At 45.7% G+C, this 131,251-nt stretch overlaps 2 protein-coding genes across 6 annotated transcripts; both read left to right on the forward strand.

Moving 5' to 3' along the window:
* Positions 1–16,051: 16,051 nt before the first annotated feature.
* Positions 16,052–50,172, forward strand: LOC141072179 (bMERB domain-containing protein 1-like). 4 transcript variants are annotated; one of them, XM_073559688.1, is made up of 7 exons: positions 16,052–16,298; positions 34,500–34,652; positions 39,462–39,582; positions 42,700–42,773; positions 42,977–43,091; positions 44,344–44,417; positions 49,512–50,172. In XM_073559688.1, exons 2-7 carry the CDS (start codon positions 34,571–34,573, stop codon positions 49,634–49,636), a joined length of 591 nt encoding a protein of 196 aa, XP_073415789.1. In that variant the 5' UTR covers positions 16,052–16,298; positions 34,500–34,570; the 3' UTR covers positions 49,637–50,172. The 4 variants fall into 4 exon arrangements, with proteins under 4 accessions (XP_073415789.1, XP_073415785.1, XP_073415786.1 ...); XM_073559684.1 differs by lacking the exon at positions 16,052–16,298 and adding an exon at positions 16,561–16,700; XM_073559685.1 differs by lacking the exon at positions 16,052–16,298 and adding an exon at positions 33,606–34,066.
* On the forward strand, positions 16,562–23,951 carry MFSD6L (major facilitator superfamily domain containing 6 like). Of its 2 annotated transcripts, none has more exons than XM_073559683.1 (2): positions 16,562–16,700; positions 21,995–23,951. In XM_073559683.1, the coding sequence occupies exon 2, from the start codon at positions 22,028–22,030 to the stop codon at positions 23,849–23,851; it is 1,824 nt and encodes a 607-aa protein (XP_073415784.1). In that variant the 5' UTR covers positions 16,562–16,700; positions 21,995–22,027; the 3' UTR covers positions 23,852–23,951. The 2 variants fall into 2 exon arrangements, with proteins under 2 accessions (XP_073415784.1, XP_073415783.1); XM_073559682.1 differs by lacking the exon at positions 16,562–16,700 and adding an exon at positions 17,231–17,488.
* Positions 50,173–131,251: the final 81,079 nt, after the last annotated feature.

The raw sequence follows: 131,251 nt of genomic DNA on the forward strand, positions 1-131,251 counted from the left end.
TCACATCACTGCTGTGACCTGTCATTGGTGGGATCGAATGATTACACTGATCCCACCAATCCCTGCTCTGCCTGGTGACCAAGGTAACTGCCTAGGATCGGAGCTCACAGCTCCGATTCCTAGGCAGGTCATGGCCAGGTCATCAGCAGGGTACAGAGCGGTCACAGCGTGACCACAGCTGTGCCCTGTCGCTGGCTCGATCGCGCCAACCACTTCCTGCTGGGCCTGTCCTAGGGTCTGGCCTAGGATCAGTGCTATTACAGCACCGATCCGGGCCGGTATCGACAGGGCACAGCGGCGATATTGCGCCACTGTGCACTGAGATTGGCGCGATCAATTAGATCGGTGATCGCGCCAATCTGGGGGCTTTTCTCCGGTGCCTGGCGTTGCCAGGCACCAGTCCTGGGATCGAGTACATCGGTACTCGATCCTAGCCTAGGTTCCTGTTGTTTCAGCCAATCTGATTGGCTGAAACAAAGAGAAGTGCTATGATTGGTTGTTCTGAATTGAACAGCCAATCACAGCTTACAGAGGGGCGGGCCAGGGCGGAGACTGCCCGGGATGCCGAGGCCATCTATCTTGAGGTAAGATGGCATTGGATTTTAATGCGATCACCGCGACTTAAGTTGCGATGTCGCATTAAAGGGCATGACGTAATATTCCGTCCATGGGACTTTGGGCCCTGGTCACATGGACGGAATATTACGTCCAATGTAGGAAAGGGGTTAATGAATGCTGGGATTTCCTAACAGACAATCCCTGCATGTGTTGCGGCTGTCGAATAGCGGTGAGACATGCAGCCGCGGGGACTCGAGCATATTATTTGAGCAAGCCGAAGACAATCGGTTAGCACTTTCGCTTATCACTACTACTCTCAGTTTGCACCTGTACATAATAGGCTTCTAGTGACAGTCAGTCAGTCTTTTGTTGTTTCTATAAGGCTGAGTTCACACGTGGCACTTTTTTCGCGTTTCCGCGGCGGTTTTAACCGCGCGATTTTGCAGCGAAAACGCGAAAAATAAGCATCCCATGCATTCCTATGGGATTCCGCAATGCTGTGCTAATGCTGTGGTTTTCACCGCGGCGGAATCGCTTCGCGGTAAAAAACGCAGCATGCTCATTAATTTGCGGAATCGCGGCGATCCCGCACCCATAGGAATGCATTGTTCCGCTTACTTCCCGCATGTGGCTGTGCACACCATGCGGAAAGTAAGCAGAACAATTGCGGATGGTACCCACGGTCCGGAGGAGAGGAGACTGTCCTCCGGGCTTTGGGTACCATATCCCTGTAAAAAATAGAATTTAAAATAAAAAATATTGTTATTCTTACCTTCCGGCATCCCGCGCAGCATTCCCGCCTCTCTCCACGCTCCCGGTCCCAGTAAGCCTTTGCGAAAATGCCCGCGATGGCGTCCGTTCTCGCGGGATCGCGAAGTCTCGCGGTCATTCGCGCGACGTCATCGCGAATAACCGCGATCCCGCGAGAACGGACGTCATCGCGGGCATTTTCGCAAAGGATTACTGGGAACGGATGCGCGGGACGTCGGAAGGTGAGAATAACACTATTTTTTTTTTTTTTTTTACATTCTATCTTTTACTACTGATGCCGCATAGGCAGCCTCAGTAGTAAAAAGTTGGTCACACTCGTCAAACACTATGTTTGACGAGTGTGACCAACCTGTCAATCAGTTCTCCAAGCGATGCTACAGATCGCTTGGAAAACGCTAGCATTTTGCAAGCTAAATACGCTTGCAAAATGCTAGTTTTTCAGCGGGAAAATCGCGGGAATTTAAAATGCGATTTTCCCGTGGAATGGAATTCCGGAATTCTCGCGGTAATTTCCGCGAGAGTTCCGGTACGTGTGCACTTAGCCTAAGACCTCATGAGAGTTTGTCCATTATGGAAAGAGTGATTTTTTTTTTTTTATATTATTTTGGTGCGGATACTTTTTGACTGAGTTTTTCTGTGTGGCGGTATGATGAAAACATGGTATGTTTGTTGTTTTCTTTAATTATATTATTTATGGTGTTCCCTGTACAAGTTACATAATGTGACCAATTTATAGCTCGGGTCATTCCCAAATGCAACAATAGCAATTATGTGTATTTTTTGATGTTTTTGTTTTTATATATAACTTGCATTTTTAATGGCAAATTATTTTGTTATTTTTTTTGTTTTTCCTACAAATGATATGAATTTTTTTTTTTACTTGGTCCCACTATGGTACTTACACTTTTTTTAATCTCTGGCAGAAGATTCATACATTCATCCATCTGTTTGAGTGTTCCCATCCAAGAGAAATGGCACAATTTTTTTCTCAGGTTTCCTGGATATACAGTGCCTTGCAAAAGATTTGGCCCCCTGGAACTTTTCAACCTTTTCCTAAATATCATGCCTCAAACATAAAGATACCAAATGTAAATTTTTGATGAAGAATCAACAAGTGGAACACAATTGTGAAGTTGAACAAAATTTATTGGTTATTTTAAATTTTTGTTGAAATTCAAAAACTGAAAAGTGGGGCGTGCAATATTATTCTGCCCCTTTACTTTCAGTGCAGCAAACTCACTCCAGAAGTTCATTGTGGATCTCTGAATGACCCAATGTTGTTCTAAATGACTAATGATGATAAATATTATCCACATGTGTGTAATCAAGTCTCCGTATAAATGCACCTGCTCTGTGATAGTCTCAGGCTGAGTGCAGACGTACTTTTTGGCCCTGCGGATTTTTCCGCGCAGAATGGAAGAAATCCGCAGGTCAAATGACCTGCATTTTTCCAGCGGATTTCTTCCAGTTTTCATGCGCGGTTTTCCCCCTGCGGATTTGGTGACAGGGGAGATGGAAAACAGCACAAAAGAAGTAACATGCTGCGGATTTTGTACCGCGGAAAAATCCGCAGCGTCTGCACAGCGTTTTTTTTACATTGATTTTAAGGCTACTGTACATCACAATGCAGAAATGCAACGTTTCTGTGCGGTAAAATCCGCTGCGGAACCGCTGCAAATCTGCATCGTGTGCACACAGCCTCAGGGTTCTGTATGAAGTACAGAGTGCATCATGAAGACCAAGGAACACAACAGTCAAGTCCGTGATACTGTTTTGGAGAAGTTTAAAGCCGGATTTGGATACAAGATGTGTAATAGAGGGGTTACAAGGACACAAAACTTCAGGAAGGCAAATTTCCAATGGATGAGAGATGACCTTGGTGCAATTAACTGGGACGATATCCTGAGACATAAAAATACACAAAGAAAATGGGAGACGTTTATTAGCATTCTGAATAGGACCTGTGCACAATATATACCGTATGGGAATAAACATGCTAGAAATAGGAGGAAACCACTATGGCTAAATAGAGCTGTAAGGGGTGCAATAAGAGATAAAAATAAAGCATTTAGAGAATTAAAGCAAGAAGGTAGTGATGAGGCATTAAATAAATACAGAAAATTAAATAAATTCTGTAAAAAGCAAATCAAGACAGCAAAGATTGAGACAGAGAGACTCATTGCCAGAGAAAGTAAAAATAATCCCAAATATTCTTTAACTACATAAATAGTAAGAAGCTAAAAATTAATAGTGTTGGCCCCCTTAAAAATAGTCTGGGTGAAATGGTAGATGAGGAAAAAGCCATTATGCTAAATGACTTTTTTCAACAGTATTTACACAAGAAAATCTCATGACGGATAACATGATCAGGGATAAAAATTCTCCATTAAATGTCACCTGCTTAACCCAGCAGGTAGTACGGCGGCGTCTAAAAATCACTAAAATTGACAAATCCCCGGGCCCGGATAGGATACACCCCCGAGTACTGCAGGAATTAAGCACAGTCATAGATAGACCATTATTTTTAATCTTTAAAGATTCCATAATAACAGGGTCTGTACCACAGGACTGGCGTATAGCAAATGTGGTGCCAATATTCAAAAAGGGGACAAAAACTGAACTTGGAAATTATAGGATAGTAAGTATAACCTCAACTGTTGTGAGTTCATTTTCCCCTTCACCGTTGATGTCTGATGAACTCCCTCTGCTGGTGAAGAGAGGTGGTGAAGTTGATTGGGTTGGAAAGAACCTGTCATCTGAACAGGTGGAGCCTGATTGGACACCCGGAATCACTAAGTGGATATAAGGCAGCCGATGCCCTACAGGGGTGCTGGTGATCCTTTCTGCTCTGAGCTCTTGCAAACCAGTTCAGTACCTGTCTTCTGAAAGCTAAGTATTTGCTCTCTTATTTTTCCATGAGATATTGTCTGTTTACTTAGTGTTTGTGTCCTGCCTGCCCTTGTTGGTACAGGCTGAGCTCCATTTTTGTCTCTGGTCAAGTTGATCTTTTGCTCAGTCTTCAGAATATACCTGAGTGCTGATATAGTGTTTTTGAAGTCTAGTGACTTCAGGGCCTTTTTTCTATCAGACATGCTGGACATTATTTTGGCAGAATTTTTGCGGATTGCAGCCAGCATCTTTTCTGTCCTTTCCTATTTAGTTAGTTGGGCCCCATCGTTTGCTCAACCTGTCTGTCTGTGTTTGTGTTTTCATATGCTTTTCACCGACAATACATGTTGGGGGCTGTCTATTGCTTTGGGGTCTGCTCTGGGGCAGTTTAGATTTCCCCTTTTCTTTCTTTAGGCTTATTTAGTTTCCGGCTCTGAACGAGGGGTCTAGGGCACCGTAGGAACCCCCCACGGCTACTGTTAGTTGTGTGTATAGGATCAGGGGTCTGCAATCCGATAGCTACCAACCTCTCCGGTTTTCTGGACTTAGCTTGTATTTTTGTTTTTTCCTCCTTCGGTGACTCATTCATAACACTCAACTGTGGGTAAAAACCTGGAGGGTTTTCTAAGAGATACTATACTGGAGTATCTGGAGAAGAATAACCTCATGACCCAATATCAACATGGGTTTACAAGGGACCGTTCCTGTCAGACTAATCTGATAAGCTTTTATGAAAAGGTAAGTTCAGGCCTGGACCAAGGGAATGCAGTGGATGTGGTGTACATGGACTTTTCAAAAGCTTTTGATATGGTGCCACACAAAAGGTTGATACATAAAATGAGAACAATGGGGATAGGGGAAAATATGTGTAGGTGGGTTAAGAGGTGGCTCAGGGACAGGAAACAAAGGGTGGTTATTAATGGCGCACACTCAGACTGGGTCACAGTTAGCAGTGGGGTACCACAGGGGTCAGTTTTGGGACCGCTTCTTTTTAACATATTTATTAATGACCTTGTAGGGGGGCATAGAGAGTAGAATTTCAATATTTGCAGATGACACTAAACTCTGCAGGGTAATCAATACAATGGAGGACAATTTTATATTACAGGAGGATTTATGTAAACTAGAAGCTTGGGCTGATAAATGGCAAATGAGCTTTAAGGGGGATAAATGTAAGGTCATGCACTTGGGTAGAACGAACAAGATGTATAATTATGTGCTTAATTGTAAAACACTGGGCAAAACTGTCACTGAAAAAGACCTGGGTGTATGGGTTGATGACAAACTCACATTTAGTGGCCAGTGTCAGGCAGCTGCGGCAAAGGCAAATAAAATAATGGGATGCATTAAAAGAGGCATAGATGCTCATGAGGAGAACATAATTTTACCTCCATATAAGTCACTAGTGCGACCACACTTAGAATACTGTGTACAGTTCTGGTCTCCGGTGTATAAGAAAGACAGCTGAACTGGAGCGGGTGCAGAGAAGAGCGACCAAGGTTATTAGGGAACTAGGGGGTCTGCAATACCAAGACAGGTTATTACACTTGGGATTATTTAGTTTGGAAAATCGAAGGCTTAGGGGTGATCTTATTACAATGTATAAATATATGCGGGGACAGTACAAAGACCTTTCTAATGATCTTTTTACTCTTAGACCTGTGATGGGGACAAGGGGGCATCCTCTACGTCTGGAGGAAAGAAGGTTTAAGCATACTCACAGATGCAGATTCTTTACTGTAAGAGCAGTGAGACTATGGAACTCTCTGCCATAAGATGCTGTAATGAGTGATTCCCTAATAAAATTTAAGAAGGGACTGGATGCCTTTCTTGAAAAGTATAATATTACAGGGTATATACACTAGTTTCCTTAATATTGCGTTGATCCAGGGAGCTAGTATGATTGCCGTATGTGGAGTCGGGAAGGAATATTTTTCCCCAATGTGAAGCTTACTCTTTGCCACTGGGTTTTTTTGCCTTCCTCTGGATCAACATTTTAGGGCAAGTTAGGATAGGATATGGGTTGAACTAGATGGACTTAAAGTCTTCCTTCAACCTTAATAACTATGTTACTATGTTACAAAATGATTTCCAAAACTTTAAACATCCCAAGGAGCACTGTGCAAGCGATCATATTGAAATGATACTTCTTGGATATCGGTCAGACGCCTCTCTCACAGCCAAACCAGATCTCACACTTTGCACTGACGAGGGGCAGTTGTTATGAATGAGTCACCGAAGGAGGAAAAAAAACAAAAATACAAGCTAAGTCCAGAAAACCGGAGAGGTTGGTAGCTATCGGATTGCAGACCCCTGATCCTATCCACAACAACTAACAGTAGCCGTGGGGGGTTCCTACGATGCCCTAGACCCCTCGATCACAGCCGGAGAACTAAATAGGCCTAAAGAAAGAAAGGGGAAATCTAACCTGCCCCAGAGCAGACCCCAAAGCAATAGGCAGCCCCCAACATATAATGACAGTGAAGCATGATGAAAACACTAACACAGATAGAAAGATAGGTTGAGCAAACGATGGGGCCCAAGCTAACTAAAAAGGACAGGATAGAAAAGCTGCTGTCTGCAATCCGCAAAAAACCCTACCAAAAAATGTCCCAACCGTCTGATAGGAAAAACAGGCCCTGAAGTCGCTAGGACTTCAGAAAGACTATATCAGCACTCAGGTAAATTCTGAAGACAGAGCAAAGAGACAAACTGATCAGAGACAAAAATGGAACTCAGTACACCCCCGACCGGGGATGGCTGAACTCCAAAAAACAAGGTAAACAAAACAAAACTAATAAGTTCAATAGCAGCGCAAAAACTTATCTTTGGGAAGCAGGAATCAGACTGGTCTCCAAGAATCCAGCAGAGAAATCACCAGCGACTCAGAAGGGCGTCAGCTGCCTTATATCCAGTCAGAAATTCCTGTTACCCAGTCATCATCTACCAGATCAGGTGTTTGGTAATCAGCCTCACTACCTTCCTTCACCAGAAGAGGGAGTTCATCAGACATCGACGGTGAAGGGGAAAATGAACTCACAACAGGCAGTACCCCGAAACACAGTGTCTGCAAATTGAGATTCTGGCTTGGCTTTATCCTAAGTCATGTAACAAGGCTCGTTAAAGGGTGAACATTGACATTTAGGATTGCTACTTCCAATAGGTGGCACTAGAGTTCTAGTCCTTTTCTTCTCTGAAGAGACAATTTGCATAATTAGCATATTTTCCAGAGGAGCATTGCAGCTTTATGTCTCCTCACCTCAACATGCTTAGCATGTCATTCTCCGCAAGGTGAAATTATACTTTTTGGATATCAGTCAGACGCCTCTCTCACAGCCAAACCAGATCTCACACTTTGCACTGACGAGGAGCAGTACCCCAAAACAGTGTCTGCAAATTGAGATTCTGGCTTGGCTTTTATCCTAAGTCATGTAACAAGGCTCGTTAAAGGGTCAACTTTGATTTTTAGGATTGCTTCTTCCAAAAGGTGGCACTAGAGTTCTAGTCCTCTTCCTCTCTGAAGAGACAATTTGCATAATTAGCATATTTCCCAGAGGAGCATTGCTTTAAGTCTCCTCACCTTGACATGCTTAGCATGTCATTCTGCACAAGGAGAAATGATACCTCTTCTTGGATAGCGATCATATTGAAATGGAAGGAGTATCATTCCACTGCAAATCTACCAAGACCCAGTCGTCCCTCTAAACTTTCATCTCAAACAAGGAGGAGACTGATCAGAGATGCAGCCAAGAGGCCCATGATCACTCTGGATGAACTGCAGAGATCTACAGCTGAGGTGGGACAGTCTGTCCATAGGACAACAATCAGTCGTACACTGCACAAGTTTGGCCTTTATGGAAGAGTGGTAAGAAGAAAGCCATTTCTCAAAGATATCCATAAAAAGTGTCATTTAAAGTTTGCAACAAGCCACCTGGGAGAGACACCAAACGTGGAAGAAGGTGCTCTGGTCAGATGAAACCAAAATCGAATTTTTTGGCAACAATGCCAAACGATATGTTTGGTGTAAAGGCAACACAGCTCATCACCCTGAACACACCATCCCCACTGTCCAACATGGTGGTGGCAGCATCATGGTTTGGGTCTGCTTTTCTTCAGCAGGGACAGGTAAGATGGTTAAAATTGATGTTAAACTGTAAAGCGCTGCGGAATATGTTGGCACTATATAAATAAAGATTATTATTATTATTATTATTGATGGGAAGATGGATGGAGCCAAATACAGGACCATTCTTGAAGAAAACCTGTTGGAGTCTGCAAAAGACCTGAGACTAGGATGGAGATTTGTCTTCCAACAAGACAATGATCCCAAACATAAAGTAAAATCTACAATGGAATGGTTCACAAATAAACGTATCCTGGTGTTAGAATGGCCAAGTCAAAGTCCAGACCTGAATCCAATCGAGAATCTGTGGAAAGAGCTGAAAACTGCTGTTCACAAACAATCTCTATCAAACCTCACTGACCTCGAGCTGTTTGCCAAGGAAGAATGGGCAAGAATTTCAGTCTCTCGATGTACAAAACTTATAGAGACATAGCCCAAGTGACTTGCAGCTGTAATCGCAGCAAAAGGTGGCACAACAAAATATTAAGTTAAAGGGGACAAATAATATTGCACGCCCCACTTTTCAGTTTTTGAATTTCAAAAAATTTTTAAATAACCAATAAATTTCGTTCCACTTCACAATTGTGTCCCACTTGTTGCTGATTCTTCACAAAAAAATTATATTTGGTATCTTTATGGTTGAAGAATGATCTGTGGGAAAAGGTTGAAAAGTTCCAGGGGGTTGAATACTTTCGCAAGGCACTGTATCTTTGACTTTTTTTTTATAACATTGACTCTTAGTTTAAAAAGGGATAAAACATGGAGGGAAAACTGTAGTAAAAAGTCTGTCAGTGTCACCTGATCCCCATAGATTTTAATGGCAGAGTCTGATGCGCAGAATGGACGAGAATAAGGACCTGCCCTGAGTCTCATGGACCTGTTTTTAAGACTGACATGTGTATGAATCATAGAATCATAGAATCGTAGAGTTGGAAGGGACCTCCTGGGCCATCTGGTCCAACCCCCTGCTCAAAGCAGGATTCGCTAAATCATCCCAGTCAGATGTCTGTCCAGCCTCTGTTTGAAGACTTCCATTGAAGGAGAACTCACCACTTCTCGTGGCAGCCTGTTCCACTCATTGATCACTCTAACTGTCAAAAAGTTTTTTCTAATATCTAATCTGTGTCTCTTCCCATTCAGTTTCATCCCATTGCTTCTAGTCTTTCCTTGTGCAAATGAGAATAAAGATGATCCTTCTACAATGTGACAGCCCTTTAGATATTTGTAGACAGCTATTAAGTCTCCTCTCAGTCTTCTCTTTTGCAAACTAAACATTCCCAAATCCTGCAACCTTTCCTCATAAGACAGGGTTTGCAGACCGGTCACCATTCTGGTCGCTCTTTTCTGAACTTGCTCCAGTTTGTTGATGTCTTTTTTAAAATGTGGTGCCCAAAACTGGACACAATATTCCAGATGAGGTCTGACCAAAGAGGAGTAGAGGGAAATAATGACTTCACGTGATCTAGACAGTATGCTTCTGTTAATACATCCTAGAATTGCATTTGCCTTTTTTGCTGCTGCATCACACTGTTGACTCATATTCAGTCTGTGATCTATTAGTATACCCAAGTCTTTTTCACATGTGCTGTCACTTAGCCCTATTCCTCCCATTCTATATATGCTTTTTTCATTTTTATTGCCCCGATGTAGTACTTTGCATTTCTCCCTGTTAAAAACCATTCTGTTAGTTGCTGCCCACTTCTCCAGTTTATTTAAATCTTTTTGAATCCTCTCTCTCTCCTCTCTAGTATTAGCTATCCCTCCTAGCTTTGTGTCATCAGCAAATTTAATCAGTTTACCCTCAATTCCTTCATCTAAATCGTTGATAAAGATGTTGAAAAATACAGGGCCCAGGACAGAGCCCTGTGGTACCCCACTTGAGACATTCTTCCAACTGGATGTGCAGCCATTTACGACCACTCTTTGGGTCCGATCACTAAGCCAGTTATGAATCCACCTAACAGTTGCCTTGTCCATTCCATACTTAGTCATTTTTTCAATAAGGATTGTATGAGAGACTTTGTCAAATGCTTTGCTGAAGTCAAGATATACTATATCTACAGCATTTCCTTGATCCACCCAATCAGTGATACCGTCATAGAAGGAAATTAAGTTAGTCTGACCTGACTTATCAGTTACAAACCCATGCTGACTCTGTTTAATCACTTCATTCTTATCCAGGTATTGACATACATGTTGTTTAATAATTTGTTCAAAGATCTTTCCTGGTATAGAAGTCAGACTCACCGGCCTATAGTTGCCTGGGTCCACCTTCTTCCCCTTTTTGAAGATAGGAACAACATTTGCTCTTCTCCAGTCTTCTGGCACTTCTCCTGTTCTCCAAGAATTTTCAAAGATTATGGAGAGGGGTTCAAAAATTTCTTCTGCTATCTCCTTCAGTACTCTGGGGTGTAATTCATCTGGACCTAGAGACTTGAATTCATTTAGGTTAGCTAAGTGTTTCCTCACTATCTTTCTGTTTATAGATATCCTGGATTCTTCTATTCCCTTAATAGGACAGTGAATAACAGTTGATGTTGCATTTCCTTTCTGAGAGAAAACAGATGCAAAATAGGAATTTAAAAGTTCAGCCTTCTCAACATCCTGTCTTACCATTTCATCATTTTCATCCTGTAAAAATACTATAGCATCTTTGACTTTTCTTTTACTTTTGACATATCCCCAAAATCTTTTATTATTGCTTTTGCAAGCCTCAGTTCATTGTCAGCTTTAGATAATCTGATTTGTGCCCTGCAGGTTCTGCAGACAGCATTATATTCTTCTTTAGATATGCCTCCCTCTTTCCATTTTATAAACATTTTTTTCTTCCTTTTTAGCATGTGCTTAAGTTCTGTGTTCATCCATCCTGGTTTCTTTAAATGCTTCCTATTCTTCCCTCTTTTCGGAATTGTTAACAACTGTGCTTTGAGAATTTCATTTTTCAAGATTTCCCATCCTTCCTGGACATTTTTGTCTTTAAGGATATCCAGCCATTGGATCCCTCCAATTCTCTTTCTGAATCCCTTAAAATCTGCCTTTCTGAAATCTAACCTTGACGTCTGAGTCTTCACAGGTCTTCCACCTCTAGTTATCCAAAATTCTAAAATAGCATGGATAAATAAATCTCTGAGAAAAATTCTGCTGTCCGGGAAAAAAAAACTGGACAGAACTAGGACATGTCATACAGATGTGTGAATGCAGCCTTAGGGCGCAGTCAGATGGCAGTATAACACGGATGCATCGCAATGTTTGGACAGGCTGTCAGCTCTGCTGACCCGAGCGTGACAGCATGTACTTCTATGCAGCTGTCACGCTTGGTCAGGAGAGCTGTGAGCCAGTCTGAGCATTGCGACGCGATCGTCGTCCGTGTTATGCAACTGTATCACTGCGCCCTTATACTGACATACAGCCTATTAGACCCTGCTAATGACAGGGCGTAACAGGCCACCATAGCTGGCTGACTACAAAATCAATAGTTGGCCTCAGGTTGCCGTTGCAACCATCAGCTCACAACTGCGTCGAAGAGGTGCAGAAGGGGTGAAAGAAGGAGCACTCTCCCTGTGTTAACCATCTAGAATAGATACTGCCATTGCTATTGAGACTGATCATGGCCTTAGCAGCAGGGTGTCCGCGGTAATATACAGCTGACACCCACCAGGGAGCGCAATTCCTCAGTGCAGTAAAAAGGAGGCACTTAGTAATAGGGCCCATTATTGACCGCCGTAAAAAGGCAAATCAGCGTTCATCGAAGGGTTCATAATGTTTACATTTATTTTTTATTACCCATTTTACTTGAACCTCTGATCAATTAATCGCTCGTACTACATACCTGAAAGTGGCAGGGCAATACATCCGCATATAGTGACAATCTCCCGGGTGTCATAAGAGACTCAAGATGGCGACGCGGCCGATGCCCGGTACCCTGCAATCATGTCGCCAGGTAGGGGGGCCATTGGCGCCAGAACAAGGTAGGCAGTAGAGAACGGCCTAAATGACTCTGTGAGTGGCATCTAAATGGTTAATCAGTGTGAGTGGCATCTAAATGGTTAATCAGTGTGAGTGGCATCTAAATGGTTAATCAGTAGGGACCACAGCGAGCGCCCATCACTGCCCAACGGTGGCCGTGTTGTACAGCTGGCACCAGCCTCTGAGAAAAAAACATGGCGGCAAAGAACCAATTTTTTTTTTCAGTTTATTATTATTATAGAAATATTATTTAAAATTTATCACATGTAATAAGTATTGCTATCACTGGTTGTTAAACATGGCCCCTCGTCGCCTCGTGACTGGTCTGCCAGTGCCTACCGTCTGCGCCTCGCCATCCACCGTCCCGCTGCCGTCCACGGTCACCATCTTCTGCTCCCAGCCTGGTCCCACCACATGGCACGCTGGCACAGCCTATGGGTGATGGTCACACAAAATCCCTCATGCTCCATTCAAACATGGCTTTAGGACCCCAACTTCTCAGAAAAGGGCATTTGGCTGCCAGGTATGTAAGGTGTATGTGCACCCCAAAACATGAGATCGCAGATATCAGCACTTCAGACCAGACATGCTTCTGTAGACACGGACTGTGCTAACAAATCGCCAGTGATCAGCACTGACACTGGTATCCGAGGTCCCAGCAGTCAAAGATGACAAGATGAGAATGGAGGGGCTGCCATGTCCCTGACTAATATGTCCCCACTGCTACAGATCTGATAGTGAACTGCCAATCAGATCAATTTACCTGAATGACATTGACATAGGGGAACTGGAAAATCCCCAATGTTCAGCACTAGACCTGTAGTGAGGGTCAGCCCTAAGAGTAAGCGCACGAGCAGCACATTCAATGTGGACTATCCTCAACAAAATCATGTGGCACGTGTGGATCTTGTCACATACAAGTGACACACTGTGGATTTTAAAATGCACATTTGAGTGGGAATCTCCCACTCATTTGTATTTCCTCACACATTTCCTGGAGGAATAGAAATGCATATTTGTAAGTATCTAATGGTCCCAGGACTGCGCTTTATGTTACATTACCATCACAAATCTGTTCTGTCAAAACCCTGCAAAAGAGCCCTGACCCTAAAAATGGCACAGAGTGGACTGAGAACCAGTGGGACTATAAAGCCCCCAGTCAATTTTACACTGCAGACTTCTCCGCTGCCTTGCACATTGTGAGAATAGAGCAGGTGACTTTATAAGAGTTGTCAAAAGGTGACCCCAAAAAATCCCTGAGGTAAGAAAAGACTAGATAATATTACCCCCTCCCCTATGTCTGACTCTGAACCCTTCAGCTAGTGCAGGGGAGGGAGAGGACTGGGGGGCTTTATTTACTGTATTGGGAGTCATCTGGGGACAAGTGAAAGACCCCTAGATGACATCTCATGCACATAGGGCAACCTGAAACAGTAGGGTAAGTGGGAAGAAGCCGGCTCTGCAGCAGAGAATATAGGGCAGGTGGGTGGGAGTCTGCCCCTGTGGGGTACAACACGGGGATGTACCCTAAGGCTCCCAACCCCACAATGGCACTGCAGCCCCTCAGGGGGAGACAGGTTTATTGAGCTGGACGGAACCGCTGCCCCACAGAGCCTTGCTCTCCCAGCATGAGAGCCGCAGTCATATCGCAGCTGCTGCAGAACTCCTATCTGAAGCGCGGTTTCCCTTATCCCCTTCACACGGCCATAAGCGCCCGCCGCCGACGTTGCATAATAACTTTCTAATGGGCCCCCCAATGCCAAAATGCACAAGCGGCTCTGTGCACCTCGTACACACGGCTCCGCACACCTCGCACACACGCGGCTCCGCTCCGTACACCTCATACACACGGCTCCGCTCCGTACACCTCGTACAGACACGGCTCCGCTCCATACACCTCGCACACACGCGGCTCCGCTCCGTACACCTCGTACACACGGCTCCGCTCCGTACACCTCGTACAGACACGGCTCCGCTCCGTACACCTCGTACAGACACGGCTCCGCTCCGTACACCTCGTACACGCACGGCTCCGCTCCGTACACCTCGTACACGCACGGCTCCGCTCCGTACACCTCGTACACGCACGGCTCCGCTCCGTACTCCTCGTACACGCGCGGCTCCTCTCCGCTCACCTCGTACACATGCGGCTCCGCTCCGTACACCTCGTACACACGGCTCCGCTCCGTACACCTCGTACACGCACGGCTCCTCTCCGTACTCGTCGTACACGCACGGCTCCTCTACGTACTCGTCGTACACGCACGGCTCCTCTCCGCACAACTCCTACACACGGCTCCGCTCCGTACTCCTCGTACACACGGCTCCGCTCCTTACTCCTCGTACACGCACAGCTCCTCTCCGTACACCTCGTACACGCTCGGCTCTTCTCCGTACTCGTCGTACACGCGCGGCTCCTCTCCGTACTCGTCGTACACGCTTGGCTCTTCTCCGTACTCCTCGTACACGCGCGGCGCCTCTCCGTACTCCTCGTACACGCGCGGCGCCTCTCCGTACTCCTCGTACACGCGCGGCGCCTCTCCGTACTCCTCGTACACGCGCGGCGCCTCTCCGTACTCCTCGTACACGCGCGGCGCCTCTCCGTACTCCTCGTACACGCGCGGCGCCTCTCCGTACTCCTCGTACACGCGCGGCGCCTCTCCGTACTCCTCGTACACGCGCGGCTCCGCTCCGTACACCTCGTACACGCGCGGCTCCGCTCCGTACACCACGTACACGCGCGGCTCCGCTCCGTACACCTCGTACACGCGCTGCTCCTCTCCGTACTCCTCTTACACGCGCGGCTCCGCTCCGTACACCTCGTACACGCGCGGCTCCGCTCCGTACACCTCGTACACGCGCGGCTCCGCTCCGTACACCTCGTACACGCGCGGCTCCGCTCCGTACACCTCGTACACGCGCGGCTCTGCTCCGTACACCTCGTACACGCGCGGCTCCGCTCCGTACACCTCGTACACGCGCGGCTCCTCTCTGTACTCCTCGTACACGCGCGGCTCCTCTCCGTAAACCTCGTACACGCGCAACTCCGCTTCATACACCTCGTACACGCGCGGCTCCGCTCCGTACTCCTTGTACACGCGCGGCTTCGCTCCGTACTCCTCGTACACGCGCGGCTCCGCTCCGTACTCCTCGTACACGCGCGGCTCCGCTCCGTACTCCTCGTACACGCGCGGCTCCGCTCCGTACTCCTCGTACACGCGCGGCTCTGCTACATCCACCCTGTAAACCCCTCCTGAACCCACACAGAAACTTTACCTCATCCAGCAGTACACCATGACAACCAGCACAGCAGAGTCCTGCAGACATGAGGCCCCTGATCATGTGACCCCTGACTCCACCCCTCCTGTGACCTCATCACACAGCAGACGGAGCTGGAGGAGCCTGAACAAAACGTAGGGGGGCCCGGGGCCGAGCGTGGACCGGGCTGCCATTGTTCTCAGGCGCCGGGCGGGCACCGGGCCCCCCTAATCACCGGGGTCCCCGCACAGAAACTTTACCTCATCCAGCAGTACACGACAACAAGCACAGCAGAGTCCTGAATGCGTCCAGGGCCCTGATCATGTGACACCGGACTCTCCCATCTTGTGACCTCATCACAGGTCCTGTGCGCACACAGCAGACAGAGCTCGGGCTGCCAGTGTGCTCGGGCGCCGGGCGCCGGGCGCCGGGCGCGGGGCGGGGCGGGGCGGGGCGGGGCGGGGCGGCCCCCCCCCCTAATCACTGGGGCCCCATACACTTGTAAGGGCTGTCATGCCGTGATGGCGGCCCCCACCACGCCAATCTTTCAACTATAACTGTCTAAAATTACCTCAGCGGACCCTCATTACACTAGAGATGGTAAAACTCACCAGTGTGAGGAGAAAAGTCTGGAACATTCTCCCCTTAAGTAGACGCCTCAGACAGCAACCAATCATAGCCTTTCTCTCATTCCCTCATCTGCGTAGCATATATGAAACGCTTCATCTGATTGGTTAGTTGGAAAGTAGTGCACCATTTTTTTCGCTTCTCCTAACAGGGTATTGATCTTACAAGCGCTAGATGGCAGCAGTCATCGCGGTCTTCTCTGTGTCTTGTCCGTCTGCTTTCTAACCTCTATGATCTATGCGCTTCATCCCGTCTCCAAGCGACGGTGACAGGTGACATGTATCGCTGGTCAGGTGTATGAGCAGCGACACCTGCTGGTGGGCGTGGTTAGCAGCTGCGGGGCGGTTGGTGCAGCAGGTTGCAGGCCGGTGACGTGTCCGCCACCTCCGGCATTGAGGCTGCGGGTGTAACTGTGTCCTGGCCGGAGATGTGGAGCCTCCTCCGGGTGTCATCTGTCCGGGAGACCCTTCCTCGTGTGGAGGAGAGCCCTGTATCATCCTAGCGGCAGGTCAGTCTCTGTGCAGCACTGATTTCCTTGTATATCACTCCTGTAATGACGTCATTATCTCAGACTACCTGCAGCGGTCAGAACAGGCCTGTGACGTCAGGACTGCTCCATTATAACCCCTGACGTGCTATAACAAGCAGCAGACACCAGAGCTTGGTCTGGCCGGTGCCTATCGCCTTGCATTCTGCGTCCGCGGCCCCCTATTAGTCACGGCAATGCATCGGTGACCCCATTGTCCTGGTAAATGAATGTACACAGACCCTAATGTGCACAAACTGTTCCTGAATGTTTCCATTCACTGACAGCAAGCAGGGAGCTAGAAAACGACGCGATAAGCTGCAATGATTATTGATAAGGCCTTGAGGATAATTCCTACATCACTTATAAGAGGCGATCATTCCTCGCCGCCCCCAAATCTGTCTCCTATACACCCCTCCCAGGTGAAGACGGACTCTGCACGAAGCGCTACAACCTGCTCAACTTGTCTGGATTCCTCGGCTGTCAGCGGAGGGGGAGCAGGTTAACCCTATTGATGGCGGAGAGCAGAAGAATTGATTTGGGGTGCTGCGGATGACCGTGACCTCCCCCCGACATGAACAAACCTCACTGGGAATTTTTCCGGTCGGGTAACAATTTGCGCCGCAGGTGGAAATCCAACGTAAAACTGCAGAAAAAGTCATTTCATTGGAATCTGAAGGTTATGTAGTGATAAAGCAGTGACAGCACCTTCTTTTTAGCAGCATCGCCCCTCACGTTGGCTGACCTCATCGGGGAGGAGCTGGCAAATGGTAATTAAAGCACTCAATGTGATTTTCGGGTGGTTTCCGCTCCAAAGCCCCCCCGGAAAAAGCGCTAATTAAATGCTCAAAAGAATGAACATGTTCATTTCTATTACTGGTCACGTGTTCAGGCTTTTGAGCGTCTTTATGAGGTTTCCAAACACGGCAAAGTGACCGGTAGCGATGAGCGAACGTCCCTGGATGAGGTGTTATCTCAGCATGCTCAGGTGCTAACCGAGTGACTTTGGTGTGCTCGAGTAATATGTCCGAGACATGCAGCCGCAGGGACTCGAACATATTATTCGAGCAGGCAGAAGACACTCCGCTAGCACCTGAGCATGCGGGATAACCCCTTATAAGAGCACGTTGGCTTATCACTAGTGACCGGTCCACTTTTCAGGCATTTCCCCCTCAGAGGATACAGTGCAAGTCAATGGGAAGCCCTAGATTTCTTAATTGTTAAATGGCGTTAAAAATAATACACTGTAAAAAAAAAATGCCTAAAAAATTCTCCTCACCAATGGTTAAAAATATCAACGACACGCTCAGGAAACGGTAAGAAAAAAAAACACCAGTGTTTGCCTGTTGAAAAATGAGACGGGTTCTCCCTTCCAGGAAACAAAAGTCCATTTCACATACCCTAAGGGTGGCTCTACTATCTCCTATGGGGGTCCTTTCTAGACATAAAATACTCTAGAAGGACATGTTAAATGGGGCTGTCTAAGCCGTTCTGTGCACTAGCGGAGACAGAAGAGGACCCCTGTGCAAGAACAATATAGGGCCCTTTTGTAATCTAATAGCTCATCATAATGCCCAATTCCACCTTCTTTGGAGACCAAAATGGTTCCCCTTACCTTTTAGGCCCCTATTTGGTTGTACCAATGATATGTCCGCCTGTGGTCATGTCAGTAGTCCATGGCTGCTGGACCAGAGCCCTGCGATATTTCTCCTACCCGTTGGCATCCTCGTTACCTCTTCTGATTAGTAGGTCCGGCGTGTCATCGTAGTTGTGGCACAACACACACATGACTTCACGCCTTCTAATCAGAAGAGCGGGTCCTGCACATCATTTAGTTCCACTTTATGGCTAAGATCGGTGAGGGTCTGGACCTTGTAATTCCTTGCCATCATACCTGCTTCACGTCTCCATGTCTGGATACCTGTGGAACTTTGCCAGAAAAGTAATGTACCAATAACTGGGTGCCTGGCTGAAGAGCCGGACCCCCACAATTTTAACCAGTGATTGCTTGTAAAACACACTGAAATACCTCTGCAGTGTATTGTACTTATAGGAGCAGAACATGGCAGAGCCAAGGGTCATCAGGAGGCACCTGGCTGCATTGGAGACCAAGTGAAACCCTCACAATTGCGTCATGATGGGATAACAGAGAAGATCCCCTATCTAACCGCTTAGACTCCGCTGTCTCTATTGATGAAGGCATCTGAGGTGTTCAACTGCAGGATATGGAGCTCCATACATGGGAACCCAAAAGATGATGCAGATATGTGACATTGGGGAAGGTTGGTTTCCAGCCATAAGCATCGATCAAAAGTCACGAGTGAACGTGCTCGGATAACGGTGTGTTCAGCTTGCTCAAATAATATGCTCGAGTCTCCGCGACTGCATGTCTGGAGGCTGTATGACAGCTGCAGCGCATACAGGAATTGCCTACAGAACATGCAATCCCTCCATGTGTTGCGACTGTGGAACAGGCCCCAGACATGCCACCACAGGGACTCGAGCATATTATTCGAGCACGCCAAAGACACTCTACTAGCATCAGAGCATGGATAACGCCTTATCCCAGCACGTTCGCTCATCACTATCGATTACCTATTGATAGGACATGTCCGATCATTGGAGATCTGACCTTGATCCTTCACCAATGCTTGGCTCCCCATTCTGACAATCCGGTGATAATAGTTTGGCGAAAATTGCAAATGCAGTGTAACCTCTTTATGATGACCACTTGGGTGGTGGTTTCCGTCTCAAAGAAGATGACCTGTATGTAAAAAACTAAAAAATCTGTCTCAGGAGCTCAGGATAAGAGTGTGGTGCTGAAGATGAGTGCTGCAGTCCTTTATATAAAGTTCTTAGCTGGTTGGGCTGGATGCTCCTAAATACCTGAAGGCGTTTAGGTGGGTGGCTGTGAGTAGGCGGAGGTGACCTCACTGGTGTTGGGACCTCCAGCCTCTCACTATAGAAGTGCAGCACATCGCACCCTGCAGGCAATCACGCTTCTTACTATAACGTGGTGGGGAGAGGGGAGTCAGCCGACCAAGCTCATTATCACACCAGGAAGTTATGTCCTGCTGCGGAGAGCAAACACTCACACCCTCTCAAGACACTCGCTGCAAAGTACCAAGGATTTTCCTGCCAAGTTCCTTATCTTGACAGACAGACATTTTTGCTAACATGCCAAGATCATAGGACATTGACTTTTTTTAACTTTAAAAGTAGAAAATACATTTACACCCAAATGATCCGCCTCAACTGTGTGGCCCTACCGCGGTACGAGGCTCATATGGTGCAAGTTTATCCCTCCCCGTGCAATTTGCGCTACTTTTGTGGGCTGTCGTCCGGCAGGTGCACAGTCTCCATTGAGGTCTGTAGAGGGCTGCACAGCAGAGACGGTAGAAGAACGTGTCGGCACTATAAAATGTGTTACAAGTGCTTAATATTTAAGAAAGTCATGTAGCACTTAAAGGGGTTCTCTTCAGTTGTTAGAAGAATTCCTTGACTACAAGCTCATCGCGCTTCCATCTTCATAAGATCCTTAGTGATCAGCTGTAATATTGGAAATATTGCGTACGTGTTCAATATCTTTGCAACGCCACCACAGGAAAAATAAAGTATTACACAGTGTCCATTCACATTGGTGGGTTGTGTGTATTATACAGGACAGGTCTTCCTGTTCGCTCTCTGTAGCTCTCCATTTTGGCCAAGGCATAAGGATCCTTAGCGGACACCCCCACTCAAAGGGTGTATGAAAATAGGTTTTCCATGTCCGTACATTTACATGGGTTGCCCCATCATGGGGGCTCAGGACACATGGTGACAAGGTATTAAGGGATTGTACAAAATTAGAAAAACATGGCTGCTGCCTTTAATAGAAGAGACCCTCACCTGTCCATGATTGGCATTACTTGCGCCTCATTGACAAGAAAAAGACCTCATTCACACATACGGTTTCTTGACATACGCGTAAAACTGACCGAATTAAGTCAGTGATTTCTTCTTTTTTTTTTTTGTTTTTTTTTTTTTTAGTCCCAGTTTCTTGTATGTGAAAAGGGGCTAATTCTGTATTCATTTGATATGCAACAGTCCAAGAAAATATGACACCAAAGTTTTCACAGACTAAAAAACTTTCATCACTTAGATCCGTGGAAAATCACGGGCTATAGTAGGTACAAGTCCTATCCATGAAAAACAGACATGTGAATGAGGCCTAAGACTGAGCTGCGGTACCAGGAAGAACCTGTGGACAGGTGTTGTGCCGCTTCTGGATGGAAGCAGCCATTTTTTTTTCTAACTTTGTACTACCCATTTAACAATGGCAGTAATTAATATGACTAGAGATCAGCAAATAAATTTGCAGGACCCTGGTATTCTATGGCTGCAGAATGGGAGTCGAGTCCGTTGATCCGCCTCATGCCTGCTGTCATCCCCAGCGCCTCTTCTGATTTGCACGCCCAACGGCGACGTCATGGTCTCGGTATTATGCCAGGCATTCTAATCAGTAGAGGCATCGGGGATGTCAGCAGGTAGGAGGAGGCACGATGGACTACTAATGAGAAACTGGGTCTGAGCAGAAAAAGTAAATTAATGTGCATGCAAAATGTAATTGCATATGAACACATGACCTTTACACAGAGAAAACCAAAAGCAAAACACAAAACAAATATCCTGGAATAAAAAAGTAAAAAAATATATTGCAAAAATTACATGAAGGTAGTAATAATAGCAATAATAAGGGTATTTAGTTAACATAATTTTGATCAAAATAATGTAGAAGCCATCCCGCCACGTCACGGCAACCCTTGTGGGACAGTCCTAACTCTTGTATTTAAAACCTTTCCACTTGTCAAGTGACGTAAATGTGAACAAGGACAGAGGGACTGAACCACCAGTAATAGTATAGGCCAGACAGGATGGATACCCTTATTATTGCTATTATTACTACCTTCATGTAATTTTTGCAATATATTTTTTTACTTTTTTATTCCAGGATATTTGTTTTGTGTTTTGCTTTTGGTTTTCTCGATGGACTACTAATGTAGCCACTGGACCAGGGTCCTTGGAACCAATTTTGCTCATATATAGTTGTGACCCTAGAAATTGCACAGACTTTATAGCCTTTGAAGTAGGTTGAACCAATGTAACTCATTTTTCATGGTCATATAATCTAATGAAGCCCGATATATACCAACTACAAGTCAGATGATTGTATCATAGTCCACTGATAACAATATATGGGGAGTTTTCCTAACCTTCGCTCTATTATGTGTTCACAGGAATCCCGGAAGAGGCACTTCCCAACTAAAAACATGAGTGTCACCAAGCAGTGGGACATCAGCAAGGCTCTGGCCATCGCCAGCCTTTTCCATTTCTTCCACGGCATTGGAAAGTTCTGCCTTATCCCTTTCTTAACCATATTCTTCCGACACCTGGGACTAAGTCCTCCTTTGGTGGGGATAATAATAGGCCTGAAGCACATGATCCATGTTTTTTGGGCCCCTTTTTGCTCTTACATGGCCAAAACGAACAGTAAGCGAAGGCTTCTCATCACTGCTTCTCTGCTGTTGTCAGCCGGAGTCAGCATAGCCTTCACTTTGTTTCCCCCGTTGGAAAGAGATATGGTCCTGAGATACTGTAACGTTAGTCTTCCTTGGAATCAGAAGGCGACCTCCCCAGGTGCTATGGATGTAGAGCTGTTTGGACCTGAGGATAATACTAGTTTTCTGTTTCCTGAAAGTTCTTCGACATCTCAGCCGGAACCAGTCCTGTTTACAGAACATTGGACAATGGAAGACAGAACCGAGGAAAATGTTGACACCACAGAGACACCATTTGCCCTCTCCACTTTCACAACACTTCTAGAGACCAACACTCCAAGGCAGAAAAAGATTAAACCAAAGACTAAACCAACAGCCATTGAGTCTAGAGAGAATATCACCAGCCATAACAATGAGGTTTTGCGCAACTCTTCTCAAGTAGACTCTGATTCTACTCTTCGATCTTCGAAACCTAAACCATCCAACCATTCTGTACATAAGAAAGTCCGAGATGTCAGCTTGGGTATTCCGATTCTAGAACACTTCCTGGATAATGAACATAGGATATTACTGGTTGTGTTGGGCATGGTCATGGTCTGGTCCATCTTCTCAGCTCCACTAAAGTGGACAACAGATGACAGTCTTTACGAATATCTTGACTATGTAGACGCCACTGACCGGCACGGTAAAGTCTGGATTTGGAGCCACATAGGAGCTTGCATTGGCTCTTGTGCCGTCGTACTGTTGATGGAGAATCTCAGCTGCTTCCTGACGGCCGGCATCCCCAGGATCTATCTTCATTTCTATGGCTATTCTGCTTTTATGATCATCACTATGTTCCTTGCCACTTTTTATCCTGTTCACGTGTCAAAGAAAACCGAACATAGCAACAAGACCATGAAAGCCCTGGCTCTCATTGGAAGAGACGGCCAAGTCATCCTTCTGACCATCACCGTCTTTTTGACTGGTGCCATTTGGTCCACAGCTCACAACTTCTTGTTTTGGCAGATGCAGGACGTGGGCAGCACGGAGCTCTATATGGGAGTCTCTGTCAGCGTTGCTATTTTCTCTGAAGTTGTGCTTCACTTCTTCAGGGGTAAAATGTTGAGAGCCTTTTCGCTCAAATGGACAGTGGTCACCGGCCTAGGCTGTCTGGCATTACAGATGGTCTATTACTCATTCTTATGGACACCTTGGGCCGTGTTGCCCATTCAAGTTTTAAGTGCCTTCAGCAACGGAGCCCTTGTTTGGGCTGTAAATGCCCAAGCCAATGATGTGGCTACACCAGGGACAGAGAGGGCTCTGTTGCTCGTCCTGCACTGTTTGTCACATGACTGTGGCGCCAGTCTGGGCAGCTTTGCCAGTGGTTTCATTGTCAGCAGTTTTAGCCTTCCTATACTGTTCCAAGCATGTAGCGTAACTTTGCTGCTCTGGATCGCTTTGTTCATGTTGGTCCATCCCAGACTTCCCCATATAAAGAAAATTAACTATACGCAGCTCCTGGCTGCAGACAATAGCGACATGAGCGACACTGATGACGACCAGGAAAGAGACTGGCTTGTTAAGGCTATGAAAGATGATTGCAAAAAATGGTAGCCTGTAATAAAATGCATGACTTTATGCCACCATGAACCTAATCTTTAACGTAATATGGTTCACTATGAAAATGGATGATAATATATAATATTTTATTACATTCTGTGGGTTTGTTTTTTTATATTCTTTGAATGATTGAAGAGTTGGTTAAAGATTATACAGCTTGCTAGAGGCACCCAGAGTATTAATTGCCTTGCGTTACATAATAGTATATCTAATAGATGCAATGTGTTCTGCAGCATTGTGGACTGAGGCCGCAACATCGAGGGGATCGCGCCGTGAGGCTGTGACATCGGGGGATCGTGGCGTGAGGTCGCGACATGGAGGGGATCGCGCCGTGAGGTCGCGACATGGAGGGGATCGCGCCGTGAGGTCGCGACATGGAGGGGATCGCGCCGTGAGGTCGCGACATGGAGGGGATCGCGCCGTGAGGTCGCGACATGGAGGGGATCGCGCCGTGAGGTCGCGACATGGAGGGGCGATCGTGGCGTCTTTGGAGGGGAATTGTGGCATGAGGTCTCGGGGGATCGTGGCATGAGGTCATGTCATATATTTACTATTTGGCGACTTGTCTGCATTGTTACACTAAAATAATTGCATGAAAGGAAGTTTCACAAATGGTTTTGGTCGCGTCACAGCATGTCTGAGACCAGGCCAAAAACATTTGTACAACGTGGTCTGTGACTTGATGTCGTGGGACAATCTCCGAGCTGCAATTTTACTGTGCAGCTTTTGTCTTTAGGACCACATTCACATGTTCAGTATTTGGTCAGTATTTTACATCAGTATTTGAAAGCCAAAATTAGGAGTGGAACAATGGAAAAATATAATAGACACACGTCACCCCTTCTGCATTTATCACCCATTCCTGGTTTTGGCATAAAAATACTAAGGTAAAATACTGAGCGTGTGAACGTGGCCTTAAGCTGATATTACAAGACTGGGCCCGTAAAACCTTTTTTAAGGAGCCAGTAACGCAACAAACCTATTCTAACTTGGAATTTGCCCCCACACCCCGGTATATAAACTTGAGCTCCTGTTAGTTACAGCTGGGTCCCGCTAATTTCTGTCATCCCCAGTATTTAGAGCAGAATGCCAGACTATGTAGTCACTGCAACGCTCCTACCTGTAAGCCGTACCAGACGAACTTTTACTCTGCTAATCAAGCAGTCATTGTCTTCTCTCCTCTGAATTAGACAACGGGGGGCTGCATGAGCCATTGGTCAATTATGTTCCTGACCTCTTCCACTAACTGTATCCAGTTGGTAAAACATTTACAACTGCCTTATTTAGTAGCTATGGAGCTGACAGGGCATTACCAAGTCTTCAGCGCAATGTACAATCCCAAATGTGGACATCTGAAGGGGTCAGAGAATGACTCCGAGATGCAAATGTCACCAAACAGCAGATTCCTACGTTGGCATCGCCCCTGCTTCAGTAGTTGGCACTATTGCCTTGCAACGCTGGGGTCCTGAGTCTCAACCTGACCAAGTTCATCTGCATTTGAGCCTCCATACAGTGGGTACGGAAAGTATTCAGACCCCTTTAAACTTTTCACTCTTTGTTTCATTGCAGCCATTTGGTAAATTCAAAAAAGTTCATTTTTTTTTTCTCATTAATGTACACTCTGCACTCCATCTTGACTGCAAAAAAAACAGAAATGTAGACATTTTTGCAAATTTATTAAAAAAGAAAAACTGAAATATCACATGGTCATAAGTATGCAGACCCTTTGCTGAGACACTCATACTTAAGTCACATGGTGTCCATTGCCTTGTGATCCTCCTTGATATAGTTCTACTCCTTGAATGGAGTCCAGCTGTGCGTAATTAAACTGCTAGGACTTGATTTGTAAAGGCACACACCTGTCTATATAAGAGCTCACAGTGCATGTCAGACAAAATGAGAATCATGAGACCAAAGGAACTGGCCAAGGAGCTCAGAGACAGAATTGTGGCAAGGCACAGATCTGGCCAAGGTTACAAAAGAATTTCTGCAGTACTCAAGGTTCCTAAGAGCACAGTGGCCTCCATAATCCTTAAATGGAAGACGTTTGGGACCACCAGAAGTTTTCCTAGACCTGGCCGTCCAGCCAAACTGAGCAATCGTGGGAGAAGAGCCTTGGTGAGAGAGGTAAAGAAGAAACCCAAGATCACTTTGGCTGAGCTCCACACATGCAGTAAGGAGAGGGGAGAAGGTTCCATAAAGTCAACTATCACTGCAGCCCTCCACCAGTCGGGGCCTTTATGGCAGAGTGGCCCGACGGAAGCCTCTCCTCAGTGCAAGACATATGAAAGCCCGCATAGAGTTTGCTAAGAAAACACAAGAAGGACTCCCAGACTCTGAGAAATAAGATTCTCTGGTCTGATGAAACAGATAGTATTATCACCAAAAAGTTCTAAGCGGTATGTGTGGAGAAAACCAGGCACTGCTCATCACCTGCCCAATACTATCCCAACAGTGAAACATGGTGGTGGTGGCAGCATCATGCTATGGGGGTGATTTTCAGCTGCAGGGACAGGACGACAAGTTGCAATTGAAAGAAACATGAATGCGGCCAAGTACAGAGAGATCCTGAATGAAAACCTTCCAGAGTGCTCTGGACCTCAGACTTGGCCGAAGGTTCACCTTCCAACAAGACAATGACCCTAAGCACACAGCTAAAATAACAAAGGAGTGGCTTCAGAACAACTCTGTGACCATTCTTGACTGGCCCAGCCACAGCCCTGACCTAAACACAATTGAACATCTCTGGAGAAACCTGAAAATGGCTGTTCACCACCCAACCTGCCGGATCTGGAGAGCATCTGCAAGGAAGAATGGCAGAGGATCCCTAAATCCAGGTGTGAAAAACTTGTATTCAATACTGAGCAAAGGGTTTGAATACTTATGACCATGTGATATTTCAGTTTTTCTTTTTTTAATAAATTTGCAAACATTTCTGGGGGGGGGGGGTTTCAGTCAAGGATGGGGTGCAGAGTGTACATTAATGAGAAAAAAATGAACTTTTTTTGAATTTACCAAATGGCTGCAATGAAACAAAGAGTGAAAAAATTAAAGGGGCCTGAATACTTTCCGTACCCACTGTATGTTCCTCCCATGTTTGGGTTTCCTACAGGTTGTTAAGTTAACTTCCACTATTCTGAGAGTTTAATTGGCTTCCTGTGAAATTGGTGTAGACTTGTGAGTCCCAGTGGATGTGGTGAGAGACGGATTGGTACTATATAAGCAACAGACATATATGGCCAAATCTTGACTTGGTCAAGAAATACAACAGTGAATCAATTTAGTCCAGAAGGTTTTCGTCAATTGTTTGCCTATTGAGAGTTTATGATAAATACACAGCAGCCCAATATGGATAACATAATCAGGCCCTATAGTGGGCATAAGATGAGTTGTACCCATTCCGAAGGGAGATTTTGAAATGGCTTTGACTAACAGGCAAGTGCTTTGTTGCGGTCATCAAGACCACACGCAACAGGATACTTACTTGGATCCATAAATTTTATCTAGTCTGCATGTGAGCGCAGCCTTAGATAGTCGGGAACTAGAGTAGTTGCTATAACAGTTTGTTCTGGATCATTGGCTTCTCTAGGTCATGTTTAGATCATGCCACAATTTCTAGATGATTTCTAGAAAAAAAAAACTGAATGGGGACGTTCATCATTGTTCTCTGCAGCACAGAAGGCGATCATCGGATATCATGTTAATGATGATTCTGAGCACGTGTAGGATATGGCTGGACTGTGCTGTCAAATCGCTACCCAACACGTTGGTTAGTTGTCGCATGATTTCAGCTCACAGTCATCAGGGCGCCGCAGATGAGCGAAGCTTCGCCGAACCGTCTGGTCACAGCCGTGTTGTTAGTCAGCCATCTAGTCTGGCCAGTAAACAACTGCTGATCGGCCCACCTAAAGGGCCATAAGGGCATGGTGTCCAAGCGGATTCCCAAGAGATGGAATTTAGAATGAAATACTCCTAAGACCATACATTCCAGACCCCAATGCATGGACTGGCTGCAGGGGTCCTGTCTCCTAGGTACATATAATGCTGTTCTGTTCGGATCAGGTGTCCCACGGTCAGTCCATGTGAATTTGGCCTTATCTGACATTCATTCTCTGCAGCAGTCTGCGTCTTGTTAGGATTTTCCGCCAGTTGCGCCATTAAAAATAAATCCGAGCCCAGCTGCTCCTACCACCGCTAATGATCTGTAGTAATGAGGCGAGGATCGCGCTGCAGGTGAAGGACATTAACCCCTTCAGCGCATCGGATCCATCTTTCCTCTACTGTGGCATGTGCAGGACTCCTCAAGTATCCTAACCATTGCCGCCAGCGTGCTCCTTGCTACGCTCGATGTAGCGTCAGGTGGGCGATCGCAAGTAGTGCGACCAGTGGCGGATTATAATGAGGTCAATCTGGACGGTAGCCCAGGGCCCATTGGTGTGGGGGGGGCCACCAGCCCAGGTTTAATTGCCCCTTTATAGTCCGCCACCATAGCGCCACAACCCCCCCATGCACCGACCCCCCCCCATCCTCGCCCTCCCAAACAGACCCACCGGCCACCGCAGCTCCTCACTGATAAATCCCTGCTCTGTGCGCACAGGACCTGTGATGAGGTCACAGGAGGGTCACATGATCAGGGGCCTCTGTCCAAGGCCCCTGATCATGTGACCCCTGACTCATCCCCTCCTGTGACCCCATCACAGGTCCTGTGTGCACAGCCCTCGATGTATGCAGGACTCTGCTGTGCTGGTTGTCATGGTGCTGCATGAGGGAAGTATGTGTGGGGTCAAGAGGGGTTTACAGGGTGGATGTAGCTGAGTGTGTGTGTGCGAGGTGTACGGAGCGGAGCCATGCGTCTATGAGGTGTACGGAGCGGAGCCATGCGTCTATGAGGTGTACGGAGCGGAGCCATGCGTCTATGAGGTGTACGGAGCGGAGCCATGCGTCTATGAGGTGTGTGGAGCGGAGCCATGCGTCTATGAGGTGTGTGGAGCGGAGCCATGCGTCTATGAGGTGTGTGGAGCGGAGCCATGCGTCTATGAGGTGTGTGGAGCGGAGCCATGCGTCTATGAGGTGTGTGGAGTGGAGCCATGCGTCTATGAGGTGTGTGGAGCGGAGCCATGCGTCTATGAGGTGTGTGGAGCGGAGCCATGCGTCTATGAGGTGTGTGGAGCGGAGCCATGCGTCTATGAGGTGTGTGGAGTGGAGCCATGCGTCTATGAGGTGTGTGGAGCGGAGCCATGCGTCTATGAGGTGTGTGGAGCGGAACCGCGCGTCTATGAGGTGTATGGAGCGGAGATGTGCACGGAGCAAAGCCGCGTGTGTACGGAACGGAGCCCTGTGTGTACAAAGTGTATGGAGCTGAGCCGTGTTTACGGAGCGGAGCCGCGTGTGTACGAGGTGTATGGAGCAAAGCCGCATGTGTACAAGGTTTAAGGAATGGAGCCATGTGTGTACAAGGTGTACGGAGCAGAGCCGCATGTGTATGAGGTTTAAGGAGTGAAGCCATGTGTGTACTGAGTGGAACCGTGTGTGTGCGAGGTGTACGGAGTGGAGCCGTGTATGTACGAGGCATACAAAGCGGAACAGTGTGTGTATGAGGTGTGCGGAGCCATGCATGTACAAGGTGTATGATGGGGAGCATCCATACCTCCCAGCCGTCCCAGATTTTAAGAGTCTGCCCCACTGCCCCGACCGGGAGCTTACTTTTCCAGTGGACACAGGAGTACACGGCGGAGCCCCGAGGAGCACTTGAAAACGCTCACGTGACGTTCCATCGGAAGTGACGTGCTGGAAGCTGACCGGAAATGAGGTAATTTTGGGAGGAGATTGTGACGGAAACATAGAGGCACTTCAGGAAATGCTTCAGATCCATCACCGTGTCCTCCTCCGACAGTGCGGCCATTGGGATCACCTTGGACTCGGGGATGTCGGCCATGTGAGTGGATCACGATATGTCCTGCACCAGGAGGCTCAGGTGGGCACTACAATGTGAGCCGGACTGGTATAGTGTCTTTATAGAATCTTTCTCTCTCTGTTCTTTCTTTCCTCTCTTTCTTTCTTTCTTTCTTGCTTTCTCTCTGTTCTTTCTTTCTCTTTCTTTTGCTCTGCTTTTTCTTTCCCCTCTCCTTCTCTGTTCTTTCTTTCTTTCCCCTTTCTTTCTTTCTCTATTCTTTCTTTCCCCTCTTTCTCTCTCCCTGTTTTTCCTTTCCCCTTTCTTTTTTTTATCTGTTATTTTTTTTTCTGTCCCCTCTTTCTTTCTGTTTCTCTTTCTCTCTCTGTTTCTCTTTCTTTCTCTCTCTGTTTCTCTTTCTTCTTTCTTTCTGCTCTTTCTTTCTCTCTCTCCTTTCTCTCTCCTTTCTTTCTGTCTGTTTTCTTTTTCTCTCTGTTCTTTCTGTCTTTTCCTCAGTACCAGTCACTGTGCCCATAATGCCAGCCACTGTGCCCTCAGTATCAGTCAGTGTGATCAGCAGTGCTAAATGGGTGTGGTTGGGGCTTGGACATGGGTGTGACTAGTTGTGAAATGGGTGTGGTTGGGCGGACGGTAACCAATCATCATAGTGAAAGTTGTCTGTTTCCATCAACTTTGTTATATGTGGGCAGTGGGCACCTCTAGTAAGGTGGGCACGAGATGGTGGGTCTTGTCACCTCTGCCTCACACATAAGTTACTAGGAGTTGTACTTTATTCCTGCCACGTTTCTTTCTTGGCCTACTGAGAGAAATGTTTTGACCAGATGAAAGTTGTACAACCTGAGGATTGTGCATGTGTGCGCAGCCCGCTTGTAGTAATATGTGTGTGTATAGATATATACAGTATATTTACTTACTCCAACCCCTATATAAACCCTGCCCCTCCGACCGCCATCCACTTTCTCATGCTCCTGTTCCAATCCTGGGGTCTTTTTTGTCCCCCTTTGGTCCTCCACATGCTGAACATCTGGGACATGACTAACATTGCTCTATGTGCGCTTGTTCGTCACCAGATGCAGCATCGTGTCCAGTGTGTGAGGAGACGGCGACTTGTCTGTGGCGTTAACACCTCTGCTGCCATGTTGGGCACAGCCTGTGACGAGTAGCGTCTCTTCCTGTTTATCCGGCCACAGGCTGCACACCGGAGGCTGCTTCTTCTATCAGGGGAAGTTCATGAAGCAGAAGCCTCTGTGTGACTCATGTGAAGTAACTTGTCTGACAGGTCATGGGCCCAGGTCAGCAGGTGATTGCAGACTATTAGCTGGTTTCGATGTTAGGTACAGGTGAGTCAGGACTAGATGGGTGGAAGCCTTCCAGTTTTGTAAGGCCTCGTGCACACGCTGAGTATTTGGTGAGTTTGTACCTCAGTATTTATAAGGCCTCGTGCACACGCTGAGTATTTGGTGAGTTTTTCGCTCAGTATTTGTAAGGCTTCATGGACACGCTGAGTATTTGGTGTTTTTTACCTCAGTATTTGTGAGGCCTGGTGCACACATTGTGTATTTGCTGAGCCTTTTACCTCCAGTATTTAACCCCTTCCTGCCCCTTGAAGCACCATATGCGTCATTAAAACTAGTGACTTCCTGACCCCGTCACATGACCGGGGGGCCCACAGAGTCTGAACAGCCCAGGACCCTGGCTACCCTTAATCCACCCCTTAGTGCGACACTTTAATCCCCCATATAATGAAAAGTTCTGCAACTTTCTGATATACAGGGTGGCCCATTTATATGGATACACCTGGGTGGTCACCACCCATCTTGAAAAGTGTTCCCCCCTCCCATATATTAACATAGCTCCCAAGCGTTCTGGATTCCATGGGACAGTCCCGTTTTTGCTCCGCCCACCCACTGTCAACCCAAGTCTATTTTATCCCGCACTGCAGGGAGATAAGCCGCACGCCGCCCCCCCCCCCCAGGCACCGACCACATTCTCGCCCTCGCACAGACCCACTGCAGCCGCATACAACCTGCCCTGCAGTGAGGTCGCTAAGTTGTGTTCTGATGTTCTCTTCTGAGGCACAGGAGGACCTGTGATGTGGTCACAGGAGGGGAGGAGTCAGGGGTCACATGATCATGGGCCTCTGTGTATGCAGGACTCTGCTGTGCTGGTTGAACTTGTCATGGTTCTGGATGAGGTAAAGTTTGTGTGAAGTCAGGAGGGGTTTACAGTGTGGATGTAGCAGTGCCGTGTGTGTGTGTGCGAGGTGTACGAAGCGGAGCCGCGTGTGTGCGAGGTGTACGCAGCGGAGCCGCGTGTGTACGAGGTGTATGGAGCGGAGCCGCGTGTTTGTGGTTGTCATGATGCTGGATGTGTACGAGGTGTACGGAACGGAGCCCTTTGTGTAAAAAAAGTGTACAGAGCTAAGCCGTGTGTTTACGGAGCGGAGCAGAGCTGTGTGTACGGGGTGTACAGAGCAGAGCCGTGGTTGTACGGAGTGGAGCCATGTGTGTATGGAGCAGAGTCGTGTGTGTACAAGGTGTACGGAGCAGAGCCATGTGTGTACGAGGCGTACGGAGCGGAGCCGTGTGTGTACAAGGCATACAAAGCTGAACCATGTGTGTATGAGGTGTGCGGAGCCATGCGTGTACACTGTTTATGGTGGGGAGCATTCATACCTCCCAACCTTCCCGGATCCAGCAGGACAGTCCTGATTTTGAGTCTGCCCAACTGCCCCGGCCGGGAGGTTACTTTTCCCGCGGACACAGGAGTACACGGCGGAGCCACGAGGAGCACTTTAAAATCCGCACGTGACGTTCCACCGGAAGTGACGTGCTGGAAGCTGACCAAAAATGAGGTAATCTCAGGAGGAGATTGTGACGGAACCATGGAGGCACTTCACGGAATGCTTCAGATCCATCACTGTGTCCTCCGACAGCGGGATTGCCTTGAAATCAGGGATGTCGGCCATGTGAGCGGATCATGATATGTCCTGCACCGGGAGGCTCAGGTGGGCACTATAATGGGAGCTGGGCTGCTATAGTATCTTTATAGAATCTTTCTCTATCTGTTTCTTTCTTCTTTCTTTCCCCTCTTTCTTTCTCTCTCTCTGTTCTTTCTTTCTCTCTGTTCTTTCTCTCTCTCTGTTCTTTCTCTCTCTCTGTTCTTTCTCTCTCTCTCTCTCTCTCTGTTCTTCCTTTCTTTCCCCTCTTTCTTTCTCTCTGTTCTTTCTCTGTCTCTCTCTGTTCTTTCTTTCTCTCTCTCTGTTCTTTTTTTCTGTCCCCTCTCTGTTCTTTCTTTCTCTCTGTTCTTTCTTTCTCTCTGTTCTTTCTTTCTCTCTGTTCTCTTTTTCTCTCTGTTCTTTCTTTCCCCTCTTTCTCTGTTCTTTCTTTCCCCTCTTTCTTTCTCTCTCTCTCTCTCTCTCTCTCTCTCTCTCTGTTCTTTTTTCTGTCCCCTCTCTCTCTCTGTTCTTTCTTTCTCTCTGTTTCTTTCTTCCTTCTTTCTCTTTCTCCGTTCTCTTTCCCCTCTTTCTTTCCCTCTTTGTTTCTTTCTTTCCCTCTCTGTTCTTTCTTTCCCTCTCTGTTCTTTCTTTCCCTCTCTGTTCTTTCTTTCCCTCTCTCTCTCTGTTCTTTCCCTCTCTCTCTCTGTTCTTTCTTTCCCTCTCTCTGTTCTTTCTTTCCTCTCTCTCTCTGTTCTTTCTTTCCTCTCTCTCTCTGTTCTTTCTTTTCTCTCTCTCTCTCTCTCTCTCTCTCTCTCTCTCTCTCTCTCTGTTCTTTCTTTCCCTCTCTCTCTGTTCTTTCTTTTACTCAGTACCAGTCAATGTGCCCATGATGCGAGCCACTATGCCCTCGGTACCAGTCAGTGTGATCAGTAGTGCTAAATGGGTGCAATTGGGGCGTGGACATGGTTGTGACTAGTTGTGAAATGGGTGTGGTTGGGGCGTGGCCTAAAATTTGCCGCGACGTGCTACGCGCGCCGCAGCCTTCGCCCCTCTTTCCCTTGTTCAAAAGTTGTGAGGTATGTACTAATGTGACACAAACAGGAAGCTGATATCACCAACCATTCCCATTTGATTTAGGTGTATCCATATACATGGCCCACCCAGGTCTAACCTTATAAATGGCCCACCCTGTACTTTAGGTAGGGGTTTCTTACCATTTTTAAGATCTCCAATCAGTAAAGGGAAATCTTATGTATTTTGCCCGCAGAAGCTAAAAACGTCATCCTGATCCCGTCCGACTGACATCTATGTGAGAAAAAGGGGTTTTCACCCTTCTGATGTAAACAAGCATATCAGAAAAGTGCGTAAAGTTTCCATTTATAGTAAAATTAAAATAATATCACAGCTTTTTTTTTCCCTCCCAGAAATGACACCACACCTGTCTACAGGTCGTGCACGGTATTGCAGCTTAGTCTCATTCGCCTCAGTGAAGCTGAGCTCTAATACCAGACAAGGTGGTGCTTTTTATTTTTGGAAACTGCCATATTTTTTTCCTAATCCTGGACTTTATTAACACCGCGGAGTCTTAACTGCTTTCACTTGCATCCTGCAGACAGAGTGCAGATGCACATCTGATCCACTAGAGGGCAGACTTTCCCTAGCAGTCTAGAATCTCCCAGCTGATAAGTCTCCAGTGGTTTGGCAGCAGCCAAGTGAGTGTCTGTGCAGCCCCCATCCTCCCGCCTCGCTCTCCGAGCCCCTCTGCCATGTAGTTATTTCTTTTTCTCTTGCAGCGATGCTGTGGCTGGGGGACCTCCATCTGCGCACATAGATCACCCCTGGGGGGCTTCCCTGGCTGTCCACAATGGAGAAAGAACGCAGATCATCAAAGCAGTACGGATCCCTGGAATCCACAGTGCGGAAAGCCAGTGAGCAGCAAGCCACAGGTGAGCGGCAGCATGAGTCCTAGCAAATCCCGCGCCCGCCGGAATGAGGTCTGACCGCCGGCGTCACTGGCATGGATACAAATGGGAGTAAAATTCCCATATAATCCTCCCAGTGAGCCACCAGTCAGGGCATGAGGCTGGCACCACGGGCACCGTACGGAGCTGTCCTTGCATGCCGCGACTATCCTGCAGGGGGGATCAGCATGCGGCTCCGCACGGCTCCATTCATAAAACATCTCGGCCCCCGCTCATGTGCCGTCCTCATGAATGAGGGAGAACTTGTGCCCGTCCTATAGTGTCTGAGATCATAGGCTGAGATACCCCGGCTCAGCGGCAGAGCATCACACGTGATAATAGAACATACAGCGGCTCCACCGACCGTATAACACGCAGGATTAGATACACAGCTCCGCAAGGAAACATGCATCAGCAAACCACATGAAACTTGGGAGGCTTGGATTGGATACACCGTCTCGGCACCAGAGTATCACACATGATAAGCGGTTACACACTATCACACATCATAGGTTTAGATACCACAAATTAGCCCGTAGTATCGCACATGATAGAATTAGGTACACCAGCTCGACAGATATGATCACACATGAGACTTATGTAGACTGGCTCCGCTGAAAGTATCCCACATGACAGGCTTAGATACGCCATCTCAGTAGACAGCATCACACAACTTAATTGACAGTATCACGCATGATGGAATTAGATACACCGACACAGCAGACAGTATCACATATGATAGGATTAGATACACAGCTCAGCAGTCAGTATCACACAGGATAGGATTAGATACACGGCTCAGCAGACAGTATCACATATGATAGGATTAGATACACAGATCAGCAGTCAGTATCACACAGGATAGGATTAGATACACAGTTTAGCAGACAGTATCACACAGGATAGGATTAGATACACAGCTCAGCAGTCAGTATCACACATGATAGGATTAGATACACAGCTCAGCAGTCAGTATCACACAGGATAGGGTTAGATACACGGCTCAGCAGTCAGTATCACACAGGATAGGGTTAGATACACAGCTCAGCAGTCAGTATCACACATGATAGGATTAGATACACAGCTCAGCAGTCAGTATCACACATGATAGGATTAGATACACGGCTCAGCAGTCAGTATCACACAGGATAGGGTTAGATACACAGCTCAGCAGACAGTATCACACATGAGAGGATTAGATACACAGCTCAGCAGTCAGTATCACACAGGATAGGGTTAGATACACAGTTCAGCAGTCAGTATCACACAGTAGGCTTAGATACACAGCTCAGCAGACAGTATCACACAGGATAGGAATAGATACACAGCTCAGCAGTCAGTATCACACATGATGGGGTTAGATACACAGTTCAGCAGTCAGTATCACACAGTAGGCTTAGATACACAGCTCAGCAGACAGTATCACACATGATGGAATTAGATACACCGACACAGCAGACAGTATCACACAATAGGATTAGATACACAGCTCAGCAGACAGTATCACACAGGATAGGATTAGACACACAGCTCAGCAGACAGTATAACATAGGATAGGATTAGATACACAGCTCAGCTGACAGTATCACACAGGATAGGATTAGATACACAGCTCGGCAGACAGTATCACACAGGATAGGATTAGATACACAGCTCGGCAGACAGTATCACACAGGATAGGATTAGATACACAGCTCGGCAGACAGTATCACACAGGATAGGATTAGATACACGGCTCGGCAGACAGTATGACACATGATAGGATTAGATACACAGATCAGCAGACGGTATCACACAGGATAGGATTAGATACACGGCTCAGCAGACATCACACATGATAGGATTGGATGCACAGCTCAGCAGACAGTATGACACATGATAGGATTAGATACACAGATCAGCAGACGGTATCACACAGGATAGGATTAGATACACGGCTCAGCAGACATTATCACACATGATAGGATTGGATGCACAGCTCAGCAGACAGTATGACACATGATAGGATTAGATACACAGATCAGCAGACGGTATCACACAGGATAGGATTAGATACACGGCTCAGCAGACATTATCACACATGATAGGATTGGATGCACAGCTCAGCAGCACAGGGCAGCGCTCCTGTGGCACATCTCAGCCCAATGTGGTCAGCTGTCATAATATGGATCTGGGCGGTGAAGGTTGGGAACTGTTGCAGACATTCAGTGAGTGCTAACGGAGGCCGAGAGCGGCTTGTCTTACTAAGTCCATCTTGACACCCCGCTGTCTGCAGATATCGCTCCTGTCATCTGACAACTGTTCAGATGCCAGAGAGACCATCAGCAAGCAGGGTCTGTTTCCTGGGGATCCCACCAATACGTATCTATAGCCTGCAATATACTGCATGTAATGTCCAAACCAGACACAGCATGCCCATACTCCAATCACATCCAGAGCTGCATTTATAATTCAGTTTGTGATTATACTGTTTGGTGAGCATACTTCACTGCAGGGCACTTCCAATGACTTCAATCTCAGCCAAGCTGTTAGCTGTGATTTGTTGTATTCCAAGTAATGCTTTATTGTGAATGCAGCTCTGGTTGTGACTGGAGTATAAGTTGGGATGTTTAAGGGACTTGTCACCCCTCTCTGACTGCAAACTATTGCATTCTCCATAATATAACTAATTTGATCTTAAAACTACATTGTCATGTCCCTCTGTTATTCCTCCTGGAAATGTATGAATCATTTGACAACTGGGTGTTAAAATTCACTTTGTCAAAGTGGTGTGTCCTCTCATAGTCTGTCACTGCCATAAATGATTAGATAGTGTCCGTACACACCTTCATCTGGTAACATCCAAGTTCAGGCAGAATTGTGATCACAGCTCTGGAGGAAATGTAAAACAGGATCTGCGGAAGATAAATAAATCTATTGAATGTGTTAGAAATCTTTTAGTGCAGCAAACAATGTCAATACAGCACTTCGTCTAGTAACACCCAGTTGTCAAATTCTTCCTACAATTCCAGGAGGTAAAACGGAGAAACGGCCAACACAGTATTGATGCTTATTCCACGAAGAATACAAGAATTATATTAAAATGGGTCCTGTTTAAATAAGATCTTACTTCTGGTTCATTGTCAGAACCTTCATGGGTAGCAGATTGTCATACTAGGGAGCAACTGCGATGCTCATGCTCAGCATCCTAATACTTCCATACAATACCAGCACTATAGTAAAGGAATATGAAACCCGAGAGTGCAGAATTGTGATTGCAGCTCCGGAGTGAAGGAAAAAATTGTAAGGAAAGTCTTTAGCACTGCAGATGATGGAGGGTTACTTTAAGGCAGCAGACAAGATAAATAATCTCCTGCTTCCTCGTCTTACCCCTCGCAGTCTGGACCACACCTGCTGATTGGTTTATACAGAAAACATTAATCTAAACATAATGGATGGTTCCACCTCCATAACCTTAGGAATAGCAGATCTGAGAGCGGTGGCCATGAAGGGGGGTCCACTTCTACATAGACCATTGTTGTCAAGGAGAATAGACCCTATGGAGAGGCTGCACAGCGTGTACTAATGTGCACGAGGACAAGTTGTCGCTATTATGTGCACATCCACCTGGGAAAGCCATAAACTAAAGTCAAGGACTCTGACTGTGCAGCACAAAACACATTCAGAATGTTTTATATAGATTCAATAATCTGAAAATTACATTTACCAGTCTAAAAATTATCAAAAAAAAATCTATTAACTTTGTCACCATTAGAAACGGTCATTTCAAGTGTTCCATAGTCCTCTTTGGGCTAAATAGGGGAGGAAGAGTAAAGATAGGGGAATTGTTTTTTTTTTTGTTTTTTTTTCTTCTTCAAGAAAGAGCGCCACTCTTATGAATAGGTTGTGTCTGGTATTGCAGCCTAAGGCTTCATTCACACATCTGATTTTCTCGTAAGCAGTTTAGTACCTCCAGGATATCTCTGTACTTGGCCGCATTCATGTTTCCTTCAATTGCAACCAGTTGTCCTGTCCCTGCAGCTGAAAAACACCCCCATAGCATGATGCGGCCACCACCATGTTTCACTGTTGGGATTGAGTGTCTGAGCAAAGGGTCTGAATACTTATGACCATGTGATATTTCAGTTTTTCTTTTTTAATAAATTTGCAAAAAAAATTTTACATTTCTGTTTTTTTTCAGTCATGATTGGGTGCAGAGTGTACATTAATGAGAAAAAAAATGAACTTTTTTGAACTTACCAAATGGCTGCAGTGGAAAATTTGAAGGGGTTTGAATACTTTCCGTACCCACTGTATGATATTCTGTGGGGCTGTGCACATGTCCTATTTTTATATATTTTTTTTTTATCCTATGACCCAGTGGTCTACAGAAAATATCGAATACATATCAAAATCGACAATGCAAGTCTGAGTCCGTTAAAAAATCAGACCGCACTTGGATGACTGTCCATGTATGAAAAAATCAGATGATATCCTGACCAGACTCTGATCAGAGTCGTCAGTCCGATTTTCTTGTATGTGGAAAAATTTTGGATGTGTGAATGAGGTTTTACTCCATTGAAGTGAATGGGGCCGAGCTGCAATACAGCACCCAACCTGTGAAAGAGTGTGGCGCTGTCTGTTTTCATTCTGCCTGTGCAGTGCTGGTATGACATACGTATCAGGATGCTGAGCATGAGCAACACAGTTGCTCCCTTGTATGACAATCTGCTGCCAATCTGGGCACTCATTATGTCATTATATGGGTTTACACTAAGATTGTGTTTTTGGGGGGATTTCGCCCTCTTTTGTCAGCTGACGATGTTATATCCATGGCCGATTCCACAACCACAGTAGATGATATTGAAGATGAGCTGTTCAAGATAGAAAGGATCCGGGAGATTTTGGTCAGGAGGGAGTCCGAGCTACGATACATGTGAGTACCCTAAAAAACCACAATGATGGGAGTCTAGGAGGTGTAATCCCCCAATAATACCCAGAGGAAACTGCCTTCTTAAGGCTCCTTCAGACTTCAGTGATCTTCCCTGCATGTAAAAAGAAAAAAGCTGACTTAGTTCAGATTTTTATCAGAATTTGGTCGTGTATCAGTTTTTACCTTCAAGTTTTATCAGTTTTTCTCACATGCAAAAAAATATTTTAAAAAATAGAGGTTTCTCTAACTTCTATCAGTGTCATTTATTTTCCTTTTTTTTTTTTTTTTTCATCTTTCTTTCTTTGTTCCAAGAGCCATAACTTTTTTTTTTCGATATAGGGGGCTTACTTTTTTGTGGGGTGAGTTGTAGGTTTGAATCACAGTATTTTACATATCACACATTTCTATAAAAAAAAATAATTCCGCCATATTTTGAGACCCATTCTTTTATGGGGTGAGTTGATGTCTTCATGTATACCAATTTGCCTTTCATCAGACATAATTGCTTTTTCTTCTAGTATTTTTAGAAAGGTGTGCAGGTTAATTTAATTTATAGACTGTTGCCAAATATACACACATACACACACACACACATATATATATTTAAATTTCTTTATTTTTAACTGTGGGAAAAGGGGGGTGATTTTTTACACTACATTTTTAGCCTCATAGGGGAGTTGAACCTGCAATCCTGTTTTTGATCACTGATTGCCAAGCTTACCCATCTGTACCTAGCGATTGTGTAGCCCATCAGTAACCAGTGCGTGTGCACATGCTAGTGTTCCAATTAATTATCAGAGATTAATAGCATCAACTAAATGGTTAACAGCAGCCATGAAATGTCAGCTCTGGCTACTCCTGTTACGTACAGATGCTGACTGTGTAGCCCAGCCATCATGTACTCGTTGTGGAGGGAGCTCAGGACTCTCACTCGCGGTCCTGAGGGCGGATGTACTAATATGTCCATATACGCTGAGGGGCCAAATCTGTAAATAGTCATGCAGCACTGTTTTTCCTGTTGTAAAAATGAACACCACAGCAGAACCCGATGGACCCACTTTAAGTCAATCGAGGTCCATCAGGCAGCATTACTTTTTCAGATGCAGATGTGAACACAGCGCTACAACCAGGAACAGCAGACCTGAGTTCGCAGACTTGACATTTCTGAACCTGAACCACCTGTTATTACTAATGCTAAAATGATAGGGTCGGTCAGACATTACAGATGTGATGATGCAGCTGATTCTGGCAGCGAGGGGTTAAGCGGGCATCTTCTCACATGGGAGCAGATGCAGGTGTGAGTCACTGAGGATGAGTCACTGCTGCCCTACTCCACAGGTTGCCTAGCAACAGGCAGGATGCAGCAGCACTGTGAAGGCCTGTCCACTCCTATTAGCCGGCCGCTAACTTCACTTTTTAGGGAGATGCGTTCACTCAGCAGACGAGGTCCCTTCCAGGTGTGCAGCAATTTATAATGGCTGCCTGTTAGGAAGGGAACTATGCCTGCAATGCAGAGGCCATGAGATGTCACATCACATTAGGAGGCCGTACGGGAACCTTTCCCAACCAGTGGTCACAAGGCTGGCAGGGCATGATGGGACTTGTAGTTTTGCAACGGATGGCGGACTGGACGCCAAAGTCATCTGAAGTCAAGAATATCGTCACAACTGGACAGCGATCAGTGGCGTCATTCAAAATCTCCAATCTACCAAAGGTCTTTAATGTTACTGCTCTCTAACATGGGCAAGAAGGGACTTTGAGCCCCCCATCTATTTAAGGCATTAGTGTGACTATGACACTCATGACAGCCATCAAGGGACTGTCCACAGAAGTCTACAGAAGCATGGGATATGTCGAATCACCACGGCACAGATGTCTGACAGCATCTTACTCACATGCATGATTAATCCAGTAGGCACATAGACTGATAAATTACTATAAATATTAAATTATTTTATCTCACATAAATGCCACCGTTCTCCTGAATACGGCGTTGTTTTCCTTTTGTTCCTGCGCCTCTCCGTTCCTGAAATATGGCTGCCTTTCCTTCTATTTAATTCTAGCCTTATTAGCCAACTGGGCGTGGTCCTCATAACTTTTCTGTGGGTGTCTTCATGATGACAAGCCCTCTTGGCTACCAAGACTAGATTTATATACAGCAAAGGAAGGGCCATATCTTAGGAATGGAGGGGCGTATAAAGAAAAGAAAAACAGTGTCGGATTCAGGAGAATGGCAGAATTTACACCGGATAGAACAATTTTATGTTTATGACAAGTGGCAGGTTTTGGTTGCTATGCATTGTTTATCCAACTCCTGGTCTATTGATTGGCGCAGGTGTAAAGAAAAATAGTCCATGTACTGTGTGTTTTTGCTTGTGTAGGCAAGCCCTGGATTATAGTCACCATCTCCGTGAATAAATGGGCCAAGGGTTCATTCAGGAAGAACGACCAAGACCCTTAAGTGGTGCCGTGATGTCTATTGGACAGGTCACCAGATCAGAAGTGGACAGTCTGTGTTCTTATTTTATTCCCGCTGCTCCTTTGAGTATTCTGCTGTTTGTTTTTTTACAATCCGTCATATGGTTTCAGACATATGGACTTTTTTTTATCATGCTAATCTTGATGGTCTTTACAAGGAGGCGGGGTTTACAGGATCCTCTGGGGCGGGTCTTGCAGAAAATAAAATAGCCCACATCTTTGGAAGCGTATGATGGATTAAAGTAAAAAAAACAGCAGAACATACAGGAGAGAATTGGGTAAATCCTACTAAGTTCTTAACCCTTAAAGGGCAGTTCCATTCACTGATATTATCACTGTGCAATTTGCAGTAAATCTACCTATATTATACTATAAAGCTATTTTATGAAATGTTTTGGTAAATCATTTTATTATAGTTCTGCATGTCTCTTCCATGTTGCTTCAGAGTAGAGAATGGGGTTCAGCTTTTCTTCGTTCTGGGCAGAGCTTTGTTTTGTGCGCTTTGTCGCCCTCTGCTGTGTAATATAGGGAAATAACTATGTAATATGATAAAAGTAAAATAACTGCGCTCAGCTCTTGATTTATCATGATGATTTTAATTTTTATGTGTTTTTTTTTTGGGGGGGGGTTCTCTTTTTATAGGATGGATGATTTTCAGTTGTGTCAAGAAATTACTCGTCTCAAGAAAGATCTTCAGACCCTGGTGTCCAAACCCGGTAATTACAAATATGCCAATAATCGCTAAAAGTGGACAGTTCTAGCGGTGTCTTTTGTCTGCAACCAATATGGTGACAACCCCCGGAATCACAGCAGGAGGTGGCATATACTTATGGAAAAAAACAACTATGGAAAAGGAAGCAGAGCAGTAGAAATATTATCATTTCCAAGTAACATATTATCTATTGTTTTCTTCTTGTAGATAAGGAAAGAACTCGGGAAGATCGGCAACAAGAAGAGGAGCTCTTACAGCGCATTCATAAATTGGTGGAGACTCGGGATTTCCTAGTAGACGACGTAGAGTTCGAGAGGTTACGGTAAGTACCTGGATTCTGAATCTTTAATGGCCAAGTCATACCAGCCTGATCTATATCACTATATAACAGAAAATGTACCCGGGTCCATATCACTTTATACAAAATATATACCTTATACTAGCTGTATATATATATATAATTATATACAAGAGGATACCCAGGTTATACTAGCTGTATATATATATAATTATATACAAGAGGATACCCAGGTTATACCAGCCGTACATATATCATTATATACAGAGGATACCCAGGTTATACCAGCTGTACCTGTATCATTATATACAGAGGATACCCAGGTTATACCAGCCGTACATATATCATTATATACGGAAGATACCCAGGTTATACCAGCGGTACATATATAATTATATACGGAGGATACCCAGGTTATACCAGCGGTACATATATAATTATATACGGAGGATACCCAGGTTATACCAGCTGTACATATATAATTATATACGGAAGATACCCAGGTTATACCAGCGGTACATATATAATTATATACGGAAGATACCCAGGTTATATCAGCGGTACATATATAATTATATACAGGAGATACCCAGGTTATATCAGCGGTACATATATAATTATATACAGGAGATACCCAGGTTATACCAGCTGTACATATATAATTATATACGGAAGATACCCAGGTTATACCAGCTGTACATATATAATTATATACGGAAGATACCCAGGTTATACCAGCTGTACATATATAATTATATACAGGAGATGTCCAGGTTATACCAGCTGTACATATATAATTATATACGGAAGATACCCAGGTTATACCAGCTGTACATATATAATTATATACAGGAGATACCCAGGTTATACCAGCTGTACATATATAATTATATACAGGAGATACCCAGGTTATACCAGCTGTACATATATAATTATATACGGAAGATACCCAGGTTATACCAGCTGTACATATATAATTATATACGGAAGATACCCAGGTTATACCAGCTGTACATATATAATTATATACAGGAGATACCCAGGTTATACCAGCTGTACATATATAATTATATACGGAAGATACCCAGGTTATACCAGCTGTACATATATAATTATATACAGGAGATACCCAGGTTATACCAGCTGTACATATATAATTATATACAGGAGATGCTCAGGTTATACCAGCTGTACATATATAATTATATACAGGAGATACCCAGGTCATAACATACCAGTTGTACACATATCATAATGTGTGTTCTTCTTTTCTTAGGGAACGTGAGGAGGACAAAGAAATGGCTGAATTTCTACAGAGTAAACTCTCTAAAAGTTACCTGAAGAAAGCAGGTGAGTGTCTGCCGTAGGTCAGTAAGATTCCAGAATGGAGGACAGGGTGACGTCATTTCCTGCCAACCAATTTGACGTGCAATTTTTCAGCTCGGTAAGGAACACAATATATATAGTTTGGGGTGCAAAGTGTGTATAAATTGGTGTGTGTGTGTGTATGTTCCCCCAATAATAATATATCTTTTACTCTTCGCCACGACAGCACCCACTTGGAGAGAAGGATCCGCCCATAGGAACAGGAAACCTACAGAGATAAAAGAGGGCGGTCCACCTCTCCTCCTCAGTTGGTTTCCTGTTCCTATGGGAACAGCAGGATTCTCTACATACCTGGGCCAAGGAACCGCCTGTGCAGTATGTGCGGGAACGGCAGGGGTCCCGGTCCAGTGGCAGCGACGGGGGAGTGCTGGGGTCTGGCTCCCTCCTCGACTGGGACAGCAGCAGCGCATCAGAAACACCGGTACCGGGCAAGGCCGACTGGGGGTTTTCTGCAAAAATACACGCCACCGGGATTTTGGGCGAGAACCATTCTGGTCCGTGTGGGAGCGCGGAACCGGAGAGAAGTGATAGTCTCCGGCGTTCCTGGGGCTTCAGCGTCCAGGAGGACGCACATGCAGCGCTGACAGGAAGGTAAGGAGGAACTTCCGGGTTACCAGAGGTTCCTCACTGCAGAGCGCACGCGCGGTCTCAGGAAGCCACGCGAGACTAAAAGCATGGAGGAGCGCTCCCGCCCCCTCTAGAAAAGTGACGAAGAACTGTCATCATGGTCTAAGATCCCGAAAGTGGACGCAGCAGTCGCCTCCGCCTCAAAACAATCGGCCTTACCAGTGGAGGACGCAGGGGTTCTAAAAGACCCACTTGACCGAAAAGCTGATGGCTCATTAAAAAGGGCACGGGAGGCGGCTACCGGCACGTTTAAACCGGCAATAGCTAGTACTTGCACAGCTTGTTCTATGCTGGTCTGGATTGATCAACTAGACCAGCAAATAGACCAAAAAATCTCCAGGGACAAGCTACAAGCTGCCATACCACTGATCCATGGCGCAACTGCATATATAGCAGATGCTTCTGCTGATTCATTACGCATGGCAGCCAGAACAGCAGGCTTACTTAATAACGTCAGATGTAGCCTGTGGCTTAAAAGCTGGAGAGGTGACAGCAGAAAATCAAAATCGCTGGGCCACGAAGGGAGAAAAAGGCAAAGGTGCCATGTTTAGAGGATCCTCCTTCCGCAGGGACAGGAGCTAAGGAGCCAGGCCCTCCAGTAGCAGGGAGACTAAAATTTTTTCTTCAGGAATGGGAGAAAGTTACAGCCAGCCCGTGGGTTCTGGGCATTGTTAGAGAAGGGTTAAAGATAGAGTTCCATCACGTACCCCGTAACTCAGTTATCATAACATCTTTCAGCTCGCAAATCCAACAGCGGGCCCTGGAGGTTGAGATTTTGAGTCTGTTGGACAAAAAAGTTTTGGTCCTGTGCCTAAAGGGCAGGAAGGGAGAGGATTTTATTCCTCTCTCTTTCTGATACCTAAACCAGATGGCTCATTCAGGACAATAATCAACCTGAGGAAGCTAAATTCATTTATAATAAACCATAAATTTAAATTGGAATCCATAAGATCTACAATTAAGCTCCTCTTCCCCAATTGTATGATGGCAGGCTTGGATCTGAAAGAAGCTTATTATCATCTTTCCATCCATTACAGATATCAGAAATACCTCAGAGTGGCGGTATTCCTCGATGGCACCATAAAACATCTCCAGTTCGCAGCCATGCCATTCGGCCTTTCCATCACACCGCGAGTCTTTACAAAGGTGATGCTGGAGGGAGGTGATGGCTTTCTTACGCCAAAAGGGCACACTGATAGTACCCTATCTGGACGACTTTTTGATAATAGGAAATTCAACTCGGCAATGTAATAAACCGAGTTGCTGATGCAATCTTATCCCTACAGGCTCTAGGTTGGATAATAAACTTCAAGAAGTCCAGAATCGAGCCTCAATCCGTTCAGTCCTTCCTGGGTCTCCAACTAGACTCCATAAATCAAAAATGTCTGCTGCCACAGATAAAAATTTCAGCGATTAAAATAAAGGTCAGGTCAGCAATAGACAGGCCACACATATCCCTAAGGGATGCAATGTCCCTCCTGGGGTCCCTGACTTCCTGCATTCCAGCAGTTCGATGGGCACAGTTCCACACGATGGAATTACAGCATCAAATCCTCTTAGAAGAAACCCATGACCGTGGGAATTTGACAAAGAAAATTACTTTATCCCAGACGGTCCTAACCTCCCTAGCATGGTTTCTAGAGGATAATAAATTATCGGGAGGAGTACCATGGGTGATAACACCCTCCCGTATAATTACTACCGATGCCAGCCCCACTGGATGGGGGGCTCATATGGGAAGCACCTTCACCCAGGGCCTATGGGATATAAGTGATGATCAGGATTCTTCAAACTTGAAAGAGCTAAAGGCGGTTAGTCATGCATTATATCATTTTCTTCCATAGTTACGAGGGGAAGACGTGAGACTCCTTTCAGACAACACCACAGTGGTCGCATATCTGAACAGGCAAGGCGGGATTCGATCAGTCGCCTTAATGTCTTCCGCAAGAAAGATCTTGTCCTTAGCCGAAAAACATTTTTTGTCTCTCTCGGCCCTCCATATAAGAGGGAGAGACAACTCGGAAGCAGACTTTCTAAGCCGCCATACACTACGGCAAGGAGAGTGGTGCCTGAGCCAGCAGATATTCACACACATCGTGTCACTATGGGGTCTTCCCCAGATAGATCTCTTCGCCACCAGGGAAAACAGGCAGGTGCGAAGATTTGCCTCTTTGAATGTGACAGACAGTCTGGAAATTCTGGATGCCCTCCAAGCCCCATGGCAGTTCCATCTAGCATATGCATTTCCCCCAATCATACTATTGCCGCAGGTGATCAGGAAGATCAGGGCAGAAAAGGCACGAATAATCTTGATAGCGCCATTCTGGCCCAGGAGGCCTTGGTTCTCTTGCCTCCAGGCAATGTCAGTGACAGACCCTTGGGTACTTCCTTCAATCCCCAAGCTCCTCTCGCAGGAGCCATTCTTCCATCCTCAAGTGGACAACCTCCACTTGACAGCTTGGAACTTGAAAGGGAAATGTTGAGAGCAAGAGGATTCACGGAAGGGTTAGTCAATACTCTCCTACAGAGTTGAAAATTGGCAACGACAAAAATTTACACCAGGGTATGGAAGAAATTCCTAGAGTTCCACACAGCTCCCGACTCTAGAGAAATTCCGATAACATCCATCCTAGAATTTCTACAAAAAGTCCCAACTCTTTTCCTATCTGTTAAAACACTGAAGGTCCAGGTGTCTGCTCTAGGAGCCCTCTATAGTTATAATGTGGCAGGCAATAGATGGGTAGCCAGATTCATCTCGGCCTGTGAGCGGAGCGAACCGGTACACATACCCAGAGTTCCTCCTTGGGACTTGAATCTCGTACTAGAGGCCCTTAGACGTTCCCCCTTTGAGCCATTAGACTCGATATCCATTAAGCACCTATTTCTCAAGACAGTACTACTAGTTGCACTAACCTCAGCTAGAAGAGTTAGCGACATACAAGCACTCTCAATAGAACCCCCTTTTCTATTGACATTCCAGGATCAGCTAATATTAAAACCAGACCCCTCATATCTACCAAAAGTAGCAGGGAAGTTTCATAGGTCACAAGAGATTCACCTCCCCTCATTTTTTAGTAACCCTTCTACTCCAGAAGAAGAAAAGTTTCATACACTAGATGTTAGAAGAGCAGTATTAGGCTGGTTTCACATTAGCGCTTTTGTGCGCAGCGCATCGTGCGCACCCGTGCGCTTGCGCACTGCGCACCTGTGTTTAGCATGACGTGCGCATGGTCTTGCGCACACTTGCGTTTTCGTGCGCATGCGTTTTTTTTGTCTTTCGCGCCAGGCGCGCCAGACGCAACATGTTGCATTTTTTGGTCCGCCCTATCTCGGCAAAAAAAACGCATGCGCTCGCTTGCGCAAACAAAAACCACACATTGAAGTCTTTGGGAACGCATGCGTGCGCATGGTCTTGCGCACGCTTGCGTTTTTAGCGCATGCGTTTTTGAGGTAAACAAATCTGGAATGTGGTCTAGACAATGGAAAAAATGTCACACCTAAAAACGCATGCGCATAAACACAAACGCATGCAAAAACGCATGTAAAACGCAAGCAACGCTGCGTTTTTTTGACGCATCAGCGTACGCATGACGCTAAAAAAACGCGCGTTTGTTTTGCGTTTTTCTTTGCGTTTTTATGCGCACGATGCGCTATGCAAAAAACCACTAATGTGAAACTAGCCTTACAATACATTGAGAGATCTAGCAGCTGGAGGAAGAGTAGGGCTCTATTTCCTTTCAGGGCCAAAAGAAGGGATATGAGGTCACAAGGGGTACCCTGTCTCGATGGATCAGAGACCCAATCAGTCTGGCATACTCCGTGAGCAATGAAAATCCTTCGGATGGTATCAGGGCACATTCCGCCAGAGCTATGGCTTCCTCATGGGCAGAGAGGGGAGACGTCGCAATCGAGTCTATATGTAAGGCCGAAACTTGGTCAATGCCCTCTACTTTTTATAACCACTATAGGCTTGATTTATCATGCTCTTCTGACCTAGCCTTTGGTAGAGCGGTCCTCAGCACGGTGGTCCCTCCCAGGTGAAGGTCTCTGAAAGTCTCTCCAAGTGGGTGCTGTCGTGGCGAAGAGTAAAAAGCCGGATTACTTACCCGTAATGCTCTTTTAATGAGTCCACGACAGCACCCGTTCACTTCCCTCCCTAGAAGTTAACATAGTGTATATACATCTTCTTAGATGTAAAATAAATAAAATTTTGAATAATATAATGGCCTAATTGGCGGTCCCCCGCGTACTCTGAAATCCAACTGGAGGAGGAGAGGCAGACCGCCCTCTTTTATCTCTGTAGGTTTCCTGTTCCTATGGGCGGATCCCTCTCTCCAAGTGGGTGCTGTCGTGGACTCATTAAAAGAGCATTACCGGTAGGTAATCCAGCTTATCATCCACCATCTTTGTAAATTTATAATCCTTCTTTAGTTCGCAGGAAGGAAAAGACGGCCAGAGTCACCTCTCGCTCCCAGCAAACCTCCAATCCCTACGTCACCAAAACGGGGTTGACGCTCCTAAAAGAGTGCTGTGGATTCACCTGCTCTATCATGTAACCCCAGCTGCTCGTTTCATGATGGCCACCCACAAGAGCTTTATTCTGATTGGCCCAGGACACGTTTGCGGCTCCTTGACTACCAGCGGCCACATTTTTGCCTTTTTGTATATAAATATATATTATATATGCTAAAAACTGTATAACTGAAATGATGGTGCACAAAGCCTCACTGGTCTTTTTGGTCTGAAAAGACCCCACCAGTTATGTAGACGTCATATGTGTGTATTATGTTCTGGGCTCCTCTCCTTCATAATCCCTTTCAGCTATACCGGAGAGTCAATATTCATCACGTAACACCTTGCCATGCAGCTCCAACTCGTATGGGTCTCATTTCAAAAGAGTCAGGGAGACGGAGCTGCCTACTGTGAATGACCCTTGACCCTTTTGCACTGTATTCTGTGTTGTTCTCTTGTGCTGTAATTTATAATGTAAAATGTTATTATATCGAGCATCAATGTCTCATCGGTATAAGGTTTGTATAAATATGAAGGGCGTCAAATTTGTGTAAGTAAAATATATGTTTCTGTAACATAAGTGTACATCTATATACAGTGCATGCTGGCCTCATGATGTTGGAAACCACCACCAGGGGGAGCTTAGGGAATAAGTGTTTACATTACTCTGTGGTGAGCTCCCCCTTGTGGTGGCTGTAGGCGGACAGAACTGGAATAATTGGCTTGGTCTAAAACTACATCAGATTTTCACACAAGTCCTAAACCTAGATAAAGACAAGTCAAACAAATGATTCATAAATTTTAGACTTTTTTTAATGATCCAATATCACATGTCTGATCGGCAAAAGTATGTGAATCTTTACCTTCAATATCTGGTGTGACTTCCTTGTCCGGCAATAACTGCATCTAAACCTTTCCTGTAATTGTAGATTATTCCTGCACATCGGCTTGGAGGAATTTTAGCCCATTACTCCATATCAAACAGCTTCACCTCTGCTATGTTGGGGGTTTTCTCCCATGAACTGCTCGCGTCACGACCATCCACAACATTTCTATAGGATTAAGGTCAGCACTTGGCCTTTCGAAAACTTTACCTTCTTTAACCATTCCTTTGTAGAACAACTTGTGGCTTTGGGTCCTTCTCTTGCTCTATGGATAAGTGTTCTTAGATTCAGTTCAGCGACAGATGTTCTGACGTTTTTCTTTGGAATTTGCTGGTATAATTCAGAATTTTTTCATCAATAATGGCAGACATCCTGGCCTGGGTGCAGCAGAATAGGCCCAAATCATGATACTATCACCACTGTGTGATACAGAGGGTATGAGATTTTTATGCAGTGTTTCCTTTTCTCAAAACATAAAGCTCATTTAAACCAAAAAGCTTTGTTTTGGTTTAATTTGGTCTCCATATGTCTTCAAAACATTATTCCAGTAACCTTCTGACTTGTCCAGGTCATCTTTGGTAGACATTAAACAGGTAGTAATGTTCTTTTTGAAGAGCAGTGGCTTTCTCCTTGCATTTCCGCCATGCACATTATTGTTGTTCAGTGTCCTCCTGATGGTGGACTCATTAATATTAACATTAGATAATGTGAGAGAGGCCTTTAGTTGCTTAGACTTTACCTTGGGTTCCTTTTTGACCTCACAGACTATTAAATGGGCTCCAGTTTCCTCCATTTGTACACAATCTGCCTAACTGTAGGAGTCCAAACTCTTTACAGATGGTTTTGTAACATTTTTTCATCTTAATGGTCATCAACAGCTCTTCTTCTGAGGTCTTCAGGAATCTTCTTTGCTTGCACCATGCTAAACTTCCACAAACGAGTTGTGAAGATCACACGTTGATAGATTCCTGTTCTTTAACTTAAACAGGTCAACCACTCCTACCTGATTGACATCCTATTTATTGAAAACACTAGATTCTAATTTCACCTTCAGATTATCTGCTAATCTTTGCAGTCACTTGGTGACTAGTCTCCTCTGTCTTCTCTCAGTAGAAGAGAATTGGGAGAAGCGTAGGAGTCTAGTTGGCTCGTTCAAATCACATACATACAGCCCCGTGAACGCCCACAGAGAATACAGAAGACTCATAACGGTGAGAGCCATCAGTCTGGAGTCAGAAAAAGGGACTGCAGACTTTTCATGTCAGCCTGGACCACCCCCCTTAACTCAATGCAAGACATACAGTGTATGACCACTGGTAGCCTGCCTATCCATCATTACTGGAGTTAGAACCTTCACCAACAGTCCATTTAAAAGTGCGCTATTCCGGACCCGCCGCGGTCTTGGTGCCGCAGGTAAGAGTTATCTATTGTAATTTACTTGGAAACTCAATTCTCCTGGGGCTGCACAAATCTGATCTGCTGCTGACAAGGAATTAGATATCTGGACGCGTACCAGTGATTGGGTGACTCATCGGTGGGGTCTGCGCAGAATGTTAATAAGAGCCAGTCTGGGTGCTGGGATCCTCGCAATGGTTAACCACATGCTTCCATTATATGGCTCAGTGACTGCTAAGTGAAATATGATATATACAAATGGCTCATTCTTGGCACCCAGCTTTCTAGTAACCCTGAATGATTATATATCCGGGGCTTCAGAATAATTAAAATAGCATGTCTGTGACTACAATATTAATGACTGGGGTTAATATCTTCAGATCTGGTTAATCTCACTGTTAGGCCGGGTTCACATGCCCAGACTGACGGCAGGTCTCCCAAACTGAATAGACACATATGAGGCTGTATAAAGAGAACATGAAGGAGGAGCAGCATCCGTTCCAGGTGAAAAAATTCTAGCTTTATTCACCTGGAACGGATGCTGCTCCTCCTTCATGTTCTCTTTATGCTGTTGATCCTGTTTGGTCCTGGGATCCTTGGAGCGTGCATTCTACAAGTCTGTGTGCTGTCGGCTGTACTCTTCTGTTTCACATATGAGGCTGTAGGCTCGTGTCGCGAGAGCTGGTCAGTCCATAAAGTGGCCGTGAAGTACACTCTTTAGGGGTTATAATTGTAATGAGAATACTAAAAAACTGATCAGGGTTGTGACTAAGCTGGGTGAATACATGGAGTGTATATCCAAGTAGAAATGAGGTCACACTCAACGAGCTGGTGAAGATATTGCTTGATTTATTGGCACATGTTAGGCTGTGTGCACACACTGCGGATTTTGCTGCGGTTCCGCAGCGGTTTTGGCCGCTGCGGACCTGCAGCAGTTTTTGCTGCGGTGTACAGTACCATGATTCCCAAAGGGAATCAAAAACCGCAGTGCAGACGGTGCGGAATTTTCCGCGCGGATTATCTGCGGTTTGCCATCTGCTCCATTGAGGAGATGAAAAACCGCAGGGCAAAACCGCAGAGCAATCCTCAGGTAAAACCGCAGGTATTTTGACCTGCAGATTTTACAAAATCCGCGCCTAATCCGCAGCGTGTGCACACAGCCTTACACATGTCGGGCCGGGGGCGTGACATCAGGAGTGCAGCGGGAGCTGACAACGATCATTTCACGCTATGCAAGCGCTTCGACGAGTTCCTCTGCACTCGTGATGTCACTCCCCCGGCCCGACATGTGTAACGTGCCAATAAATCAAGCAATATCTTCACCAGCTCGTTGAGAGCGACCTCATTTCTACTTGGATATACAGAGCATTGTGAATTCTCAGGTCTAGCACCCGAAGCTGCCAGTTATCAGCGCTCCGAATGCCGCACACCAGCTGAGGCTATACGGTAATAGCGGTGCCATCCACGGTTTTTCTTTCATTTTATGAATACATGGAGTGTCTTGTATTTATTATGCATTTATGAATTCTGATACAATATTTGCCATTATGTAAGAAACGCCTAAATTTATGATCTTCATGAAGGGTATAAACATGCAAACACTCCGGAAAACCCCTGGAGATTGTTACAAATCACATGCCTGTGTATTTCTTTATTTTCCCCAGCAGTAAATTGAATCCCAGAAACCTCAAAGTTGGAGTGAGGTTCACACGTTCAGTATTTGGTCCGAATTTTCCATCAGTATTTGTAAAACCAGGAGTGGGTGATAAATACAGAAGTGGTGACGGGTTTCTATTATAATTTTCCTCCTGATTGTTCCACTCCTGGTTTTGGCTTACAAATACTGATATCAAATACTGACCAAATACTGAAGGTGTGAATATGGAATAACGATAAGTTATCAATATCAGTTGGTGAAGGTCTGATACCCGACACCAGGTTCCTGTGCCAAAGATTCTTTCTATTAATGAAAAGAATGCTGCAGAGTAAGGAAGATGGATGGAAGAAGGAGATGGAAACAATATATCCAAATTAATTAATGTTGCATATTCCTATTTAAAAAAAAAATAGCTTTTCATTAACATAGGTTATTAATATCAGATCGGTAGTGTTCTGACCATTAACTACCGAGCACAGCGCCATACAATTGGCTGTGCTACTAATTTCTGATTACTACTCAGCTGCAATACCATGCGCAGCCACTATTGGAAGTATGACGCTGTGCCAGCGAAATGATGAACAAGATCCTCTTCAATCAGCTGATCAGTAATTCAATCAGCTGATCAGTTAGACTCCCACCAATCTGATATGTAAAGGCCCCGTTACATTTAGCGATGCACCAGCAATCCCGGTCAGGATCGCTGGTGCATTGCTAAATGGTCGCTAGTGAGCTGTCACACAGGCAGATCTCACAGCGATGTAGCGACGCAGCAGCGGTCGTTACTTACCTTTCAGACGCGGCGATCCTGACGTCCTCCCGCCCGCGTCCATGCGTCGCTCGTCGGCGCCAGCAGGAAGCGCCCAACGAGAAATGGAGCTGCACGATCTCACGCGATCAGCGACAGAGCCGGTCGGAGGTAATTATCACACATCGCTGCTGCATCACAAAATCTGTGACGCTTTAGCGATATCGCTATGTGTAAAGGCCCCATAAGACCTGATACACCTTCAACATTGTAGAGCTGGAAAACCTCTTTATAACATAACAATACAAGGTGCTATTATAATCTTTATTTTTATATAGCGCTAACATATTCCGCAGCGCTTTACAGTTTGCACACATTATCATCATTGTCCCCGATGGGGCTCACAATCTAAATTCCCTATCTGTATGTCTTTGGAATGTGGGAGGAACCCGGAGGAAAGCCACGCAAACATACAAACTCCTTGCAGATGTTCTCCTTGGTGGGATTTGAACCCAGGACCCCAGCGCTGCAAGGCTAACCACTGAGCCACCGTGCTGCCCACATATTATAATATTGGATGCTGTTCCAGGCTCGAGTAACCTATTTCGGATAAAAACATCTGAAAATGAAACGGCGCCTATCAGCCTTTTTCATTTTAGAACTCTTTAGGATAAGTGGAGCTCTGTACTAATATACAAATCCCCTGCGCTGCCCGAGAATTAATAAAAACCTGGCTACCACTAGCCACCACTAGAGGGAGCTTACAGCAATTGGAATTCTGCTCCCATTGAACACCATAATAAATTTGTCTGCAGTGTGCTCCCTCTACTGGTGAAACATAGAATTTTACCATTTAATAATGTGAATTTGGAGATCTGTATCAGGAAAAAAAACAGCGCTCTGGCCCCTCATAAACAAATGACGGTTATATGACGCAGAACTTTTCTAAATGATTTCTGTAGATAACTATTATCTTCTATTCCACCCGTTATAAAAGTTCAGTATAACGCTGAGTTATTTTGGGAAACCAAAGCCTTGGATAATTGCTTGCACAAAATTAACTTTTTTTTTTTTAATCTTTTATATATCTCATTAACTTCTTTCTATTCTCCTCTCCCACTCTCGTAACCCATCCTCCCCCACCATCCCGACCTTACACGTGAGTCATGCCGTAAGACATGGCGCAGCACAAGGACAAGTTACCCGGAGAGAGCGAGAGATTAGCGGTACTGTTGCCATGGTGACCATTATAGAAACAGAGGTGTCTATATATACGAGGAGATGTTCTGCGTCCTGAATATGCATTTCTGAGGAACAGGCTTGGATACCAATGTATTCAGCATGGTAGAATAGAGAATACAATAGGACAGGTTCTGAATGCCGGAATACTGGGCAGCGTCCATGGCAACTGTTCTCTTCGGAATGTTGAGGGTATTTGGCCACCACATTCCATTTTTGGCCAACTAGCCTTTTCCTTTCCTAAATATGGATATCTTATGAATCAGAAATCCCACATTTTACCTTTCATTTCATATAGTTCATGCGTCAGGCTCAAGCTATATTTTCAGCAGGATGAGAAGTTAGCTACTTCCTCTTTCCCTGATCTCATCATTAAGCCGGAGTAACCCACGGCATCTGATTCCATGGGTGTCTGGACGCCTCCCTGTTTCAAAGCTGGCTTCTGTCTTCCCTACTGACTCGAGCCACAGTTTCTCCAGGCCTGTTTGATCACTCGTGGCACGTGCTCTGGGATAGAATGGCCCCTGTCTTCCTATTTAAAGGGTAACTCTAACTTTTGCTTGGTTGAACATTAAGGCTATGTGGCCACGTTGCAGAAATGCTGCGGAATTGTCCGCAGCATTTCTGCAATTCCCTGCCGTGGGTAAAACACATGCGGAATTTGCATGCGTTTTCCCGCAAAACACAAGCATTTTGCAAGCGTTTTTAGCTTGCAGAATGCTTGCGCTTCCCAAGCGATTTGAAGCATCGCTTGGAAAGGTGATTGACAGGTTGGTCACACTCGTCAAGCATAGTGCATAACAAGTGTGACCAACTTTTTACTATTGATGCTGCCTATGCGGCATCAACAGTAAAAGATAGAATGTTAATAATTGAAAAAAATAGGCATGTACTTACCCTCTGTCGGCCCCCGGAGTCCTCCCAGTCCTCAGCGGCGCTGCCAGCAACTCCCGTTCCCAGGGATGCATTGCCAATGCATCTCTGGGAACGGGAGTTGCTGGCAGCACCGATGAGGGTCGGGAGGGCTCCGGGGGCCGACAGAGGGTAAGTATATGCCTATTTTTGTATTTTAATTCTATTTTTTCCAGGAAAATGGTACCCAGGGGATGGAGGAGAGTCTCCTCTTCTCCAGACCCTGGGTACCATCCGCACATGAAGCGCTCACTTCATGCATGGTGGGCATAGCCACATGCGTAAAGTGAGCGTTTCAATGCAATCCTATGGTGGTGGAATTGCTGCGATTCCGCGGATTTATTGGACATGCTGCGGATTTTACCACTATGCGATTCAGCAGCGGTAAAATCCGCAGCATGGGCACAACAACTGCGGCATCCCATAGGATTACATGGGATGCGTTTTGTTAGCGTTTTTTAAACGTTTCCGTTGCGGCGGTAAACGCTTAAATGCAACGTGGGCACACAGTCTTAAGGTATTGTCCACCTTTTTTAATTATTTCGTGCTAAAACTAATTTTTGCATTTGGGTCTCATTAACCCTTCCTCCCCACCAAGCCTGTTTTCACGTTAATGACCGGGCCAATTTTTACAATTCTGACCACTGTCACTTTATGAGGTAATAACTCTGGAACGCTTCCATGGATCCCGGTGATTCTGACATTGTTTTCTCGTGACATATTGTACTTCATGTCAGTGGTAAAATTTCTTCGACCTGACTTGCATTAGTTTGTGGAAAAAAAAATGAAAGTAGTCGCTACTGCCAACAGGTGGCACTATAGAGTTGAAGTCCTCTTTTTCTCTGAAGAGGCAATTTGCATATTATTTTCCCAGAGGAGCATTGCACGGCGAATAAGCCTCCTTACCTTGACAATCCAGAGCTGACATGTCACTGTCCACAAGTAGAAACCTTACCCCTGAGAAAATGTTGAACATTTTACAATTTACAAACCCTTAATTTTTATGCCCTTAAAACATAGTTATGTCACAAGAAATACCTAACAAATGACATTTCCCACATGTCTACTTTACATCAGCCTAGTTTTTGATACATATTTTTGTATTAGGACATTATAAATGGTTAAAAGTTGACCAGCAATTTCTCATTTTTAAAAGAAAATTTAAAAAAAATTTATTTTTTTTTAGGAACCACATCATGTTTGAAGTCACTTTAAAGGGTCTATATGACAGAAAATACCTAAAAGTGACACCATTCTAAATACTTCACCCTTCAAGGTGCTCAAAACCAGATTAAAGAAGTTTATTAAACCTTCAGGTGCTTCACAGGAATCACTTGTGATAGTCAAGTAATAAGCACAAAGCACAACTGAATGGTATATAAAATGAAATACAAATATACTTTATTGTCAATAATTAAAAACACATGCACAGAAAAAGTGCTGAATTAATTAAAAGAGGTCCAAACCATCCATGGCAAAACAACGAGACAATGCAGCCTGACAGCGGTGGACAGTTTATGTAACAGAAAAAAATCAGCAAGTGACCACAGTGTCCTAACAATTAATCATGAGCCAAAAATCTGGCATACAAATACAGAGGATTGTGCATCAACTTAGCCTCTATTGAATACTGACCCGTGCCAATGCGATGCTGTAAACAATAAATGATGCAAAAATGCCCATGTACATACCGACAGCAGGTGAGTGGTGATCCCCAGACATCCCTCTGCCCCGACACGCATTTTGCACAGCTTCTTCTCACATGAATTGTAGCAATGTGGAAGGGAAAAAAATAACATTTAACTTTTTTAAAAAGTTTTACTTTAGATCCAATTTTTTTTAGTTTTACAAGGGTAGCAGGAGAAAATGAACCCCAAAATTTTGTGTTCAATTTCTCCTCTGAACACCGATACCCTATATATGGGGGATAACTACTATTTGAACACACGGCAGGGTTCAGAATGAAATGAGCATCATTTGTCTTTACGCAAAATTTTCTGGAATCATTAGCGGATGCCATGTCACTTTTGGAGAGCTGCTGATGTGCCTAAACAGTGGAAACCCCCACAAGTGACCCTTTTTTTTTTTTTTTTTAGAAACTAGACGCCTCAAGGATCTTATCTAGATTGTGGTGAGCACCTTGAACCCCAATATGTGTTTCACATAAGTTTATAACATTGAGCTGTGAAAATATAAAATCACATTTGTCAACAAAAATGTACTTTTAGCCTTAAATTTATTTTCACAAAAATAACAGGAGAAAAGGAACCCCAAAATTTGTTGTGTAATTTCTCCTGAGTATGTAGATACCCCATATCTGGCGGAAAACTACTGTTTGGGAGCACAGCAGAGCTCAGAAAGGAAGGAGTGATGTTTTGGAACGCAGATTTTGATGGAATGGTCTGCGCTTGTCATGTCGTGTTTGGAGAGCCCTTGATGTGCCTAAATAGTGGAAACCCCCCATATGTGGTCAACAACTACTTTTGAGGCACAGTGCAAAACTCAGAAGGGAAGAAACGCCATATTGGAAATCAAATTTTGCTGGACATGTTTGAGCGTGCCATGTCACATTGGTAGCGCCCCTGAGGTGCCAGAACAGCAGAACCCCCCCAATAAGTGACCCCATTTTACAAATCACACCTCCTAATGAATTAATCTGTTGGTGCAGTACTCATATTGACACCACAGGTGGGTCACAGAATTGTATACCTTTGGGCAGTGAAAAATTAATTACATTTTTACCACCAAAATTTTGTTTTAGCCTCAGATTTTAGATTTTCACACTGGGAAATGGGTAAAAATGGCACCAAAATGTGTCCCACAATTTCTGCTGAATGTAGAAATACCCCATATGTCACTGTACAGTACTGCTTAGCCACACGGCAAGACTCGGGAGAGACGAGCACAGATTTTCCTAGAATAGGATTTTCAGTGAGTCTTTGGCAAATGAAACTGAGAACACTCGTACCCTCATACCTTCAGGGTGACAATTACCAGCCTGCAGGTACAGATTTAATTGGGTGTGATGGTCAACCATGGGCAGCTCATGTCTGAAAAGTCACGTATCTATACACAACAATACACATTAATAGTACAGTAATAAGAAGTCTGGTGAGGAACGTACAAGGGCGTAGGAAAGAAGGAGGTCTTGGAAGGACTGGAGATTGTGTGAAGGAAAATATCGGGAGGTTAGTTGGAGAAGACATTAAGGATGGGCTTGTAAATCATTATTAGTAGTTTAAACTGGATATGCTGAAGAATTGACAGAGGGCAGAGGCGGTGGAGTATCCAGAGGACTTGACTGGAGTTAAGGACAGACTGGAGGCCACAGATGAAAATATTGCAGTAGTTGAGGTGGCAGATGATGAGGCCATGTACTAACAATTTAGTAGATTCAGGGTTGAGAAAGGGACGAATTCTGGAAATATTTTGGAGTTTGAGGTTTGGATATGTGGTTTGAAGGACATGGCAGAGTCAAGGGTTACTCTGAGGCAGCGGACTTGTGAAACAGGTGAAAGCGTGATATCGTTTATAGTGATAGATCAGGTAGGGAGTCAGTGAAATGAGTGAAAGATGATGATTTGGGGTTTGGTCACTGTGGGTTTTAGGATGCGTGATGAGAAGAAGGAGGTTATGGCTGATAGGCACTCTGGGATTCTGAAGTGGAGAGAGGTGACATCTAGTCCACAGATGTAGATCTGACAGTCATAGGTGGTATTGGTCACTGTGGGACTTTGAGGCTATGTACCCACGTGCAGATTTTTCGCAGAATTGTTCGCGCCAACTCCCTGCCGCGGGAAATACACGAAAAATCTGCATGCTGATTGACAGGTTGGTCACACTCGTCAAGCATAGTGTTTGACAAGTGTGACCAACTTTTCTACTATTGAGGTTGCCTATGCAGCATCAGTAATAAAAAGATATAATGTTAAAAATAATAAAAAGCAAAAAATCATGATATTCTCATCTTCCGGCATCCGCCGCAGCCTTCCCGGTCATCGCGATGCTCCCAGCAGCTCCCGGTCCCAGCGATGCCTTGCGACAATGACCTCTGATGAAGTAGCGGTCTCGCGAGACCGCTATGTCATCACAGGTCAATTTCGCGCAAGGCATCACTGGGAACGGGACTTGCTGGGAGCATCGCTGAGGTCTGGGGCCACCGGAAGGTGAGAATATCAACGATTTTTTATTTTAATTCTTTTTTTTACCAGGGCTATGGTACCCAGAGCCTCTCCTCCAGACACTGGGTACCATCTGCACATTTTCCGCAAAAAGAATGAGCCTGCTGCATATTTTTCTGTGATGCAGTTTAGCCGTGGAAAAATACGCAGCATTAGCACAGCATGTGCGGAATGTCTTTGAATTCAATGGCTTGCTTATTTTATACATTTTCGTGGTGAAAAAACGCGGCAAAAACGCATAAAATCCGCACGTGGGTACATAGCCTAAGAGTTGTCTCAGACCAAAGGTACAGATGGAGAAGGGTAGGGGTCCTAGGACAGAGCTTTGAGGGTCACCGACACAGAGGGGGCAGGATGGGGAAGTAATATGGGAATGGAAGACATTAAATGTGCGGTTAGTGAGGTATGAGGAGACCCAGGAGAGGAAAACGTCTGTCATACCGATGGTTGAAGAAAGGATCTGTTGTATGAGGGGGTGGTCGACTGTGTTGAAGGCAGAGGACAGGTCTAGAAGGAGGAGTGTAGAGACTGGTCTGTCTATACGGCACGGCGGCACGGACAGGGTAATCTATCAGGTCTTGGAATGTTGAGCACATATAAAAATGTCTATTACTGTAACCATGGTGACTAGATCAAGTTGACACACACAGATCTTTCATTGTATAGCAGTTTTGGAACAGCGAGGGGGTGTTATTACCACTTATTGTGTACCATGGCAACCATGGGGAGGGGGAGGGGTCATTTAGGGTCAGAAAGGTTCTAAATAACAAAAATGGATTTTGTGTGGTAATGCAAGGGATGTTATCACAAGTGAACTGTAAAGTATAGTTTCTAGTACCCACATCCCTAAAGAAGCAAACACCATGATTGTGATGACACTTTGTGCACTTCTATATTGCTACGATACACAGTAAGTTGTACTTCCATTCTTCAGGCTGTCCTATGAGGCTCAGAAATAGGGATGTCTCCGTGAGAAAAACCTACACAATCTTCATCGCCCCTGTAAATCCAAAAGCTAAGAGCAATTAATAATATTATGTCATGCTACATTCTGCCTCTAGAGGGCAGAAATGTTCCAAAAAGCCGAAAAATAACATTTTCAAAGTCAAAATTTCACTGTGAATTCCACAGAAAAGAGATGGAATTCAGATAGAACAAATTGTCCACCATTGTGAGGCTGAGATATGACTGTATGACTCATAATTATGGCCCGCATTTAATAATCCAGTAACAACACTTGTTGGAATAAACTGAACTAAAAAATACGCAAACATTGGGGTACGCATTATATACAAGAAAAAAAATGTGTAACCCAGCTCCAGTTTTAAAAAGCGCTGAAAAGTCTGGTTGAGGATTACTGTGCATGTTCTGCCAGCTCAGGTGTTTAAATATCAACTACCATATACAATGGATAGTGTTCAGTACATTCAAGAATTTACCGTAAGTGCTATAATACTGCCCCTATACACAAGAATATAACTACTATAATACTGTCCCCTATGTACAAGAACATAACAACTATAATGCTGCCCCCTATGCACAAGAATATAACTAATATAATACTGTCCCCTGTGTACAAGAATATAACTATAATACTGCCCCCTATGCACAAGAATATAACTAATATAATACTGCCTTCTATGTACAAGAATATAACTACTATAATAGTGCCCCTATGTACAAGAATATAACTACTATAATACTGCCCCTATGTACAAGAATATAACTACTATAACACTGCTCCTATGTACAAGAATATAACTAATATAATACTGCCCCCTATGTACAAGAATATAACTACTATAACACTGTCCCTATATACAAGAATATAACTACTATAATACAGCCCCTATGTACAAATATATAACTGCTATATACTGCCCCATGTACAAGAATATAACTACTATAATACTGCTCCTATGTACAAGAATATAACTACTATAATACTGCCCCTATGTACAAGAATATAACTACTATAATACTGTCCCTATGTACAAGAATATAACTACTATAATACTGCCCCCTATGTACAAGAATATAACTACTATAATACTACTATAATACTGTAGTTAAATTTGCTGATGACACAAAGCTAGGAGGGATAGCTAATACTAGAGAAGAGAGAGAGAGGATTCAAAAAGATTTAAATAAACTGGAGAAGTGGGCAGCAACTAACAGAATGGTTTTTAACAGGGAGAAATGCAAAGTACTACATCTGGGCAATAAAAATGGAAAAAGCATATATAGAATGGGAGGAATAGGGCTAAGTGACAGCACATGTGAAAAAGACTTGGGTATACTAATAGATCACAGACTGAATATGAGTCAACAGTGTGATGCAGCAGCAAAAAAGGCAAATGCAATTCTAGGATGTATTAACAGAAGCATACAGTCTAGATCACGTGAAGTCATTATTTCCCTCTACTCCTCTTTGGTCAGACCTCATCTGGAATATTGTGTCCAGTTTTGGGCACCACATTTTAAAAAAGACATCAACAAACTGGAGCAAGTTCAGAAAAGAGCGACCAGAATGGTGACCGGTCTGCAAACCCTGTCTTATGAGGAAAGGTTGCAGGATTTGGGAATGTTTAGTTTGCAAAAGAGAAGACTGAGAGGAGACTTAATAGCTGTCTACAAATATCTAAAGGGCTGTCACATTGTAGAAGGATCAACTTTATTCTCATTTGCACAAGGAAAGACTAGAAGCAATGGGATGAAACTGAATGGGAGGAGACACAGATTAGATATTAGAAAAAACTTTTTGACAGTTAGAGTGATCAATGAGTGGAACAGGCTGCCACGAGAAGTGGTGAGTTCTCCTTCAATGGAAGTCTTCAAACAGAGGCTGGACAGACATCTGACTGGGATGATTTAGCGAATCCTGCTTTGAGCAGGGGGTTGGACCAGATGGCCCAGGAGGTCCCTTCCAACTCTACGATTCTATGATTCTATGATTCTATGCTCCTATGTACAAGAATATAACTACTATAACACTGTCCCTATATACAAGAATATAACTACTATAATACTGCCCCTATGTACAAATATATAACTGCTATATACTGCCCCATGTAGAAAAATATAACTACTATAATACTGCTCCTATGTACAAGATTATAAGTACTATAATACTGCCCATATGTACAAGAATATAACTACCATAAGGCTGTGTGCACACGTTGCAGATTTAGATGCGGATCCACAGCATTTTTGGCCACATAGATTTTTATCAAATCCGCAGTGTAGTGCACAGCCAATGTAAATCTATGGGAAATGGATATTTGTTGTGTACGTGCTGTGGAAAAATCCACGCAGATTTGCAGCGTTTTTTTTCCTCAGCATGTCAATTCTTTTTGCGGATCTGCAGCGTTTCTGCACCCATTGATTTCCATTGAGTCAGGCACACCCGCAGCAAAACTGCAGGTGTAAAATAGATCTGCGGATTTGCTGCGGATGTGGGTGCGAGAAATACTGCAGATTGGAAGGAGGGAAGTGTGTGGCCGGAGACTATGTACATGTATGTGTGTGTGAGCATGTGACCCTGTGTGTGTGCTGTTGTGTGCAGGTCTATGTAAGTAGCCATTGTCTGATGGGACTACTGCTCCCATCCCGCTATGAATGCTCACAGTGATAGCATTGCCGATGATGAGAAAGTAGTCCCATCAAACAATGCATGTGTTCAGTATTAAAAAAACCCAAAAAGAATATAACTACTATAATACTGCCCCATGAACAAGAATATAACTACTATAATACTGCCCCTATGTATAAGAATATAACTACTATAATACTGCTCCGTGCACAAGAATATAACTACTATAATACTGCCTTCTATGTACAAGAATATAACTACTATAATAGTGCCCCTATGTACAAGAATATAACTATTATAATACTGCTCCTATGTACAAGAATATAACTACTATAATACTGCCCCTATGTACAAGAATATAACTACTATAATACTGCTCCTATGTACAAGAATATAGCTACTATAATACATCTCCTATGTACAAGAATATAACTACTATAATACTGCCCCTATGTACAAGAATATAACTACTATAATACTGCCCCTATGTATAAGAATAAAACTACTATAATATTGCTCCGTGTACAAGAATATAACTACTATAATACTGCCCAATGTACAAAAATATAACTACTATAATACTGCCCCATGTACAAGAATATAACTACTATAATACTGCCCCATGTACAAGAATATATCTACTATAATACTGCCCCATGTACAAGAATATAACTACTATAATACTGCCTCCTATGTACAAGAATATAACTACTATAATACTGCCCCTATGTACAAGAATATATCTACTATAATACTGCCCCATGTACAAGAATATAACTACTATAATACTGCCCCTATGTACAAGAATATAACTACTATAATACTGCCCCTATGTATAAGAATAAAACTACTATAATACTGCTCCGTGCACAAGAATATAACTACTATAATACTGCCCAATGTACAAAAATATAACTACTATAATACTGCCCCATGTACAAGAATATAACTACTATAATACTGCCCCATGTACAAGAATATATCTACTATAATACTGCCCCATGTACAAGAATATAACTACTATAATACTGCCTCCTATGTACAAGAATATAACTACTATAATACTGCCCCTATGTACAAGAATATATCTACTATAATACTGCCCCATGTACAAGAATATAACTACTATAATACTGCTCCTATGTACAAGAATATATCTACTATAATGCTGCCACTATGTACAAGACTATAACTCTATAATACTGCTCTACATGTACATAGATATACCGTCTATAATACTGCTCCCTCTGTGATTCACATGAGTTAAATGTGTTTTTTCATTTTTTTATGCAATGATTCGCCTACAGACTAATTTTCCCATATATGGCTGTGGTTAGTAACGCGCACAAAAAATCAAAGTAAAAAAAAAAACATAGAGTAGAAAGAACTGAAAACAATAAATGACAGTTAATAATCCTAGATTAGCTGAATTTTTATCCAGCACAAACAGGCAATAAATCACCGCTCAGATATTAATAGCTGTGATATTGTGGCCAAATTCCTACAAAAACATCCAAACTGCACACAAAAATCTGCTAACAGTTTCCTCCTAAATCACAACACAAGACTTGATAAAAGCATGAATCTGGAGGCACCAGATGCACGAAATCTCTCCTGTTCTGATAATTTGTTACAGTGTGTCAGTGCAAATAAAATGTGACAGTCTGGAGTGCAGTATACAGTTGTGGCCAAAAGTATTGACACCCCTGCAATTCTGTCAGATAATACTCAGTTTCTTCCTGAAAATGATTGCAAACAAAAATTCTTTGGTATTATTATCTTCATTTAATTTGTCTTAAATGAAAAAACACAAAAAGAATTGCCCTAAAGCCAAATTGGATAGAATTCCACACCAAACATAAAAAAGAGGGTGGTCAAAAGTATTGGCACTGTTCGAAAAATCATGTGATGCTTCTCTAATTTGTGTAATTAACAGCACCTGTAACTTACCTGTGGCACCCAACAGGTGTTGGCAATAACTAAATCACACTTGCAGCCAGTTGACATGGATTAAAGTTGACTCAACCTCTGTCCTGTGTCCTTGTGTGTACCACATTGAGCATGGAGAAAAGAAAGACCAAAGACCTGTCTGAGGACTTGAGAAACCAAATTGTGAGGAAGCATGAGCAATCTCAAGGCTACAAGTCCATCTCCAAAGACCTGAATGTTCCTGTGTCTACCGTGCGCAGTGTCATCAAGAAGTTTAAAGCCCATGGCACTGTGGCTAACCTCCCTAGATGTGGACGGAAAAGAAAAATTGACAAGAGATTTCAACGCAAGATTGTGCGGATGTTGGATGAAGAACCTCGACTAACATCCAAACAAGTTCAAGTTGCCCTGCAGTCCGAGGGTACAACAGTGTCAACCCGTACTATCCATTGGCGTCTGAATGAAAAGGGACTGTATGGTAGGAGGCCCAGGAAGACCCCACTTCTTACCCCGAGACATAAAAAAGCCAGGATAGTTTGCCAAAACTTACCTGAAAAAGCCTAAAACGTTTTGGAAGAATGTTCTCTAGTCAGATGAGACAAAAGTAGAGTGTTTTGGGCAAAGGCATCAACATAGAGTTTACAGGAGAGAAAAAGAGGCATTCAAAGAAAAGAACACGGTCCCTACAGTCAAACATGGCGGACGTTCCCTGATGTTTTGGGGTTGCTTTGCTGCCTCTGGCACTAGACTGCTTGACCGTGTGCATGGCATTATGAAGTCAGAAGACTACCAACAAATTTTGCAGCATAATGTAGGGCCCAGTGTGAGAAAGCTGGGTCTCCCTCAGAGGTCATGGGTCTTCCAGCAGGACAATTATAAAGTAGATATGACAGGCTCAAACCCCAACTTAGGTGCTCTGGGAAAAAACAAGACTAAAGTATAGGAGTAACCCCGGCACACTAATAACATGAAAGTAAAGTCTTCTCAACGACAGTCTTTAATTGTTGTGATTTTATTGATTGTGAAAAAAAAGGGGTGGTGTTACAATCCAAAAAAGGGTGGTGTTACAATCCAACGTTTCAGCTCTACATCTCGAGCTTTCATCAGGGATATGACTAGATCCTTGGTTTTGAGGTGTGTGTATAAGTGGTATAGGTTTGCCTTTGTAATCCAGCTGCTGGAACGGTACCTATAGTAACCACGATGTGTAGGGTCAGCACGTGACTCCCGTCCTTGTGTCCTAAATCTAGTCAGGTGTGGAGGAGGCCTCCTCCACACCTGACTAGATTTAGAACACAAGGACGGGAGTCACGTGCTGACCCTACACATCGTGGTTACTATAGGTACCGTTCCAGCAGCTGGATTACAAAGGCAAACCTATACCACTTATACACACACCTCAAAACCAAGGATCTAGTCATATCCCTGATGAAAGCTCGAGATGTAGAGCTGAAACGTTGGATTGTAACACCACCCTTTTTTGGATTGTAACACCACCCCTTTTTTTTCACAATCAATAAAATCACAACAATTAAAGACTGTCGTTGAGAAGACTTTACTTTCATGTTATTAGTGTGCCGGGGTTACTCCTATACTTCCAGCAGGACAATGACCCAAAACACACTTCAAAAAGTACTAGAAATTGGTTTGAGAGAAAGAACTGGAGACTTCTAAGGTGGCCAGCAATGAGTCCAGACCTGAATCCCATAGAACACCTGTGGAGAGATCGAAAAATGGCAGTTTGGAGAAGGCACCCTTCAAATGTCAGGGACCTGGAGCAGTTTGCCAAAGAAGAATGGTCTAAAATTCCAGCAGAGCATTGTAAGAAACTCATTGATGGTTACCGGAAGCGGTTGGTCGCAGTTATTTTGGCTAAAGGTTGTGCAACCAAGTATTAGGCTGAGGGTGCCAATACTTTTGTCTGGCCCATTTTTGGAGTTTTGTGTGAAATGATCAATGTTTTGCTTTTTGCTTCATTCTCTTTTGCGTTTTTTCATTTAAGACAAATTAAATGAAGATAATAATACCAAAGAATTTGTGTTTGCAATCATTTTCAGGAAGAAACTGAGTATTATCTGACAGAATTGCAGGGGTGTCAATACATTTGGCCACAACTGTACTAAAGTGTTGCTTTCCATTTAAAAGGGTATTCTCAAGTCTGAAAGTAATTCCCTGTTCATGGGATAGGGGAAAACGTCCAGATCGCTTGGGATCCGACTGCTGGGACCTACACCGATGCACAATGGGCTCTTTAGCGCCCTAGTTCTTTTGACCAGTCCCAGAGGTTGTACCCTGGGAACAGCTGATCAGCGGGGGGTGTTGGGTGTTTCATCCCCCACCAATTTGATATTGATGACCTATGCTAAGGATAAATGAACCAGAAAAAAAAATGTCCGCCTGTCTGAACAAGTGCATTAAAAAAAATATTTCATATACACTACAATTCAAAAGTTTAGGGTCACTTAGAAATGTCCTTATTTTTTAAAGAAAAGCAGTTTTTTCCAATGAAGCTAACATAAAATGATTCAGAAATACACTCTATACATTGTTGATGTGGTAAATGACTATTCTAGCTGCAAACGTCTGGTTTGTAATGCAATATCTTCATTGGTGTATAGAGGCCCATTTCCAACAACCATCACTCCAGTGTTCTTATGGTACTTTGTGTTTGCTAACTGTGTAAGAAGGCTAATGGATGGTTAGAATACCCTTGAAAACCCTTGTGCAAGTATGTTAGCACAGCTGAAAACAGTTTGGCTGATTAGAGAAGCTATAAACCTGACCTTCCTTTGAGCTAGTTGAGAATCTGGAGCATTACATTTGTTGTTTCCATTAAACTCTTAAAATGGCCAGAAAAAAAGAACTTTCATGTGAAACTCAACAGTCTATTCTTGTTCTTAGAAATGAAGGCTATACCATACGAGAAATTGCCAAGAAGCTGAAGATTTCCTACAACGGTGTGTACTACTCCCTTCAGAGGAGAGCACAAACAGGCTCTAACCAGTGTAGAAAGAGAAGTGGGAGGTCCTGCTGCACAACTGAGCAACAAGACAATTACATTAGAGTCTAGTTTGAGAAATCGAAGTCTCACAGGTCCTCAACTGGCAGCTTCATTAAATAGTAATAATAATAATAATAATAATAATAATAATAATAATAATAAATAATAATAAATTTTATTTCTATAGCGCCGACATATTCCGCAGCACTTTACATTTCAGATGGGATTTGCACAGACAATAGACATTACAGCATAACAATAATCACATAGATCATAACAGATACCAAGAGGAATGAGGGTCCTGCTCGCAAGCTTACAGTCTATGAGGAAAAAGGGGAGACACGAAAGGTGGGTGGTAACAATTGCCCTGATTGCTTGGATCAGCCATAATGTTAAGTGTGTGAAAGTACAGACACAGAGGGCTAATAGATGCATAAAGCATGTAGGAACATGATGCCGGGAACCTGGTTATGGTAAAACTTTTGACTGTGCCACACAGGGATAGATTAGGTTAATGTGTTGAGGGGGTAGGCCAGTCTGAATAAATGTGTTTTCAGGGCACGCTTAAAATTGTAGGGATTGGGTACTAATCGTATTGACCTGGGAAGTGCATTCCAAAGAATTGGCGCAGCACGTGTATAGTCTTGCAGACAGGAGTGGGAGGTTCTGATTATTGAGGATGCTAACCTCAGGTCATCAGAAGAACGGAGGGCGGGGGTAGGGTGGTATACTGAAACAAGGGAGGAGATGTAGGGTGGTGCTGAGCCATGGAGTGCTTTGTGGGTGAGGGTAATAAGATTCTACTAGATTCTGGAGTGGATGGGTAGCCAGTGTAATGACTGGCACAAGGTAGAGGCATCGGTGGCGAGGAATATTATCCTGGCTGCAGTATTCAAGACAGATTGGAGGGGGGAGAGTTTGGTAAGAGGGAGACCGATTAGAAGAGAGTTACAATAGTCCAGACGAGAATGAATAAGAGAAACAGCAAGAGTTTTTGTGGAGTCAAAAGTAAGAACAGGTTGAATTCTAGAAATGTTTTTGAGGTGCACATAACAAGAGCGAGCCAGTGATCGGATGTGGGGGGCAAAGGAAAGCTCAAGTCAAGTATGACCCCAAGACAGCGGGCATGTTGCTGGGGAGTAATAGTGGAACCACACACAGAAATGGCAATGTCGGGTATAGGTACATTAGTAGCTGGAGGAAACACAAGGAGTTCAGTCTTTGACAGGTTCAGTTTCAGATATAGTGAGGACATGATGTTAGACACAGCGCTTAGACAATCGCTGGTATTATCTAGAAAGGCAGGCTTGATGTCAGGAGAAGAAGCGTATAATTGGGTGTCATCAGCATAGAGATGGTACTGGAAAACAAATCTACTGATTGTTTTACCAATAGGGGCAGTGTACAAAGAGAAGAGGAGGGGGCCTAGGACTGATCCTGATGCTGGTCCTGGTGGAGCTTGGGGGTTGCAAATGCTCGGGTCAGAACGTGGGCCAGCCACCTCTTCACATCCCCCTGCTGGGTCTATAATGGCCTCAGAATCCAACCCTGTCTCCCTCTCTGTGAGGTTGGACTGAGTTCTGTTAGGACATGAGGAGGAGATAGGGGCCAATGAAGACTGCAAGTTTTTCAAAAGTTCTGGGTGTTAATGGCCTGTATGTTTCTATAAGTATGGACAGTGGGGGTGACCTGAGCGGCCTGGCATTTCTTGATAGAGAATGAAATAGGTTGTGGTCAGAGAGCGGAAGAGGGGAGTTTGCAAAATCATGCACTGCACAAAGCCGAAAGAAGACCAAGTCGAGGGAGTTTCCGTCTTCATGCGTTGGAGAATTATTAAGCTGTGAAAGGCCAAATGAGGAGGTTAGAGATAAAAGGTGAGTAGCAGATGGGGAGAGGGGAAGAGCACTGGAGATGTTGAAATCGCCCATGATGAGGGTAGGGATGTCACTGGAGAGAACATGTGGAAGCCAGTTGGCAAAATGATCCAGGAACTGATGGGAGGGGCCGGGAGGATGATATACCATCGCCACTCGCATGGAGAAGGGGGTGTAGAGTCTGATGGCATGGACCTCAAAAGAAGGGAAGACAAGTGAGGGTAGTTGAGAGATAACCTGAAAGGTACATTTTGGTGATAGGAGCAGACCAATGCCTCCACTTGCTCTATTGTCTGATCTTGGGGTATGAGAGAAGTGTAGTCCTGCCATTTTTAGATCTCTCAACAGGTGTTCTATGGGATTTAGGTCTGGACTCATTGCTGGCCACCTTAGAAGTCTCCAGTGCTTTCTCTCAAACCATTTTCTAGTGCTTTTTGAAGTGTGTTTTGGGTCATTGTCCTGCTGGAAGACCCATGACCTCTGAGGGAGACCCAGCTTTCTCACACTGGGCCCTACATTATGCTGCAAAATTTGTTGGTAGTCTTCAGACTTCATAATGCCATGCGCACGGTCAAGCAGTCCAGTGCCAGAGGTAGCAAAGCAACCCAAAAACATCAGGGAACCTCCACCATGTTTGACTGTAGGGACCGAGTTTTTTTCTTTGAATGCCTCTTTTTTCTCCTGTAAACTCTATGTTGATGCCTTTGCCCCAAAAGCTCTACTTTTGTCTCATCTGACCAGAGAACATTCTTCCAAAACGTTTTAGGCTTTTTCAGGTAACATGGTAACATAGTAACATAGTTTTGAAGGCTGAAGGAAGACCTTATGTCCATCTAGTTCAGCCTATTTTTAGTGCAGCTGTTCTGCATTGTTGATCCTGGGGAAGGCAAAAAACCCACAGAGTAGAAGCCAATTTTCTCCATAGGGAAAAAAATTCCTTCCCCTAAGCTGGGTCAACCATCTACCTATAATATTCTGTTATTCATAACCTTCTATACTGTTACTCACAAGAAAAGCATTGGTAAGCATTGGCAAACTCCAGTCTGGCTTTTTTAAGAAGTGGGGTCTTCCTGGGTCTCCTAACAGTCTTCTTTCTTTTCTCCATGCTCAATGTGGTACACACAAGGACACAGGACAGAGGTTGAGTCAACTTTAATCCATGTCAACTGGCTGCAAGTGTGATTTAGTTATTGCCAACACCTGTTAGGTGCCACAGGTAAGTTACAGGTGCTGTTAATTACACAAATTAGAGAAGCATCACATGATTTTTCGAACAGTGCCATTGCTTTTGTCCACCCTCTTTTTTATGTTTGGTGTGGAATTATATCCAATTTGGCTTTAGGACAATTCTTTTTGTGTTTTTTCATTTAAGACAAATTAATTGAAGATAATAATACCAAAGAATTTGTGTTTGCAATCATTTTCAGGAAGAAACTAAGTATTATCTGACAGAATTGCAGGGGTGTCAATACTTTTGGCCACAACTGTATATACAAGAATATAACTACTATAATTATACCCCCCTATGTACAAGAATATAAATACTATAATTATACCCCCTATGTACAAGAATATAACTACTATAATTATACCCCCTATGTACAAGAATATAACTACTATAATACTGCCCCCTATGTACAAGACTATAACAACTATCACTACATCGTCAATGATTAAGACGCACGATTTTGCGTTGAAACGCGTTTGATTTTAATGTTCTGATCTATGACGTAATTGCTTTTATACTATTGGAAGTGATGGAATAAAAGAAAATGGATTTTATGGACTTACAGGGCTGGACTTATTTTTTCTATGTTCTGAAAACTTGCCGCACAACAGGATCCGTGCGCTGCAGGAGGAGGTGAGCAGACACTAAAGCTTTTGTACTATAATACTGCCCCTATGTACAAGAATATAACTACTATAATTATACCCCCTATGTACAAGAATATAACTACTATAATACTGTCCCTATGTAAAAGAATATAACTACTATAATACTTCCCCCCATATACAAGAATATAACTACTACAATTATACCCTCTATTTACAAGAATATAACTACTATAATACTGCCCCCCATATACAAGAATATAACTACTACAATACTGCCCCCTATATACAAGAATATAACTACTATAATACTGCCCCCTATATACAAGAATATAACTACTATAATACTGCCCCTATATACAAGAATATAACTACTATAATACTGAAAATATACAAAAAAGTTTAGTGTCTGCTCACCTCTTCCTGGAGCGCGCGGATCCTGCTGTGCAGCAAGATTTAGGGAAGTCTCATACCCTCCACCTGGTGCCGCTGCTGCTCTTTGCTAAGCCTGACAGTTTGTCTTATTTCACACTGAGCCCGATTCACCTGATACTACCAAACGCTCGGTGTGTCCAGCGCTACCTTTGCTGTTACCTCTCGTGAATTAACACTTTTTGTTCTGGCTTACTCTGCTTATAGTAATTATGTGCTATGTTTTCAATCTGTTTAAGAGGCAATGGGGCACTCGGGGATAGTCTCCTTTTTTGCACTATCACTGGTATTTGTGTAATGATACTTAAATATACTCTATTACTATTAATTATTTAAAAATAAAATTTGCTCTTTTTTTCTCCTGTGGCATTGACTGTTCTTGAGCTGGTGCTTTCTCTTTCTCTTGGACTGGTGTTGAGATCTGGCTGTCCGAGTTATGTATTGGGAATTTTGTGCTTTAATAAGTTTTAGAATGTAGAAAGAATAAGTCCAGCATCGGACTTATTTTTTCTAAATACTATAATACTGCCCCTATGTACAAGAATATAGCTACTATAATTCTACCCCCCTATGTACAAGAATATAACTACTACAATTCTACCCCCCTATGTACAAGAATATAATTACTATATCCACCTTCCCTATGCCATGGACTTCTATAGCCCCATCCTGGATCTCCCCCATCCACCTTTCCTACAGCCTCTACCCAACATCCCTACAGTCCCTATCCCTTTTGTACACTTGCTTTGGCAAAACTAATGTGTATTTAGTCCTGCCAATAAAGCTTCTTTGAATTTGAATAATACTGCCCCTATGTGCAAGAATATAACTACTATAATACCACTCCTATGTACAAGAATATAACTACTATAATACTGCCTCTATATGTCATGATCCAGGTTGGATCTGAAAGATTAAATGCACAAAGTAACCTTTTTTTCCTTTGGCTGTATGGCAAGGTTTGGTTTTTGCCCCCGGTGGCCATTAGGATTATTGCACTGTGGTGTCTTTTGTTCTAAATTTGCCCCCCAGTCGTGGTGAGCGTCATTGCACTTGGTTACTTTAGTTTGTGCACGCAATTATGTAACAGGTGTGATTGAGCTATGGAGTGGCAGCTATGGTGTTGAGCTGCACTCATGATACTGGATTCGGTTGCTGCAAAGCTGGACTCTACATGCTGGACTCTTTTGCGGAAAGCTGGACTCTGTTCTCTGGACAGCTGCACGCAGGTGGTGGACTCTGTTTGCTCCAAGGCTGCACTATTGTGTTGGACCCGGTCGGAGGAAAAGATGCACCCAGGTGGTGGGCTCTATTGCTGGGAGCGTAAGCAACAGAGCAAAGCTAAGTGGTGTTCCCGTTTTGTCTCTTTTCCTTATTTGTGTTTAGTGCAGTGGTGGAATTAGTTTCCGTACCGTCCACTTCACAAGTGAGGGTTTAGGTGGAGGGCGAGCTAGGGTTTAAAGGTATCCTGAGCGGCGCCTGGTGCGGAACCAGCCTAGGGAACGTTAGGAGTGTAGAGACACTGACTCAGGGGAGTGCAGGAGGTCTCCACTTCCCCGTTTCCCTATCGCAGGGCCACCATTGTTATTGTTACCCAGGTTTTCCCTTCTATTGCTTAAATTCTCCCAACTGGAGGCGGTGTATCCAGGGTCACGATTGTCATCTAAATCTGCCACGCGTGATCATGACAGAATCACCAACCCTACATTTTTTTTCTGGTGAGCCTTGGCCATGTGGAGACCTGTGAGCAATTGCTGCTGGGACTCACTGAGGTGAGTGAGGACCTGCATGGTGTAGAAGCAGTTCCAGCAGCAGTAATCAGGGTCTGGGGCCTTCCCTATGGCTCAACCAGAAAATCAAAATTGCGGCTCCGGCAAAGAAGCCCCCTAGAGTCGCTGCTGGGGAGCAGGACTTGTTCATACAGGCAGACGTACCCAGACAGGTGGGTGGAGTTGGTCCCCATGGTGCTGTCTGGGGTTCCCCGAGGTGAAGGGGTGCGTCCCTGTAGTGAGCAGACTGGTGTGATAGTCCACGGGGTTTACGCAAATCTTCCATACCACCGAAGAAGCCGCCCCTCCTGGTCGTTCGGAGGAAGGCGACCAGGGAGTGTATTTTTCCTCCATATCCCCGGCCCCTTCCTCTCCAGTGTGAGCAGCAAGTGTGCTGCAGGAGAGTGGGGGCATGTCTCAACCCTCGCCATTAGCCAACCCAGAGAGGCGCAAACCTCGTGGTGAAAAGGGTTGGAGGGTGGTGTTCCCTTGGTGAATAGCGGGAGTGTGAGTGTGGTGACACAGGGGGACGCCTCTGTTGTCGATCCCAGAATGAATTCACCGAATTATGACAAACGAATGTGTGACAATAAATGTTCAGGTCCGGACCTGTGTGTGAACGAGCATGTATGGGTGGCCACCAAAAAACATCCTCTGAAAGTGTGTTGCGGAGTCTCACCAGCTCATACCGAACATACACATACATAACTAGCGATCTTGCTTTGTGTGACACGTACCTGCGACTGGCCCCCTGCTGGATATTGCTGATCGCGCTCGAATGTCCTAGCGACGCATAGACGCAGGTGGAAGTTATCATCTCTGCCGTGTGACAGGTAAGAGCGACCCCCGATGGATTGCTTATCGCTGCTGCGTCGCTAGTGAGATCTGCCTGTTTGACAGCTCACTAGTGACCATTTAGCGATGCACCAGCGATCCTGACTGGGTCATATCGTTGTCGGGAGCACTGGTGCATCGCTAAATGTAACGGGACCCTTAGAGCTGCAGCTCCTAGCCAGCTTAGGAAGAGTTAAGATTTTTCTGGGCTAAGGTGGTTGATTGCCTGTGGACACATGCTGAGGGAGAACCAGTCATGTCTGCTCCTTCCTTATTGCTTGGTATTGTAGGTAATGCCAGCAGTAGGTCTGTATCCTGGTCTAAAGAGTTGGACACACCCCGGTTACAAGTGGTTATTTATCAAGTTGTTGTGAGAGTTGATTGGTTAACCCCCCTTTCCTTTTTCCTTAAGCCCCCGTCACACACAGCGATCTCGCTGAGTCACAAGTTTTGTGACGCAACAGCGATCTCACCAGCGAGATCGCTGTGTGTGACAGCGATCAGTGACCGGCCCCCCTGCCGGGTATTGCTGATCATTCTTGAAAGCTCTGGACTTTTTTTGGGTCGTTGGTCTCCCGCTGGCCAACACGCATCGCTGGGTGTGGCAGGCGGGAGACCAACGACCAGCGAGCAGGAACTGGTAACCAAGGTAAACAGCGGGTTTCTAAGCACCGTACACAGCGACACGCCTGCTCCTCGTTGCTGGTGCTGATAGCTGGTGAAGCTGCCTGTTTGGCAGCTCACCAGCGATCATGTAGCGACACACCAGCGATCCTGACAAGTTCATAGCGTTGTCGGGATCGCTGGTGAGTCGCTATGTCAGACTGACCTATCGCCTCAACGCATTAACCTATTCTATCCCTGAGTGGCACAGCCAAAAGTTTTACCATAACCAGGTTCCCCGCATCATGTTCCCACATGCTTTATGCATCTATCAGCCCTCTGTGTCTGTACTGTTACACACTTAACATTATGGCTGGTCCATACAATCAGGGCAACTGTTACCACCCACCTTTCGTGTCTCCCTTTTTCCTCATAGATTGTAAGCTTGTGAGCAGGGCCCTCATTCCTCTTGGTATCTGTTATGATCTATGTGATGTGGTGTAGTGGTCACTGTGTCCGCTAGGGGGCGCTGTGTGGGTGTCCCAGAACAGGCGTATAAGCATTTCCAGTGTCCTGATAGGAGTAGGATGCTGAATGATCGTAATGTATCTCAAGGTGGGTGACCTTGTGATGAAGGCTTGATTATGTGCTGATCAGCAGAGCTGATCTTTCGTGCCAATGTGTTAGGGAGAGCTACCTACAAATCCACCTAGGGGTGTGCCTAAAAACGCCATAGTAAAGTATATGTGTATGAATGCTTGAAGGACCTGTGATGAGGTCATAGGCATGTGATCCGGTGGGCGTGGCTACGGACCATATAAGGTGGCCAGGGTAGGTCATATGAGAGAATGCTGGGACCCGGTTGGTCCGTTTGGAAGGTCTCGCTGGAAGATGTGTCTGCTTTCCTGAAGTAACTGTAGTAATGGCTGCATGTACCTGAGGGTTCCCAGGAGGGAGAATGAACGTCTGCACTGAGAAGCAGCTATGAGAAGGTAACCCTGTCAGGGGATATAACTGTGAAGCTCGAGAGCCTGTGTGCTGGACATTGCACAACCTGTATGACTACAGGATAAACAGAGTGAAGCTCTGTCATGGACGCTATGCTGTTTATATGAACTTTATGTTGCTGCTGTGGGTTTATAATGCCTGAATAAACCGCATGGATTGTTATTGTTTTATGGAAAACCCATACCGGACGTGATTATTTGGCTACCAAGCGAGTGTCCCCAACCTTGAATGACAGTGCTACCTTACAGTGATTATTGGTATGCTGTAATGTCTATGGTCTGTACAAGTCCCCTCTGAAATGTAAAGTGCTGCGGAATATGTCGGCGCTATAGAAATAAAATTTATTATCATTATTATGTGTGACGGGGCTCTTAGATGTCTTTATCTTGCTTTGTTGCCTCATAGGCTTTATACTTTAACTCCTTAGTGTTTTTCCCTGCTGAGTGAATATGCTTCTGTTTTGCCCTGTCAGTCTTGTCTGTGTTTTCCACCACACACTTTACTGACTAGTGCTTAGGAGCATAGTTGTTAGGCGTCAGGTTTCTGCGTCTGCTCTGCAGGAATCCAGAGCCTCACATTCTGCGGTCTCCTGCTGTCCATCTACTGCAGAGAAGATTACTTTGCAGCAGACCGCTCCAGAGACTAAAGGCCCCTTTACATTTAGCGATGCACCAGCGATCCGACCAGCGATCCGACCCGGTCAGGATCGCTGGTGCATCGACAAATGTTCGTTAGTGAGCTGTCACACAGGCAGACTTCACAGCGATGCAGCAGCGATGCAGCGCACGATACTCACCTTTCACACACAGCGATCCTGACGTCCTCGCGGCCGCCTCCACACGTCGCTCGTCGGCGCCAGCAGTTAGCCCAGCATGAAGCGCCTGACGAGAAATGGAGCCGGACATTCTCGCGCAATCAGCGATGGACAGCAGGGGAGCTGGTCGGAGGTAAGTATCACACATAGCGATATCGCTAGCGATATCGCTATAACGTCACAAAATCGGTGACGTTATAGCGATATTGCTAGCGATATCGCTATGTGTAAAACCCCCTTAAGTTCCTTTGTGCTCCTACTGGGCATGCTCACGAGACGATCTCCCATTGGAGATTGGGAGTCATGTGCCCAGGTCCTGCTCCAGATCTCATTGGTCCATCTCGGAGATCTGGAAGGTCCCGCACGGCTATAAAAAGCGCGTATGACCGTTCAGCCATGCGCTAGTATAGACTTTTCAAGCTAAATGTGTGAATGGTGACGGATGTATGACTCTGGTGACTGACTCATTTGAAACCCCTTCCCTCTGATATTACGCATGTGGATAGGGATTTAGTGCAGCAGTCAGCGCCAGTCAGTGGCAAGCCTTAGGCCACTGTGCACACCGCACCTCTTCTCTAGCGTCCGTTTTCGGACACTGGCTTCCGAGCTGGAGTGGTCTGATAGAGCCCTCATCCCTGTGTTTTGGAGAGTTTTAGCTGAGCATGTTAAGGATGCTCTATCTACCAGAGAGGTTCCTGCAAGTCTGGAGGAGCTGCTTGCCATTGCCACCCGCATTGATCTTCGTTTCTCGGAGTGCGGGCTGGAGTGTGCTCAATCCAGACGGAGGGTTACTCCGGCTCCCAACCTCTTTGAACCTCTGGAATCACCCGAGCCAGAGTGTTCACTCCCAGAGCCCATGGAGGTGTCTCGCGCCAGTCTCAAGGCGCGTCCGGCACTAAGCTCCACTTGCGTCTACCACTGTCAGCACTCTGTTCCCCAGGATAACGGGGCCCCGCAATGGCCAAACTCTGTGCCGCCGGGCAAGACCTTTGTCCCCCCTCGCATGGGCACACGCGTCTAGGGCGGGTGGTCACTGTGGCAACATGCAGACCACAAAACTCCTGGCAGGGTCGAATTGGTGGCCGCACAGGGCTCGGGACAATAAAAAATATATTCGGGCATGCACCTCATGTGCTCGGGATAGCCTCCTTAAACAGAGAGTGGAAACGTCCGCCAACACACCGTGGCGTTCCACTTCAATCTATGCTCTGGGCGGTTTTGCCGCTCCCGTTGTCTCCCACGTGTCCCTTCTTAAACCTGGTGATCTTGCCGCCTCTGATACCTTCCACGTGTCCCGGTTTTCCGTGTCATCTACCAAGACATCAGACTTGCCTTCGGACGAGTCTGAGGCCTATGCCTCTGATGGTCACAAGGTGGTGGATTGGAAGGCTCAGAGGGGAGGGGGCCCTAGGAGGGGGGGTAATGTTAGGCGTCAGGTTTCTGCGTCTGCTCTGCAGGATCCAGAGCCTCACATTCTGCGGTCTCCTGCTGTCTATCTACTGCAGAGATTACTTTGCAGCAGACCGCTCCAGAGACTACACTCCTCTGTGCTCCTACTGGGCATGCTCACGAGACGATCTCCCATTGGAGATCGGGAGTCATGCCCAGGTCCTGCTCCAGATCTCATTGGTCCATCTCGGAGATCTGGAAGGTCCCGCACGGCTATAAAAAGCGCGCATGACCATTCGGCCATGCGCTAGTATAGACCTTTCAAACTAAATGTGTGAATGGTGACGGATGTATGACTCTGGTGACTGACTCATTTGAAACCCCTTCCCTCTGATATTACGCATGTGGATAGGAAATTAGTGCAGCAGTCAGCGCCAGTCAGTGGCAAGCCTTAGGCCACTGTGCACACTGCACCTCTTCTCTAGTGTCCGACATTGCGCCTGCTTCCTAGCTTTGTCGACTAGCGGCAGTGTCCTACGCCGCGCTGCAGATGCAGTCCTCCTTGGCGTCCGCAGTAGCGACGTCGCACACACGGTAGGTCTAGACAGACGCAGCTCCTCTGCTTTGGGTCCTGCTCTTGTGACCTGATACCGTGTGCGCATTTCCCTGTGGTCTGTGACACTAACAGGCTCAGCGTTTTTGTATGTTTTTGTTGCGGCGCCTCTGTGAGAACAGAGCCCGCTTTGCGCACTTCGGGTGAAGTTGAACCCGTGCGCATTATACCGCCATATTGCTCGTCTGTCATTACCTAGCAGCGGTGTAACACCTACTGCACGGTGGACCCCGAGCGGCGAACGCACTTTATTATTTATTTTTATTTAGTGCGTTCCGCCGTTCCTAACAATAGTAAGGTACGAGGCCCAGGTATCCCCACCTTCAGGGGTAATCCTTGGGACAGGGATAGCAAGAGATCCCCTAGCATTAGGGCCTGTATTGAAGCACACCATTCCTGGCTAGACATTTCCCTACACTCCAATATGGATCCGGTTATGGCTCTTGCGAGCCAAATGCAGGCTTTGTCTCTTCAGGTGGCTGAATTAAAGGAGGTGGTTCAGCAGCGGGCTCAGTCCGCCACACTGGATCAAGCTGTCCTGGAATCCAAACTGCCTCTTCCGGACAGATTTTGGGGGGGCGCAGTCGGTTTATTACTTTCAGAGAGGTGTATAAGTTGTATTTTCGTTTAAGGCCACACTCCTCCTGACAAGAGGAATAGAGAGTGGAAATAATTATTTATTTCTTGAGTGTGGGCCCGCAGGCATAGGCCTTTTCCTTATGCTCTGATTTACCTGGTTTTATTTTTGACAGTGGACTGATTTTTCTTGGCTCTCTGGCTCAACTACGATGATCCTTATAGTACATCGTTGGCCGAGTTTAAGATTCATTCTCTGCAACAAGGGGACCAGGCCGGCAGAGGATTATTGTGCTCAGTTTCGCACCTGTCCACTAATGTACAGTGGAATGACCGCCACTAAAAAGCCAATTTTTCCAAGGTTTATCTGAGAGGGTGAGAGACATTTGGGTAATGTATTAGACCTCTCTTTCTTTGGTGTGCGCCTTTACTTTGGTAATATGCATTGCAGGAAAAAGAAAAAATGTTCCATCTTCTGGTAAAATTTTCAGAGTAATCTTTATTCCATCAAAAAACAATTAAAAAAATACAGTGGACAGGAACAGAAGCAAGTGACACGTTTAGAACACGGTTATTCTTTATCAAAAGCTGGAAATTATCCAATCAGTTCAGATATTTCCATTGATTTGTCACCTCAAACTCTGGGGCGCTTTTCTTAGTGGGTACAGGTGCTGGAACTCCAAATAGGGGTACTTAGCCCCTTAATGACCGATTAGCCTTTTCACGGCGGCAGTTAAGGGTACTTAAACCACAGCTCCGCTTTTTAACAGCGCTGAGGTTTAAGGTTATAGCGCCCCCGGCATTAGAATTTCTCTGGGGTCTCGGCTGCTGGGGGTAGCCAAGACCCTAGAGAACATGATTTGGGTCGGTTTTTACTAACCCCGGTGTTGCTATCACCGTTATTAACGGTACAACGGCGACTGCAAAAAAAAAGTCCGATTTGCCATTTAATTTTTCTCTCCTCTGATGTGATTGCACATCAGAGGAGAGAGAAATAGGATACCCCGGTCCCCCGATCACCCCCTCGTTACCTCCGGAGTCCCTCCTTGCACCCGTGATGTCTCATGGCGTCTTCTTCCGGGAGAAAATGGGGGGCGCATGTGCAGTGCGTCCGCAGAGACATGCCAGCCAATGCCCGGCAACAATAGGAAATTTTTCCTATTGGTTCATTTTGATCACTGTGATAGGGTCCATCACAGTGATTAAAATAAAAAAAATAGTAAATAAAACCCTCTTTTATCACCCCCTTAGTTAGGGAAAAATAATGAAAAAAAAAATGTATTTCCATTTTTCCATTAGGGTTAGAGTTGGGGCTAAAGTGAGTTGGGCTAAAGTTAGTTGGACTAAAGGTACGGTTAGGGTTGGGATTAAGATTAGGGTTGGTGTTAGGTTTTGTGGTTAGGGTTATGGTTAGGGATGTGTTGGGGTTAGGTTTGTGGTTAGGGTTAGAGATGTGTTGGGGTTAGGTTTGTGGTTAGGGTTTGAGTTAAAATTTGGGGGTTTCCACTGTTTAGGCACATCAAGGGCTCTCCAAACGCGAGATGGCGTCCAATCTCAATTCGAGCCAATTCTGCGTTGAAAAAAGTCAAACGGTGCTCCTTTCCTTCCGAGCTCTAACGTGCGCCAAAACAGTGGTTTACCCCCACATATGGGGTATCGGTGTACTCAGAACAATTTGGACAACACCTTTTGGGGTGTAATTTCTCCTGTTACCCTTGAGAAAACTAAAAATTTGGGGCAAAAAAATCATTTTTGTGGAAAAAAATATTATTTTTTATTTTCACTGTTCTGCGTTATAAACTTTAGTGAAACACTTGGGGGTTAAAACTTCTCACAATACATCTAGATAAGTTCCTTGAGGGGGTCTAGTTTCCAAAATGGGGTCGCTTGTGGGGGTTCTACTGTTTAGACACATCAGGGGCTCTGCAAGCGCAACATGACACCCACAGACCATTCCACAAAGTCCGCATTCCAAAACGTCACTACTTCCATTCTGATTTCTGCCATGCACCCAAACAGTGGTTTCCCCCCCACATATCGGGTATCAGCATACTCAGGACAAATTGGGGTCCAATTGTTCCTGTTATCCTCATGAAAATAAAAAATTGGGGTCTAAAAAATCATTTTTGTGGAAAAAATATATTTTATTTTCACGGCTGTACGTTATAAACTTTTGTGAAGCACTTCGTGGTTTAAAGTGCTCACCACACATCTAGATAAGTTCCTTGGGGGTCTAGTTTCCAAAATGGTGTCACTTGTAGGGGGTTTCCAGTGTTTAGGCACATCAGGAGCTCTCCAAACACGACATAGCGTCCGATCTCATTTCCAGCCAATTCTGCATTGAAAAAGTCAAATGGCGCTCCTTCCCTTCTGAGCTCTGCCATGCGCCAAAACAGTGGTTTACTCACACATATGGGGTATTCGGCATATTTAGGACAAATTGGACAACAAATTTTGTGGATCATTTTCTCTTTTTACAATTGTGAAAATAAAAAAACAGGTTCTGAAGTAAACTGTTTGTGAAAAAAAGTTAAACGTTTATTTTTTCCTTCCACATTGCTTCAGTTCCTGTGAAGCACGTACAGGATTAATAATCTTCTTGAATGTGTTTTGAGCACCTTGAGAGGTGCAGATTTTAGAATGGTGTCACTTTTGGGTATTTTCTGTCATGTACACCCCTCAAAGTGACTTCAAATGTGATGTGGTCCCTAAAAAAAAAAAATGGTTTTGTAAATTGTGTTGCAAAAATGAGAAATCACTGGTCAACTTTTAACCCTTATAACTTCCTAACAAAAAAAAATTGTTTCCAAAATTGTGTGATGTAAAGTAGACATGTGGGAAATGTTATTTTGCTAACTATTTTGTGTGACATCTGATTTTAGGGCATAGAAATTAAACCTTTGAAAATTGTGAAATTTTTAAAATTTTCGCCATATTTCCGTTTTTTTCATACATAAACGCAAGTTATATTGAAGAAATTTTACCACTACATGAAGTACAGTATGTCAGGAAAAAAAACAATCTCAGAATCAGCGGGATCAGTTTAAGCTTTCCAAAGTTATTACCTCATAAATTGACAGTGGTCAGAATTGTAAAAATTGGCCCGGTCATTAAGCTGCAAATTGGCTCTGTCACTAAGGGGTTAATTCAGAGAGCATATCATGTTATGTCCTCAAATGTGTTCCTGCACAAGTAATGTTGGGGTTTCCTTGGTTGGCCCTACATAATCACACTGTTGATTGGCAAACTCATGAGATAACCAAATACAGTAGATAAATGACACATTAAACCGTCTTCCTCAGCAGTAACAGCAGGGTTCTTGTTTGTCAAAAAGAAGGATGGTGGGTTACAGCCGTGCCTGGACTTCCACCAGGTGGTCTATCAAATAACGGTCTGGGTTCCGTATCCTCTTCCACTCAATCCTTACCTGTTTAGTCAGATTGCCGATGCTAAATGGTCCTCTAAACTTGTCCTTAGGGGTCCTATAATCTGATCCAGGTCAAACAGGGGGATGAGTGGAAAACGGCCTTTAAGACACCGGAGGAGCACTTTGAAAACCGCATGATGCTTTTCAGTCTTACCAACGCCCCTGCAGGATTCCAACATTTCGTTAATGATGTCTTTTCTCATTTTTTGGGGAGATTTATAATTATTTACCTTGATGGTATTCTTGCATACTCACGGGATTACGAGTCTCATTTGGAACATGTCAGGCAGATATTACGTATTTTCAGAAAGAATAGATTGTATGCTAAACTCGAGAAGTGTGTGTTCTCCGTACAGGAACTTCCTTTTTTGGGTTATGTGATTTCTGCTGCAGGTTTTCGGATGGATCCCACTAAATTACAAGCTATAGTGAACAGGACAGTCCTGGAAACCTTAAGGCATTACCACGTTTTTTGGGTTTTGCCAATTGTTACAGAAAATGTATTAAAAACTCTTCTGCCATATTACGACCTCTTACTGACATAACGTAAAAGGGTTCGGATTTCTCACGGTGGTATGAGGATGCTTTGTATGCATTTAACCGCCTCAAGGAATGCTTTTTGTAGGCACCTGTTTTAATACAGCCTGATGGGTCTCCGCACTTTACGGTGGAGGTTGATGCATCTGAGGTGGGTGTGTGAGCGGTATTATCTCAGGGTCCATGTCTTGGTAAGCTGCGTAGATGGACCTTTTCTTCTAAGAAACTCTCGTCAGCTGAACGTACTTATGATATTGGTAATAGAGAATACTCGTGATCAAACTAGCGTTTCAGGACTGGCGACACTTTTTGGAGGGAGCTATCCACCCTGTTACAGTGATTACAGACCATAAGAATCTCCTCTACATTGAGTTAACAAAGCGACTTAGGGCCCCGTCACACATAGCAACGCACCAGCGATCCCGACAACGATATGACCTTGTCAGGATCGCTGGTGTGTCGCTACATGATCTCTGGTGAGCTGCCAAACAGGCAGCTTCAAACGCACAAATCCACATGAAAAAAACGCATCAAAAACACATCAAATCCATGGGGATTTTTAGCTGTGTTTTCTGCCAAGAGATGCAGATTCTGTGCAGAAAAATTTTGGAGGCAAATCTCAGCTGATGTGACCGTTCTCCAGGGGCTCCAGCGATGAAATGACAGGCAGAGGTATCCCTCCGCTGGGAAAGAGGTGCCTTAACCCTAACCCTAATTCTCACACAGCATTGCTGTAAAGGGAACTCAGGCAACCTCAGTGATGGACTGCAGGAGGCATTGTCTCCTGTCAATTCATCAATGGGAGGTCCTATAGAGCAGTGAAATCACCTGATGTCATTGTTCTATAGAGGAGATCGTCATGGGACCCTCGTTATTAATTGGACTGCGTCGGACAGGGAGTATACGGTTTGTTTATTTTTTTATTTTTTATTACAGAAGACTGAGGACGTCGCTTGGATCTGGGCGTGCAATAAAAATATGAAAACCGTGTTGTGTTTTATTTCATTAAAATACTTTATTCTTATGTGTGTGTTTTTTAACCATTTATTACAATAAGATTAATAATGGATAAGCATCTTATTGACGCCTCTCCATTATTAACCGGGCTTAATGTCACCTTACAATAGCATGGTGACATTAACCCCTTATTACCCCATATCCCACCGCTACACGGGAGTGGGAAGAGAGGGGCTAAGTGCCAGAATTGGCACATATTATAGATGCTCCATTTCTGGGGGGCCTGCGGGCTGGTATTTGTAGCCGGGGGGGCCAATATCCATGGCCCCTTCCTAGTCTATGAATATCAGCCCGCAGCTGTCTGCGTAGCCTTTCTGGCTATAAAATATAGGGGGACCCCAAATGGACATATCTATAGATAGATATATCTATGTATCTATAGTGTGATAAAACACTCCGGGATCGCCTTTGCTGGGGTCAAAGGTCACGTGCATTCAGCATGAAACTCAGGCGCAGAGCGGGGATTCGTGTATAACTGACCCTGGGTCAGGTTTATTAACGGTGAAAGCAATGCAAAAGGAAATAAAACATAAAACAAATCCTTGCCTGTCCGGCACTAACTAAACAATGGACAACCTAACTACCAACTGGCGGGCTTCTCCCGTCCAGCCAAACCACAGTTGCAGTGGGCACTGCTTCCACTCACGTGTGTGTCTCTCACACAGACAGGCTCTCTGTGTTCCCAGGCTGAGACACTCACACAACCACCTGGCATCCTTATATATCCACCTCCCATTATCCATTAGTAAGTAGGTGCGATACTGACCAGACTAGGCCACATAGGAGAGGAATCTGGGCGAGATATACCTGCCCTCATCCACTATTCCCACATGATTCTCACATATCCCCCCCTTCTGCTCAGACCACTCTGGTCGAGCAATGACACCCGCCAAACAGTGCACTCGGGACAGGGCATCTGCATTCCCCATCTGTACCCCTGGGCGGTGCTCCACCGTAAAAGTGTAGGCCTGCAGGGCAAGGAACCACCGGGTCACCCGGCTATTCCGTTCCTTGTTCAAGTGCATCCACTTGAGAGGGGCATGGTCAGTGATCAGCCTGAACTTTTGGCCCACCAGGTAATATTTGAGGGCCTCTAGAGCCCACTTAATGGCTAGGCACTCTTTTTCCACGACTGCATACCTTTGCTCGTGTTTATTCAGCTTCCTGCTGAGATAGAGGACTGGGTGTTCCACTCCGTCCCTCACTTGTGAGAGTACGGCCCCGATACCGGTATCAGAGGCATCCGTTTGTACCACAAACTCGCTGCGGAAGTCTGGAGTCACCAGTACGGGCTGAGAGCAAAGTGCCCGTTTTAGGCTATGGAAGGCTTCTTCAGCCGCTAAACTCCATTTAATCATGACGGAGTCTTTCCCTTTTGTAAGATCCATCAGGGGGGTAGCGATGGCTGCAAAATTGGGTATGAACCGGCGATAATAACCGGCGATCCCCAGGAAGGCTTGCACCTGCTTCTTGTTGACAGGTTGTGGCCAGTCCTGAACCGCCTGAATCTTATCAACCTGGGGTTTAACAACACCCCTCCCAATTACATACCCCAAATACCGGGCTTCTTCTAGCCCGATGTGACATTTCTTGGGGTTCGCGGTTAGACCTGCCTCCCACAGGTCGTCAATCACAGCTTGTACTTTCTGGAGATGAGTCTCCCAGTCCAAGCTGTAAATGACAATGTCGTCCAAATAGGCCGAAGCGTACCGCCTATGTGGCCTCAGGACTCGATCCATCAGTCTCTGTAAGGTCGCTGGTGCTCCGTGCAGTCCAAACGGCATATACACATACTGAAATAGACCTTCTGGGGTAGCAAATGCCGTCTTTTCTCTGGCAGCCTCAGCCAGAGGGATCTGCCAATACCCCTTTGTTAGGTCTAGGGTCGTAATATACCGGGCTTTTCCTAACCGATCTATTAACTCATCGACCCGGGGCATAGGGTAGGCATCAAATTTTGAGACCGCATTCAGTTTCCTGAAGTCATTGCAGAACCGGATGGTGCTGTCCGGTTTAGGAATTAGCACAATCGGGCTGGACCACGCACTGTGCGATTCCTCAATGACTCCTAACTCTAACATTGCCTTCACTTCTCGGGAAACGGCTTCACGGCGCGCTTCCGGGATTCGGTAGGGCTTTACGTGAACTGTGACACCAGGTTCCGTTACGATGTCATGTTTCATTAGCATAGTCTGCCCGGGTTTTTCTGAGAAAAACTTTTGGTTGTGAAGTAGAAACTGCCTGACTTCCGTCTTTTGCCGCTCCGAGAGAGTCTCTGCAACCCGTACCTCCGGTACGGTATGCGAGCAGACAGGACGGGCCAGCTCCGCTGACAAGGCAGACCGATCCTTCCAGGGCTTTATCAGATTTACATGATAAATCTGCTCAGGTTTCCGTTTACCTGCCTGGTATACTTTGTAGTTTACTTCACCAACTCTTTCCTTGATCTCAAAGGGGCCCTGCCACTTTGCCAGGAACTTACTGTCCACCGTGGGGACCAGGATCAACACCCTATCTCCGGGTGCAAACGTACGGATCTTGGCGCCCCTATCATAGATTCTTTTTTGGGCTCCTTGAGCCTGTATCATGTGTTCTTTGACGATAGGCATAACAGCCGCAATACGGTCCTGCATTTGTGTGACGTGATCTATCACTGTTTTAAATGGAGTGACCTGACCCTCCCAGGTTTCTTTTGCAACGTCTAACAGTCCGCGAGGACGTCGGGCGTACAATAACTCGAAAGGCGAGAATCCCGTGGAAGACTGGGGTACTTCCCTGATGGCAAAAAGCAAATACGGAAGTAAATAGTCCCAGTTCTTCCCATCCTTGTCTATCACCTTTCTCAGCATCTGCTTCAGAGTTTTATTGAACCGTTCGACCAACCCGTCTGTTTGAGGGTGATACACGGATGTGCGTAACGGTTCGATTTGTAACAATCGGCAGAGCTCCTTCATTATCCTGGACATAAAGGGGGTCCCCTGGTCGGTGAGTATCTGTTTTGGTATACCGACCCGACTAAACACATGCACCAGCTCCTTGGCAATCGTCTTGGTGGCCGTGTTACGCAAAGGGATGGCCTCCGGGTAACGAGTGGCATAATCCAAGATGACCAGGATATGTTGGTGTCCATGTGCAGACCGTGGAAGGGGCCCAACTAAATCCATCCCAATCCTCTCAAACGGGACTTCAATAATAGGTAGGGGTACCAAAGGGCTACAGAACCGGGGCTTAGGTGCAGAGGCTTGGCAGTTAGGACAAGACTCGCAATATACACGAATATCGTGATGCATGCCTGGCCAAACAAAACAGTGTAATATCCTTTCGGTGGTTTTCTGGACTCCCAGGTGACCTCCCATCACATGTCCGTGGGCCAGGTCCAGGACCTGCCGCCGGTAGGGTTTTGGTACGACTAATAGTTGCACCGTATCTTCCCCCTTTTTCTCTATCTGATAGAGTAATTCATTCTCCAGAACCATGTAAGGATATGCCAGCCTAGAGCCAGGTTCTACGGGCACCCCATTTATCACTTTCACATTTGTCCTAGCCTGAGAAAGGGTAGGATCCTTTATTTGCTCGCTTTGGAAGTCATCTTTCTGAACTTCTAAATCCGGCAAACGGGGAGGTGGACGGCTGTCAGCCTCCTCCTCTTCCCCGGTCTCCTCATTATCACCCGCCATGACTGAAAACGGGAACTGCAGGTCATTTCCCGCAGACTCTTCCCCCGAGTCTTCCAGGGAGACCTCTTCCAGGGGTTCGGGACCCACACGCTCCCTGGGAGAAGAATCATGTACACTATTACCCGAGGGCATCAACTGATTCTCCCACAATTGCCAGAAGTGGGGAAAATCCCGGCCCAGGATAACATCATGCAATAACGCCGGGACGAGTCCCACTTTATGTTGCACAGACCCATAGGAAGTTGTAATGCATATGACTGTGGTGAGGTACAAACAGGTGTCTCCATGCACACACGTTACAGAGAATTTGTCTGATGGCCCAGTCGGGGCTGGCACCAGACTGGCCTTCACCAGAGTCACCACACTTCCCGAGTCTAACTGCCACCACATTTTTGCCATCAACAGTTAAATCACACAAGTGTTTTTCCACATCCTTTTGACCGGCATTCACACTCACTACCCGTGCAACCATAGACATGCGGTTTTTAGAGTCTGTGACGTCGCACTGCATGGGTTCAGTAGTGACCGGACAGTTCGCAGCAATATGTCCCATCTCTTGGCAGCGGAAACACCTAACGGGCCCCTTGCTTAGACCATAGTTCGTTACTCTCGGCCTCGCAGTGCGGGCAGTCCCGTTTTCCTCCCCCACTGTCTTAGGGATTTTTCCATCTCCCCTACTCCCTGGAACAGTCTTACCGGTTCCACGTGGAGACGATGAAGAACGAGGTGGGGTAGCGTCGTCTCGGAGTCCTTCCGCCACGGAGTAACGTTCAACCAGATCCACCAGTTGATCTGCCGTCGTAGGATTTCCATGGCTTACCCACTTCCTCAGGGCTGGCGGTAGAGCTCTTAGGTACTTGTCCAGGACGACTCTCTGGATTATCTCTGGCGCTGTCAACACCTCGGGTTGTAGCCACTTCTTCGTCACGTGGATCAGGTCGAACATCTGGGAACGCGGTGGTTTATCCGGCTGATAAGTCCATTGATGCACTCTCTGTGCCCGGACAGCGGTCGTCACTCCCAGCCGGGCCAAGATCTCGGCTTTCAATTTGTCAAAGTCCTGCGCAGCTTCAGGTTCCAGGTCATAATACGCCTTTTGGGCCTCACCGGAAAGAAACGGGGCAATCAGGCCGGCCCATCGTGCCTTCGGCCATTTTTCTCGCACCGCCGTCCGTTCAAACGTGGTCAGGTATGCCTCGACGTCATCATCAGGCGTCATTTTCTGCCAGTACCGACTCACGTGAATCACTCTCGACTCGGCTTCCAGGTTAAGCTCAGGTAAGCTTGCCAAGCGCTGCGCCACCTGCTGGAGAAGCGAACGATCGGTAGCTGTCATGTCCACCAACTCCTTCAGCTGGGCCATCATCACCCGATTTGCTTCTTGCTGGACGGCGGTGGACTGTACCAGCGCTTTCACCACGTCCTCCATGCTCATGCTTGCAACGTGATGCCCGCGTTCTCCACCACAATGTGATAAAACACTCCGGGATCGCCTTTGCTGGGGTCAAAGGTCACGTGCATTCAGCATGAAACTCAGGCGCAGAGCGGGGATTCGTGTATAACTGACCCTGGGTCAGGTTTATTAACGGTGAAAGCAATGCAAAAGGAAATAAAACATAAAACAAATCCTTGCCTGTCCGGCACTAACTAAACAATGGACAACCTAACTACCAACTGGCGGGCTTCTCCCGTCCAGCCAAACCACAGTTGCCGTGGGCACTGCTTCCACTCACGTGTGTGTCTCTCACACAGACAGGCTCTCTGTGTTCCCAGGCTGAGACACTCACACAACCACCTGGCATCCTTATATATCCACCTCCCATTATCCATTAGTAAGCAGGTGCGATACTGACCAGACTAGGCCACATAGGAGAGGAATCTGGGCGAGATATACCTGCCCTCATCCACTATTCCCACATGATTCTCACAATAGATATATCTATTTATAGATATATCTATGGATAGATATAGATAGATATACAGTTAGATCCATATATATTTGGACAGAGACAACATTTTTCTAATTTTGGTTCTAGACATTACAGCAATGAATTTATTTTAAACAAAACAATTCAGATGCAGTTGAAGTTCAGACTTTCAGCTTTCATTTGAGGGTATCCACATTAAAATTGGATGAAGGGTTTAGGAGTTTCAGCTCCTTAACATGTGCCACCCTGTTTTTAAAGGGACCAAAAGTAATTGGACAATTGACTCCAAGGCTATTTCATGGACAGGTGTGGGCAATCCCTTCGTTATTTCATTTTCAATTAAGCAGATAAAAATCCTGGAGTTGATTTGAGGTGTGGTGCTTGCATTTGGAAGGTTTTTCTGTGAAGGAAACCAGCGGTCAAAGGAGCTCTCCATGCAGGTGAAACAAGTCATCCTTAAGCTGCAAAAACAGAAAAAACCCATCCAAGAAATTGCTATAACATTAGGAGTGGCAAAATCTACAGTTTGGTACATCCTGAGAAAGAAAGAAAGCACTGGTAAACTTATCAATGCAAAAAGACCTGGGCGCCCACGGAAGACAACAGTGGTGGATGATCGCAGAATAATCTCCATGGTGAAGAGAAACCCCTTCACAACAGCCAACCAAGTGAACAACACTCTCCAGGAGGTAGGCGTATCAATATCCAAATCTACCATAAAGAGAAGACTGCATGAAAGTAAATACAGAGGCTTCACTGCACGGTGCAAGCCACTCATAAGCATCAAGAATCAAAAGGGTAGACTGGACTTTGCTAAAAAAACATCTAAAAAAGCCAGCACAGTTCTGGAAGAACATTCTTTGGACAGATGAAACCAAGATCAACCTCTACCAGAATGATGGAAAGAGATAAGTATGGTGAAGGCGTGGTACAGCTCATGATCCAAAGCATACTACATCATCTGTAAAACACGGCGGAGGCAGTGTGATGGCTTGGGCATGCATGGCTGCCAGTGGCACTGGGTCACTAATGTTTATTGATGTGACACAGGATAGAAGGAGCCGAATGAATTCTGAGGTATTCAGAGCCATATTGTGTGCTCAGATCCAGCCAAATGCAGCCAAACTGATTGGTCGTCGTTTCATACTACAGATGGACAATGACCCAAAACATAAAGCCAAAGCAACCCAGGAGTTTATTAAAGCAAAGAACTGGAATATACTTGAATAGCCAAGTCAGTCACCTGATCTCAACCCAATTGAGCATGCATTTCACTTGTTAAAGACTAAACTTCAGACAGAAAGGCCCACAAACAAACAGCAACTGAAAACCACCGCAGTGAAGGCCTGGCAGAGCATCAAAAAGGAGGAAACACAGCGTCTGGTGATGTCCATGAGTTCAAGACTTCAGGCAGTCATTGCCAACAAAGGGTTTTCAACCAAGTACTAGAAATGAACATTTTATTTGCAATTATTTAATCTGTCCAATTACTTTTGGTCCCTTTAAAAACAGGGTGGCACATTAAGGAGCTGAAACTCCTAAACCCTTCATCCAATTTTAATGTGGATACCCTCAAATAAAAGCTGAAAGTCTGAACTTCAACTGCATCTGAATTGTTTTGCTTAAAATTGTGATGAACGACGGCGCAAAGCACACCCTGTGCCACCAATATGTCACGATCCCACCACTGACAAAGGTATGTCAGCGAACGGAGGAATGCGACGCACTGCCGGCACACGGCTATCACAGGCACAGTGGGGGGCTTATCTTAGTTATCCCGCCACTGGTACCATGTGACAAAAATACAGCCAGCTAATCTTGCTCTAACAATTTACCGCAGGGGGGTATTTTGGATGCCCCACCACTGCTAACAACCTTCCAAGAACTGCGGGGATTTATGTATATCCCACTCTCTCAGTTCCACGTTGGAACTCGCAGCTCTCCGGCGCCCCCCTAACCATCAGGTCAGTCAGGGAACTGCACCTAGGATAATTAGTCGCCGGATGGGCTGCTTGTTGTGCACGGGCAATTAGACTACTGCAGTAAGGGAATTATCAATGCTCCGGCCGCGGCCACTCATCCAGCAATATAAGACCCTTCCGGATTGCCAACTAGCCTAACCAACCGAACACACCACAATGCCACCAGCCATGATTCACTTAATCAAAGAGTTAATTAAGAGGGTCCGTGGCAAACCCCCAAATTAGTAGCGATTATCTAACAAAGGCGCATAGTTCGTTTCTTAGAGCATGAAGGCAGACTGATATTTTATAGTTTATTCCCAAAATGTGGGCAGTGATTACACAGATAAAAATTGTTATAAATTGAGACATTAAATATGTACAATGCATATATATATAAAAAATAACAAGGATTAAAACAAAGAGTAACACTTACATGTGCTTAGTTGGTATTAGGCAGACCATGTGGCTGGGGGATGGGCAGCAGCCAGACATCCCAAGACATCGGATAGGTCTTGTCAGCATCAAATCTCCAGCTACCACTGAAGCACTGTAAGGGAGGGGTACCTTATAGCCCAGGGTCGGTTACATCACGAAAGGGGCAGTCTGCAGAAGTTCAGCCCCCCTTTCTCCAAGTTGCCAATTAACTAAAAAACTTATGATAACCATATCTTAACGAGGGAAGCTCGTATCAACACACTGAGGGCCTCATTGGTTGTAGTTTATCGAATACAATAAAACAACACCACACATGCCATAATTAAGACACTCCATTTGGGAGCAATCCATATCTCAGTTTCTGGAGGGATCAGAGCCGTGAAAATTAGAGGTTAGACAAGCTGGTACCGTGCCCGTCGCAGAAATGTAATTATTATATCTCTGTGATGTATGGTTTTTGCAATATGACTTGCTTTAATACTTCCCATATACTTGCATCCAGCCTCGTGGCCAGAACAAAGGAATCCTTTCCCTTAACTAATTAACATTATTTTCTGTGGAGAGGGGCCAAATGCTTGTAGCAGGAAGTGTCCTATTACCAATGTGGACACAGAGCTGTTAAGGATGCTGCAAGTTATGTGGCAAGATTTTCTCCTAGAATGGAGAACTCTGGAAGGTTACAACAGAATCATGCCTTAGGCTAGTTTCACACTAGCGCTTTTGAGTGCAGTGATGGCCTGCGCACGGCCGCCGCTAAGCCACGCCCCTGCCACGCCTCTGACGGTAGCTCCGCCTACCGGCGCATGACGCTGCATGCGTCCCCTATCTTTGTCACTGGGGGCGCAGGCCGTGCGCAGTATGCATTTGGCGGCGCATGCGTCCTTTTGACGGTGCGCCGACCTGCGCCAAACGCAACCTTCTGCAGTTTGGTTGCGCTCGGCGCACCGTCAAAAAGGCTTATGCGCCGCCAAACGCATACTGCGCACGGCCTGCGCCCCCAGTGATAAAGATAGGGGACGCAGGATGCATGCAGCGTCATGCGCCGGTAGGCAGAGCTACCGGCGGAGGCGCGGCAGGGGGCGGGGCTTAGCGGCGGCCGTGCGCAGGCCGTCGCTGCGCTCAAAAGCGCTAGTGTGAAACTAGCCTTACAGTACATTTTACATTACAGGAAGATTCTAGAAGTCATACCTTACAGACATTTTACATTACACGTCCCCCTTTTAGAGGGAGCTATGGATGCATTACCTGTTGGTAATCAGCCATGCGCACCTCAGCGGGTTCACCCTGGCGGAACAACCCATCGGCATTACCATGTTCGCTGCCCTTTTTGTGTTGTACCGTAAAGTCGTACTGTTGAAGGGCAAGGCTCCACCGGAGCAACCTTCCATTTGTTCCGGACACTGTGTGCAACCAGCTCAGAGGGTTGTGGTCGGTTACCACCGTGAAGGTGCGCCCATACAGGTAGGGCTGCAAACGTTCCAGTGCCCACACCATGGCCAGACATTCCTTCTCGATGGTGGAGCATGCCACTTCTCTCGGCAAAAGTTTCCAGATCAGGTACAACACGGGGTGCTCCTGGTTCCCCATGTCAACCTGGCTGAGCACAGCACTGAGGCCAAACTCGCTGGTGTCAGTCTGCACCAGAAACGGGCGACTGCTGTCGACTGCTCTCAACACTGGAGAGTTGCACAGGGCTGTTTTAAAAGCTTGGAAGGCCGCCTCACAGTCATCTGTCCAGTTGACTGTTTGGGGTAGTCTCTGCTTGGTGAGGTCGGTCAAGGGTTTCGCTATAGTCCTGCACGAACCGCCTATAGTACCCTGCAGTGCCCAAGAAGGACTTCACCGGTTTCTTGGTCCTGGGGGTGGGCCAGGACACGATTGCGTCCACCTTTTCTGGCTCTGGACTCATGGAACCCCCGCCTACCCGGTGCCCCAGGTAGTGGACCTCGCTCATGCCCATCTGGCACTTTCCCAGCTTGATAGTCAGGCCTGCCTGGTGAAGACACTTGAGCACCTCCTGGAGATGCTGAAGGTGTTCCTCCCAGGTGGAACTGAAGATGGCGATGTCGTCCAAGTACGCCACCGCGTACTCATCCAGTCCCCGGAGCAGGTGGTTGACCATCCGCTGGAAAGTGGCAGGGGCATTTTTCATGCCGAAGGGCATGACTGTGGACTCGTACAGCCCAAAGGGGGTGATAAAGGCGGATTTATCCTGCGCCTCAGGGCTCAGGGGGATCTGCCAGTATCCCCGACTCAAATCCATGATGGACCTTGCTTTCGCCAATCGCTCAAGTAGATCCTCGATGCGCGGCATCGGGTGAGCATCAGAGGTTGTGATGGCATTGAGCCCCCTGTAGTCCACGCAGAACCGGGTGGTTCGATCCTTTTTAGGCACGAGGACTACAGGTAAGGCCCACGCGCTTTTTGACCGTCGAATCACCCCCAGTCTTAACATCTCAACAATCTCTTGGCGCATGACCTGTTGCACCTCCTCAGAGATCCGATAAGGTGGTCGCCGTAGTGGGGCGTGATTCCAGGTGTCCACCTCATGAACCGCTAACTCCGTCCTCCTAGGTCGGTTGGTGAACACGGCCCAGGGTTTCCACCAACTGCGACCGCTGGGATACGGTTAGCAAACCACTTATCTCTATGTCCTCAATGGACCCATTGGCCTTGGCTTGGGCCAGCATGTCCAGGAAGGGATCTTCCTCCCCATCCACGGGCAGGTTGCAGACTGGTAGGACGCAAGCTTCACGTTCGTGGTGCGCCTTCAGCATGTTGACGTGAAAGGCCTTGCGCCTACCCCGAGCATGGTCCAGCGTGACCACGTAGGTGACCGGGTTGAGCTGTTGGTGGACGACATATGGGCCTTCCCAGGCTGCCTGAAGCTTATCCGTTGATACGGGGACCAGCACCCACACCTTTTGACCCACCTGGTAGGTCCACTCCCGGGCGTTCTGGTCATACCAGTGCTTCTGGTCAGCCTGAGCCTGCGTCATGTTGTCATGCACCAACTGCGTCAAGGTCTGCATCTTGTCACGGAAGCGCATGACATAATCCACGACGGACACTTCTGTGGGGTTTGGCTCATCTTCCCAGGATTCTCTTATCAACCCAAGGGGTCCCCGGACTCGCCTGCCATACATGAGCTCGAAGGGGGAGAACCCAGTCGAGGCCTGCGGAACTTCTCTGTAAGCGAACAGCAGGTGTGGGAGGTACCGCTCCCAGTCGCGCCCTTGGGTCTCAACCAGCATGCGGAGCATCTGTTTGAGGGTACCGTTGAAGCGTTCACACAAACCATTAGTCTGTGGGTGATACGCACTTGATACCAGGTGCTTCACCTGCATTTTCTCACAGAGAGCCTCCATTAGGCGAGACATGAATTGGGTCCCTTGATCGGTAAGCATCTCTGTTATGAATGGGTCACCGAGGAGAAAAAAGCAAAACAAGCTACGTCACAGAAAACCAGAGAGGTTGGTATCTATGCAGATTACAGATCCCTAATCCTACCACAAAACTAGCAGCAGCCGTGGAACGTACCTACGATGATCCTAGATGCCTCGTCAAGGCCGGAGGACTAAATAAGCCTAAAGCAAGAAAAGGGGAAAACTGCCCCAGAGCAGACCCCAAAGGAAAGACAGCCCCCACACATGTATTGATGGTGAAACAAGATGAAAGCACAAACACAGGCAGGAAAATAGGCTGAGCAAACGATGGGGCCCAAACTAACTAGAAAGGAAAGGAAAGGGAAAGACACTGTCTGCAACCTGCAAAAAACCCTACAAAAATAATGTCCAACACTTCTGATAGCAAAATTAACCCTGAAGTCACTAGACTTCTCCCACTATATCAGCACTCTGAAATATTCTGAGACAGAGCAAAAAGAGGCCAAACTAGTAAGGGACAAAAAGCAAATTGGCAAATACAGATAAATAAGAGTAGAAATTCAGCACAGCCCCCAGCCGGGGCTGGCTGACCACACAAAAAAAAAAAAACTGAATAGACCAACAAAATCAAGTGTGAACATTAGCAAAAAAACTTAGCTTTAGATGACTGAAACAGAGCTGAAAACCAAGAGCTGACAAGACAGAAGGAATCACCAGCAACTGAATAGGGCGTCGGCTGTCTTAAATCCAATCTGAGATTCCTGAGGTCCAATCGTCATCCTCATTCTCAGGTGGCAGATTTCCACCAATCAAATCAGCCTCACTACCTCCTGTTACCACCAGAGGGAGTCTGGAAGGAGAACTCACAACTGGTGAACCAGAGAATAAACTCACTACAGTACCTCCCCCTTGAGGAGGGGTCACTGTTATGATTGAGTCACCGTAGGAGGCAAAAAGAGAAATGCTAGGTAAGTCCAGAAAACCAGAGCAGTTGGCAGCTATCGGATTGCAGACCCCTGATCCTATCACAACAACTAACAGTAGCTGTGGGGGGTTCCTACGATGCCCTAGACCCCTCGATCACAGCCGGAGAATTAAATAGGCCTACAGAAAGAAAGGGGAAATCTAAACTGCCCCAGAGCAGACCCCAAAGCAATAGGCAGCCCCCAACATATAATGACGGTGAAGCAAGATGAAAACACCAACACAGACAGAAAGATAGACTGAGCAAAGACGGGGCCCAAACTACCTAGATAGGAAAGGACAGGAAGGCTACTGTCTGCAATCCGCAAAAAACCCTATGAAAATAAGAGCCAACAGACTGACAGTGAAAAAGGCCCTGAAGACGCTAGGCTTCAAAAAAGCTATGTCAGTACTCAGGAATATTCTGAAGACAGAGCAACAGGCAAAAGGAGATTCAGCTCACCCCAGCAGGGAAAGGCAGAATCCAGAAAAGCAAGGAAAACAAAAACAAAACATAAATGCAAACAGGCAAAGCAGAAAACTTAGCTTTAGGGAAGCAAGAATCAGACTGGTGTCCTAGAAGTCCACAGAGAAATCACCCGCAGGGCAGAAGGGCGTCGGCAGCCTTATATCCAGTTAGTGACTCCACTCAGCCAGTCATTCTCATTAGTCTCAGGTGCCTGATAATCAGGCTCATTACCTTCCTTTACCAGAATAGGGAGTTCACCAGACCTCAGTGACGAAGGGGAAAATGACCTCACAACAGTACCTCCCCCTTGAGGAAGGGTCACCGATCCCTCAACCACGCCACCAGGGCGATCAGGGTGAGCCCGATGAAAGGCACGCAACAATCTTTTGGCATGAATATCAGAGGCAGAGACCCAGGAATTATCCTCCTGACCATAACCCTTCCACTTAACCAAATACTGGAGTCTCCGTCTAGCCGGACGGGAATCCAGTATTTTCTCTACCTCATATTCCATGTTACCTTCAACCAATACAGGGTCTGGAGGTGCCACCCCAGGAACAACTGGTTCAACAAACCTCTTCAACAAGGACTTATGGAACACATTATGGATTTTAAATGTGACAGGAAGAGCCAAACGAAAATAGACCGGATTAATAATCTCCAAAATCTTGTAAGGTCCAATAAATCTAGGCTTAAACTTAGGAGAAGTCACCTTCATAGCAATATTTTTTTATGATAACCACACCATATCACCAATCTTAAACTGGGGACAATGGTCCTATGTCGATTGGAAAACCGCTGGGCCTTTTCCTGGGAGAGAGATAACTTATCCACCACTTGGTCCCAGATCTGGTGCATTCTCTCCACAGTGTCAACACCTGGGCAGGCAGAAGGCTCCACCTGCCCTGAAGAAAATCGAGGATGAAACCCAAAGTTACAAAAAAAAGGTGACATCAAAGTGGCAGAACTATCTCTATTATTTAAAGCAAATTCGGCCAAGGGCAAAAATGAAACCCAATCATCCTGATCAGCGGAAATAAAACATCTCAAATACGACTCCAAGGTCTGGTTTGTTCTCTCTGTCTGCCCATTGGTCTGAGGGTGAAAAGCAGAGGAGAAGGACAACTGAATTCCCAGCTTGGAACAGAAAGTCCTCCAAAATCTAGACACAAACTGAACTCCTCTGTCAGATACAATGTTCTCAGGAATCCCGTGCAAGCGAACCACCTGTTGCAAAAACAGGGGCACCAACTCAGAGGAAGATGGCAACTTAGGGAGTGGTACAAGATGAACCATCTTAGAGAACCTATCACAAATCACCCAAATAACAGTCATTCTTTGAGAGACCGGCATATCAGAGATGAAATCCATTGAAATATGGGTCCATGGCCTCCTGGGGACCGGCAAAGGCATCAACAACCCACTAGAGCGAGAACAAGATTTAGACCAGGAGCAAGTCCCACAGGACTGCACAAAATTCCTGACATCATGAGACAAGGTGGGCCACCAAAAAGAGCGACTCACCAGATCTCTAGTACCAAAAATACCTGGATGACCAGCCAATGCAGAGCAATGAACTTCATACATCACTCTCTTCTTCCACTGGTCAGGAACATACAACTTTCCACTGGGACAACGCTCAGGTTTGTCCTCCTGGAACTCTTGCAGAGCAAGTCTCAAATCGGGCGAGATGGCAGAAAGAACTACCCCTTCGCCTAAGATGGTAGCAGGCTTGGTCACCACAGGAGAATCAGCAAAGAAACTCCTAGAGAGGGCGTCTGCCTTGACATTCTTAGTTCCAGGAAGAAAAGAGACCACAAAATCAAAACGTGTAAAAAACAAGGCCCACCTAGCCTGTCTAGGGTTCAAGCGTTTAGCCGACTCTAGGTAAATCAAATTCTTGTGGTCAGTGAGGACCACAACTTGATGTTTAGCTCCCTCCAACCAATGTCTCCACTCCTCAAATGCCCATTTCATGGCCAACAGTTCCCGATTCCCCACATCATAGTTACGTTCAGATGGAGAGAACTTTCGGGAAAAGAAAGCACAGGGATTCATTTTAGATGTTACAGGATCCTTTTGGGACAAAACAGCTCCTGCACCTATCTCAGAAGCATCCACCTCTACCTGGAACGGGAGTGAGACATCAGGTTGCCGCAAAACCGGGGCGGAGGTAAATCTTCGCTTCAGCTCCTGAAAGGAAGCAACAGCCTCCGGAGACCAATTCAACACATCAGCACCCTTCTTAGTCAGATCAGTCAATGGCTTGGCAATACTAGAAAATTTTGCTATAAATTTCCGATAAAAATTAGCAAAACCCAAAAACTTCTGGAGGGCCTTCAAAGAAGTGGGCTGAACCCAATCATAAATGGCCTGTACCTTGGCCGGGTCCATTTCAATAGTTGACGGAGACAAAATAAATCCCAAAAATGAAATCCTCTGTACTCCAAAAAGACATTTCGATCCTTTGACATACAGGGAATTCTCCCTCAAGATCCGGAACACAGTCCGAATATGTTCCACATGATAATCCCAATCCTTGGAGAAGATCAAAATATCATCCAGATAGATAATCAAAAATTTATCGACAAAGTCTCGGAAAATATCGTTCATGAAGCACTGGAAGACAGAAGGGGCATTAGTGAGCCCAAAAGGCATCACCAGGTACTCAAAATGTCCCTCCGGAGTATTAAACGCCGTCTTCCATTCATCCCCCTGCTTAATGCGGATAAGATTATACGCCCCCCTGAGGTCAAGCTTGGTAAACCAGCAAGCACCTCTAACTCTAGAGAATAGATCCGAAATCAGGGGTAACGGATACTGATATTTAATAGTAATTTTATTGAGGGCACGATAATCAATACAAGGCCTTAAAGAACCATCCTTTTTGGCCACAAAAAAAAAACCGGCACCTAAGGGTGAAGAGGATGGTCTAATATGACCCTTCTCCAACGCCTCCTTAATATAGGACCGCATAGCCTCGTGCTCGGGTACAGATAAATTGAAGAGCCGACCCTTGGGAAATTTACACCCCGGGCTTAGTTCAATTGCACAGTCATAACTCCTATGAGGAGGCAAGGACGCAGACTCATTCTCACTAAATACATCATAAAAGTCCGCCAAATAGTCAGGAACATCATGCGACTGAGGAGAGGTGGAAAAAACCGGAGCCTCACTAAAGGCACACCGACAACCCCAACTCACCACAGACACAGACTTCCAATCCAAAACTGGATTATGAATTTGCAACCAGGGAAACCCCAGAACAACGGCATCATGCAGACCATGCAACACCAAAAATCTGTAATTTTCTTGAAGGTCTGGGGCAACTCGCATGACCACCTGGGTCAAAAACTGAGGTTTATTTTTAGCCAAAGGAGTAGCATCAATCCCCTTCAAAGGGATAGGCATCTGCCGAGGTGTCATCGGAAATCCACAACGTTTAGCAAAATCCAAGTCCATTAGGTTTAGCGCTGCTCTCGAATCCACAAAAGCCTTGGCGGAAAATGTGGACAGGGAGCAGATCAGAGTAATTGCCAGAAGAAACTTAGGTTGAACACCACCAACAGAAAACGTGTGTGCAAAGCGTTTCTCTCGTTTAGGACAAACAGAAATAATATGCGAGGCATCTCCACAGAAAAAACACAGCTTATTACGCCTTCTGAACTCCTGACGTTGCGCCTTAGACAAAACTCTATCACACTGCATAGGTTCAGACGTCTGTTCAACCGGTGGCAACACCTCTCGTGCAATCCTGCGTTCACGTAAACGCCGATCAACCTGAATGGCTAATGACATAGAATCGTCCAGACCAGAGGGAACAGGAAATCCCACCATAGTATCTTTTACGGCTTCTGACAAACCCTTCCGAAAGAGAGCAGCCAAGGCATTATCATTCCAGGTAGTAAGGACCGCCCACTTTCGGAACTTTTGACAGTACAACTCTGCAGAATCTCGACCCTGGTTTAATGCCAACAGGGTCTTTTCAGCCTGATCAATAGCATTAGGTTCGTCATACAACATCCCCAAAGCTTGAAAGAATGCGTTCACATTAGTCAGAATAGGATCATCTGGTTTCAAAGAAAACGCCCAATCCTGGGGATCGCCACGCAGCAAAGAGATGACAATTTTAACCTGCTGCGCGGAGCTCCCTGACGAGTTAGGCTTCAAGGCAAAAAATAATTTACAATTATTTTTGAAACTCAAAAATTTAGATCGATCCCCAAAAAATACATCAGGTGTAGGGATCTTTGGTTCAACAGCATGCGAACGAGCAAGGTAGGCGGAAATTCCCCGCACTTCCGCAGCGAGCTGCTCCACACGATCAGACAATTGCTTTATCTCCATTGAGAGAAAAAAAAAAATTCCCCCTACGGCCTCAGAGATATAGAGGAAAGAATATACACACACCTTTTTTTTTCTTTTTTTTTTTTAAACACAATTCTTTCCTGCCATTGAGTACCCTAGGATCTGCGGTATGGGCGGGTGATTCTGTTATGATTGAGTCACCGTAGGAGGCAAAAACAGAAATGCTAGCTAAGTCCAGAAAACCAGAGCAGTTGGCAGCTATCGGATTGCAGACCCCTGATCCTATCACAACAACTAACAGTAGCCGTGGGGGGTTCCTACAATGCCCTAGACCCCTCGATCACAGCCGGAGAATTAAATAGGCCTACAGAAAGAAAGGGGAAATCTAAACTGCCCCAGAGCAGACCCCAAAGCAATAGGCAGCCCCCAACATATAATGACGGTGAAGCAAGATGAAAACACAAACACAGACAGAAAGATAGACTGAGCAAAGACGGGGCCCAAACTACCTATATAGGAAAGGACAGGAAGGCTGCTGTCTGCAATCCGCGAAAAACCCTATGAAAATAAGAGCCAACAGACTGACAGTGAAAAAGGCCCTGAAGACGCTAGGCTTCAAAAAAGCTATGTCAGTACTCAGGAATATTCTGAAGACAGAGCAACAGGCAAAAGGAGATTCAGCTCACCCCAGCAGGGAAAGGCAGAATCCAGAAAAGCAAGGAAAATAAAAACAAAACATAAATGCAAACAGGCAAAGCAGAAAACTTAGCTTTAGGGAAGCAAGAATCAGACTGGTGTCCTAGAAGTCCACAGAGAAATCACCCGCAGGGCAGAAGGGCGTCGGCAGCCTTATATCCAGTCAGTGACTCCACTCAGCCAGTCATCCTCATTAGTCTCAGGTGCCTGATAATCAGGCTCATTACCTTCCTTTACCAGAATAGGGAGTTCACCAGACCTCAGTGACGAAGGGGAAAATGAACTCACAACAGGTCACCGAACCCTCATCCACGCCACCAGGCCGATCAGGATAGGCCCGGTGAAAAGCACGAACCAATCTATTGGCATGAATATCAGAGGCAGGGACCCAAGAATTATCCTCCTGACCATAACCCTTCCATTTGACCAAATACTGGAGTCTCCGTCTAACCAAACGAGAATCCAATATTTTCTCTACCTCATATTCCACATTTTCTTCAACCAACACAGGGTCAGGAGGTGCTGCCATAGGAACCACTGGCTCAACAAACCTCTTCAACAGAGATTTGTGAAATACGTTATGGATCTTGAACGCAACTGGAAGAGCCAATCGAAACGAAACAGGATTAAGAATTTCCAAAATCTTATAAGGACCAATAAATCTTGGCTTAAATTTAGGAGATGCAATCTTCATAGGAATATTCTTAGACGACAACCAAACCATATCACCCACTTTAAACCGGGGACCAATGGTCCTATGCCGGTTGGAAAATCGCTGGGCCTTTTCCTGAGAGACTGACAACTTATCCACCACTTGGTCTCATATCTGCTGCATTCTCTTAACCACAGTGTCCACATCTGGGCAGGACGAATATTCCACTTGCCCTGAAGAGAATCGAGGATGAAACCCAAAATTACAGAAAAAGGGTGACATCAAAGTGGCAGAACTAGCTCTATTGTTCAGTGCGAATTCGGCCAAGGGCAAAAATGAGACCCAATCATCCTGATCAGCAGAAATAAAACATCTCAAATAAGACTCCAAGGTCTGGTTTGTTCTCTCAGTCTGTCCATTGGTCTGGGGATCAAACGCGGAGGAGAAGGATAAATGAATTCCCAGATTGGAACAAAAGGCTTTCCAGAATCTGGAAACAAACTGGACTCCTCTGTCGGACACAATGTTCTCAGGAATCCCATGTAACCGAACCACCTGTTGTAAAAACAAGGGCACCAACTCAGCGGAAGATGGCAACTTTGGGAGTGGTACAAGATGGACCATCTTCGAAAATCTATCACAAATCACCCAGATAACAGTCATTCTCTGAGAGACAGGAAGATCAGAAATAAAATCCATTGAGATATGGGTCCATGGCCTCTTGGGCACCGGCAAGGGCATCAGCAACCCACTGAACGAGAACAGGGTTTAGACCGAGAACAAGTCCCACAGGACTGTACAAAATTCCTGACATCACGAGATAAGGCAGGCCACCAAAAGGACCGACTCACCAAATCTCTGGTACCAAAAATACCTGGATGACAAGCCAATGAGGAGCAATGAATTTCAGACATCACTCTCATTCTCCACTGGTCAGGAACATACAATTTTCCCATAGGGCAACGCTCTGGTTTATCCTCCTGAAATTCCTCCAGGGCGCGTCTCAAATCGGGCGAAATGGCAGAAAGAACTACCCCTTCACCTAGGATGGTAGTAGGCTCGGTCACACTAAGAGAACTGGCAAAGAAACTCCTAGAAAGGGTGTCTGCCTTAACATTCTTAGTGCCCGGAAGAAAAGAGACCACAAAATTAAAACGCGTGAAAAACAAAGCCCATCTAGCCTGTCTAGGATTCAAGCGTTTGGCCGACTCCAGATAAATCAAATTCATGTGATCGGTGAGGATCACAACTTGATGTCTAGCTCCCTCCAACCAATGTCTCCACTCCTCAAATGCCCACTTCATGGCCAACAATTCCCGATTCCCCACGTCATAGTTGCGTTCAGATGGGGAGAACTTTTGAGAAAAGAAGGCACAGGGATTGATCTTAGAAGTCACAGGGTCTTTTTGGGACAAAACAGCTCCTGCACCAATCTCAGAAGCATCTACCTCCACCTGAAATGCAAGTGAGACATCAGGTTGCCGTAAAACTGGAGCTGAAGTAAATCTCTGCTTAAGCTCCTGAAATGCTGAGATAGCCTCAGGAGACCAATTCAGCACATCAGCGCCCTACTTGGTCAGATCAGTCAGTGGTTTGACAATACCAGAAAAATTACCTATAAATTTACGATAGAAATTAGCAAAACCCAAAAACTTCTGGAGGGCCTTCAAAGAAGTAGGCTGAACCCAATCATAAATGGCCTGTATCTTGGCCGGGTCCATTTCAATAGTCGACGGAAATAAGATAAATCCCAAAAATGAAATCCTCTGTACACCAAAAAGGCATTTCGATCCCTTAACAAACAGGGAATTCTCCCTCAAAATCCGGAACACAGTCCAGACGTGTTCCACGAGAATCCCAATCACTAGAAAAGATCAAAATATCATCCAGATAGATGATCAAAAACTTATCCACAAAGTCACGGAAAATATCGTTCATAAAGGACTGGAAGACAGAAGGGGCATTAGTGAGCCCAAAATGCACCACCAGGTACTCAAAATGTCCCTCCGGAGTATTAAGCGCCGTCTTCCATTCATCCCCGTGCTTGATGCGAATAAAATTATACGCCCCCTGAGGTCAAGCTTAGTAAACCAGCAGGCACTCTTAACTCTGGAGAATAAATCAGACATCAGAGGTAACGGGTACTGATATTTAACCGTCATCTTGTTAAGGGAACGATAATCAATACATGGTCTTAATGAACCATCTTTCTTGGCCACAAAAAAAAACCCAGCACCTAAAGGTGACGAGGATGGTCTAATATGACCCTTCTCCAATGACTCCTTAATATAGGATCGCATAGCATCATGTTCGGGTACTGATAAGTTGAAAAGTCGACCCTTGGGAAATTTACACCCAGGCATCAACTCAATTGCACAGTCATAACTCCTATGAGGAGGCAAAGACGCAGACTTGCTCTCACTAAATACATCAGAAAAATCGGCTAGATAATCAGGAATATCATGAGACTGAGGAGAGGTGGAGAAAACAGGAGCGTCCCTAAGAACACACTGACAACCCCAACTCACCACAGACACAGATTTCCAATCCAAAACTGGATTATGAGTTTGCAACCAAGGAAAACCCAGAACAATAGTATCATGCAAATTATGCAGCACCAAAAATTTACAATTTTCATAGTGGTCTGGGGCAACTCACATTGTCACCTGGGTCCAAAACTGAAGTTTATTATCCGCCAAAGGAGTAGCATCAATACCCCTCAAAGGAATAGGCGTCCGCAGAGGCGTCATGGAAAAACCACAACGTTTAGCAAAGTCCAAATCCATCAGATTCAACGCTGCTCCTGAATCCACAAAAGCCTTCGTGGATAACGTGGATAAGGAGCAGATCAGAGTAATTGCCAAAAGAAACTTGGGTTGTACACTGCCCACAGCAAATGTGTGTGCAAAACGTTTCTCTCGTTTAGGGCAGACAGAAATAGTATGAGAGACGTCTCCACAGAAAAAACACAGCTTATTACGCCTTCTAAACTCCTGACGTTGCGCCCTAGACAAAATCCCATCACATTGCATAGGTTCAGACGTTTGTTCAAAAGTTGGCAGCGCCTCCCGTGTAGTTTTACGTTCACGTAAACGCCGATCAACTTGAATGGCTAATGACATAGAATCATCCAGACTAGAGGGAACAGAAAATCCCACCATAACATCTTTTATGGTCTCTGATAAACCCTTTCGAAAGAGAGCTGCCAATGCACTATCATTCCATGTAGTAAGGACCGCCCACTTTCGGAATTTTTGACAGTATAACTGTGCATAATCCTGACCCTGGTTTAATGCCAACAGGGTTCTCTCAGCTTGATCAACAGCATTAGGTTCATCATACAACAACCCCAAGGCTTGAAAAAATGCATCCACATTAGTCAGAATAGGATTTTCAGGTGTCAGAGAAAAAGCCCAATCCTGGGGATCGCCACGCAGCAAGGAGATGACAATTTTAACCTGCTGCACAGAGCTCCCCGATGAGTTAGGCTTCAAGGCAAGAAATAATTTACAATTATTCTTAAAATTCAGAAATTTATACCGATCCCCAGAAAACACATCAGGAGTAGGGATCTTAGGTTCAGCAGCATGTGACTGAATGAAGTAGGTATAAATTCCCTGCACTTCAGCAGCAAGCTGCTCCACACGATCAGACAACTGCTTAATCTCCATTAGGAAAAAAAAATTCTCCTACGGCCCCAGAGAAAAAGAGGAAAAAATATTAAAAAAAAAAAATTTCTGGCTGACCACACAAGAAACTCAAAAGACCAACAAAATCAAGTGTGAACATTAGCAGAAAAACTTAGCTTTAGATGACTGGAACAGAGCTGAAAACCAAGAGCTGACAAGCCAGAAGGAATCACCAGCAACTGAATAGGGCGTCGGCTGTCTTAAATCCAATCTGAGATTCCTGAGGTCCAATCGTCATCCTCATTCTCAGGTGGCAGATTTCCACCGATCAAATCAGCCTCACTACCTCCTGTTACCACCAGAGGGAGTCTGGAAGGAGAACTCACACCTGGTGAACCAGAGAATGAACTCACAACACATCTCCCTGGGAAATCCTACCCTTGAAATGATGGTCATCAGTGCGTCAGCCACCTTATCTGCCCTGGTTGAAGACAGAGCTACTGCCTCTGGGTACCGGGTAGCGTAGTCTACCATGGTGAGAATGTATCGCTTTCCAGAGCTGCTGGGGACGGCCAGCGGGCCGACAATGTCCACCGCGATTCTCTGGAAAGGTTCCTCTATCACCGGCAATGGAATAAGGGGGGCCTTAAGAGCAGGCCCCACCTTACCCACTATTTGACAGGTGTTACAGGAGCGGAAGTATTGTGTTACATCTGTCCCCATCTTGGGCCAATAGAAGTGTTGAGACAGCCGCGCCTTTGTTTTAATGATCACCAAGTGTCCAGCGAGTGGAATCTCATGGGCAATCCGCAACAACTCCGTTCTGAACTGGAGGGGGACGACCAGCTGTCTTTCCCTCAACCACCCTTTTTGGGAATCTCCGGGTACTGTCTCCCGGTACAACCTTCCTCGTTCCCAGAACACCCTCTCCTTCTCAGACACGGAGATGGGCGTCTCGGCGAGGCCTCTCAATTTCTTCAGGCTCACATCTGAGTGCAGAGCAGCCTGGAACTCCTGGCTGGAGGCTGCCAGAAGTGACGTCAGGGTTCCTTCCTTACTGGGACCCTCTGGAACCGGCTCTGGGGTCACCTCTGGTTCAGTCTCTCCTGTGGCAGAAGAGGGTCCAGAAGACAGGGCGCTACCTGCGATCTGGGCACTCTGACTGCGTGTGACAGCTGCTACGTATGCTGTCTCCCTGGGGGTTTCTACAGACCCACCAGTCGGTGCTGCTATGGGCTCTACCTCCCCATCCACCCCCAAAACTTCAGGAGCAGTGCTACTGATGGGCCAGTTACCTTCCTCGGTGGCACTGGTCAGTTGCATGGCATTACCTTCCTCATGGTCCCCATGCACCTCCCCATTTCCTTGAGCACCGTTGCTTGCTCCTGCCAGGGGTTCCTCAGCCATCTCAATCCGCAGAGTGACGTGGCTGAGCCCGTCAGTATCTGTGGACACATCTACCGTTTCAAAGAAATGGTTAACAGATTCAGTCGGCACAGATACATCATCATCATTCCAAGGAAAAGAGTGGTTATTAGGTTTCTTTGGTACATTTACATCACCATCAGCATCATTCCTGGGGAAAGAATGGTTGTTAGTTGCATAATTACTCATCAAGTCATTAGCAGGTAACACATTCAGTTTCCCATCATCATCATCATCATCAGGGTTAACGTTACCCTCATTATCAGATTGGGGAGGGGTGTCAGGGACGTAGTATGCAACCATCCTCCCCAAGTCAGTCCCTAATAAAACATCAGTGGGCAGGTTTTCAGACACTCCCACTTCCCTCACCCCGCTCCCAGCACCCCAATCAAGGAATACCCGGGCCACTGGCAAGGGACAGCGGGTACCCCCGATCCCGGTGACAGGCTTATCCCCTCTCCAGCTGGTGGTGTCTGGCCTCCGCGTCTCCGGCTTCCTGTTGGCCTCATAGTTGTTGGCGATCTGCGCTGCTTTGTCAGCATTCGTTGGTTCGCTGTCCAGGATGAACTGTCGTACCTCAGCTGGGCAGAGATGCAGGAACTGGTCTTTGATCATCTTGTCCCGTAGCAGCTCAAAGGAATCAACGGACAGTCCATGGATCCACTGGTCAAAGTGGGTCCTGAGTCCTTGAACCACATCGCTATAGCTATCGTGTGGGCCACGTTGGAGGTTCCGGAACTTCTTTTGGTACACCTCAGGTGTCAGCCAGTATTTGGCGATCAGGGCCTGCTTTATGGCGTCATAGTTGTCATTGTCTTCTGGCGGAAGAGAAGCAAACGCCTCCAGAGCTCTGCCTTTTAGCGCTGGGGTCAAGTACCGGGCCCATTGGACCTTATCCAGCTGGTACTGTCTGCAGGCTTTCTCAAAGGCTCGCAGAAACGTGTCCAAATCCCCGTCCTTTTCCATCATGGGAAAATGCTCTGGCCGGGGTTTAAGTCTCTGGACGCTGCTGGGCTCACTGCTTCGGGCTGTGGGTGCATTCCCCCCCCCCGCTGGAGCACCTCCAGTTCATGGGCCCTCTGCGCTTGGCTCTCTCAGCCTCTCGTTCAGCCTCTTTCGGCTCTCTGGGCCTCCCGCTCGGCTTGGGCCTCCTGCCGATATTGCTGGTTCAGCCTCACCCGTCCCTCACTGTCTTCGGCGGGGAGTGCGTCCAAGGCCGCTTGCAGGTAGGGGTCCAGCCCGCTCTGGTTGAATGTGGGGCCAGCACTCGGGAGTGGAGTCTCTGCGGCAGTCCCATTGTCACTTGGGCCAGTTTCTCCGCCCGCTGGGGTCTGGTCGTTGTCCAGCTGCACCAGAGCCGCGATCAGTTGGGCTCTGTTTTTGTTTGCAGCGTCAAGGCCTTGGTACGTGCATAACCCAGCAAGAATTTCTTTTGTCTGCTGTTTGTACCAGTGTTCTCCTTTTGCCGCCATGGTTGCCAAATAAAAGATAGAAAAGAAAAACGAAGAAAAAGGGAGGGAATACTTGCAAGTACACACAAATGTCTCAGGACTAGTAAGCACTGAGTCTGTTCTCCAAAACCTATGATGCAGGATTCCCGAAGGAACCATGCAGGTCTTTAGTGAGAGGAATAATTGCTCAAACCAAATCACTAATGCTCTATGATTATCCCACCGCTCTGCCACCAAATTGACGACCAAAGCAGCGCAAAGCACACCCTGTGCCACCAATATGTCACGATCCCACCGCTGATACAGGTATGTCAGCGGACGGAGGGATGCGACGCACTGCCGGCACATGGCTATCACAGGCACAGTGGGGGCTTATCTTAGTTTTCCCGCCACTGGTACCATGTGACAAAAATACAGCCAGTTAATCTTGCTCTAACAATTTACCGCAGGGGGGTATTTTGGATGCCCCACCACTGCTAACAAAATTCCAAGAACTGCGGGGATTTATGTATATCCCACTTTCTCAGTTCCACGTTGGAACTCGCAGCTCTCCGGCGCCCCCTTACCCTCAGGTCAGTCAGGGAACTGCACCTAGGATAATTAGTCGCCAGATGGGCTGCTTGTTGTGCACGGGCAATTAGATTACTGCAGTAAGGGAATTATCAATGCTCCGGCCGCGGCCACTCATCCAGCAATATAAGACCCTTCCGGATTGCCAACTAGCTTAACCAACCGAACACACCACGCTGCCACCAGCCATGATTCACTTAATCAAAGAGTTAATTAAGAGGGTCCGTGGCAAACCCCCAAATTAGTAGCGATTATCTAACAAAGGCGCATAGTTCGTTTCTTAGAGCATGAAGGCAGACTGATAGATTTTATCGTTTATTCCCAAAATGTGGGCAGTGAATACACAGATAAAAATTGTTATAAATTGAGACATTAAATATGTACAATGCAAATATATAAAAAATAACAATGATTAAAATAAAGAGTAACACTTACATGTGCTTAGTTGGTATTAGGCAGACCATGTGGCTGGGGGATGGGCAGCAGCCAGACATCCCAAGACATTGCATAGGTCTTGTCAGCATCAAATCTCCAGCTACCACTGAAGCACTGTAAGGGAGGGGTAACTTATAGCCCAGGGTCGGTTACATCACGAAAGGGGCAGTCTGCAGAAGTTCAGCCCCCCTTTCTCCAAGTTGCCAATTAACTAAAAAACTTATGATAACCATATCTTAACGAGGGAAGCTCGTATCAACACACTGAGGGCCTCATTGGTTGTAGTTTATCGAATACAATAAAACAACATCACACATGCCATAATTAAGACACTCCATTCGGGAGCAATCCATATCTCAGTTTCTGGAGGGATCAGAGCCGTGAAAATTAGAGGTTAGACAAGCTGGTTTCGTCCCCGTCGCAGAAATGTAATTATTATATTTCTGTGATGTATGGATTTTGCAATATCCCTTGTTTTAATACTTCCCATATACTTGCATCCAGCCTCGTGGCCAGAACAAAGGAATCCTTTCCCTTAACTAATTAACATTCTTTTCTGTGGAGAAGGGCCAAATGCTTGCAGCAGGAAGTGTCCTATTACCAATGTGGACTCAGAGCTGTTAAGGCCTGTTTCACACTTACATTTTTCCTGTGCGTTGGCAGCCGCTAAAATGGCGGATAATGGATCCGTGGGCAATGAAACACCAACGGGAGCCACCGGACCGTTGGTGCGCCAGGATCCGCCGATTTCGGAAGTTTAAAGTAACCGCGGCTGAAAAGAAAAAATGACTACCGGCGATGTAGAGGTCAGAGGAGGTGAGATCTCAGTCAGAGGAGTCGAGATCTCGGGCGATGAGTCGAGATCCCGGGCGATGAGGCAGTGAGTGGAGGAGAGAGAGAGAGAGATTTTTTATCCAGCAGCCCGATTGGATTTAGGGTTAAACATATAGCAAAAGAGGAAAATACGGATCCGGACAACAAAAAAACATTGCATTGTCCGTTCGGTGATCTCAGCGGACGCCAAAATTTTGGCGGATCCGCAGAAATATGGATGAAACGGACGATCCTCAGTAAAAATCCGCCGATAATGAAAGTCAAAGGGGAAAAAACGGATCCGCCAAGATAAATGGCGGATCCGTTTTTTTTGCAAATCGGCGGATTTTGACTGATGCTGACAAACGGATGTGTGAAACAGGCCTTAGGAGGGGGGATGCTGCAAGCTATGTGACAAGATTTTCTCCTAGAATGGAGGACTCTGGAAGGTTCCAACAGAATCATGCCTTACAGTACATTTTACATTACAGGAAGATTCTAGAAGTCATACCTTACAGATATTTTACATTACAAAAATTCATTAATGTCTAGAACCAAAATTAGAAAAATGTTGTCTCTGTCCAAATATATATGGACCTATCTATAGATTTATCTATCTATCTATATCTATCTATAGAACTATCTACTGTATATATCTGTGTGTGTAATGGAGTATGCAAAATAAGAGGTTGGACAAAGAAATTACATCACAATTCTTTTTTTTTTTTTCGTTAAATAACATATCTTTATTTAGCTTACCAAAAAAGCAAACAAATCCGCATGAAAATCCGCACAAAAAACGAATAAAAAACGCACAGATTTTTACCTGCGTTTTCAAGAGATGTGGATTTTGTTCAGAAAGTTCCGCAGGCAAATCTGCAATGTGTGCACATACCCTAATACTTTTCTTTATGTACAACAAAAACTATTACACTAGAATGTTCCCCGTTGCTTCTTTATGGTAGCATTCCTTGGATTGTAAGCCTCCTGTTTCTCACCAGTTGTGGTGTACATTAGGAGCCGGCAGCGAGCTAGGACTGGCCAGCATCCAGGCCTTCTGGTAACGTTTAACAATGGGCCTGAACCTTAGCCAGACGTTCCCGCTACAGATAGACGACTGTCATGACACCGTGTCTACGGGACAGGATGATGCTAACCATTGCCACAACTGGGGACTGTGCCAAGACCCAACCAGCGCCGTATACTAATTACACTCGATGCATTGCCTCCGGGCGGCTACATCTACACACATCGTATGCTGCCAAAGAATAAGACACTCCATCTGTGTCGTGCAAGGAAAACTATGTCTTATGTCTTTAAAATAGGAAAACTACCATTAAATAGGGGACCCTCGAGAGATCAGCTACGCTCTGTGGGGAAAACTTGCAATAAGTATTTATTTTTCCTGCAGTGCCTCCACAGGGGAAATGAAGAATTACACTATGTAATATAGGTAAATATCATCTATCACCCTTCGCTGGAAATTTGACTGACAGTGGACAATTTAGTTGCTAATAAAGAGTTTTAATATCGAACGATAAGTGTCAGCCAATGTGGCCGCCCTCGCGACTCCTACTGGGATTGTCACTCGTTGATAATGGAAAAATATAAATAATGTATAAGTAGACAGATTTGTCATACTAGAGAGCTTAGTGACAGAAATTGATAGAGGGTATTCGTATATGAAATGTATACCTAATTTAAAGGGAATCTGTCACTAGGTTTTACCACCCTGAGAGCAGCAGGATGTAGGGACAGAGGTCCTGATTCCAGTCATGTGTCACTGGACTACTTTCTGTAGTTGTGATAAAATTAATCTGTATAACCCCGCCTCCACCACTGATTGTTAGCTTTCTGCCTATGCACAGTGTACACAGAAAGCTGCCAATCAGAGGTGTGGGTAGGTTATACAGAGCTCAGTTTTTGGAAAACCAGTAGATCTGCGAGAGAAAATTTTTTAATCAAAATTGCAGTAGTCACTAAAGTAAATGATAAATTGCTGGATTCAGTGTATCTGACTCTACATTATGCTGCTCTCAGATGGGGTAACAAAAACCTGGTGACAGATTCCCTTTAATATTATTTAAAGTGTTATTTCAAAAATCTTATAATAATCTATTATATACTTACATAAAATTGTCCGTCATCCACTTCCGTCCAGACATCCTCGAACCCCACAATCCAACGCGCCGCACGGGAACTACGCCGACCGCCATATTGGAATACCCAAGTGATGGGTATTCCAATATGGCACCCGCTGGTGGTACCAGGCCCTTGCGTAGTACCACCAGCGGGAAACCGCCGGGACCCCCACTGCCGCTGGACCGCCGCCAGATCGCCGCCAGGGCCCGCCGCCGGACCCTCGCTAGGACCCACCGCCGCCTGACTACACGCGCCGGATCCCGCCACTGCCTGCCCACCCACCTCCGTGCAGTCACAGCCAGCAGGAAAGACCACGGCCTGTGCTTGAGATGGGGTGCGGGCGCCCTCTGGTGGTGCCACACCCCATCTCCAGCACAGGCCGCAAACCACGGTGGGGGAGGGGGAGAGAGACAGCCGCCACCCCCAGCGCGATGTCACTGCCCTCCCGATGCGATAACATCGGGCCCACATCTAGTGAACACATATTTGTTAATTTGTGAGAATGTAACCCATTTTTAAATCATGGCCCTCCAGAGTGTTACTTATCTTTCAGTTGGAATTGAAAGCTGCTGGAATTCTAGTCCTCTTAAGGCCCCGTATCACACAGCGAGATCGCCAGCGAGATCGCTGATTTTGTGACGCCACAGCGATCTCGCCAGTGACATCGCTGTGTGTGACATGTATCAACGACCGCCCCCCCTGCCGGGTATCGCTGATCGCGCTCGAACGTCCTGGGCCATTTTTTGATCGTTGGTCTCCCACTGGCCAGCGCGCATCGCTGCGTGTGACAGCGAGAGACCAACGATCAGTGACGCTGGGAGCTGGTTTCCAATGTAAATAGCGGGTATCTAAGAGCCACGCTGCTCTTAGATACCCCATGTTTACCTTGGATACCAGCTTGCTCGCTGATCTTGATCGCTGGTGGGTCTGTCTATGTGACAGCTCACCAGCGATCAGCTAACAATGTCCCAGCGATCCCATCCACGTCGGATCGTTGGTGGGATCGCTGGGACATTGATGCGTGTAACGGGGCCTTTAGTCGTTTAAGCACAGCCTAGTGCAGTCCCTCTATGTCACACAGTGACGGTCTTTGGTATGGAAGGGGGACCTCAAACTGTCCCTGGAACCATACCTATCCCTGTCCTGGGGGTACTCTTGATGGTAGAGAGGTCTGGGTTTCTGACCTTGCTATGATCCTGTTAAACCCTGATCTGTCCCCTCCTCCAACCCATGAAGCATGGGACAGAAATGTAAGATAAACAACATAAAAAGACAAAACAGGGATAACAGAAAACCTCTAAGATACAAAATCACAAACCAACAATAGGGAGAAGGATAGGGAAAGGGAGGAATAAACTAAATGGGAATAGAGGCTAGGAGAATAATGGACACATACTACAGCAAATCACAGAACACTACTACAATAACTTTACTCCAGTCAATTAGCTTTAGCCCACAGCACAGGAAGACCAAACTTAAGAAGCAGCAACAAACTCCTATTCAACACAGTGTCTCCAAGGAGCTAGGAAGCAAAGCTTTCACTGGCAAGGCAGAGAAAGTCTGGACAGGTTTTATAGGGAGAGGTAATGACCAGATCAGAAGCAGCTGAAATGAAGCTGCAAGTTTCTGACCAGCATAAAACGGGTTGTTAACCTCTTCAGTACCAAAGGAAACCAAATCCATTTAATATGGAACACAAACACACAGGCTAAATGAAGATCTGCAATTCACATAAGTAATGACATTCTAAACCCATATCTCCTAGGAGGACTTGACACACTCGTGACATTCTTTACTGCCTTCCTGACAATACACCTCTGACAGTGTATTCCACCTAGAATACTCTATACTCCTGTACAGTACTCTACCTAACCATTTTATCTTTTGCCACCTACATCAGTATAGCTGCCTGGATATTTTTCCATCATTGTTACCTGTTTTATAACAGAGCTCAACTCTCCTGCACTCCTCCACATCGGAGCTTATGTATAATTATTAGGCAGTGCAGAGCTATGTTTGTTGTCGGCTGCTGACACCTCTGTTGATGCATATGCCATATATATCAATAGAGGTGCATCTGAAGTTTTAAATCACTAAACTGTCAGCAGCAGGCAACAAACAGCACAGCTTATGTCTCAGCTGTGTACTGCCTATGTATTACAAGCTGTTTTGTGGAGAAGTGTAACAGAGTTAAACTCTGCTTGAAACCAGCTAACAATGACATGAAACCACACAGGGAACTATACAGATGTGGATGGTAGAAAATAAAATCGCCCAGGCAGGGTACAGAAACAGAGAGTGTAAAAGATCATAGAGTAAATTCTACACTTAGCTTTAGATATTTCATAGAAGTGGGTCTAATCAGGAGAAAACAGGAGATAGCAAGGAAAATTCCAGTGCGTAGCCAGTGCTCCTGCATAGAGATTCTCATAGATGTTATATATAAATGTCTGCTTTATTGAAGTAATAAAAATTACAGGACAACGCGTTTCGACTACTACACCCTGGAGTCTTCTTCAGGTCAGAAAAATAAATAAGGGTGCAGGAGTCAAAACGCATTGTCCTGTAATTTTTTATTACTTCAATAATGCAGACATATATATATATATATATATATATAAATATATATATATATATAACATCTATGAGAATCGCTATACGGGAGTGCCGGTTACACACTGCGATTTTCCTTGCTATCTATTGTTTTACCACAAATGTCTGAGGGCCTTTTCCGTGTGCCCAGTCGGCCAAGCTGCAGACCATTCCCCTTGGATTCCTGTCGGATCCCCTTTCAATGCTTCATTTTCGCCTTTGACTAGGTGAGTCAGTTATACAAGCGTGCAATTTACACCTAGTTTCTACTGCACTTAGATCGTGCGTGGCGTTGTTCCCTTTTTTTCCCCTATCCTCTGGGTAGTTTGGATTCAGGAGAAAACAGGAGAGGAGGGAGGTGTATGTAGCACTAAGGAGAAGTAGGGTGCTCCTAGGAAATGTAGTTTTAACTGGAAGAATAGGACCTCCCATTCACCTATGTAAAGCTGGATGCATAAAGGGTCAAAAAAAGACGAAAAATGTACAAGAAATAAATGTTATGCTGACCTTAGCCTGTTTATTAACAATAAGTGTGTATTTATTGTGCTTTATGAAAAAGAATGCAATTGTGGGAATAACCCTTTAACCAAAAATAGGTGTTAAAGCACTGTTTGGGTTATAAATAGCTCCAAACCTGTTTTCAAATAGCTACACATACATAATAAATCCCTGTCCATGTGCAGCAGTCACAAGGGGACACTCACTACATAATGCAGCCTCAAGCAAACATCATCAGCTCATGATAGCTCAGAAAGGTTTTTAGGTAATGGGAACCCTGCAAATTGCACCCTTTGGAACTGCCCCTAGGGTATTCTCTACTAATCTCATCATATGAGATATCAGGTCACTGCCCGTCACAGATTCAACACAGTCTTCTCCTGAAATATTCTATTCTACTAGGAGAATTCAGCTCATTCAATTTTACACTGTAATTCTCAATCTATGATCTTTCACTTTTGTCCATTCTTCATCTCACATCATGATAATGGACATGTTTCAGTGGACAGGTCACTTTCCCTACAAGACCAGTACACTCTTCTTCTACTGCTCTAGTTTTCTACAAGGCACACAAAAGGCAGAATTTGATGTGTTAAAACAGATGTGAATTAGGATGGCCACCAGGAGGCAGTATAACATAAAAGGCTTAATGTATTTGTGCCTTATGATGATTCACTAGACATAGCCTTGTGCCCATGATAAGAGGCCTCACCAATAATATATATCTCCCACATTCTGATGAGATCACATTGTGCGTAGTGGCGGTTACTAAAAGCCAATCATATTCTATATATATAGTCCAATGTATCCAGATTGGTATAATAGCGACAAGAATACACGGTGGCATCTCTCCTTGTATGATCACAGCCACTGTCCTGCTCCAGAGCTGTGCTCATATATATCCAGATACTCATCCCCTGTGAATTTATGAATTACTGAAAAGCTATGTAAACAGCATGATACACGAGATGCAAGAGGAGAACATGACCCGGCCTGACTTCAGGCCATCTAAGATTCCACGAAAATGTGTGTGTGCCCTGCCAAGTAGTGGATGTAATAGATCCCTGGTGTCCGTGACTCTCCCCAGCAGGAAAATATAAAGGGTCTTTTGGAAAATGACAAGCTTGCTTGATCATAGCATGCTGATGATTGGGGTACAGGAAAATTACACTGACACTCGGAGTACAGGAAAATTACACTGACACTTGGGGTACAGGATAATGACACTGACACTTGGAGTACAGGATGGTGACGCTGACACTTGGGATACAGGATAATGACACTTGGGGTACAGGATAATGACACTTGGGGTACAGGATAATGACACTGACACTTGGGGTGCAGGATAATGATACTGACACTTGGGGTACAGGATAATGACACTGACACTTGGGGTACAGGATGGTGATGCAGACACTTGGGGTACAGGATAATGACACTGACACTTGGGGTACTGTGTAACGACACTGACACTTGGGGTACAGGATGGTGACGCTGACACTTGGGGTACAGGATAATGACACTGACACTTGGGGTACTGTGTAATGACACTGACACTTGGGGTACAGGATAATGACATTGACACTTGGAGTACAGGATGGTGACGCTGACACTTGGGATACAGGATAATGACACTTGGGGTACAGGATAATGACACTTGGGGTATAGGATAATAACACTGACACTTGGGGTAGAGGATAATGACGCTGACACTTGGGGTACAGGATAATGACACTGACACTTGGGGTACTGTGTAATGACACTGACATTTGGGGTACAGGATAATGACACTGACACTTGGGGTACAGGATAATGACACTGACACTTGGAGTACAGGATGGTGACGCTGACACTTGGGGTACAGGATAATGGCGCTGACACTTGGGGTACTGTGTAATGACACTGACACTTGGGGTACAGGATAATGACACTGACACTTGGGGTACAGGATAATGACACTGACACTTGGAGTACAGGATGGTGACGCTGACACTTGGGATACAGGATAATGACACTTGGGGTACAGGATAATGACACTGACACTTGGAGTACAGGATGGTGACGCTGACACTTGGGGTACAGGATAATGGCGCTGACACTTGGGGTACTGTGTAATGACACTGACATTTGGGGTACAGGATAATGACACTGACACTTGGGGTACAGGATAATGACACTGACACTTGGAGTACAGGATGGTGACGCTGACACTTGGGATACAGGATAATGACACTTGGGGTACAGGATAATGACACTGACACTTGGAGTACAGGATGGTGACGCTGACACTTGGGATACAGGATAATGACACTTGGGGTACAGGATAATGACACTGACACTTGGGGTGCAGGATAATGACGCTGACACTTGGGTACAGGATAATGACACTGACACTTGGGGTACAGGATAATGACGCTGACACTTGGGGTACAGGATGGTGACACTGACACTTGGGGTGCAGGATAATGACGCTGACACTTGGGGAACAGGATAATGACACTGACACTTGGGGTACAGGATGGTGACACTGACACTTGGGGTGCAGGATGATGACACTTGGGGTACAGGATAATGACACTGACACTTGGGGTACAGGATAATGACGCTGACACTTGGGGTACAGGATAATGACACTAACACTTGGGGTACAGGATAATGACACTGACACTTGGGGTGCAGGATAATGACGCTGACACTTGGGTACAGGATAATGACACTGACACTTGGGGCACAGGATAATGACGCTGATACTTGGGGTACAGGATGGTGACACTGACACTTAGGGTACAGGATAATGACACTGACACTTGGGGTGCAGGATAATGACGCTGACACTTGGGTACAGGATAATGACGCTGACACTTGGGGCACAGGATAATGACGCTGATACTTGGGGTACAGGATGGTGACACTGACACTTGGGGTGCAGGATAATGACACTGACACTTGGGGTGCAGGATAATGACGCTGACACTTGGGTACAGGATAATGACACTGACACTTGGGGTGCAGGATAATGACGCTGACACTTGGGTACAGGATAATGACACTGACACTTGGGGTACAGGATAATGACGCTGACACTTGGGATACAGGATAATGACACTTGGGGTACAGGATAATGACACTGACACTTGGGGTACAGGATAATGACGCTGACACTTGGGATACAGGATAATGACACTTGGGGTACAGGATAATGACACTGGATTGAATGCGGGACCTGCGTCTTTCTGCTCTACTCTAATGGTGACTCACAAATTACATGTGCCAAAAAATGTTTTGTAGATGTCAACAAGCATGTCCTTTAATTTTTAGCAAACACATTTGTATAAATTATTAACAATTGCATATTACAACCAATCAGATTTTATCTCTTATTTTTCATATATTGTATTTTTCGCATCTTATTTTTTTGGTCCCACTCTTCCAAGAACCATTACTTTATTTTTAATGTATGTTTCAATATAACCATGTAATGAACTGAAAAACATAAAAAAAAAAAATAAAAGTTGAGGGGTGGAATGGAAGAAACCTCAGCAGAACCTTTGAGGTGCGGAAAAATACTTAAGCATAGATATCACATGACACAATATATCCAATTTCGCTTTAGGACAATTCTTTTTGTGTTTTTTCATTTAAGACAAATTAAATGAAGATAATAATACCAAAGAATTTGTGTTTGCAATCATTTTCAGGAAGAAACTGAGTATTATCTGACAGAATTGCAGGGGTGTCAATACTTTTGGCCACAACTGTATGTTTGTAGACATAAATAAATACATACATACATACGCGAGTATTGCAAAAAACAACTACAAACCCATATTACATTACATATATTATATATTGCAAATCTGATCTATAATTTAAACCATTCGGTATGCGAGCATCAAGAAGCAGAATCCATTTAGCCTCTTTTTTCCTTTAGGATTTGAATTTACTCTTCACTGTATCTGGCCTTGAGCTCTCGACATTACAGGAATGTCTGCAAAGGATTCAAGTAAGTTAGGCCACTGCCCCGAACAATAGTGTCTTGCCCACTGCACCTTGAACTTGTACTCTGGAAAGTTTAGAATGGTACATCTAGGAAATTGGACCTGCATTACTGCTATAGAACATTGGTTACGTGCTAGATTATGCACATGTGACATTTTGAAAAATTGGAAATGCAATATTGCTGTAGGAAAATTTACAGTAAAAAGAAAGTTCTTAGCACATAGATTGCCAATGTGCTGATCAGTTTTTTTTGTTTGTAGCCAACTCATGTGACATGTGCACTCCCAATCTCATCAGATTCAGGTGGTTTTAACGAGCTGGTTCCTTGCTGCCCCATATATTGTAGACTTTTTAGTCCAGGAGAGGTGTCTTATCAGGACAGGGACCCAACTATATGGTATGCAATGACATTGCAGTTGGGCTCATTGGCCAATCTACAACCCCTGGCAAAAATTATGGAATCACCAGCCTTGGAGGATGTTCATTCAGTTGTGTAATTTTGTAGAAAAAAAGCAGATCACAGACATGGCACAAAACTAAAGTCAATTCAAATGGCAACTTTCTGGCTCTAAGAAACACTAAGGCTATGTGCCCACGTAGCGTTTTAAACCGGACACTCAAAACCGGACTCCTTCCCAGAAAACGCGCGTTTTTTCCGCGCGATTTTACCGCAATTATGTCCTCGCTTTTGCCACGATTTTCGCGTGCGAAATTCAAGTGATTGACAGGTTGGTCACACTCGTCAAACAAAGTGTTTGACAAGTGTGACCAGCTTTTTACTATTGAGGCTGCCTATGCGGCCTCAATAGTAAAAGATAGAATGTTAAAAATGATTAAAAAATAAAAAATCGGGGTATATTTACCTTCCGACGTCCCGCGCAGCCTCAGCGACGCTCCCGTTCCCTTGCGAGACCTGTGATGACGTTGGTCTCGCGTTGCTATAGTGATCTCACGAGACCGCTAGAGTAACGCGAGACTACGTCATCACAGGACCTTGCCACAAGGCATTACTGGGAACGCTGAGGCCCGGGAAGGCTGCGCGTAACGCCGGAAGGTAAATATACCCCGATTTTTTTATTTTTCATTCCTTTTTTTATAGGGGTATGGAACCCAGGGCCTGGAGGACAGTCTCCTCTCCTCCACACCGTGGGTACCATCCGCACATGAGACGCTTAACTTTGCGCATGGTGGGCATAGCCACATGCAGAAAGTAAGCGGATCAATGCATTCCTATGGGTGCGGAATCGCGGCAATTCTTTGCGATTCCGCAAAAAGAATGAGCATGCTGCGTTTTTTTCCGCGATGCGATTCCACCGCGGAAAAAGGCGCAGCATTAGCACAGCATGTGCGGAATGCTATAGGAATGCATGGGGTGCGTTCTGTACGAGTTTCTTAAACGTTTTCGCAGCGTTTTCGCGGCAAAAACGCTTAAAAATCGCATCGTGGGCACACAGCCGATAAGAAATCAAGATCAAAAAATGTGGTAGTCAGTAATGGTTACTTTTTTAACCAAGCATAGGGGAAAAATTATGGAGTCACTCAATTCTGAGGGAAAAAATTATGGAATCACCCTCTAAATTCTCATTCCCAAAACTAACACCTGCATCAAATTAGATCTGCTCGTTAGTCTGCATCTAAAAAGGAGTGAGCACACCTTGGATTAGTCTGCATCTAAAAAGGAGTGAGCACACCTTGGATTAGTCTGCATCTAAAAAGGAGTGAGCACACCTTGGAGAGCTGTTGCACCAAGTGGACTGACATGAATCACGGCTCCAACACGAGAGATGTCAATTGAAACAAAGTAAAGGTGTCAGGAGCACCGCACTGCACTTGCTCACTGAACCAGTGCGCGTGTCCTGAGTAAGACAAACTGTGCTCAGCGATACATGTGGAGCGGGCAGCAGCAGCGAAGGTGCCTACTTCAGACCAGCAGGACCTAAAGTACGTGACTGCTGGGGGCGTGGCCTAAACCTCAGAGAGCTAGGAGCTGCAGGAAAACTCCCAGCAGGGTAACTACGGGACAAAGTTACCAAGGGTCATAGCCAGGCTGGGGTCAAAGCACAAGATAGAACGACAAAACCAGAGGATAGACAGAACAGGGAGTCAGGACGTAGCCAATGAGTCATACACGGCGATAGCTGCAAAGTACAAGAGAGGCGAGCAAAGAATAGTCAGGTCACAGGCAAGGAGTCATACACAGAGAGGGTAGCGCAGTACAGAATCAACAGGCAAACTCACAACGGGGGACAGAACCGGGTCAGAACCATATAAGCAAGCTAGAAGACAACGAACAGGCACAGGCACACAGGGGTCAACACACTCGGCCAAAGGCAAAAGTATAACTGACGGGGTTGAAGTTTCCCAGGGCTATAAGAAGCTCTCCCTGAACCAAAGAGAGGCCACAATAATTAACCCCAGGCGTGCAGGTCAAAGCCTGCACTGGGCTCAAGACATTAACCCCTGATGTGCAGGTCAAAACCTGCACTGGGATCATGACAGTACCCCCTCTCAACGGGGGGCCTCTGGACCCCCAGGCTTCCCCGGGTATTTGGTATGGAATGCCCGAACCAGGCGATCTGCATGTACAGAGTGAGCAGGGACCCATGAGCGATCCTCTGGTCCATATCCCTTCCAGTGGACCAGGTACTGCAAGGAGTGGCGCACCCGCCGAGAGTCCACAATATGTCCGACCTCATACTCCAAGTGACCCTCCACCAACACTGGAGGGACAAAACAGAAATACAAGTTAAGTCCAGAAAACCAGAGAAGTTGGCAACTATCAGACTGCAGACCCCTGAACCCATCAACACAACCAGCAGTAGCAGTGGGGGGTTCCCACGATGCCCCAGACCCCTCGATCACAGCCGGAGAATTAAATAGGCCTAAAGAAAGAAAGAGGAAATCTAAACTTTTGTAACCCAAAGTTACAAAAAAAAGGTGACATCAAAGTGGCAGAACTAGCTCTATTATTTAAAGCAAATTCGGCCAAGGGCAAAAATGAAACCCAATCATCCTGATCAGCAGAAATAAAACATCTCAAATATGACTCCAAGGTCTGGTTTGTTCTCTCTGTCTGCCCATTGGTCTGAGGGTGAAAAGCAGAGGAGAAGGACAACTGAATTCCCAGCCTGGAACAGAAAGTTCTCCAAAATCTAGACACAAACTGGACTCCTCTGTCAGATACAATGTTCTCAGGAATCCCGTGCAAACGAACCACCTGTTGTAAAAACAGGGGCACCAACTCAGGGGAAGACGGCAACTTAGGGAGTGGTACAAGATGAACCATCTTAGAGAACCTATCACAAATCACCCAAATAACAGTCATCCTTTGAGAGACAGGCATATCAGAGATGAAATCCATTGAAATATTGGTCCATGGCCTCTTGTGGACAGGCAAAGGCATCAACAACCCACTAGAGCGAGAACACGATTTAGACCGGGAGCACGTCCCACAGGACTGCACAAAATTCCTGACATCACGAGACAAGGTGGGCCACCAAAAAAACCGACTCACCAGATCTCTAGTACCAAAAATACCTGGATGACCAGCCAAAGCAGAGCAATGAACTTCAGACATCACTCTCTTCTTCCACTGGTCAGGAACATACAACTTTCCACTGGGACAACGCTCAGGTTTGTCCTCCTGGAACTCTTCCAGAGCACGTCTCAAATCGGGCGAGATGGCAGAAAGAACTACCCCTTCGCCTAAGATGGTAGCAGGCTTGGTCACCACAGGACAATCAGCAAAGAAGCTCCTAGAGAGGGCGTCTGCCTTGACATTCTTCGTTCCAGGAAGAAAAGAAACCACAAAATCAAAACGTGTAAAAAACAAGGCCCACCTAGCCTGTCTAGGGTTCAAGTGCTTAGCCGACTCTAGGTAAATCAAATTCTTGTGGTCAGTGAGGACCACGACTTGATGCTTGGCTCCCTCCAACCAATGTCTCCACTCCTCAAATGCCCATTTCATGGCCAACAGTTCCCTATTCCCCACATCATAGTTACGTTCAGATGGAGAGAACTTTCGGGAAAAGAAAGCACAGGGATTCATTTTAGATGTTACAGGATCCTTTTGGGACAAAACAGCTCCTGCACCAATCTCAGAAGCATCCACCTCTACCTGGAATGGAAGTGAGACATCAGGTTGCCGCAAAACCGGGGCAGAGGTGAATCTTCACTTCAGCTCCTGAAAGGAAGAAACAGCCTCCGGAGACCAATTTAACACATCAGCACCCTTCTTAGTCAAATCAGTCAATGAAATAATATGAGAGGCATCTCCACAGAAAAAACACAACTTATTACGCCTTCTGAACTCCTGACGCTGCTCTCTGGAAAAAACTCTATCACATTGCATAGGTTCAGACATTTGTTCAACAGGTGGCAACACCTCTCGTGCAGCTTTGCGTTCGCGCAAACGCCGATCAACCTGAATGGCTAATAACATAGAATCGTCAAGACCAGAGGGAACAGGAAATCCCACCATAGTATCTTTTACGGCTTCTGACAACCCCTTCCGAAAGAGAGCAGCCAAGGCACTATCATTCCAGGTAGTAAGTACTGCCCACTTTCGGAATTTTTGACAGTACAATTCTGCAGAATCACGACCCTGGTTCAATGCCAGCAGGGTCTTTTCAGCCTGATCAATGGCATTAGGTTCGTCATACAACAACCCTAAGGCCTGAAAAAATGCGTTCACATTAGTCAGAATAGGATCATCTGGTTTCAAAGAAAACGCCCAATCCTGGGGATCGCCACGCAGCAAAGAGAAGACAATTTTAACCTGCTGCGCTGAGCTCCCTGACGAGTTAGGCTTCAAGGCAAAAAATAATTTACAATTATTTTTGAAATTCAAAAATTTAGACCGATCCCCAAAAAATACATCAGGTGTAGGAATCTTTGGTTCAGCAGCATGAGAATGAGCAAGGTAGGCGGAAATTCCCCGCACTTCCGCAGCGAGCTGCTCCACACGATCAGACAATTGCTTTATCTCCATTGAGAGAAAAAAAAAAAATTCCCCCTACGGCCTCAGAGATATAGAGGAAAAAATATACACACTTTTTTTTTTTTTTTTTTTTACAATTCTTTTCCTGCTATTGAGTACCCTAGGATCTGCGGTATGGCGGGTGATTCTGTTACGAATGAGTCACCGTAGGAGGCAAAAACAGAAATACAAGTTAAGTCCAGAAAACCAGAGAAGTTGGCAACTATCAGACTGCAGACCCCTGAACCCATCAACACAACCAGCAGTAGCAGTGGGGGGTTCCCACGATGCCCCAGACCCCTCGATCACAGCCGGAGAATTAAATAGGCCTAAAGAAAGAAAAAGGAAATCTAAACTGCCCCAGAGCAGACCCCAAAGCAATAGGCAGCCCCCAACATATAATGACGGTGAAGCTGTCATGTCGGACGCTGTTCACACCACAGCATCCGGCAGGCAGAGGTAGTTCCACCTCCAGCCACTATAGCCTCAGTGGCGCCGGCCTGATCTTCAGGCTCTCGGGGGTTAATCCTGCTGGAGACCAGGTTGGATGGTTAGTCACGCCCACGGTCTTTAAATAGTCATGCTGGCCTATGGGCGTCGCCGATTATAGCTTGTGTTTCATACCAAGTGGTTCCGGTCTGGAGTGGAGGTGTTCAAGAGAGAGAGATTCATATCTGGTGTCGTATGATCCGTTGTTATCCTTTCTCCTTCCCATATTTGTGTTTAGTTGTGCCCTGTTCACATTACTGTTTATTCCTGTGTGTGTGCGGCGCAGTGCAGTTTAAGTTCTCCCTGTCTGTCATTATTTGTGTGGGAGCTTTGGTGGTGACTTCTCACTGGGTGGAGGGTGGAGGGTTAAGTGCAGGGCTGAGCAGGAGATAAGGAAAGGTCGGAGGCTCAGGCATTTGCACCTTCAGCAAAAACCCTGGGTTGAGGGTCAGGCAGGGTTTCCCCTAGTAAAGGGACACCACAGGGGCCCCGGGTATTTCAGCCTTAGTTGAACTAAGCCCCCGTGACATTATAATCGGCCCACATTTTTTCAGGAGTCCATGGATCCATTAGATTCCATAACCCGCCAGTTGGCGGCGCTGTCCAGACAGGTCTCCGAGTTGAATGGGGCAGTTCAGCAGCAGGGCCTGGTAGTAGCAAAGGTGCAAACGGCATCTGCAGGTATCGGTGCAGAGCCGAAGTTTCCGCTGCCAGAACGATTTTCAGGCGATCGCAGCAAATTTGTCGTATTTCGGGAGGCCTGCAAATTATACTTCCGCATGCGGCCAATATCCTCAGGTAATGAGGCACAGCGAGTAGGGCTGGTGTTGTCATTACTGAGTGGTGACCCCCAAGCATGGGCATTTTCCTTACCACCTGACTCTGCTACATTTCATTCGGTCGATAATGTTTTTTCTGCCCTCGGGCTCATTTACGATGACCCTGACCGACTGGCTCTAGCGGAATCTAAAATCCGCGCCCTCCGCCAGGGGGAGCGCTTGGCAGAAGACTATTGTTCGGAATTTCGCCGCTGGGCTGTAGACACACAGTGGAATGACCCAGCACTGCGGAGCCAGTTTATTCATGGGGTATCAGGGAGAGTGAAACAAGCCATCCTGATGTATGAGACTCCGGCATCATTGGAGTCTGCCATGAGTTTGGTGATACGTATTGATCGCCGTTTTCGTCAGGGGGCACAGGAGACGCTACCTCTGGGGGAAAACAGAGGTGCAGGTGTGGTTGAAGTAGATGAGTCCCCTGAACCTATGCAGATTGCTGGCGTGGCACAGGTTCAGCCTCGCGCTCCGGGAGTCCGGAAGTCCGGAGCATGTTTCTACTGTGGTAAAGGAGGTCATTATGTTAACGTTTGCCCGGTACTACCTAAGAGGGTCACACCGGCGGAAAACTGTTAAGCTCAGAGGGTATGGAGGAGACCCAACTGAGCGTATGCATATCCTCCATGATGGTATCTCAATGTATGCTCCCTGCCAAGGTTATTGTCGCCGGCAGAGAGCTACCTATATCAGTGTTTGTGGATAGCGGTTCCGCCACCAATCTCATAGATGAGGAGTTTGCACACACCGCCGGGTTTAAGATCGGAAAACTTCCTCACCCCATACAGGTGGTGACCATTAATGCTGTTCCCCTCCCTCAAGGGGAGATTACGGAGTTTGTGGCAGAGGTGAAACTCCACATTGGGGTCCTACATTCTGAGTCGGTTACATGTAGGGTCCTCCGTAATCTCCCAGCTCAAATGGTCCTGGGTTTTCCATGGCTGTTCAGGCACAACCCGGTAATTGATTGGAAAACTCAGGACATAGTACAATGGAGTGGTTTCTGCCAAGACAATTGCTTGGCCACATGTGTGTCCGCCGTGACGCCCAGCCTGCCGGAGGCTTTGCAGGATTTCGCGGATGTTTTCTCTGAGAAGGGTTGCTCAGAACTGCCTCCACATAGAGCCTATGACTGTGCTATTAGGTTAAAACCCGGGGCCAAATTACCTAAGGCCAGGATGTTTAATATTTCTGGTCCTGAGAGACAAGCTCTGAAAGACTACATCGCGGAGAGTCTGAGCAAAGGTCACATCCGGCCTTCGTCCTCGCCTGTAGCCGCGGGGTTTTTCTTCATTAAGAAGAAAGATGGGGGGTTACGCCCGTGTCTGGATTTCCGAGAGTTAAACCAGATTACTATCCGTGATCCCTACCCAATGCCGTTGATCCCGGATTTGTTCAACCAGGTAGCGGGGGCAAAATGGTTTTCCAAGCTGGACCTCAGGGGGGCGTATAACCTCATAAGGGTCCGTCAGGGGGATGAGTGGAAGACGGCGTTTAACACTCCTGAGGGTCATTTTGAGAGTCTGGTTATGCCGTTTGGGTTGACCACCGCGCCTGCCGTTTTCCAACATTTTATTAATGATGTCTTTGCTCATGTCCTGGGGAGATTTGTGATTGTATACCTGGATGATATCCTCATTTATTCTAGCGATCGGGACACTCATTTGCAGCATGTTAGGCAGGTGTTACAGTTGCTCCGGGAGAACCAGCTCTATGCTAAGCTGGAAAAATGTTTATTTTTTGTCCAGGAGTTGCCCTTTTTGGGATATATTGTGTCCGCAGCAGGTTTTAAAATGGACACCGCTAAGGTGCAAGCGGTGTTGCAATGGGAGAGGCCGGAGAGTCTGAAAGCACTCCAGCGGTTCCTTGGGTTTGCGAATTATTATAGGAAATTTATAAAACACTTTTCGACTGTCGCCAAACCGCTCACGGACATGACAAAAAAGGGTGCCGATCTGGCGAACTGGCCTGAGGTGGCTATACGTGCATTTGAGCGTCTGAAGAATAGTTTTGCTTCAGCCCCCATTCTGGTGCAACCAGACGTGTCTAAACCTTTTGTGGTAGAGGTTGATGCGTCGGAGGTGGGAGTGGGGGCAGTACTGTCTCAAGGCTCGTCCTTGAGCGAGATGCATCCATGCGCCTACTTCTCCAAGAAGTTGTCGCCGGCCGAACGGAATTATGATATCGGCAACAGGGAGTTGTTGGCCATCAAACTGGCTTTTGAGGAATGGCGACACTTCTTGGAGGGGGCGGCTCACCAGGTCACAGTTATCACCGACCATAAGAATCTGCTCTACCTGGAGTCGGCCAAGCGTCTGTCTCCTAGGCAGGCTCGCTGGGCATTGTTTTTTACTCGTTTCAATTTTCTTGTGACGTACCGTCCCGGGGCTAAAAACACCAAGGCGGATGCTTTGTCTAGGTGTTTTCCGGGGGGAGAACCTCGGGAAGAGCCGGTACCCATCCTCCAGAAAGGGGTAGTGGTCTCGGCTCTCACGACTGAGGTAGAGGCGGAGATTGCCGAGGCCCAAGAGGAGGTACCACCAGGACTTCCCGCCAACAAATCATTTGTACCCCTGCATCTTCGGCCTAAGGTGTTGAAGGAACACCACGATTCGGTACTGGCTGGTCACCCAGGGGTGAAGGGCACCTTAGAGCTGGTATCGCGTCGTTTCTGGTGGCCCAAAATCCGGCAGGACGTGGTCTCGTACGTGGCAGCTTGCATCACGTGCGCTAGGGCTAAGTCACCCCGAACCCGTCCTGCTGGCACGCTACAGCCTCTGGGGGTACCCAATAGGCCATGGACAGAAATCTCCATGGATTTTATCACTGACTTGCCAGCCTCGGCAGGGAACACGGTCATCCTGGTGGTGGTTGACCGTTTTTCAAAGATGGAGCATTTTGTGGCGTTGTCCTCTTTGCCCAATGCTAAGACGTTGGCTCAGGTATTTGTGAAGGAGGTGGTCAGACTCCACGGAGTACCGTCTGACATAGTATCTGATAGGGGTACGCAATTTGTGGCGAGGTTTTGGAAAGCTTTTTGCTCAAGGTTGGGGATCAAGTTGT

This window comes from Dendrobates tinctorius, unplaced genomic scaffold, assembly GCF_039654945.1.
Source record: "Dendrobates tinctorius isolate UK_male_01 unplaced genomic scaffold, ASM3965494v1 ptg000014l, whole genome shotgun sequence".
Taxonomy (NCBI): domain Eukaryota; kingdom Metazoa; phylum Chordata; class Amphibia; order Anura; family Dendrobatidae; genus Dendrobates; species Dendrobates tinctorius.

Coding starts and splice junctions, on each gene's coding strand:
- LOC141072179 (XM_073559688.1), top strand. CDS start 34,571: ATGGAGAAAGAACGCAGATCATCAAAGCAGTACGGATCCCTGGAATCC. Junction 39,583..42,699: donor GAGTCCGAGCTACGATACAT/GTGAGTACCCTA, acceptor CTCTTTTTATAG/GATGGATGATTTTCAGTTGT. Junction 43,092..44,343: donor GTAGAGTTCGAGAGGTTACG/GTAAGTACCTGG, acceptor TTCTTTTCTTAG/GGAACGTGAGGAGGACAAAG.